General features: G+C 35.9%; 1 protein-coding gene across 2 annotated transcripts; it reads left to right on the plus strand.

Annotated features, from left to right (window-relative positions):
* Positions 1-10,053: 10,053 nt before the first annotated feature.
* Positions 10,054-90,587, plus strand: LOC149555568 (putative L-ascorbate peroxidase 6, chloroplastic/mitochondrial). 2 transcript variants are annotated; one of them, XM_089829686.1, is made up of 12 exons: positions 10,054-10,225; positions 10,902-11,042; positions 37,926-38,046; positions 38,129-38,229; positions 38,361-38,448; positions 54,940-55,007; positions 55,107-55,193; positions 56,087-56,161; positions 56,249-56,326; positions 56,779-56,883; positions 89,702-89,788; positions 89,961-90,587. In XM_089829686.1, the coding sequence occupies exons 1-12, from the start codon at positions 10,115-10,117 to the stop codon at positions 89,964-89,966; spliced, it is 1,068 nt and encodes a 355-aa protein (XP_089685812.1). In that variant the 5' UTR covers positions 10,054-10,114; the 3' UTR covers positions 89,967-90,587. The 2 variants fall into 2 exon arrangements, with proteins under 2 accessions (XP_089685812.1, XP_089685811.1); XM_089829685.1 differs by having other exon boundaries at positions 90,080-90,587.
* Positions 90,588-144,179: the final 53,592 nt, after the last annotated feature.

The raw sequence follows: 144,179 nt of genomic DNA on the forward strand, positions 1-144,179 counted from the left end.
TTCTGCTCAATCACTTCACAAAGCATCATGGCTTGTGATTCTTGTTTCATATTGGGAGTTCTAATCTCTTCTGCTTGAGCTCTATTCTTCTCCATTAGGTCTGTTATTGTTGCATCAAAATCTTTGGAATCTCCATTTGCAAACAATTTTGAGTTGTTAATCTCCTTATATTGTGTATCATTCTCAGCTATGACAATCTCTCTTCTTCCGTTTAGGGATTTTCTTAGTTCTTCCCTAGCTTCTTCCAAAGTATGTAGAGCAAGTTGTATATCAATCACCCGGTTTTCTATGACCTTCCCAAGTTTGTATACTTCCATTTCTAGATCTTCTCTCCAATTTGTAAGGCTCCTCCTCGTGAGAACTTGGATATGATACCAATTGTTGGAATTTGCAAATGGGAAGATTTACTTCTGGGGGGGGGGGGGGCTGAATCAGAAGTAACTAACTTTAACCTTTTAAAACATTTTAGCTAAGATCATTCACATGCCTCTAACATATCTACTTAACATGAAAAATAAAGACATGCATGAAAATAGATAACATAAGATTTTAGTCACCCAAAAACCCTCCAAAATGAGAAGGTAAAACTGGGGTGGGGATGACACCCACAAATTATCACCGTAGTAATATGTAACTGTTTAAGGTTACAAAGTTTGATCACTTCCAATGGTCTGCCCTATGAAAGGCTTTACACTTTGTTAAAAGCGACCTGGTTAAATGATTTACAAACACTCACTTGGAATGTTACGTTGTTAAAGGATTTAGCACCTTGTTGAAAGGCATACAAAATGTTTGTTAGACCAACCTATCATCATAGGATTTTCATTCCTAATACAATGGCTAGAAAGTATTAGATTTTGATGACCTAATGACTTACAATCTTTAATTGTTGATTCTAGATCCTTGTTCTGCTCAATCTGATTTGATCCTTCCTTATCTGATATGTCTCTACTCGAAATGTTGATGCTCTATTCTAACCAACTGAATTCTACAATGTTGCTCTTCCTTCTCTAAGTCTTTACACCCTTATGAACTTTGCTAGTATTCTCCCATACAATGCTCTCACACTTACACAAATTATGGGATATCAACCTCCTTTTAAAGGTTTCAAAGCATTAGGGTTAGGTATGAATCTACAATCAATATTCATCCTTCATTTCCCGCTCAATTCTTTCACTTTTTCTATTAGCTACATGCTTTCTCCATTTTTCTTATTTGCTACATGTTGATTACATAGGGAATGCAAAAGATTTGATCTTATCTTTAAGATCCTTTGAGATTCATCCTGAGTCAACTCAAAAATAGTTTACATTTGAGTTTATGAAGGCACAAACTCATATGTTGATTATGTGTTACTCGGCACTTACTAATTGTTGATGCTCAACACATATTGGAATTTTGTCTCACTCGACATCTATGGCACCTATACTTTGGTCAACACCTATAGTGACTTGGCATCACATATCACTTGGCACTTGATACTTGCTCGACACATGTTGAATTTCTGACTCAGCACAGACTATAGCTTGGCATTTATATTATACTCGACATCATCTTAGAAATTGGTTAAGTGTGTTGACACTCAATTGTCAAAAAAAATCTGAGACCAACAATATTTTGTGTTTAACTTGAACCTTTGGTAGAATTGGTTCAACTTCAAGTTCTTGATTGCTTGCAACCAAATTATTAACAAGATGGTCAATGATAGTAAACATTATTTTCAAATACTTCTTTTTCTTTGACTGCACATGCTGTGTTGATGATTGGATGGTTGTTTTAAGGGATTTTTTTTCAATGATCATTCTTATGTTCTCTTGATCACATCAACAGTTCTAGATTGCAAATCATCCTCTTCTTTTTTACTCCAATCTAGCTCAGGGATTGGGAAACATTCAATATGTTCTAGGTACCAAGGGTCTAACACATCTTCTTTCTCATCATCTTTGACTCCATTTATGTCTAGGCTAATTTTGAAGGGTACAACCTACCTCAAAGTCATCCTAGAACATAACCTTTTTATGACTTTGAATTCATCTGGGCTTTTGACCCAATAATATTCCATTTGTGGAATGTGCATGATTGTGGGTGGGACATCTATATTATCTTTGAAAAACCTTGCATAATCAAAATCTTTCCTTGAGACATTAAGGCTTTAGGTTCAAGTTTTAGAGTTCATCTTCTATTGCCATGACATCTTTGAAACTTTTACATCTGTAATGACCTAGTTGTATAGGGAATAAAACTCATGATGACTTTTTGATGTTTTTCAATTTTTGTTCAACAGTGACCAATTGTATGCATACCTCCAATAGTGTGACATTATCCAGGCAATATTGGGGTAATTTAAGAGGTTCGTCATCAAATGCCCCAACTCTAATGTAGGTAAACTCTAGGAATTGGATAAACTGACAACCATAGGTATCTATCAGTTATATAGCTTCGTTCGAGAGCCTATTATTTTCTCTGTCCTTTAGTTCAAAGACTAATCTCCCAAAAAATACGTCATGGACCCTTTTGTACTCTTGGGAGGGTTTCCTAGCTTGCAAATATTTGTAATACTCATAAATTTTCATGTCTTTAGTCCACGATTTATGGGGAAGCCAACAACTCTCTATGCAATCTTTTGACTATTATCTCTGCCCACTCAATGAATTTTTCACCTCCCACAATTTTATGTATAAAGAAATACATTTAGTCTTCCCAATGAAAAGCAGGTTCATTTCCTTTCACCCTATTTAGGAGGAAAACTACATCTGCAATCTCCTTTATAAAATGCTAAATAGTCAAGGGCTTAGGTAATTGTGAATCTCCTTTCTCTAGTTTCAAAATCCAAATTTGTGCGATGAGGGAATTATAGTCTTTCTTCTTTCCTTCATATATTTGTGTCACTTCCTCAAAGGTCTAGGGCTCATAGGGTTCCTTGTGGGAGAATTTTCAAAGCTACTATAATAGTTACCCTATCAATCCTTGCCAAGATTTCTCTTGAATCTTTTCTAATGCACCTATTTTTGGAGTCATATCTATATGCACATTCTATCACTAATTCAAGTCATGCCAGAGTGGGAGGAAATAGAACGACTTCTAATAATCCACTATTGGTTAGCTTTTCAGAAATCATTCCACTTTGGGCATTTTTGGCTCTCTCTATTAATCTCATTAAGCTCACATTCGCTAGAGATGTATGATAGATTTTGGGGAGAGAAATTAGTAGACATGTCTCTTTTTTCAAGTTTGGAGAGCTTTGGTTGAAAAAGAGACATTTTAACTAAAAATGAAAGTAACCTACAATACATAACAACTCAAGTTTCCTAAAGAGAACCCAAATATGGGAAATCATATAAGCGGTGGTGTGAACTCACCAATTTCCCATGTCAAAACACTCTTGCAATTCCTTACCAAGCTTCGTCATGTCTAATTCTAGAATAGTCGATGAACAAATAATAGTGAAAAGACTGACATTTATGGTGAGAATTTGAGAAAGACCACAAATAGGTTTGGGAGTGTGGAATAATAAATATATTTGTGCAAAAATTTATTTGACAAGACATTTTATGGCCTTTTGATTAACTCATCCTTTCAAATTGGTACACATCTCTGGTTCTCAATGACCTCTTCTTATTACCACACTTTGTCTAATAATGACTCATACTCTACCATGCAATCACCAGTTGTCTTTATCATAATGTCTCACTATCGTGTTGTTCCATCATGTATGCCAATCCAAATTTGGGAAGAACTTCCAGTGATTTCGGGATCAATATCTTATTAGGAAAGAAAAAACCTTAAGATAAAATTCATTCGAATAGTATCATCTAATTAGTAAAATTTGATGTTGAACTTGAACTTGGAACTAGGAGGTTCAACGTCTAGGTTTGGTGGACCATAAAAAGAAAACTAAAGGGATAAGGGTATCACTCTTCTCATGGACAACTTGAACCTGAACTTGAACCTTGGGATAAAATGATGGTTCAAGTTCAACTTTGACTTAGGTATGAGTAAAAGTTTCAAAGGTATACCAAAGGAGCAAGGTAATAATACAAGTGCAACAATCCACATAGGTTCTAAGGTAATTTAAGGCTTACACCCCAAAATCAAAGTACAAAGGTAACGTAAAGCCACACAAAGCATAATGCCCAAAAATGAAATCATAAGGCTAATGGACAACCAAAGGCAAAAGTAGAGTTATGGATTCAATCAAATCTAGGTGAGTTTCATCATATATTCCTCTTATTTGGGATCATTCACACGAGTCAAACACCATTAATCTGCATAGAATGTCTCCTCCTTGAGTACTCCAACATGACATGTATGAACCAATACTATTGGGATCATTCACATGAATTAGAAACTGATGGCCTACACAGGATGTCCTCTCTTCAAGTGCTCCAACACTACATTTTTCATAGTCTTGAATAATGTGAATTCCTAGACCCCCATAACTCATTAATTTTATTAATGTTTCCACTTGGTTTCAAAAAATTACATGTAGAACTAGTCCACACAAGGCCTTGGTCTCTAACACATAGAATGCTCTAGCATCCACTTTCGGGCCCCAATGCCTATGGTGAGCCACTCACCCAGGGCATCTACCCTACTCACAAATCCAAAACCAAAATCAAAGAAGAGTTTAGGGAACAACATTCCTAGGGTCCCATACCCCTATTTTAAACAAGACCCTAACTCATAATATAAGCATCACAATACATAAACACATCATAAGGCATTTAGACTATAAGAACATGTCTTTATAATCATCAATTCTATACATCAAATAAAAACTTGACATGCCTTTGGTGTCTTAAATAATAATTGGGAGCATGAAAATCCAAGCACAAGGTCAACTGTTTCAAAATCCCCTAAGTTAAGCACATATAATTCCAATATTCATAATAAAAACATGTACTATGTAAAGAAAGCATAGATATGAAACAAAAAAAAAATATCATAATACAATATTCCTTTCCTTTAGTTACCAACAACCTTCTGACATGAGGTAATATATCTCCAAAAACTAGTGGCTAAATACAATAGGAAAACACATATCTATTTTCAAAAAGGGAACTCAAACCTTTAAATGACTATACGAGTCAAATATAAAATTTAATACATCATGATAACACATAAATAAACATATTTTTATTAGATAAATAATGCAATCAATAAGTTTAATCCATACCTCAAGTCCTACAAAGATTTAGCAGAAGCGAGAGCAATGAGACAAATAGAGTAAAATAAATCCACTTGAGATGCATCATTCAAACCCACTCCAATTTCACAAACCTCCATGGTTGAATAAGAATAAATTCCACAAAAATAATTCCCTCTCATAACTCTTTAAACTCTCCCATGCAACTCTCTCCAAAAGGAAATAAACTTACAAATTCTTAGAGAATTATACTCATAAACTCTCCCTCACAAATCATTAAATTTTCTCCTTAAAAATATTATAAATCATACAACCAAATTATCTTCTACCTTTTAGCCCTCCCGCCCCTTTACATTTATATTTTACACCACGTATATATATGTTCTTGAATAGCTTTCATACCCCTTTAAAGGAAAAGTCACCACCCTTTTAAATAAAAATAATCCCAAAACACAAAATTGTCTCAGTCAGTGTAATTAACTACCATTTGACAAGTTGTTTAGGCATATTAGGGGTAAATTAAGGCTATTTTAGGGGTATATAATGAATAGATGGTCCAAAAATGATGTAAATACCTTCTTTAGTACTTTGTAACCCTTTTTTTTATGCCTGTCATTATATTTATGTTTTGATTTCATATTCTTCCACATGGGTAACACAAATTACCTTTTTTTTAAATCTTGAATGCATGTTATAAATCCTCTTCTAAATACTTATGCTTTTTATTTGATCTCTTTTAATTTCTTTACTTTTATATTCTAATAAATTTATCTTTATATTGAATTGTATACATAAATTATTCACAAACAATTTATAACATACACATATACTTAAATACATTAACTATGTAACAATGTATACTTATATAAGTATATATGTTTGCACCCATATACGCTTATATAAATATACCAAACAAATATCATAGAAAGTTTATATGAAAATAAAAATATCAAGATCACAAACACATAATTCTAAATAGAATCCACTGATCAAACCATACAAGGAAATGATAAAAATGTAATCCCTGAACTAGGTGACTAACTTCCTATTAGATTTCTAAAGACATAAGGATGCCTACATGGATCATGGTTCCATCTCTTTTTAACAACAACTAGTTTGAGGATTTTGAGGCACGGTCAGACTTGTGTAGCTAGGTGGAGTCGATGCTTGGAACCTGCACACACCTACATCACCAATCAACAAGATACAATACATATGCATATGAACATATAAAAATAATGACAAACAAGGAAGGAGGAGTGCCATATCATGTAGATTTTCCAAACAAGTGAATATGATTGCCTCCCCTCATCCAAAAGACACACCAATAAGAGTAAACACACACACACACACACACACACACACACACACACACACACACACACACACACACACACACACACAAGCCATCACAGGTTAGTTGGGTTATCTTAAGAACAAATAATAATCAAAACATTATAAACAAGGTATTAAAAGCATAAATAATGATTTTATAACAACATATAAAGCATGATATAATTAAACCATATAGCCAATCTCCTAAATACATTATATAGAACATGATCAAGTGTCTAATGCAAAGCAAATTCTAACATCATAAGTAAGAAAGGATGTCTATGATATGTATAAACATATTAAGAACCTAGTTGATTACCAATTTTAGAGTAGATAGGTACCATTCTTTTGTGTTAAGTATGTGAGATGTTATCTTATAGTTTCACCTATGCATGAATTTTCCAAGTTAATAAATCATGGAGTACTAGAAGTAACCTTATCTCTCAACCTAGTCCAAGTGTACTTATACTATCTTCAAAACTCTACTTTAGTATATTAAGTGTCAGGTGCTACTTGCTTGTGCCAATATACATTTGAAATGTGTCCTACTTTACCATAGTAGTAACAATTAGGTATTTTAGGTTTCTTATCTATTGGTGATGTCCTCACATGCTTCGTGAAGTCCAAGTTCTTTATTTCAGAGGACTCACCCTTTCAGTTTTGTTGTAACCTTCATATCCTAGATTGTGCTCTTGGTCTTCTTTTGAGATTTGAGTTTCTCATCTATCTTTCTAGAGCTTTTGTTGAACTTTTCAGTTTCTCATTCTTTCATTTGTGCTCTTTAGTTCTTTAGTTATCTAGTGTTCTTGCTAAACTAGTTTCTTGCATTCTTCAATCATCACTTCAATATGCTCTTTGTTGTTGTGATCACACTCATTTAAGACACCATTCTCTTGTTTGATGTAGTGATGTTCCTCTTCCATCTGAGCCATTTTAGCTTCCTTTGTCCTTACTATTTCTTCAACCATTGATTGCTTGGCTTCAAGGGCCACTTTTAGTACTTAAATAACTTCATCTCTTGCCAAAATGGTGTTACGTACCTTTCTCATCCTGAGCTATACTTATTTTGATCACTATTTCCTCTCGTTCCTTCTTCATCAATGTTATTCTTCTGGTCAGTTTCTCACAATCAATCATGAGGCTAGTTATTTCTTCTTTAGATTCATCTTATCCACTTTTCTCCTCAAGTTATTCAATGAATTCTTGACTCTCACTAATTTTCTTCACTAGTTTCTTTCTCTTGGTCAATAGTGTCAAAAGTTTTGTCAAGTTGTGTTTGTGTCTAGAGGCTTCTATTGATCTTCCCTTAAGTTGTTAAGCTATTCTCTATTAGGGCCATAGCTCTAATACCAATTGCTGTCCCAAACTAGTACTTAAGAGAGTGGGGTTGGATGAATCAATACAAAATTTCCTACCAGTTAGCTGAGTTGCTTTGTTAAATATTCCAACTACTAGTTCCTTAATTAACAAAGTGATGATAAATTAAACACAATGAAACCACATAAATTCACACAAGAGAGAATACATCAATGACACATGAGTATTATACGTAGAAAGCATCGATGCGAGGGTGAAAACCATGGTGGGAGTAATAGACCCACCAACCTTTTCTTGCAACTAAAAGGATGCCTTGTTAAAGGCTACACCAATTCTTTTTGAGAACTCATCCTATTATAAATGCATATAATTTATCAAGATTACAAAAAGCTTATTAAGGATACCTTGTTAGAGGATTTGCAAATCTCTTTCCGAGAGCTTGCTAGAGGATTCACAAAGACTTGCATTCAAGCTTGCCCATTTAAGAGCTCACAATAGTTGCAATGATGAAAAAGCAAACTATAGCGTTGATATGAAAGTGACACACCTTACCTCATAGATCTTCTATGAATTGAATATTTATTGATATTTTATATTTGCATTGGCTTGCCCCACAAACTAATTTGTTTCACCTATTTCTCACTTTGCTTGACAGTCAGTTTGTTGTTCAACTTTGTGGTCTATATTTTTTTATCTTCACTTCTCTGCTCTCCACTTGCAGCAACATCAATAATTCACAATAACATGAAGGAAGTGTGCCAACATCTTTTTACACTTCACAATCCCTAGGGGCCAAAAGTAATGTCAAAATCATGCTCATATATTTAAATTTTAATCGTGTATGTACATGTCATGTAACACCCACGACTACCTATTAATAGGTTCCTAGCTTCATAGGCCTACTTGTCTTCGCATGAGTCTACATTTGGCTTTCATCCTTGCATCCTTTAGTCGCTTCGACTTAGATGCCTATCACATCACTCTTCCTGATTGTTCTTTCATCACGTCATATCATTAGTGATCCTTTATGCTTGATCCTTGACTTATCTGTTTGTTGTGCTTGCTTTACCTGTGATGACTTCGACTAAGTCACTATTCACATCTTGACCAACAATCTTGCCTCTTGAAAAAGTTCATTTAGATTATTCACCTTTAAATTATCTTCTTATTGTACTTGTTTTAGGCAATGCATTGTTGCATTCACTTGTCCACAATTTGAATTAATTTGTACCAATCAATTACAATTATTTTTTCACAACTTAAATATTTTTGAAGTTTTTCTATATATATAATAATGTTTGATAGTTATAGTAGAATTTATATAATAGAAGTTTATGTTTTATTATTACACAATGATTTGAATATTTTATTTCTAAAATTATAACTATTACATATTATAAATATATTTTGAATATTTAAAATTATTAGAATTATTTTTATATATTAAATCAAATATTACTAAAAGTAAAGGCTATTATGTCATTTATTAAATTTTGCTAAATCATTAACAATTAACAAAACATGTTCTTAATATTTCATAATCAATATTTTAATTAATTCTAAAATAACATATTCTATTTAATTTATATTTTACTATTTTAATATATTAAATAATAAAATATAATATGCAAAATTTTATTAATCATTTTAAAACTAAAATTATATTATAATTAATTTTGAAATTATGGCAAGAAGTACATATCTATGTGACACTTATTAATAGTCCATATCTTCATATTCTTCAATTAAATTCATCCCATTTTTACCATCCTTTTATTACAAAAATTATATATTCTTTCTTCCACCTATATGAATGCTAACCATTTCTATATGAACTATAACACAACGCGAATGAAATTTTTTTGATCTCCTAAAATGACATTTCTAAAAGTCTCCTATTTTTGAAAGACAAATTCAAATTTACTTTTATAAATGTACTGAAAAAAATTTGAGGCATGGTGTGAACTCTAGACGAGTGTGAAATGGGATGTAGAAGGAATCTGCGCATATCAGTGGGTTGACCATTACAGTAGAAGTAATTTTAAAAAAATAGTAGTGTTCAATTTTAAAAACATTATTTTGCAGTTCAGACTGACTAAAATGGCCTTTAAAGAGCTAAAGAGTCATATTCAAAATAGAATTCAATGAATTCAAAAGGGCGCGTGTTGCACCAACTAGATTGACTTGAGCAAATGGGCAATAGCCACGTGGCATGAAGATTTGGGATAAAAATCGGACCGACCACTCACTGAAACACAGAAAAGCAGAGCCAAGAAGACATTGCTGCTGCAGCACCAAGACAAGAAAAGAGAAGCGATGGCTTCTGCATTCGCACCACATTCGTTCATTGCTCCTCTCCACTCCAACAAGACTGCCTGTCCAATTCAATCTCTTAAGTTTCCCACCTCCATAAGCTTTCGCAACAAGGTATGTAGTCGCTAACACCAATCTTCAAGAAACAAACCCAACTCTTCTTACTACTTTCTGTTCATTATCTTCTTAAGGTATTGGGTAAGCTTTTATGCCACTTTTCAGGGAAGCTTGGAAGATATTCTTAAGATATGCAAACATAGGCAATGCTTGAATTGGGCCGCTTAAACCTCATTTAAAAATTTTGCGCTACGGATTTTGGTCAAGTCGCAGTAGAGATAGCTCTACTGTTGCCCATGTCTAGAATATTTTTTCATACACGCCCTATGCCACAATTCTGCTTAGTGAGTTCTATTAAGACTGCAGCAAACATGATTGTGCCTGATGCCATTTGCTAAGTTTTCTGGAACATTCCATATTCCAGATAACTGAAATATAAGTTTAAGTGCATGCAGAATATTCCATGAATCCCTATGTGTTTTTTTCTTTTTCAAACACACCACAATCCTTACACCATAACTCTACATTGGAAGTACAAGAGAGAGCATTTTACCAACGCCCATGCTTATTGTTTTTCATAAATCCCCCATTTCAATTGAATCAAACTGCAGTCAATAATTTTTTTCAGTGCGATCGTCTTTGTTTATTCAAGTACCCAATAATACATATACCGCGACTCCATTATTGAATTTTAAATGGAAATTCATTACCAATGTCCATGCTTTTTCTTCAGGTAATTAGAAGCAGGGGCAGGGGCACAAATAGGGCGGGTTCTTTTCTCACTGTTTGTTTGGCATCAGATCCACAACAAGTCAAACAGGCAGGCCAAGACATTAAGGATCTTATTAAAACTACTCGCTGTAATCCAATTCTTGTAAGTATAATCTTATTTCGCTCTTTCTTTATAGTCAATGATCGTGGCAGCTAAACATTAGGACTTGACTGTCTGTTTTCAATTATTTGCATGTTTCTTTAATAAATGTCCTGTTATTTCTTAAACATTAGGGATAAGAACTGCTCAGTTTTGTGGGAAATCAAATTACTCTCTGTTATAAGCATTTTTGACTTTATGCGTGTGTATGCATACACACACACATCAAACTAATTCTCGATTCATTAATATTAAAGAGTAATCAAAACAGTTTATATTATAGTAGCAATTTTCAGATTCAATATCTACTCAGCAAACCAAAGGTTCAAGATTTACTAAGCAAACCAAATGTTTAAATGTGATTCAATTATTCTGAATTTATTTGGAAAAAACTTGGAAGAAATTTTGCTTTCCATCTAATCCAGGCCTAGGTGAAAACAATTTATATTTTAGTTCATCAAAACTAGAGTGGAGTGCAGGGGCAGCAGCTCCAGAGGTTATATAAACCTTTATATTGCATGCCATTTTTTGTAATTAAACAAGCTCCAAATTCTTGTCAAGTGGTTACTTTTTGAAAATTTAATTGTTAGTAAATGCAACTTTTGTTGGAGTTGTGTGGATTCTCTTGAGTTTACCTAGGATGGGGGTGCAACTGGCATTTTACCCTCACACCAAACCCAAACTAAAGCCTTTAAGGCCATAGCAACCTTCATGTTGCATACCACTTTTTGAAGTTTATATTTTGAAACAAGCTCCAAATTATCTAACCTAGAAAGTGTGTGAACTTTGAAAATCAGATGATTATTCCAATATTACCTTCTAGTTTAATCTATATTCAGTAGTGAAACGAGAAGAACCGTTTTGCTACTGCATTGAGAAAATTATTTAACTAGCCTGAGAAAATTATTTAACTAGCCTAGGAAAATGCAGTAAACTACGAAAATAAAATTAACTAGCTAAAGAAAAGAGTTGAAAAGAAGGGTTTACTATTTATTACTAACTGAAGTGAAGCTAGAAAAATTAACGGCAGAAGAGATATCAAAGTATTGTGTGCTCCTATCCTGTATGTGTCTTGAAATTGAAAGACAACATAGCAAGTGCAAGTAGAACGAACTAAAATGAAAAAGAGAGTGCTGCAACAAAGAAATGAGATCCTGGCTAAAGCTAGCTGTAAATTGGATTCTAAATGATAAAATGAAAGATAAACAAGAAGTCAGAGAAAATAATCCTCTTAAGCTTGGTGACACCAATGAAGGCGAGAGTTCTGTTGAAAGATGCTACTAAACTTTCCCTAGGGTGCAACAAAATGCTAGAATTTTCACATACACTTCCCAAATGCCCAAGAATGCATGTATATTGCTCAAAATGTTGGTAAAAGTGGTTAAGAATGCTCATAGAGCATGAATGTTTGCTAGGTTGAGAGATAGATTGAAATTAGGATGAGATGAGGGAGTTGGGTAGCCATTCAGATTGCTCCAAAATGGTTACATGTGATGGGGACACGACCCAAGAACAGAATGGACACAACAGAAAGGGAAAATTATATTAACTGAGAAAATAAGCTAGTACAAACAGTACAGGAAAATAAACTTCAAAACATGCCCTAAGGCTTACAATAGCATAAATTTGGAGATAATTTCTCCTTTCAGTACCTCCTCTCAAACTCCACTCCGAACTGCCTTTTACAATGCCAGAAATCTCCTTAAATAGACCCCGGAGGGTTAAGGACTAGGAGTACATTCTAGAAAGTGCTAGTAGGCATCCACCGACCAAATAGAAGGTTCCAGAAGCTGTGTTAGAAGTCGGTGCATATCTAGAAGATTTCAGAAACGGTAATCGAACTTCCGGGAGGCATAACTTTTGAACCGTAGCTCCGATTGACGAACCGTTTACATTTTCGGAAAGCTCTCGAAGCGCTCTATAGCCCTATGGACCAGCTTCGCTAAACTCCCATTTTTCGGCCCTTTTCGAGGTCATTTAATGCCCCTAACCTGACTTTGAAGCATTCTTAAGAGGTCTCCAAAACTCGAAAAACTGCAATAACTTTCAAACCGTGGGGCCTTTTGACCTGATTCTTTTTCTAGAATGCTCTAAATCACAATTACATTCATCTGGCCAATTCACACCTTCTAGGTCACCAAAATGATGGCCAAATTGCATGCTCCTATTTTTTCAGGATTTTCTAGCACGCTGATAGTTGAACTGTGAGAGTTGGAACCTTTATTTGACCCAAATGGGTATCCAAAAATGAAAAGACATGAAACAAAAACTAAGTCTAAGTACATTTTTTTGGGTGACACAGGATTGCCCTTATACCTCTGGATGCTCTTGCATCAACATGTGACTTGGGTAGGTAGCAAGTGATAATGCTCCAAAATGGCCATTCAATCATGAATTGTTATAGGATGTTAGTGTGTTGCAGTAGTGTTTGGACAATTCCAACTCTGGAAAGGGCTAAACACTACAAGATTATTAGGTAAACAAATTTGTGAAGACAAACGAGTCATCCCAAAAAGCTTTCTGAAACAAGTCATCCCATGATAAAATTAACATATCTTTATAGATCAAGAAGTTTCAGAAGCATGGCCTCATACAGATTCAACATGTTAGAATAATAAACAGAAAGAAAGAGGTAGAAGATAAAACACAGATTTACCTGGGACAAATGCTTTCAGGTGAAAAAACCTCACACTCCAAAACACAGAGCCAATGTATTATTTAGCAACAGTTACACCACATTTTCAGGCTGTAGGCCTTTACATGTAGATTTACACCTAACTCCTGTGTGAATCACTTCCCTTCTTGAAGTTCCTATAGAAAACATTTGTACTTATAGAGCTTCCAATGCACAAAGCAGCAGCTTCCAAACACAATACCCATTCACGCCGAAGCCACATGCAAGGCACCACATGCAATTGATAGGTGCCAACACTAACTGCAGCTCCACAAAGGAATCCACATTCCATGTATACTCAACAAGGAAATAGAAATTGCATCCATGCACAACCCAACTTGCAATAGAAAATTCCAAACTTGACCCTTCTAACTGGGCACCAACTCCGTACAAAATAGGATATTGTCATAGTTTACACACAACTGCTAAGACACATGTCACCAAAGTGTACCTCTGCAAACTTTTGTGAACTCCTCTCTCCAAATGAGTGACTAAGTGACAAGTGGAACTCTAATGTGCTCTTCTCACTATGCATGTAGGAATATCCTCCCATAGGGGTGCCACAAAGTGACATGATAACTATTAAAGTTAGCACTTAGGATATAATTATAATATTTTCATCAAATACAAATTATAATCCAAATATGAAATGCAAGAACTCAATGGTTGAGACACCATAACTCCAATAATTTGTATCATCATTTTTGAGTAGGAGTACCATGGGAGGCAAAGCCTTGGCACCATGGGCAGAAAGAGGCTAAGGCAAGAGCTGAAATGACCTAAAACACACTACGGGAGATGGACACCAAAGTGATTCCAGAATATAATGCAAAATTGCTAGGGCATGCAATTTTTGTCATTACATCTTCAAAAAATTCACTTTTAGGGTTGGCTAGTTTTTAAATTTCTTCTCTTGGATGCTACTTTTTTGATGGAACCTTGTGGATTTTCCTTGACTTTACCTTGGGCGTGGCTTTGGTCCAGCCATTGGTTACATCATAGACATACTTGAGCCATAGGGCTAGACAAGGGACATACCTGGACTGATCCTAATGCAAGCACTCTTCTTAATCTGCTTTGAACCAATGTAGAAGTTCACTTTACTTTGTTCTGCTAGCTCTCTTTAACCGTTCAATAATTCAGTATGGCATTAGAAATGAATATAGTAGACAGGGAAGAAGATATTATCAAGAAAACCTGGAGAATATTTCATAAATCTTAAAGCCAAAAGGAAAATAGAAAAAAATGTTTCATATTAGAAAAGAAATATTAACAGATCACTGACCGACTCCAATCTCACCAACAAGCATCAATATTTACAGCCAAAAGACATCACTAAATAAAACACCTATGTTAACTCTCTAGATGCAATGATAGTTAATTCCCCATATCCCACAGAAACAGAGCAGTTAGGCATAACTGTTTATAAGAAAAAGCAGCTTGCTTCCATTTGTACAACTATACAAACACTGTTTTAAATTCCATAATTAGTGGCTATCATCCATCCTTCATCTGTAACATTTTGGGTGCCGTTGGCTTGCTTCCATTTGTACAACTATACAAACACTGTTTTAAATTCCATAATTAGTGGCTATCATCCATCCTTCATCTGTAACATTTTGGGTGCCATTAAAGTCATATGGTAGTTTTTTTCTGCTGTACCTAAGCAAGTCAACCTCCGTGATCCAACTATTATAGGAATTCCACAGGGTTCCGATTTAACAAAATAATGTGCGTGAGATTTTGTAGCAACAATTTTGGTATTTAAGATTCATTCTTTTTGTTCTTTTTTTCTTTTGCAGGCTCTTGGTCCAATCATTGTCTTTCGACATCATTTGCCCCAATAGAGTGTAAATAAACTTTGGTCACACTGAAAATGGGTTATAGGACTGGTGTTCAACTCCTTAGGAAGGTCAATGACGTAATAATTGTTATTTACCCTCTTCATAGCTCTGCAAGATCCAATCTTCTTGGGCTTAATTTTTTATAGGAACCTTGCGGATACCTCTCTGTGCATGAATGTGCCATGACCATTTGCCCTTCCTCAAATATTTTTTTTCCCTCCTATGCAGATAATATTTTTCTATATATTGTTCATTCATAGTCTGCAATTTGAACCTCACCAATTGATGTGCCTCTCAAATTCTTTCTACAAAATTCTTATCATCTTGGCAGATTTGTGAGTTTGATAGCATATCACTAAATCCACATTCCTCTAGGATTTGTGCCATATGCAATTTGAAATGCTGACTTACCTGTAGTAGACCTGTTTATGTTGGAATTATAGGCAAATTAAGCTTGGAATGTTGATGTTTTGCCCAGAAAATAGTGATAAACATCAATAATAAAATTAGACTAAAGATGCACAAAAGACACAAAAGATTATCTTGGGAAAACCCTTCCATTTGAAGGGAAAAACTCAGCCACAGCAGAAAAATATCTCTTTATTGATAATAAAATGCCCTAGCATAATGCTTTGTATTTTATGTGTTATATATACCACAAAGCAATCACTTGAGGGAATCTTCATAGTACATTTGAAGGTCTCTTTAATTTACAATTACAAGACTCTGTTTCCAAATGCATGACTCTTTGCATGACACATAATATTATCTCAAATATTATCATAAATATATTCTCCTGCTGTAAACACAATACATCACTATTATCTTAATTAAAGTATATAGCAAAATCGGATATAAAGATTTTTTTCACAACTACAATCTTCAACATTCCTTCTTAGCAAGAGAGAGATCTTCTACTTTAATATGGTAGGCACACATAAAAAATGTCAATTATAAATTCTCATCTCAGATACTGATGTTGACCAACATAGATACTCTCATCTAGCATACTGTTCTTTTGTTCAAATTATGAGATCCGACACTAGCACTAGATCTCGCTGTTGGTATGCCCAAGCCACCTCTCTGTTGGGTTCGATCGAGATTGACATTGATAGTCTTCCTCGATACTAGTTCTCGTTGGATGCTCTTACTCACTTCCTCCCCTCACATCAAGAGTTGAACGAGTATGTCAGACAAGATATCTATAGTCAGTATATTAGCACTACTTGGCGTAATCCTCCTCGTGGATTACGTCCTAAGATGGCCTTTTATGTAGAGCATTTTCTTGAGATTCAGAATGGTATTATTGTGCATCCTGCTTATTTTTATCGGTGCTAGTGTCACGCCTTGTGATTCTCTTTGGGCTCCTTCAGAGTTGGCTCTCATCGTCTTTGGGTCCGGAGATCTGTAGACTGTGTACTTTGGTAGAGGTTAAGATCGAGACTCACTTCATATTTCGTTGTCCTATCTACTACGAGATTAGAGGGAGATTTTACTGTTTATTCAGAGATTGTTTCTCTCTTTCAACGTTCTTCAGCTATTTTGACCAGCAATGTCTTTCACTTTATCTTCGAGAGGCCACCCAGCTTCGCGAGCATACCTTGCTGTCAGTCACACCTCAAGGCTATACCTTACACCAGCTCATCATCGCCTTTTTCGCCCCCTTGTCTCCACCACGGGGTGTGAAAAGGCCATCCGACATCACTCCCTTCAAATCGGTCAGACATTGTACCAGTTTTTCCGGGCAACTACACTCCAACAGTTCTCGGCAACGATCTATGATTGAATCATCCATGGTTATATCCTTTTGTGACCGATTTCTTTGTACTAAGGAAGAACCCTTTGTCCTTACCTTGAGTTTCCTGGTCTTGTGTCTTGTTTTTGTTTTTTCTCAGTCACTGTTTGGTGCTCCTGCTTTGGGCCGGATCTTTTGTCTGTATGCTCAGTCCCATAAACCCTTGTGGTTTTTTTGTTGGACATTAATATTATCATCTTATCTTATCTTATCTCATAGATTCTCATTAAAACATGTTATCTCAGCATAGCACAATTCATCATTGTTGCATAAAGTTAAAGTCATGGTGTTGCACTCATGACTTCCACCATACCTACTTGCAAAGGGTGGGATGAGGGCTTTTACCTTAGACTTCTCTTTGAGAAGAATGCATCTTGTCATGCCTCATCGTAGAGGGTCGATCCACCATGCCTACTTGCAAATGTGGAATGAGGGCTTTCACCTCAAATTTCTCCTTGAGAAGAATGCATTTTCGCTATGCTTCATCAAAGATGGTGGATCCAACATGCCTCTTCACAGAGGGAGGGCTTTCACCTCAAATTTCTCCTTGAGAAGAATGCATTTTCGCTATGCTTCATCAAAGATGGTGGATCCACCATGCCTCTTCACAGAGGGTGGAACAAGGGATTTCGCCTCAAACTTCTCTTGCAAAGAAGATCTCATTCACAAGGTATTTCACCTCGAACTTCTCTCGTAGAGAAGAACTCATTAACAAGGGATTTCACCTCGAACTTGTCTCATAGAGAAGAACTAATTAACAAAGGATTTCACCTCGAACTTCTCCTTTACAGAGGAGAACTTAATTACAACATGTATAAGAATGGCTGTGATTCCACAAAGACTCCCTCTTAGTAGGGACAACATTGATCATCGCAATAGGATAGTTGATGTAACCTCCCTTTGAAGCTAAAACATCTCCCTCTGTCACGTATCCTCCCTTTGACGCTGAAAAATATCCCTCTGAATATCATTATATTCCTCATTTAATGAGAATATGTAATATCAACTCAGTCCCATTATTGCAAGTCCCCGTGTTCATTCCTATAGCCAACATATAATCTCTCATCATCTCATTGCTTCTTGTTACATCTTGCAACCAATAGAGACTAATAAAATCAACCTATCATAAAGTGATATATAGAGATCATTACTAGAAAGTAAACACTATTTCTAGTTATATAGTCATATGATACTTATCTCTTTCACATAGACTTTTTGGTGTTGGTGGGAGAAGCCATTCCTCTTTCTCAACTGCTGACCTCACAGAGATCTCAGTGCTCAAGGTTTCTTTTTGCAAACTACCAAGTGCATGCTCCAATAACAAGTTGAGGGACGACTTCCTAATTCCTCTTCTGTAACACATGTATCTAGAACAAGAAACACAGAAGGCATGCTCTTCTCATCGGAAATTGCATACTCGATTGTCGAGTATTGAGGAAACGATTCCGTTGATACGTTACACTAGAAGTATAATGGGCACATCTAGATCTTGGCGGTGAAAAGTTATAATGATACTCATCCATATTGATATCGGTGGACCTCTCAGTATGACTGTCCAATATATGACTTTCCATGAAATTCAAACCCCATGCATTCTGTAAACTATGGCTGCAAAATTTGTACAAAAACAATCTTTGTATTTTTTGTGTTTCCTTTTCTTTGACAGCTAGATATTTCTTCTATTATTCCATACTTCACTACACGATATAAGAGATGGGAAAAAAATAATGAACCGACCAAAAAATAAGATGGAAGCCAAAGTGCCATTATAAGATGATGCCGCATAAGAAGGATTAACTCAGCAGTAACGTCATCTGAGTCTCCACAATTACAGAAAAATATGCAACCCATGACACATGAAAGAAGACTGTCGAAAGGCAAGAATTGACAACAATAATGAAATAGGCCATTCCATCTTCTCATTCCCATGGCACAAGAATGATCTGTTATTGTGGTAAAGAGGCCGATACATAAATACATGAAGAAGTCGATCACCATAGATGATTATAATAGTCACGATGATGCAATTTTACAATTTCAATTTGTTAAGTCTCTTCAATAGACATTAGACAAGAACACACTTGAGCATATGAAAGGATCAACACTATTCTAGATAACAATTTCAAATAGGAACAATTTTTGTAGGTAATAGGAATATCCCTTTGCACATTGTAACAAAATCTTTCCAAGTTCTTCAACATGTTCATATGTAGAGAGAGAAAGACTGGTTCACTTGACCCCCCTGCACCAAAAATGTATGTTGAGTGGCTTCCTTCAACTATAAATGACATCCGATAGAAACTGCTCAAAAGAAAGTAACACAAGACACTGTCGTCTTCAAGAAAATGTGAGAGGACATATGAAGACTTAGGGCTTTGCAATACTGATCATGTCTAGGCAAGAGAAAATCCACACAAAACATATTTATCTAACACCAACACATGGATGATTGTAGACCCAACGTATGGCAAGAACGATTATATTTCTTGTATAGTTTGGAATTGTTGTTTTTGTGTCTTCTATAGTCCATCTTCCACACTACCACAAAAAATATATTTGTTAAATTTTTGTTCCATATCTTCTAGAGACTGTTTTATTTTTGCTCTTCCAAAACCATCTTCTTGGCTATAATTCCTCATTTATTTACCAAAATGGGCTCCACAACTCCAATAAAAATATTATGTTAATTTCTAATCGATGCCACATAGGATGGGAAAATGACCAGGATTCAATTTAGAAGTTCGATGCCAAGAGAAAAGATATGAAAATGTAATTAGGCCAACACTCAATAAAATGAATGTCATAGGAGCAATGATATCATGACAGCCATTTAATGACCATAACACGTGCTGAACCAGTAGAAATAGAAAGAAGCAAAAACACGCGATCGAATTCAAGATTCATATACAAAGGATAAAAGTAGAATGACCAGACCATAATATATGACCATAAACATCAACACTCTACCTTCAAACAATAAAAACATTCCTTAATTGTTGTTATCTAACCTGGCTCTGATTACCATATTAATGTTTTGCCCAAAAAATAGTGATAAACAACAATAAAAAAATTAGATAAAGATGCACAAAAGACACAAGAGATTAATTATCCTGGGAAAACCCTTCCACTTGAAGGGAAAAACCTTGCTACACTAGAAAAATATCCCTTTATCGATAATAAAATGTTCCAGTACAATGCTTTGCATTTTATGTGTTATATATTACACAAAACAATCTCTCTTTCTCTTTCACACACACACACACACATATAGAATGAGAGACTCTTCATATTACACCTGAAGGTCTCTTTAATTTTCAATTACAAGACTTTTCATGTTTCCAAACGCATGACACATAATATTATCTCAAATATTATCATAAATATATTCTCCAGTTGTAAATACAATACATTAGTATTATCTTAATTCAATATACAAAAAGCTCAAATATAAAGATCTCTATCACACCTACAATCTTCAACATTCTTTCTTAGCAAGAGAGAGATCTTTTACTTTAGTATGGTAGGCACACATAGCTGCAACCAAAAAATGTCAATTATAAATTCTCATCACATTGATTCTCATTAAAACATATTATCTCAGCATAACGCAATTATCATAGTTGCATAAAATTAAAGTAATGGTGTTGCACACAAGACTTCAACCATAATTACTTGCAGAGGGTGGAATGAAGGCTTTCACCCCAGACTTCTCCTTGAGAAGAATGAATTTCCATGATGCCTCATCGCAGTGTCTACTTGCAGAGGGTCGAACGAGGGCTTTCACCTCAGACTTCTCCTTGAGAAGAATGCATTTCCATCATGCCTCATCACAGAGGGTGGATCCACCATGCTTCATCATAGAGGGTGGAATAAGGGATTTCACCTCGAATTTCTCTTGCAGAAAAGAACTTATTCACAAGGTATTTCACCGTGAACTTCTCTCATAGAGAACTCACTAAGAAGGGATTTCACCTCGAGCTTCTGTCACAGAGAAGAACTCATTAACAAGGGATTTCACCTCAAACTTCTCCTTCACAAAGAAGAACTCATTTACAGCATGCATAAGAATGGCTGCTTTTCCATAGAGACTCCCTCTCAGAAGGGACAACTGTGATCACCACAATAGAATAGTTAATGTAATCTCCCTTTGAAGCTGAGACATCTCCCTCTAACATGTATCCTCCCTCTAAAGCTGAAAAACCTCCCTTTTAATATCATAATCTTCCTCATTTAATGAAGATATGTAATATCAACTTAGTCTCATGATCATAAGTCCCTATGTTCATTTCTGTATCCATCATATGATCTCTCATCATCTCATTGCTTCTTGTTACATCCTGCAACCAAGAGAGATTAATAAAATCAAATTATCATAAAGAGATATATAGAGATCAATATTACACCTCAAGGTCTCTTTAATTTTCAGTTACGAGACTTTTTATGTTTTCAAATGCACGACTCTTTGCATGACACATAATATTATCTCAAGTGTTATAAAAAATATGTCCTCCAGCTGTAAAACTAAACAGAATACATCAGTATTATCTTAATTTCAATATATAGAAAAATCAGAAATAAAGATCTCTATCACAGCTACAATCTTCAACATGGAATAGTACCAAATCCCATTGTCTAGGATTGTCACCAAACACCTCAGTAGATTGCTTGGGCTCCTATTCACCAACTATGTTTGACCATCAGTTTGGGGGTGGTGCACTGAATTGTATTGCAGCTTGCTGTCCAAATTTCTTCCACAAGGAGTTCCAAAAGCAGCTAAAAAATTCAATGTTTTGTCATTGGTTATGGTTTTAGGAATACCTTACAACCTCACAACTTCCCCAGAGATAAGATAAATTTATTAATGTCCAACAAGAGACCATGAAAGTCTAAGGGACTAAAAAACATACAGAGAGGAATCTGTTGAATTATCAGGATCACTGCAAATGTACTAACATTGCCATTGTTATTGGTGTTATCTCCAAATGCAGATTTGAATCTCATATAAATATGAGAGGAGGAGACATGTCTCATAAAGAGACATGTCTCTATGGTTTAATCATCATTTAAATAAAAATAATAATATATTAACAAAAATAATAATATGTATAACAATACATATACATACATACATACATACATACATACATATATATATTCAATAATATATATTATTTAACATGGATAAGTATATATATGAATTGATGGTTTACCAATAACAATAATGCATCTCCCGACTGAAGCTACAACCTTAACACTCCCTCTTCGCTAGGGAGGATTTGAAGAACACATTATGCTCTTAAGTATATGAAGAGATATCATCTGAGTACGATATTCCCAGAATCACATATTTGAGGATATCAACATAAATTCATCAACTTAGATGTTATCTTTCAATATAATCTGAAGTATGATTCAACAAGAAATATCAATCATATGATATTCATCATACATATATTCTTTTGGTATGTGCACTAGCATCAAATCCTTGATGCCTACCAAAAGAATATTTTATATCCTAGAAGGATATGAGTTATCTGATTTCTGGCACTCTGAGACAACAACTTAACAAGAAATCATAATGTCATGGTCTCTATCATGACAAGTATCATGATCTTTGGCACTCTGGGACAACAACTTAGTGAAGTTTGATCATAATATGTTAATTATCATGAATTCTAGTACTCTGGGACAACAACTTAATGAAGTCTGTCATGATAACAGGTCTACCATTTATAAGATCGTTACCTTACAATGGTTACTTTCTGTTTATATATGCCAATGAAAGATTGTCACCCTTCATTACATATCATATGCAAAATAGTAACCACCATGAACCAAGTTAGAGGGTGTTACAAGGACTTTCACCTCAATTCTCTCTCACAGAGAAGAATACATTACAAGGAATTTCACTTTGAACTTTTCCCTTATAAAGAAGAGATCACACTTCAAATTTCTCCCTCTGAACAACAATCTTGGGAAATCGAGTCCTCTAGTTACTCCCTCAGAGCTCTCTTCGCCTAAGGATGCCTATTGAACTCCCTCTGAATCTAATATTGATCTTCCTGACTTTTTGGTGATAGGCTCATCAAAATCATGTAGTCACACACATGTATCTCTAGACTCCCTCTAAGTATCAATCTTCTAAGATCTTTATCTAGTCTGATCACAAGATGACTAATGAATTCTAGATCATAGCTTCTTTCGAGCTACTGTCATAAGATTGAGCCTGCACAATATTTTGGTAGCATGTGTAAAGTACCAACCTTCTTTTCTTGCAAGAACATCCTCAGACATAAAGGAAAATATCAAAGAAAATAACACTTACAATATGTATAGAATTACAAATAAGAGAGACTTCAATGAGTAGATAAATGTACTCAAGGATAAGAATACTTATTTGCAGGAGAGTTCATAAATTATTTTCTTAGATGATGAGAGAATGGAACATCTCGCTTCTAAAGATGGTTCAAGTGGGAATGGGACATTGACTATTAGTCCCCCCTCAATGTAAAATTCCCACTCGTTCTTATATTGTTGAATTTTTTTTCTAGCAACCTTCATTCGTAATAGATCTTAGAACCTTAGTCTATCTCTTGTAGTCAAAATAAAAAACACCCTCTGGGAAATACTTGAGCCCCTGTTGAGCAAGAGAGATTTGAATTGAAATTGGTCCAGGCATCCTAAAGATTTGAAGGAAGAGAGTCTTCCTTGACAACTTAAGCTTTGACTGAATATCCTTTCCCAATGAGGGTTCCCTCTCTTTTTGAGTTGACTGGATTGTATTGACTGGACTTATTATCAATGCTATGAGCAAGAATTCTCCATCACCTTGATACCAGTGTATCTTACAAGAATTGAAGATGCATCAACTTCTCTAAATAGGTCAAAACATCCTGCCAAATTCTTTCATATCCTTGTGATTGTAATCATATTATGAGACTCTCACAAATAAAGAAGAAGAAGTCACAGTTCGCAGATTTCATGCTAGTTAACTCAACCTTGTGCAAGCCTTTCTTGAAATGCTTAGCCCAAGGAAGTTGAAAGCCCCACGACCAGTAGGATGATCAGACCTTGAAATGAAACTTGGCCTTTTTATTTAGTCTAAACAGCAACGGATAACCTGATGTAAGAATAGTCGTGCCTAATACAAGCAATAGCAAGAGTGTTTGATCTACATTTATGATCCAATAATATTAATTACTACCAAAGGTGCTGCCAACATCTGATACTTGCTCCAAACTGCTATAATCTACAACAACTTATCAAGCCCAATGACCACTGGACAACAAATTATGTTCAGTCCAATAATGTAAGAGTATGCCATCAAATATTCATTTCTTCATGTTGTACCCAGTAATCCAAATATTGAAATATTTAATGTATGGCAAACCTTTCCAGTATATATATTTCATTTTGTATGTTATTCGCTTTTTATTTATTTATTTATTACATTGGCAGGTATAAGTCTTATAATAACCATATAGTCCTCAACCGTAGGCTATTAATCTTCAGACATCTTCAATCATATTATTATTCTGCCAGCAACATAAATTTGACTGTCAAATATTAGTGTAAATAAGGAATGCATATGCCAAAGATACAAATCACTCATATATGTCCAACAATCACTATATAAGCTTCAATATGTTATTCCAATACACCATGCGCTATATACAGTGAATCACAATCTCCAATGACAATTTCTGTCCAAGCACTTGATCAAATACTAATAGGGACTGTGATAACTCCAATCCTCTAGTAACCAAGAATAACCTTAAGTAGGCATCAAACTCTATATTAGTTGATGAAATCGTTGCTTTTATAGTTGATTAAATCATGCTTCAATTCAAGTCATTCCAATCGACAGATAGATAACTGATATTGTTAAATATACCCATTCTTTTCTTGAATTATCCTTCATATTTTGTATGCGATCAACCCTTGTGATTGGATTTCTCTAGTATATCAAACTTGATCCACTATCAATATGTCTTGGAAGAATTACAGGTTATGCGTATTATCCCGTCTTTGGAAACTCTAAAATATTTATTTCGAGTTATCTCTTGTTGTCTACATTGATTGCTCTATGTATGGCTTTGCTTTGAGAAGTTTCTGGCTGGATAAAGTTGTTCGACGATGGTAATAAAAATAAACAATGATCCTGATATCTTTGTCATCCTTTGATGATTGTCGTTTATTTCCGGTTTGTAAGTTATTATCTTTTATCAAGTCTATATCCATATATATCACTTCTTACTCCTTCGCTTAACATAATTTCTCGGGTATAATAGATTGTGGAATGTCCAATGCTTCTTCTTGAGTATATTTCCTCCTAGTCATGCACAATCAGTTTCGATAATTTCTGCTTCTTTATTACTGCATGTATCCTATTGTCACTGGAGATTACTATCGTGACTAATCCTTATCCTCCATTGTTACTCCTTTGTTATGATTACCAATCAAATATTGACTGGTTTTAACCATTATATCTTGTGCAATTAATATCAATTTATAGGTTGTGCTTTCTGTGTGAATCGCTCAATCCTATTGTTGCATCCTTATATCTGTCCTCATTAATTTCTGACTTGGACTCCATATATTATTTTTGTATCGACTATCTTATGCAAAATGCTTATTTAATCTCCCCGTAATAGTTGAGTGTATTCCCTGTCGTGTATTCTATCCTCGATAAAAAAATGATGAATCTTCCTCCATATTCATCTTCTCATTATTATTATTTCTATACTTCCTTGAACAGAGTTACCGACGGTGTAATGTAAAGTTTTATAATCCCCTTCAATCTTTGGTTTGCTATTTTATATATGGAGGTGACTATACTGCTATAGGTATTATTTTCATTCGCATGCACAATACCGATAGTAACAAATCAAGTAGGTCTATGTATTCAATATAAGAACCTCCCAAGTTTAAAATTCTTTGCAATCATTCAACTTTGGCTCTTCATTCATAGATTTTTTTTTCCGTCTCTTATCTTGTGTATGCTCTTTGTTGCTAAACTAGACCAAGGACTCTATATCCTCTTCGCATTCCCTATTCACAATGCCTTACAGAATTCTTTTGAACAATTATCAGGTTGTTGTAACTCTATTGTTTTCTCCTAATATAGTTGCCATGATGTCCACTGTTCTATGATTAGCTTCCCATGATTGGCAATATCTGCTATTTCCATCTCCTCCCTTGATTCTATTTTTACGCTTGCAGTCTAGCTCAGATACCATGTTGAATTATCAGGATCGCTGCAAATGAACTAACATTGCCATTGTTATTGGTGTTATCTCCAAATGCAGATTTGAATCTCATATAAATATGAGAGGAGACATGTCTCTATGGTTTAATCATCATTTAGTTGGTAATAATATATTAACAAAAAAAATAATGTATAACAATATATATATATATATATATATATATATATTATACACAATAATTTATATTATTTAACATGGATAAGTATATATAGGAAATGATGATTTACCAATAACACTAATGTATCTCAAATCGAATTAATCCGATTGAAGTTACAACCTTAATAGAATCTGCCAGCAACAGGGACACCAATAGTGTCCACAAGAAGAACAAGACAAAACAAAAAAGCAAAAGAACAATAACCAAGAGGGTCAAACCACCTAACTACTCATAGACAAGAAGTAGTAAAAAACTGAGGGGTACTGCCCAGGACAAGGGTGGGCCCCAGACCGCCTCGAAGAACTGCTGGGAGTTAGGTGATGTTGTTGTGTATATCCCCTGTGAGGCTTCACAGACTTGGGAGGACAAATGTGCAACTTCACTTGCATTATTTGTCTTCGTAAAGGATGTGAAGTGGGTTATTTTACAAAAACAACCCACTGTTATAGTTACTGAATCCTATTCTCTTTGGGTTTGTTGCCACCTCAAGACAATGTCCGTGGAAAGATTAGTCCATGATTCTTTGGACACAAACAGAGTGGTGTATAGACTTGTATTTTGCTTCCCTCCTTTTACAATTTGGTACACCTGAAAAGAAGCAACAAATCTATTCATATCTCTTTTCCTATTGGGCCAAAAGCATTTTGCGCTCATGAATCCATGGGCTTATCTCGTCCAAAATGTTTATACAGCCTACTTGGTTGCATTTCTTTCACTCTATCTTTTCTCTCCTTGATCAGAGCTGAGATCAAAAGGAAACAAAAGCCATCAACTAATAACCATTCTTCAAATGAAGGCATACACATATGGTCTTGCCTACATGGAACTGCATAATTTTTGCCAAATTATGGTTCATATGCATATTCACTTTTCATTTCTTCAAATTCAACAGACACATTAGTCATTACAGCCAATTAGTTCTATAATGTATCAACCATACATTAGTTGTATGATAGATAGGCTGCACAATAAATGTATATCCCTGCAATAATGAAGCCCATTTCATATGGTTGTAGGAATAGTGTGTAATGGGCACCCCTGAATGTCCCAAAAAACTAAACCAAATTGCTGAAAGGAATTATGTCAAACAGTTTGCATTCAACCTTTTATTTCTCCGTTTAATGTTTTAAACCCTTTATAACTCTGGAAATCAAACGTTTATTTGTTTGTTGTGTTTTGTGCATGGAATTGGTATCATACAACATAAACAAGAAATAAACTACAGTAATATGCAAAGTGGAAATGAACTGCTGCCAATAAAATGTTATTTTCAGAATTCATAAAACCAAATACATGGCAGATTTATCAACTCACTAATTACTTCAGCATTATTGACATAATACTCCAGCCCATGCTTTCGAACTTGCTGCTACAGTGCCACGTGAATAGTGTTGCGTGAATAGTGCCGCATGAACAGTGCTGCTACAGTACTTTGTCCTTCAATCAGTCCACTACCTTCGTAATATCATTTCCTCAAAGCGGCATAAGCGTCGGACAAGTAGTGAAGAAGATATGAGCAAAATACCAAATCTGCTTGTAGCTGGAAATGCAACTAAACTGCTTGATGGTGAAGCCGATAACAAAGAATTCCAAAGACCAAACCCCAAGGGAATGATGTCTAGAATGTTACAAGAGAGGATAAACGTCCTCAAATGCTAAGAACGGAGCTGCAACTCACACACCAATTTCTTCTCATATTCAACCTGTCTAATGAAGCCACAAATGCTTTCTTTTATTCTATTTCCAAGGGTCCGCTCAACTCATATGGGCAATGTGGGATAAAAGATGTGTAATATATAAAACATATATTAAAATACCCCTTATGTGTCCCTTGGGTACACATCCCCATAAAATAAATATTAAAGTAACACTTTAATATTTTACAATTAAATTAGACGTTACTTTAATAAAACTTCAGGCATTAAAATGTATTAGCAATCAGACTCCGAATAATGCAAGTGATAGCTCATCGGAAAGCTCTCACCGAGGAGTATGAAATCCAATCACCAAAATTGACTTGCATTGTGTCCTGCCGACTTACTAAAAATAGTAAGGATGCTTGAAATTGAGTAAATCAACTTCGTTTTGGACCAAATTGGAAATGACTAGGCCAAAACACTCCAGGATTCCATTAAACCCTTCGTTATCCCTCGGGACCATGTAGAACAAGGCTAACGCACACACATCTGGTCAATTGCTAAAATGGGGACATTACAGTCCGCCCCCCTTGAAATTGCTTGTCCTCAAGCAATCTCAGTCCAGCCTGCTGAATAACCTGCTCACTTTCCCATGTAAAATCTTCCTCCGACAGGTCTTTCCATCTGACCAAATACTCCTTCACTATCCTGTTTCTAAGCTTCCTCTCTCTAGTGTCCAGAATAGCCTCGGGTACTAACACAAGCTTCCCCTCCTCATCGAAAGGGGGTAAATCTGCAGAAGGCACTACACTCTGACCAATGGCTTTCTTAAGCCTAGACACATGAAACACATTGTGCACTCGATTGCCCTCTGGAAGCTCAAGTTCATAGGCGACTTTGCCCACTTTGTGAATCACCCTGTAGGGACCATAAAATCTAGGTTTCAGCTTTTCAGCTCCGCTCTTCTTGAGCGATGACTGTCTATATGGTTGTAGCCTCAAGTAAACCATATCCCCTACCTCGAAGCTACGCTCTATTCGGTGCTGATCAGCATACAATTTCTGTTGATTCTGGGCCTGTTGTATATTCTCTTTGAGAACTTTCAGGATGTCCTAACTATCCTGCAATAAGTTTTTGGCTTTGGGCACTCTACTGTCCCCCAGAACTAAATCCATGAAGCTAGGTGCTTCATAACCATAGAGTGCCATGAAAGGAGTCATCTTGATGGACATATGATAAGTGGTGTTATAACAATACTCTCCCAGATGCAACCATCTGATCCAAGCCTTTTGTTGTGCAGTTACATAGTTCCTCAAATATTCTTCCACCCATTTATTCACAATCTCTGTTTGCCCATCTGTTTGCGGATGATAACTAGTGCTAAGTGTAAGATCTGTACCACACAACCTAAACAACTCTTGCCAAAAAACACTCATAAACTTACTATCCTGGTCGCTGACAATGAATCTGGGCAGCCCATGTAACCTGAATATCTCTCTAAAGAAAAGATTTGCCACCTGTGCTGCTGTGTAAGTGGACGGAATAGCAAAGAAGTGAGAAAACTTCGTCAAGCGGTCCACCACCACCTAGATGCAATCCCTTCCCTGCACTCGTGGTAAACCAATGATGAAGTCCTTCGAAATACTTTCCCATTCCTATTAGGAATGGGCAAGGGCTGTAATAAACCTGCAGGAAATGTGTGCTCTCCCTTATTCTGTTGACAAACCACACACTCCTTGACATACCTCTGAACATCATCCTTGAGCCCTTTCCATGAAAACCGCTCTCGGATCTGCCTGTAGGTCTTGAAGACCCCTGGATATCTAGTTGTGGGTGCATCATGAAATGCCTTCAGTATCGCCTCTCTCAAATGTGATGATGGAATCAAATAAACCCTGTCCTGAACTCTGATCAATCCATCTATCACCTCATAGCGATCATCCTGTATGGTACTTGAAATCAATCCAGAAGCCCAAGCATCTCCGACATACTCTGCTATAATCCGATCTCTCCAATCTCCTGAAATCTCTGCGAGAGCAAATAAGTGAGGTCTCTGAGATAAGGCATCAGCCACCACATTTTTCTTACCTTTGACAAACTCTATGTCAAAGTCATAAGCCTGCAATTTAGTCACCCATTTTTGTTGCCGGTCATTACGATCACGCTGGCTCATGAAGTATTTAATACTGTTGTGATCAGTCTTGATCACAAAATGTCCACCTACCAAATATGATCAAAGTTTGGCCAATGCATGCATTATGGCCAACATCTCCCGGTCATAGACAGAATAAATCTTCTCAACTCCCTGGAGCTTCCTACTCTCGAATGCAATGGGATGCTTCTCCTGCATCAATACTGCTCCAATCCCATCACCTGATGCATCACAATGAAGCTCAAAAGGCTTCGTGAAATCCAGTAGAGCTAGAACTGGACATGAAGACATTACTTGCTTGAAATGCTCAAAACACCTCTGTGCTACCCCTGTCCACACGAAGGCTCCTTTCCTGGTAAGATCTGTCAAGGGTGTAGCAATCTGTGAGAATCCCTTAACAAACCTCCTATAAAAACCACATAAATCAAAGAATCCCTTAAGCTGTGTAAGGTTTGTGGGAGTAGGCCACTCTACAATAGCTCTAATTTTTTCGGGATCAACCCGAACGCCATCTGCACTAATGATATGCCCAAGGTAAAGGAGCTCAGTCATGCCAAACTCACATTTAGATTCCTTGGCATACAATGACTCTCTCTCCAAAATAGATAACACCTCCTCCAGATGATGTAAGTGCTCCTCCTAGGTCTTACTGAAGACCAAGATGTCATCAAAGAAGATCAAGACAAATCTCCTTAGCTGCTTCCTGAATACCTGGTTCATACAACTCTGAAATGTAGCGGGTGCATTGGTTAGACCAAATGGCATAACCATGAACTCAAAGTGGCCATAGTGACATCGAAAGGCTGTTTTCTCAATGTCCTTTGCTCTCATCTTGATCTGATGGTATCCGGATCGCAAATCAATTTTGGTGAAGAAGCATGCCCCATGCAACTCATCAATCAGCTCATCAATCCTAGGAATGAGATACCTGTTTTTAATTGTTTTCTTATTTAGTGCCCTGTAATCGATGCACATGCGCATCGTCCCATCCTTCTTCTTTACCAATACTACTGCTGAAGCAAAGGGGCTCTTACTGGGCATGATATGCCCCATCTCCAACAAATCCTTAATCGCCTTCTCTATCTCATCCTTGTGTTTCTTAGGATGACGATAGGGAGTAATCATAACTGGTTTGGCTCCCTCCTCGAGCTCAATAACATGTTCCATCCCTTTGTCAGGAGGAACCCCATGAGGAATATCGCTAAATACTTTAGCGCGTCTATCAAGTATCTTTTGGATATCTGGTGGATGACTCTTTTCTTGTGGCTTTGGTGAAGTTGGCATAATGTAGCACTCGGCCGCCCACTCTATGTCATCATGACGAAAAAGTCTCTGCATTCTCCTCAAGGACACTACTTTGCAACCTCTATCTGAAAGTCCTCTAAGTACCACAATTCTGCCCTCATGCTGGAATCTCATCTCCAATTTCGCTAGGTTGAGTGTGAACTCAACTAGTGAAGCCATCCATGTCATGCCAAGGATGACATCATAATCTCCCATGTCCACAACATAGAACTCATCCTCCAACTTGTAGCCATCTCCAAACTTGATGCGAAGATTAGATATCTTCCGAGTGCATAATAATTTATCACCGTTAGCCACCATGACTCTAAACTCATCATGCTCCTCTGTCTGTAACCCTCTCCTGGCTACCAACTGTGCATCTATGAAGTTATGTGTAGCCCCAGTGTCAATAAGAGATATCACTTTCTGCCCTTGGATAGTACCCCTGACCTTAAATGTGATTGCCTTTTGGGCCCCTGTCAAGCGTGCCAATGATCTATCATCCTTAGGAATGCTGCTCTCCTCTATAGTGTTACCCTAATCTGAATAGGAGTGCTGATCTTCCCCCTCTGACTCTAACTCTTCTGCTGAAAAATACTCCATTTGATTTGCCTTAGCCTTGAGAGAACATTTATGAGATAAATCCCAAGGCTCTCTACAATGGAAGCACAACTTCTTCTTTCGAAGTTCATTCAAGGTTTCATTGTCTAGTCCTTTTGATCCTTCTTTGGGTTTGCTATACTCTTTTTGAAACGGTTTTTTGTCTTTGTCCTTGCGGTAGGAAGAATCTATTGAATGGTTTTTTCCTTTGTATACCGAAGGGGCTAAATCTCGTGCCTTTTTTGTTGCTTCAGCTAAGGTGAGTGGATCATGTCCCTTCACCCAACCTCGTAATGGATCAGCAAGACCATCACAAAATAACACCACCAATCTCCTAGGAGAGATATCAGTAACAAGTACAGACAAGCGCTGAAACTCGGCAATGTAAGCATCCACAAAATCTGATTGTTTTAACTGTGCTAGCTCCTTGAAATGTAACTCGGGATCCCTAGTGTCAAATCTCTCAATCAATGTTTCGGTGAATTCCTCATAGGATGTAATCTGATTATGCGCCAAAGTCACCATGCCATGATGCCACCATTCATGTGCAACGCCATCCAAGTGCATAGCCGCATACTTGATAGCCTCCTCCTCAGGCATAGGATTTAGCTGCAAGTATGTATCTACCTTCTGCACCCAAGCTCGTGCAGTCATCTTCCCTGAAGCATCATAATAAGGTAAAGAAAGTTTTCCAACTTTCTTTCTCAGCTCAAAGTTTTGATTCCTCCCTCCTGCTCTAGGCATGTGTCTCATCCTCAAGTCCATATAATCTCTGAGGGAAATATCTGCATGAAACTCCGGTCCACTAGCCTCCCAGTCCCTCCTGAACTAATCCTATAACTCGGTAATCTGCGGTTCGTTTACTGGTTGAACCGGATCTCTGGGTGGGAAAGTGGGTAGAAGAGGTCTCGAGCTCGCAGTCCGTACTGGGCGTGCCACGTGTCTAAAGTTATCAGCCTCAATTCCCATTGTTATTGTTTCCCTCATTGTTATTGTTTCTGTTGTTGGCATCACCTGGATTAATATTGACACCCATCTGTCTAGCCATGAGCTGCAACATCATGTCCATTTGCCTATTCTGCTCCTGCTGCATATGCTGCCCCTGCTCTAATGTATCCAGTAACTGTCTGAACATTACCTCCCCCTGATCTGGACCGACATTCCCACCTCCGCCTAATCCTGTATTCCTATCATCTCGATCACCCATATTGTTGTCTTGATCAAAGAATATCTCCTCTGTGTCTGTATGGCTGGATTCAATGTCCACCTGCACGGATGTACTAGACTGTTTGCTTTGCAAGTCTGAAATCCTATTTTGTCTTGCTTTGGTATCGCGGAAATTATAAGGCCCTTGTCGCATGCTCAAACATAAATGCTTAGCCTGTGTTTTTTTTTTAAATTTCTGATTTTAGTGTTCTGACATTTCGTCAAACACTTTTCGCTGTATTCGGCTGTTCCAAATTCCCTATAAGACCTCCACAGGATGGCAGGACTTATAGCTCTGATACCACTGTAATGGGCACCCCTGAATGTCCCAAAAAACTAAACCAAATTGCTGAAAGGAATTATGTCAAACAGTTTGCATTCAACCTCTTATTTTTCCGTTTAATGTTTTAAACCCCTCATAACTCCGAAAATCAAATGTTTATTTGTTTGTTGTGTTTTGTGCATGGAATTGGTATCATACAACATAAACAAGAAAGAAACTACAATAATATGCAAAGTGGAAATGAACTGTTGCTAATAAAATGTTATTTTTAGAATTCATAAAACCAAATACATGGCAGATTTATCAACTCACTAATTACTTCAGCATTATTGACATAATACTCCAGCCCATGCTTTCGAACTTGCTGCTACAGTGCCGCGTGAATAGTGCCACGTGAATAGTGTTGCGTGAATAGTGCTGCATGAACAGTGCTGCTACAGTACTTTGTCCTTCAATCAGTTGACTACCTTCGTAATATCATTTCCTCAAAGCGGCATAAGCGTCGGACAAGTAGTGAAGAAGATATGAGCAAAATACCAAATCTGCCTGTAGCTGGAAATGCAACAAAATTGTCTGATAATGAAGCCGATAACAAAGAATTCCAAAGGCCAAACTCCAAGGGAATGACGTCTAGAATGTTACAAGAGAGGATAAACGTCCTCAAATGCCAAAAACGGAGTTGCAACTCACACACCAATTTCTTCTCATATTCAACCTGTCTAATGAAGCCACAAATGCTTCCTTTTATTCTATTTCCAAGGGTCCGCTCAACTCATATGGGCAATGTGGGATAAAAGATGTGTAATATATAAAACATATATTAAAATACCCCTTATGTCTCCCTTGGGTACACATCCCCATAAAATAAATATTAAAATAACACTTTAATATTTTACAATTAAATTAGACGTTACTTTAATAAAACTTCAGGCAATGTATTAGCAATCAGACTCTGAATAATGCGAGCAATAGCTCATCGGAAAGCTCTCATCGAGGAGTATCAAATCCAATCACCAAAATTGACCTGCATTGTGTCTTGCCGACTTACTAAAAATAGTAAGTATGCCTAAAACTGAGTAAATCAACTTCGTTTTGGTCCAAAATGGAAATGACTAGGCCAAAACACTCCAGGATCCCATTAAACCCTTCGTTAGCCCTCGGGACCATGTAGAACAAGGCTAACGCACACACACTTGGTCAACTGCTAAAATGGGGACATTACATAGTGGGACAATCTAGATTGAGAATTTATGCACTTTAAGGCTTGATTGTTAATCATCGAAATGAATTCCCTATGTATGAGATAATGACTCCAATAACTAATGCTTCTACAACAACAGAGAATTCCTTATTGTAAGTGACATTCTTCTTTTGGCATCATTCAATTTGTTATTGAAAAGGGCCATAAGTATAATATCCACTTTTTGGAATAGGATTTATTGATAGGTAAGCGGCATTTTGCACATTAAGTCAAATTGTGATATGCTATCAAGATTCAACTATGTAGTTTTTGAGACAAACTCATTGACCCATGTTTCATGTGTAGGGGTTTATAAGAAACCATCTCGCATGAGAACGAATGGGACACTTAGCACTCATTGCATCTAGATTATGCTTATAGAAGTGAAGCTCCAAGACTTATTGGGAGGTGACCCATTTCAATACTACTCCATAGCAAGCATACTTAACCACAGAGTTTCCTCCAATATTAAGCCCACTTTACTTGCATCCCAATTCGCAAAACCTTCAGAAAATGTTGTGCCTTATGAACCATTCATTATAAAGCCCCTTAAGCTCATCAATTGATAAGCAGGGAATATTTTCCATAAGTCAACTTGTGATATTACTATCAGGACTCAACTATGCAGTTTTTGATTCAAACTCATTGACCCATGTTTCATGAGTAATGATTCAGAAGAACCCATCTCCCATGATAATAAATGGAACACTTAGCTCTCATTGCATCTAGATGATGCTTACAGAGGTGAAGAACCAAGACTTCTCAAGAGGTCGCCCATCCTAGTACTACATCAACTCAAGTGCACTTAATCACAGAGTTTTTTCCAAGGTTAAGTCACTTTGTTTGCAACCTCATTTGCAAAACCTTCAGCAAGTGTTGTGCCTTTGATTCGCTTTGGAAAATATCTCCTACTTACCAATTGATGAGCTTAAGGGGCTCTACAATGAATGGTTCATAAGGCTCAACACTTGTTGAAGGCTTTGCAAATGGGGGTGCAAGCAAAGCGGGCTTAACCTTGGAGGACACTCCGTGGTTAGGTCTCGATGCTTCACCCTTGTGAGCATCACATAAGTGCAATGTGTGCTAAGTGTTCCATTCATTCTCATGAGAGATGGGCTCTTGTGAACCACTACTCATAAAAAATAAGTCAGTGAGTTTGACTCAAAAACTACATAGTTGAATCCTGATAGTAATATCACATTTTGACTCTATCTAGAATATATCTCCTACTTATCAATTTACAAGATTAAGTGTATTTATAATGAATGGTTCATAAAGCACAACACTTAATAAAGGTTTTGCAAATGGAGTGGGCTTAACTTTGGGGAAACTTCATGTGTAAGTGCACTTGAGCTAGAGTAGTACTGGGATAGGTAACCTCTTGGGAAGTCCTAGTGCTTCACCTCTGCAAGCAAGACCTAGATCCAATGGGTGCTAAAATGAGAGATGGCTTCTTGTATACCACTACTCATGAAACATGAATTAATGAGTTTGATTGAAGAACTACATAGGTGAATTCTGATAAGCTATGTACCAGATTTTACTTATCAAGTGACGAGCTTAAGTGGTTTTGTAATGAATGGTTCATAAGGCACAACACTTAATGAAGGTTTTGCAAATGTAGTTGTAAGCAAAGTGGGGTTAACCTTGGAGGAAATTCCATGGTTAAGCATGCTTGAGTTGGAGTAGTACTGCGATGGGTGAGCTCCTAGGAAGTCCTAGTGCTTCACCTATTTGAGCATCACCTAGATGCAATGAGTGCTAAGTGTTTCATTCTTTCTCATGAGAAATGGGTTCTTGTGAACCATTTTTATGAAACATGGGTTATTGAATAAAAAACAACAAAGTTGGGAAGTCCTAGTGCTTCACCTATTTGAGCATCACCTAGATGCAATGAGTGCTAAGTGTTTCATTCTTTCTCATGAGAAATGGGTTCTTGTGAACCATTTTTATGAAACATGGGTCATTGAATAAAAAACTACAAAGTTGAATCTTGATAGTAATATCACAATAGGATTTATTAATGAATAATAATAATAAAATCAAAATATAAAAGAATAAAACTAAAATATAATATAATATAATAAAATTTTAATGAAGTTTAATGAATGACCAAAAGATATGAAATGAAGAGTTGTGACTCCTTCAAACACAAGATATAAAAGTGAGAAGAGTTTGTTTCAAAGGGGATATGAAGGGAGGAAGGAAGAAAGAAAGGAGCATATCAATCAAGAAAGAGTTAATGGAAGAAGAAAGGAATGAGAAAAAAATCAAGAAGTGACTCCTTTAAAAGGCAAAAATGATGAGGGTTGTACTCTTTCACAGTATTGTAATTGTGAAATACTATAACTCTTTCAAAGGGCAGAAATATGAAGGGTTGTACTTAGGGTGGAATTTATGAAAGGGTGTGACTTCTTCCAACTCGAAGTTGTAAGAGGGACAAATCGATTGCACAAAGATTGATGAATTGGAAACGGAGAATAAGCAATCCGAACATCAAGGAATAAATGAATTCAGCACAATGGAATAATCAACTTTGATTTGGGTAAGAAAGTCAGAAATAAACCTGAGGTAGAATTTAAGAACCGCAGTCTATATACTAATGAAAATATGATCAAATTGCCAACCCATCAAGAAATATAGGATACATAATTAATTAACTGATTTAGTAAGTTATTAATTGGGAGTAAAGTTATCCTTTTATTTCAGAGGTGCACTGTACAATGATACTGGGATTCCTTACAGATAAGACTGGGATGGCATGATGCTGGCACATATGACAAGAGCATTCAAGAGTGGCCAAAGTGTGGTGGGGCCAATGGAAGCTTGCGATTTGAGATAGAACTAAACCATAAAGCAAATGCTGGTAAATTCTTACCTATATAATTTCTTTTAAAATTTTAAACTAATTTTTTGAATGACTCTGATACTTTCAAATGTAATTACAGGTCTCATAAATGCGTTAAAGCTCTTGCAGCCCATCAAGGACAAATATACAAATATTACATATGCAGACTTGTTCCAGTTAGCAAGTGCCACAGCCATTGAGGTCTTTCTCTTTCTCAGGCATGCAAATGTGTTTCGATGGCAGTATTTCTGTAAAAATCATGCACTTTTTTGTCAATCAGTTTCTATGCTTTTTATTCCATAACCTTTGACTGAAACATTTGAGAATTTCAGGATGCTGGAGGTCCTAAAATTCCCATGAAATATGGGCGAGTAGATGCACCACAACCTGAAGATTGTCCGCCAGAAGGGAAACTTCCAGGTATGCTATGTTTCAACAATTTTATTATGATGTAGTTTGCAGGTAAACTATATGCAAGATGCAATATACTCCTATTCTACTTTGTAGGTTAATTTCATGACTCATAACCACATTTCTTGTTTCTAGTCAATGCCCTTTTTTTGAACATCTAACTTTGCAAACCTAGAGAGATGTTTCAACCTCTGGACATACTTCTTGAGTTTTGTAAATCTGCTTGGAACCTTTTTGAATTTTTGGAAGTTATTGCCTAAGGGAGGATTGTTGAGGGTTGCCTTTTCTACATGCAGTTTATACCATATCTCTACCAGCTGACCTAAATTTTAATTTTCACTTTCTTTAGTTACTATCTCGGGCCTCTACTATCAACTCAGTAGACTTTTAAAATCTCCAATCTTGAAAATTTTATTACTTTTCAGGAGAACGATTTTGAATATATTTTGAGAATCCATTCTTTCCCATGAGTTTTTCAAAGATCCACCTTCCTTACAAGAAGCTGTAGTAAGGCTCTTTTGCATTCTGAACACATTGTGTTATTACTCATTGTAACCTGAGTTGTAATTACTATGGATAATTCTTTTTTTTTATGATCTTGTGACTTAGGCAAAAATGAGATGGATATGTATAGAGTAGATTACCTGTTATAACTAAATTTCAGTCGGTAAACAATTCAAGTATCTTTGTGTCTGTTTTGTATAAAGCTATTTTAATTACCTTGCTCAAGAAGTTAGGGTAGGTTGTCTTGGGAAAAGGACGGGAAATGGGAAAAGGGGCAGGGAGAGTGGGTTAAACTTACCAAGGGATTGAACTCTCCAAAGTTTGAAAAATGGTTTGAGACGTTGGAACAAAAAAAGATCCACACATGGGCCTTCACAAAGTAGGTCTCATACACCAAATTGATATCTTGGTGTAAAGATGATATAAAAATTACCCTAACCTTTATAATTACATTTTGTTTAGACATCTTGAGTTTTATGCTCAAACAGTAGTTGCTTTGGAGAAGCAGTTGAGATTGTTGCTTAAATAAAGAATGTGTTGACATTTCTACGTATTGAATCAGTAAACAATTTGAGATAGCAATCATCTTTAGTGTACAAGCAAGTTGCAACAAAGGGGTCTAAAAGAATCAATGATGTGGTCACTCCTCTATTCTCTATTCTGCCAGCTATTGACTTGCTATTGATATAGAATCAACATGCTATATAGGAGAAGAATATATCAGTAGAAAATATGACAGACAATATCCCTCAATAAATCAAGTGGAAATCTCAGAGATCTCCTTTTTTATTTTATAAATAAAATTATTAATTACATATGTCTGTTCCCCTCTAATTTAGAAATAAGAATTTATATACAATTTTAATAATTAGGTTTCTAGATACAATCCAGTCCAAGGTGCCAGCATATAATTCCTATTGTAATCCAACTGTCTAAAGCTCCATGCCAGTGAGCATGAATGCCATTTAACATTTTTTATCCCACCAATCTATAGGTCTAACTTAAACAAACCCTCCTAATTTTTAATTAAAAAATTTCAGATCTGTACCATCAAATTGCAGATCGGGCTGCCCAAGCTCGAATTGCAATTTTTATTTTTGCCTCAAATTTGAATTTTGTCAAACATAGGCAAATTTATAGTCAAAATTTATAGAAACAGCCACCTAGATGCAATGGTGAGGTCTGATCTTGTGCAAAATGCTCCCACAAAATGCGATCTTGGATCTGAATCATGGCCCTCCAAAAGATGAAGCGAAACACTCTCCAATGGCTATGCAATGAAATGCTCCTTTGGCTCTGATACCATGCAAAAATTTGCCTAAAGCAAAGAATAGAAATGCCAAGATCTAGTAGCTCAAGAGATAGCACGAGAGACAAAATGATATGATCAAATGATTGATTCAATATTTATCAAATAATAATGGATGTCCAATCAAATATTTAGATACGTACAATGTAGACGTGCCCTAATATATAGGTAATGCATGATAACTAGGAGTGATGTAAATGATAAGCTATCAACTAGACAAGACATGTCAGTAAAGGTGGATCATCCTCCATTGTGTAACAAAGTGTGTGCAGCAAGAGTATCATAATGTGATAAGAACACAAAGGTGGAGCTCACAAACAATGAGGTGTGAGGTGACAACTAAGTTCAAGTGGATTTCGCCTACATCATGTGCTAAAATAAAATGCAAACTCCTATGTGTCTACATGACAATCAATATGTAAAAATGATATCCTAAGTAAACTTAAGTGTAATTAGTAATTTTTAATTACACGAACACCTCCCCTTAAGTGTAACTTAGGGGAATGCACTTATGCTCACAAAAGCTAGATGACATTGCATTATGGGTCCCAACTACTAGGCCATGTTAGGTACCCATGTACTAACTACAAATGCAAAAACAATGCAATTTCTCATAAATTGGGGAGAGGGAAAACCTCACGGGAAAAATCCTCCCCCAAAAAAGAGATAAAAAAGAAAGCAAGATGCATGTATGGATTGAGTAATCAAGACACTCAATTATGATCTACATCATGTATATACAATAAAAAATTCCTCCATAGGAAGAAAAGGAGGAGATATTATATCCCCCCCATAGTGAATAATCTCTTGCAAGTATGGTGAGTGCTTGAAGACAAAAGGTGGTCCAATGCCTACAAAGCACATTTCTCCCCTTAAGAAGAAGATACACCAAGTACAAATGCAAGAATTGTGGATAGGAAGAAGGAAGGGGAATCAAAATGAAGTATGATGTCTTTGAAGTCTAATTATGTGTCACCATGTCCTTGGTTGATGAAGATGCCACAAACCAATCAGGATTAAACCTAATAGAAGAAGGTGACAAACAAGGAACCAATGGTGACCGATCAATTTGAGAATTTGGATCAAACTCCAAAGGAAAAGATGCCTCCTCAATGTGAATAAGGAAGAGAAGCAAAGAAGCCCCCCCTCAAAAGTGAATGTACACCTATTATAGATGCTCTTGGATCAATATAGGAGTTGCACCAAGAAAATTGAATGACGTTCCTCTCGTTAGCAAGAAATGATGCCATAGGTGTATGTCCTGCTCAATCAGTAGGAAGAACCCTCAAAATGTAGGATATCTCAGGAAACTGACTAGGAATCTCCAACACATGAGAATGATCAATTTGTACCTTGCAAATGACATCTCAAGTGAAGTGTGAGACACATGGATGCCAATCTCCAAAGATGTAAAAGATTTCTCTGAAGTGAAAGAGACCTCCTGCAACTGTTGTATCAAAGGATCCACAATCATGTCAAACACAACTGAAGAAGGATCATCCTCAACAAAGAGAAGATGAATGTCATCAATTTAGTCTCCCAAATCCTCAATGTAGGACTCCACAAACAAACCTGTAATGTCTGTCAAGAAGTCATCCAAAGGAACTGTGACTGGGAGACAAGGAATTTCCTGTTGCACTGAATCACAAGGAATATCTTGTTGCATTGAATCACAAGCAACTATCGTTGGAACAATACAAGAAACATGAGGAACAACAATAGGAGAAGTGATCTCAATTGGAGGCTTTGGATCATCAAGATTCTCATCGAATGCAGGTTTTATGATGAACTTTGATGTATCATCATTATGGGGAATAGCATTTGCATCATCAAGTGAAACGAGACAATCTGCAATTGGATCAATTGGTAGTCAAGGAATATGTGGATCACCAAAATGTTCCCAACTAATATTCTGAACTAGACGAGGGGAATAATTATTCCCAATCTTAGAGTAGACTCAGTAATATCTTATAAAAGAGACTCCTAATTACACCTCTAATATGAGCATCCTTAGTCACCCAAACTTGTCTCTTTCAATTTGTTTTTGGCTCAGGGATGAGTCCATAAAGATTAGATAAGATATTAAGCCATCTACAATGTGCGATGACTCCTTTTTCCCATAATGCATAATTATCCCTAGTCAATTATGTGACAACAGGATGTATTGCTACTCCCATGATATACATCTCACATGAAATAAAAGATCAATTTACCCCCAAAAAAGCAATGAATCAAAGACACCCCCCAAAATAATTAAAAAAAAGAAAGAAAAGAATTTGGTACTTTTATGGTGCGATTACAATTGCCACTTATTTAATTTGGCCAAAGTGGACTTTTGATTTTGATTATTACAACAACAAATATGAAGCAATGACACAAGATCACTAAAGGATCCACAAAGTAGTACCCAATAGGCCAAAATAACGAAGTAGTACCCAATAGGCCAAAATAAAGCAAATGTTGAAAGTCAAATTTTCATCCAATGAAGACTATACTATGATAGCAAATCGGGATTGCTCTCTAAAAATGACATACTTTCCAAAACCATGGCAGTTGAAAATGTGTTCGTATGAGCTGAAAGCCTCTGAAGTTGCAAAATCAAGGACTCGACAGGTACAATCACAAAAATATGCACTTTCTCCAAAATACGTCCATAAAATAAAAAACTAGCGGCACCATTGAAAAATTCAAGAATTTTAGGCCAAAATAAAAAAAATGGCATTGAAATTGGAGTCCGTATGACCAAGTTATGGCCTTCTGAAGATGGATTGCCAAATTGAAAATGCAAATGGTTAGGGCTGCTTGATTTCAAAAAATGATGACATCAATGATCATAGGAACCTAAATTTGACGATCAAACAGTCATCACTGCAAAACAAAATTGCCCAATTTTAATAGTCAAATGATTGCTGAATTTCGCATAGCAATTTGATCACGCAAACGAGGGAATAAAATTGACGGTCTCCTGCCCATCAAAACAAAAAGGAAAATCCACCTAATGACAACCAGATGCTTGTCAAATTTAATATTGTGAATTTTTGCTAAAATACTAATTTTTATTCAAATTCATTTAGTAGATTGCTTGTTCACCTTAGAGGGATGACGTGGTAGTTTAAGCTGATGTGGCTGAATTGAGATCTGTATGGATTCTATTGATGTGGTGGACGAGCGCGAAAAAGACTAGTACTTCGTACAATTGTCTTGGGTAGATTTGATCTATGTATTAATGAAGAGTACTCCAATTATAATGCAACACTTGTTGTTGTCAATGAGCTTGGAGGTGTGAGAGAGCATAGATCAGTACAACTTTTGCAACGTTGCTCCAAAGTCAGATCTGATTCAACATGATTAGTGAATGAGGGCTTGGGGTTGGTCTTTGTGCTTGATTGGATGTGCGGACGTTGGATGACCCATGATCTGAGCAACCAACGTGCATGCATTTGGATCAAATGCCGCTCGATGTGGAATTCAAATCGTGCACACAATGTTTGTGTGTTTTGGTCAATCTCTACTTGTTAAATAATGACACTGTCTTAGAATTTGATCAATGCCAGTTAATGGAGAAAAATCTATTTGGATTTGCGGTCGCAATTGCATGAGTCAACTGATTGGATGTGGAGGTTCCAAATGAGACTCGACTGTGATGCACAAGACCAGATTTGTTCTCTATAGTTGCTTCACTACGATGCGAATTCAAAGAAATGCCGATGAGGGCATGTCTCTGTTTGGATCCAGTGATTGTGCACCAATGGCGTGTTGGTTGTGGACTAGAGGATCAACATAGAAAACCGGGTCTCGATGTTAATCAGTTTTCTATGTTGATCAGTGACTCCAAAGTCTATGTGAACTATAGATCGGGTTCAATCACCACGGAATGTGATGAGATTGGCTTGAGACATGGACAATGGACCTTCGTGGTCTTGTGGTACGAAGTCCTCCTTGGATGACTTGAGCTAAGAGTACATGGGAAGCTAAGGTGTATGCTTGACTTGAGTTGCGAGCATGATAGTGAATGCAACTCATCAATGTTTGGATGAATGCTTGTGGAGGGAGCTCTAGTCTAATGTGAATGAGAAGAGCACGAGATGCTTATGTTTGGGAAGGGGAGTGATCAGAGTGTATGTATGACAATTGGTGCTTGATATCAATGGCGTTGAATTGGATTGCTCGATGCTCGTGCTCGGTTCAATGCTAGTTAGGGGCGTATAGAACCGCGTTGTAGAAGATTCCGGATTTGGGATCGTGGTAGGCTTTGCACGGTTAGATTTGGTGTACATATCTTGTCCCAAAACCTCCTCAAATGGCAGATGCTGTTGATAGGAGGAGCACAATGTGGTGAGGGGTGTGGGATTTTTAATCCTGCATGCTCCACGTTATGTTTCAAAATTTCTTTATATAATGTACTCTCCCGCACCTCAACAAAGTGGTATGGGTGACATTATACCAGAGGCTCTTCTTTGGACTTGCGTTGAGGGTTTGCTGGCATGCAGTGTATGGATTAAACAAAGAATATACTTTGTCCTTGCCTCTTTTCAACAACCAAACTCACAAGTAGGGCTAGGCCCCAAATTTTACCAGAAAAATAATAATGATGGTAACAGAATAATTAGAACAAATATTTTTTGAAACGTATTTTAAATTTTTTTTTTTTAGATCTGTACCATCAAATTGCAAATCGGGCTGCCCAAGTTCGATTTGCAAAAAAGTATATTGACTCAAATTTTTGCCAAAGGAAGGCAAATTTCCTAGTAACAATTAATGGAAACAGCCACCCAGATGCAATGGTGAGGTCCGATCTTGCACAAAATGCTTCTACAAAAACGCTGATCCTGGATCTGAATCATGGTCCTCGAAAAGATGAAGCAAAATGCTCTCCAATGGCTATGCAATGATACACTCCTTTGGCTTTGATACCATGTAAGAATTTGCCAAAGGCAAAGAATGAAAATGCCAAGATCTAAAAGCTCAAGAGATAGCACAAGAGAAATTAAAGGTTATGATCAAATGATTGATTCAATATTGATCAAATAATAATGGATGCCCAATCAATATTGAGATATGTACAATGTAGATGTGCTTGAATAAATGGCTAATGCATGATAACTAGGAGTGATGCAAGTGATAAGCTATCAACTAGGCAAGGTGTAATCACATGTGCACTAAACGTGGATCATCCTTCATTGTGTAACGAAGTATTTGCAACAATAAGAGGATGTTAATGTGATAAGAACACAAAGGTGGAGTTCACAAACAACGAGGTGTGAGACAACAACTAAGTGCAAGTGGATTTCTCCTACACCACGTGCTAAAATAAAATGCAAACTCCTATGTGTTTACATGACAACTAATATGTAAATGCATTATCCTTAGTAAAGTTAAGTAAAGTGTAATTAGTAATATTTAATTACATCAACACAACTCCTATATGAAATGAGTGGCCATGGGCCATAATTATAATAAATTTTTATTTAAACTAATAGGTGATGGTACATAAAATGAGCGAAACCAACACACATTAGAAAAGGCAACATAATGTATGATAATGAATAGGAAACACATACCTATGTGAGAAGAAAACTAATCACCCAGAAAGATAATGCTGGTTGGGACTGCAATTGAAGGTGAACATAAGCCCTGATTATTATTTGATTGTAGAGAAGATAAATGATAGACATCCTCATCAACCACCATGAAAGATTGAATGAAAGATCTGATATTACATATAGTAGAATAGTGTGAACTAAGTAGTCCAAGTTGAGAAATAGCACAAATCTTTTGCCCAAGGCTCAAGCAATACTTATCTTCCTTGGAATTCATAGTAGGCAGGGCACTTGAAATAAAGTGATCCTTTTTTTCCACCTCTTGAAGAAGGCAGGGGCGACACATCTTGTCACCTCTAGGAATATGAGTGACGAGTGCATATTTTTTATTGTAGTCATACACATATCTATAGTTTGCATACTCACTAGGTACTCGTAAGGGAAAAAATGGGGTCTAGTTACTCAAATTGTAACTTTGGTGAATTCTTGTGAGTAGAATGATCTGGGAATAGGTTTGTATGCTGAAACACAAGGTTGGATGTTGACATACGAAAAAATCCACCCTTGACTGTGAAGGAAATTGTCAAATGAAAATCTTGTTGCAATTTGCAGTTACCAATTGTTTTTAGGCACCTGATAAAGAAACCAGTCATGTTTTGAGGGCATCAAAAGGACAAGTTTGTAACCAATCAAGTTGCAAACATCCTCAATCTTAGGTTTCATTTCAAATTGCAATTTGCAGCCAATTTTAGGGCTTCTACATTTGCGATTTGCAGTCTTGAGAGTCTTTGTGGCCATGGTGGCTGGGAAATGTTTTTAGGTTGCCAAATTGAACTTGTTTGGTCTGCCAAGTTGTAGGCAAACTTTTACATCCCAATTTTTTGACCTAATTTAAAATGTTCATATAGCCGTTGAGGTTACATGAAGTCAGTTGACAGTTTAATTTGTTATAATCTTGCGAAATGGTAAGATGGTTAGTTGTTATAAGATAACATGCTAAGTAGATTAATTATCACATTGAATAGGTGGTTAGCTGGTATGATTATTTATGATTAATAACTTGTTTTGGTAATATGATTTAACTGCGGAAAATTTCCTCGTAGGACGCACGTTGAAGGGTTGGAAGCATTGTCAGGGAAGAATTAGGCACAGGAGCATCACCATCACTAGGCAAATGGGTATAAATCGTGAAGCACCAAAATCACTGCAGATATCATTAGTAACGATTGCAGTGTTTCTTTCCATGATTTCTTAGTTATATTGATGTTCTGTATTTAAACGTGATCAATCTTTATTCTGGTATTTGCATTCAAGATTTCTCCTGTAAGGAGTGAGGCGGATTGAGTAAGCATCCAATAAGACATCATCTTTTCTCCATATTATATCAAGTTATGTGGTGAACCAAAACCCAAGCATTGTAATATGTTTTCCTTTATCAGTTGTTACTGCATTCTAATTATACAATAGTAAGCTATAGTTTACAACATGATGCAAATCATTTTACTTCACATTGTATGATTGACCTTCTCTAAATTTGAGTTGTTTATGGCAAGTAAAAGCCAAGAAACCATGTTATGAAATCATGATTTATTTATGCCATTGGAGTCAGAATTAAGTGATTTGTTTTGCAAGTCTTTAAGAACACATTCTTCAAATCACAGATTGTGATAAGCTGAACCATATAACATTCATGAATCAGTTGACGATCAACAGACAAAGTCGATTGCTCTGAGATCCAAGCACCTAGGACTTACCCGCCTATACAACCAAGGAAAAGGGCGAAGAGGTGAGAGAAAGGAATCTGCATAACATGAAACAGAATCAGATGTGATATAACAATGTTTGTTTTTTAAAAGGAATCATTTAATAACTCATGCATGATCATGTTTATTGTTTCTCCTGCTATCAAGTTGAGTGGTGTGATTAGATACCAAGACGCTCAGTGGCTGACAAGGTATTCCATGTTCTATTCCGGGTAGGGAAGGCCTTTCTTGTTAGAGATTGTGTGGGGATAAGTTATGGTCTGAGGTTGGGTGGTTAAGCCCCTGACAATGTTTCCCCTCTCCACAAGATGTCGGACATGCATTAGATAAAGATAAACTATGCATTCTAACATTTGTTGGAAATAGGTATTTTTATTTTTATGATGTATATTCAAGTAGAAGGTAAGATTAATTGAGTCGTATCATCGTTACAGTTATTTCTTTAAATGAAAGCAACTTTAATCGTCAATATAGTTGGCAGCTAGTTAGATCGGTTGATCTTCCAACTGAACGTGGAATATATTTATTTGCAAGAAATAGATTTATTTGATGGATTGTTATTTCAGTCTTTCCTTTATTTGAATAATGATTATGAGCATATCTTCTAATCTTATGTTATTGCCATAGTTAGCAATGGGAAGAAAAGAATTGATACAGTGGTATCTGATGCCCTAAATGATCCAATGGTATTTGATGCCCTAATTGATACAGTGGTATCTGATGCCCTAAATGATCCCATGGTAATTGATATAGTGGTATCTGATGCCCTAAACGATCCAATGGTATTTGATGCCCTAATTGATACAGTGGTATCTGATGTCTTAAATGATTCAATGGTAATTGATACCTTAATTGATAGAGTGATATTTGATGCCCTAAATGATCCAATGGTATTCGATGCCCTAATTGATATAGTGGTATGCGATGCCCTAATTGATATAGTGGTATTTAATGGTAATTGTCATTTGATATTGATATAGTGGTATTTGTAGACTAACTTGGGTGTTTGTAGAAGCATCCCTAGATTGATTTCGGTTTCAAATTCCATGGTATATAGATTTTAATTTCCATGGTAAATTCATTGATGGTGTTTTCAATTGTTAGTTATGAAATTTTGTTTAACTGATTTTAACCATTAATCTCATTCATATGAACGTAACTGATTTAACTGTCTTCCTATGAAACTAAAGTAATAACCGTATTTCTTTGATGTGTTGTTAATTAAGACTTGGGAAAAGCGTATGTTACATATGGTATTTCTTTGATATATTAGCTTGTTCCTATATGTAACAACCAGATTTCCCAGGTCTTAATTAACAACTAACATACAGTTATTACTTCAATTTCATTGGAAGATAGTTAAATCAGTTTTATTCACATGAAAGGGATTGACGGTTAAAATTAGTTAAACAAAATTTTCTTAACTAAGAACTTAAAACACCATCAAATGAATTCACTATAGAAATTGAAATCCACATACCATGGAATTTGGATCTGAGAAATTATTGTAAGAATGCTTCTGCAATCACCCAGATTAGTCCACAAATACCACTATAACGACTATCATTGAATACTGCTCTATCAAAATCAAATGACGTTTACTATTAAATACCATTACATAAAATTAGGGCATCACAAACCACTGCATCAATCAGGGCATCAATTAACATTGAATCACTTAGGGCTTCAGATACCACTGTATCACTTAGGGCTTCAATCTCCATTGGATCATTTAGGGCATCATATACCATTGTATCAAATTAGGGCTTCAGATACCATGGAATCAATCTAGGGATGCTTCAGATACCACTGTATCACTTAAGGCTTCAATATCCATTGGATCATTTAGGGCATCAGGTACCATTGTATCAGATTAGGGCTTCAGATACCACGGAATCAATCTAGGGATGCTTCAGATACCATTGTATCATTCCTTTCCTTCCAATTGCTTAACTGTGGCAATAACTCAAGATTAGAAAATATGCTCATATTTATTATTCATGTAAGACGATCCATAAATCTATCTCTCGCATCTAGGTGTAAAATAACTGTAACGATGAAATAACTCAATTAATCTTACCTTCTTGCATATACATCATAAAAGTGATAATACCTGTTTTTGACAACAATTGAATTTATAGTTTATCTTTGTCTATTGTACGTCTGACAACTAGGGGAGAGGTGAAACATTGTCAGGGGTTTAACCACCCAACTTCGGACCATAACATATCCTCACACAATCTCTAACAAGAAAGGCCCTCCCTACCCGGAATTGGACTTCGAACATCTGTCATCTATCGAGCAATCCAGGTATCACACCATTTGTCTTGACAGCAGGAGGTTACAATTAACAGGATCATGCATGAGCTATTAAGTGTTTCATTATTCAAATTTGATTTCATTGTTGATTCTTGCAGGTTAATTCCACCTCTTCACCCTTCCGTGGCTTCTATGCCCAGGTGAATCCTAGGTGTCTGAAAGTTTATGATCACTTTGTTATTATTTACACCTCTTCACCAATTCTATGGCATCTTGCCAGAGAATTCCTCGGTGTCTTTAAGATTATAATCATTCTGTTATTATTTACACCTCTTCACCATTTCATGGTTTCATCCCCTGGTGAACTTAGGTGTTAAAGATTCTAAGAGCATTCTGTTCTTTGTTTCAGGAGTTACAATAGCATGGTTATTGATGATGGTTCATAAAATCATTTAAAACTCCTTCAGCTACCATTCGGTTTCATAAATGATATTTCAATCACAGAGATAAAAACTAAGAAGATCTACAATGGAACTCTATGAATTGCAAGAGATCAACAACAAGGTATTTTGTATTCAAACAATGTATAGTTGGCTGTATTCAAACTTCTAAAAGGAAGGCTTCTGATATACGAATGCATGTATTGTTTTATTCACAGTCTTGGCAATGTGTAGCCAGCTGCAATCAAACTTATACTTCAGAAAAGGAGGAATTACGAATGCATATATTGTACTATTCACAACCCTAGCAATGTATAGCCGATTGCAGTCCGACTTATATTCAAAAAAAGGAAATAAGAAATACGAATGCATATATAATTCATGACCTAGGGTTGTGCTTGAGGTTTGTCTGGATGTGGCTCCTCCCATCCTCAGCCGGAATTCTTGTTGGCTATTTGTTCCGCCTGCTAGTAGAGACTTGATTTCAGATTTCAAACGTTGGAGTAGTAAGGGAGAACAAAGTAATGTTGGCTGTGTAGTTAGAAAGAATGCTTCGACTGGGAATGAATATACTCAACTTGAATTGGGAAACGTAGCAGACAATAAAAAGGAGAGAAGAAATTCGGAAATGTGTAAATGAATGGAATAATAAAAGTCTAGCTCCTCTCACGACTTCCTTAAATGAAGAGCATCATGACTCCTTGGCTCCCATCGGTTACAAAAAGATTATTTGCCCATTCGAATTCCAAGCATTAAATTGATTAGAAAAAGAGAAGGAAAATAAAATAAAAAGGTTGGAAGAGAAGTTGGAAAGATTAAAGTTTGATTATTATCAATTTATCATGCCAAGTGTTTTAATCGGTTAAAAACAAAGAATATTAAAAAAGGAAAGAATAGAGTTGGAAAATTATAATTCGAATATTATTAAAATTCAAACGTTATTATATATTGAATATTATTATTTATATAAGCACATGTAAATATATTGATGAGGTGACAACACCTAATTATAATATAATGGTGCAATTTCATTTTTATATCTATATGCACGTATATAGATATATCTATTATAATAATATGATGAAAGATTATTTAACTTCTTTTGAGGTACGTTTTATAATTCAATTATTTTAATTAAGTTATTAATTTAAATAGCTCATGTGGGTCCCACAGATGTATCCTGTTTTCAAGTTGCTAGGTTCTCAACTTATTTGCCCAGTGATGGTGATGCTCTTGCCTAATTCTTTTCTGACAATGCTTCCACCCTTTCAACATGCTTCCTACAAGGAAATTCTCCACAGTTAAATTATATTATCATAATAAATTATTTAATTATAAATAATCACAACGGTTAACCATCTTCTCAATTCCATGAATTCGTGATTAATGATCAACTAGTATGTTATCTTCACTTGAAATTATAATGACTATCTTACCATTTCACAGGATTACGACCAATTTAACTGTCAACTAACTTCATGTGAACCTCAACGGCTATATTTCAAATTAGGTCAAAAATTGGGATGTAACACTATATGCACATAACAATCCTATAAGGGCTGCAATAGGAGAGTTATGATGTGCAACTGATCAAGGACAATGTTGAGGAGAGCTTCCATTATGTATTATGCCTTTCAATGCTGGAAATGTGTCTCAACGATTGTTTTTGTGTTGTTGATCTATGCCTATTTTGTTATTGAGTGTTTCTTATCTATTGTTTTATTCTTCAACATGTCTTCTAGTGCAATTTGTTTCCTTCCTTTAGTCTTTTGCCAATCTATGGAATGCTTTCCCTAGTTTCTGATTTCATTTGTGCAATTTAGGTTTAATTTCTCATTTCATAATAACTAATTGAGCTACATGTATGCTAATTTTGTACTATAACTTCTTCTTATGGATCAGTAACAAAATTAGTGCTGGTAGGACCTATGATGCTGCATGTTAACGTAAAAAGGCAAGACCAAAAACTGCTCAATAAGATTTTAGTAATCCACATCCATGAAAAAGGTAGATATAAAGAAATCTTGAAAGGTGAAACCCTATAAATACAAAACTAGAAAAAAGTCAATGACTTAGTAAAGACATAATGAAGAAAGAGTTATGGTAGTAAGGAAAATACTAGGTTCAATAGAAAACAATCATAGCTTGCTCGTGACATGAATTGAATTAATATTATTGATGGACATACATTAAACAAGAATCAGATTGATATTTTGACATTTGACAAATATGAACAGAGTTGGACAGAAGAGAATTCTACCATATAATGTTCTAGTAGAAGGTGTAATGTCCCCATTTTCGGCCGGTTTGTGCAGTTGATAGAGTTAGCTCATCATAGCAGCCCTCGTGAGTTGACAGGGTGTTTTGGGGGTCTCAGTTACGGATTTACTATTTTTAGTAGTTTCTATTCTTGACAGTGCAGTGGGTGTCTTGGCAGAGTTGGTTGTCACCTGCGGTTGATTAGGCTAATAATTGCATGAGCTTTTATTTATTTATTGTTCATTGAGTTGCATTATTATAATAATGTTTATATTATTATTTAAAAAGCAAGTTGAAAAGTTTCTAGTGTTGAGTTCTTTTGGGAAACTTCCTCATTTTCTGAAGTGGAGTTTTATGGAAACTTTTGCCAACAAAAGCTTATAAATGAGAGCTCATTTCATTGGGAAAGGCACGCTTGAAAAATATATTTTCTTTTTGTGTCTTTGTGGCATTCTTGATTTATGACCTGTGAGCCCTTGTTGAAGTATAAGGGTCTTGTCTGAGAAGTTCTTGGCAACTTTCCTACTGTATCTTCTGTATCTAGGGAGAAGAATAATCTTGTTGATTATACTGAAATGATTGTGCATTTGGCTGAGGGTTTTAAGAAGTTTCTAGGAATTCTAAGAATTGCATTAGCAAAGTGTGTTGTTATATAGAATTGCATATCTCCTACTGCCCATCCTGTATATTTGGAGATTGGCTTTTCTGAGATGTGACTGATTTGTGAAGGAGTTTGTGAATTTCCAGCATACCTGCAATTCATATGAGGCTCACGTAGGTTTCTTGCAAGCAACCATTCATCATGTGTGCCGCGTTTGGCATTTTCTAGAATTGTCATAGCAATTTCTAAGCTCCATGTGGTAACCAAGAGGCGGTGTGTTCATGCTTAACCACCTGCGATTTGTTACTGGCATTGACGTGAGGATTTGGGAGCTGAATTTGGGTTTAGCGCTGCACTTTGTGGGATTATTACTGCCCAGCTCCACCCAACGTTCAATAATTGAGCTGTCGATCAGTTATCCAGCCCTGCGGTTAGTGGTTTAAGGTTGCAGATGAGGTTTTCGGGGTCATGATTACATGCACATTGCAAGTCATTTCCATCTAGATGCTGCAAATTGATAGAAGGATAAAGCTGACTTCAATCTGGATTGCGATTCCGATATTATGGCCAATCATTGACATTATCAAATCAGGTTCTTCTTATATCTTGCATATGGTTTGCCAATAAGTGTATGCTAGAATTGTATTGCCGCTATTGGGTAGTGTAATTGCAGTTTTCATCATTATCTTTGTTGAGTGTAAGTCTGCAACCCCAGGGTTTTGAATAATAAATTATAAGTTGATATTTATCAAGTTGAATTACAAATATCATTTCAGTATTTGGCTTGACTATGGTGGCATGACAGTTAACATCTAGCTATGTCATTAACAGTGGTTATGAGGCTGCTATACAAGTGTTTGATAGAATGTCTACCCATTAAATATTAAAGAAATTGGTGTTATAAAGTTATAGCCGGCAAAGGGTTTTTATGGTAGGAAATAGAGAAAAGTATAACAAATATTTACTATTGAAGAGATTAAAATATGGCTTGACTCTGTAGAAAAAGAAGAAGAGTAATCCCGTAGGAAGAGAAGCAGACCAGAAAAATAAGACTGCATAAAAGAGTCAATGCAAATATACTAGTCAAGATATTTCCTACAGTACATTGTCTAGAGTATCAACTTGGTCTCTACTGAGCTTTATTGTATGCCAGAGGAAACTTGTGTTTTAATTGTCAGACATTATCAATAAGGGGCTAGACTATTTGTGTGAGAAAATAGGTTACGTGAAACAGTCAGACAAGCTAATTTTCTCTTGGGCCACATAATTCACCATGTATTGAATCTGAATGTCGAATATGTTTTCCATTGTAGATGTCAGATCAGGCAGAGAAAACAATTACCAAAAGTGCATTCAGTCTACAATGGTGGACAGAACAAGTACCAAAAGAACATAATCAAGAACATATTCACAATATTACCATATGTAGGAGAAAATAATTAAGACCAGGAGGTAAATGCCATTTCAATATTCCAGGCGAGGTGTACAAGAAACACATAAACCTCAATAGAAACTCTATCTTTGCGTGGCAAATGGCTTATCAGGACTAGATTATTCTTTGTGGAGTGTTCAGATTTCCCCAGTATGTATCTCTTATTGAAATAATCTTGTGTCATGATGCCTAATATTCATGGGCAGAAAAGACTTGACTGCATTTGGTATGGTTATGGCCAGGATTTTATTGATAGCACTGTGCAGGCCATGAGATGTCCAGTTAGTTCACCGTGATTTCAAAATAGGGTCTACTAGATACAGAAAGAATTCAACTAAAAAGTTGAACTTTTTAATACCAGCAAACTAAAATACTTTTCTTTTGTGATTCTAGATGCTGGTCCTCCTTCGCCTGCAGATCATTTGCGGGAAGTCTTCTACAGAATGGGATTAACAGACAAGGTTGAATACAAAATTATATTCATTTAAATGCATAACAGTGTGAGGTTCGTAAGCTCTCTGTAACAAGTTTATTGAAAATGAGTATTGATTCTTTTGCAGGAAATTGTTGCATTGTCTGGTGCACACACCCTTGGAAGGTCCAGGCCAGAGCGTAGTGGCTGGGGCAAACCTGAAACTAAATACACAGTAAGTGGGTGCAATCAATAATGTAGAATTATTTTCTACTGTAACATTAGACTGAGCTCTTTGAGATTCATATATGTCATTAACAGATTTTGACACAACCACCTACAGTGAGGAAAGAGGAAGCCCAATAAATCTAGAGCATTTTTCTTTCAGCGTCAATCCTGATGTTGGAAATTGATGATGAGGTTCCTTGATAAGTAATACAGTGCAATTATTATACATAGATACCAGTAAACTTGAGTTCTGCCCCTGTACCTCTACCTACAGCTCTAGGGTCTTATATTTAACTGGGATATAACCTGTACTGTTATCTATATATTCCTGCATTCTATTAAAAACTGAAACTCTATACCTATATGCCATATGTCCATATGACTAGCTATAATGTTTGTATAAATAACCAAACTGTCCCGTCGTACTGATAAAAGTAAAACCAGTGATCCAACATAATTTCAAACTCAGACATAGAGAAACGATGCTCACTAATACAGTTTAATTAAAGGATAGAGCTGGTCTTTGGAAACCAAAAATTGTGGCCACATATTATCATCTTCATAGGCAAACACAGGCCAAGGAATTAATAGATGCTCTGATAGACTGATACCACTTGGTATGCTTCTAGGGCATTCTGATATAACCCTTAATAGATAAATATAAACTAATATAGTACTTTGGATGTAGGTTGAGATAGGTAATGTACTTCTGCACTTGTAAAAAATGGTTTACATTTGGGTATAAAATTTAAACATATATGGTGAAAGTAAACACATTGGCACTTGACCATTGATTATATGGTTGCATAAATAAGAAAGTCAAGGACTCTGGGAACTTAATGAAGCACTGTTGTCTAGAATAGAAGAAATTGAATAACCATGTGATTATCTTTGGTGCAGAAAGATGGTCCTGGGGCACCAGGAGGTCAATCATGGACTGTGGAGTGGCTTAAATTTGATAATTCTTATTTCAAGGTACAGAGTCCAGCTGAATTGAACCTCACCTAGATTTTACCTTGATCACGAATGAGCAGAAGTTTCTTTTTTCTTGTTTTTGTGAAGGATATAAAAGAGAGGAGGGACCTCGATCTGCTGGTATTACCGACAGATGCCGTTCTTTTTGAAGATCCTGGTTTCAAGGTGATTGTTTAGCTGGATGTACTTTAAAGTCCCCATGGAATTTGCTCTGGTCATTTGTGACTGTTAAAATGTTATACTTATTTCTTTTTAATTCTTCAATCACAAAAGAGATTTTATTATAACTGTCCTTATTTTTTGCAAACCTGAACATTTAAAATGCATCTTGATACCCAACGAAGCCAATTTCAACTTATTCAAGTTCAAAGAAGCTGAAGATTATTGATGTAATATGTCAATCTTTCCATTCTTATAACATACTAATAACACTAAACAAACATCTTAAGTCTTGTAGGAAATCTTTTTATCATTTCTGACAAATTTGAGAAATACTTTACTTCATAATTCAACTTAGTAAGTATATATGCATCTGAAATAAGATGTTAGAAGGATGCCTATAACTGATTTCCTTCCAATATAAGGAAAGTGCTGATTGGAGTTTTAAATTTTTGCAGGTATACGCTGAGAAATATGCAGTTGATCAGGATGCATTTTTCAAGGACTATGCAGAAGCTCATGCAAAACTTAGTAACCTTGGTGCCAAATTTGATCCTCCTGATGTAAAGTTACTCAACTCCTAAACAATCTCTGCCTGTTATATTCATTTTTCACTTGGTGTTTTTTCATGATGTTAATGTCAACAACTGGATGATAAGCTAATTTTAGTGTGAATATTTCTTGGGGAGATCATAAATGATAAATTCGTATGTTATTGGTATTATTTTAGGTTTAAAATTTTTAATTTGAAACACTTTCTTAAACAATCTGTTATGTCAATGTGTGCCACTGAAAGAAATACAGCTCCTTGAACAATTAGGAAAAAATAGATCTGCTATGGCTTTTTGATATTTAATACATCATGAGTCAATTTAGCTTTATGTGTTTTGATAAAATGCCTGTCTATGGTGATTTCGTTAGTTGACATTTTGAGCATTGCAATTTTGCTTCTAAGTCAACACTCAAGGTGCTTTGGGTGCAGGTGGATTGATAAAGCTGGCTTAACTATCCGTATATTTATGAATTTATGTTTATACATACATAGAGAGGAGAGACTTATCTAAGCTCATTAGGGCTATTATGGATATGTTGCATTTTTTTTTTCTTAATTAACAAGGGTTCACACTTTTGTATTATGTTTACGCAATGTTGTTGTAACAAGCTATTTTCCATACCCAAAATTTAACTATATTATAATCCAATATTCATAATAGAATGACAAATTGGCGGTTATAACAACTAATTCATATGAAAGAGAAAAATTAACTAACTAATTCATTTATTGCATTTCACATTCAAGAGTATAATACCGAACTAAACTTTCTACTTATGAAAATCAGTTACAACTTCCATGTTTAATTCTTCCCATTTCAATTGTAATCTTTACAAAAAACAACATAAGGAAATATCAAAACTAAGTATCATGATCACATAACATAATGCTAAAGATAAAGAGGGTAACAAAATCAAGTACCATACATAATGCAGAAGACGGTCACTGTGTTGAGCAAGCCTCGACATTTTGTGAAGAGGAGAAGCATACATGGGCTTAACCTCCCGACCACGGACCTTAAATTATCCCTACACAATCTCGGTTTGAGAAAGACCCTCCCTACCCCGGGGTTAGGCTTGGGGCACTATGGTCAAACCACCTGAGCATTCTGGTCTTAAGAGTGTCAGCTAAGCAACAGACGAGGTTATGGATATCCTCCATCAACCTCCCCTTTGTCAGCTAGCACTCTGACCTCTAGTGATCATTGTGACAAGTATGCCACTAACCAACCTTGGCCAAGGATTTCAGTGGGCTACTATTGTGCCCGATCACCCACCGCTTGACTTGACAACAAGAAATATAATTTGGACAACCATGAGCTGACTCAATATGTATACAGTTTTTATCATTTAATTACTTTCAATTCTAACATCCATTTTGTACTTGTAGGGATATTTCCCCTCCCACCCATAATTACTTGACCCTTTCGGTCTTGGGTGCATCCTACGAGATCTCAGAAGCATGTACATTTTCAATAACAAATTTAGCAATTCATTATTCTCAACATTCGAGCTGATCTTATCTCAGAGATATATGGTCAATACCTCTGTACAAGTCAGTTCGATCTAACATGCACTACAGTATATTAGTGCTTTCTTAAAAGATATCTCATGCCAAGAGAAGAATATGGTCATAGGAATAGTCACAAATATCTCAATTTATATTATGGCATTTACGGGTCTGTACTACCCACAGCATATTAAAAACATGGGATCCAAATGATATTCGGAAATTGCATATCAGTCCATAGGCAACATTCTATAGCCTTTTTACTACGACCATTGATGCTTCAATCATTATCTATAATGAACAATATCAGTATGACAAACTGAATTCCGCCATTGTTTGAGATAAACAATATAAAAAATGAACAATGCATATATGGCAATTTAACATGACCAATGGTTTCATAACTTGAAGATGATGGATGAATTGCCTAATGCGGCTTGCGAAGCATGTGCTATCACGCAATGTAGTGCTAACTGGAAATTTTTGGCAATAATGTTGAGGAGGTCACCGCCTTTGCCAATCACATTAAGATGCAGGGATTCTCAATAATTTCATTTGCAATTACAACTTGGCTTGAGGCCGTAGGAGGGAGATAATTATTTTGCAGAGCACAAGCTGAGAAACAATCGAGAAAGAAAGAAGTGCTCTCACATTAGCAAGAGAGAAATAAATAAACCATTCGCACGCTTAGTTACAAGGAGTGGCGGTGTGTGGCAAGCCATTAGTCAAGTGTAATTCCACCAAATTAAATTTTTCAAAAAGAAATATAAGCCAATATGAAGGTGGCAATCGCTCAACATTATGGAGCCAAAATTAAAGATATAAGGGTTATCTTTCCTCAGGATTTTTATGTTCTAATATTTTGGCATCATGCTATTTATGTCATCTCAAGTTGTACACACACACATGCGCGTGTGTAAATTGAATCAGATAAGTCCTTGCATCAATATATTGATTTATGCATACGCACACACACATGCACACACACACATGTAGGTGCAAGTACATATGTTAAGATAACATGGTGCCAATATATAGAATTACATTCCAGTGACTACTCAACGGTCTCAAATATAAAAAGGTTACCAATTTATTTAATTTTAAATGTTTAAAGTTTTTCTTGGTTTAAGAACAAACTGGGCGGCTAATAATTGTCCAAGGTATACTCTTGCTTGCCTAGCTGTTAAGTCCTTAACCAAGATGGTTAGAACCCATACCTGATGGCCTGTCGATGGACTTTTGGTGCCCCAATCTTTAAATCCCATTTAGCAATGCTTTTCGCCTGTTCATCTTCTCTTGCATCCAAGAAGTAATATTTACACGATAATTACATATTCCTCAATTTTAAATCAAGATGCTATAATCAACAGTATTTCATAATTATCACAACGGCTAACCACCAATATCATTAACAACTATTTTTTATAACTTCTTGTAAAATAATAACTATCTTTTTCAGTTAAATTGTAACGAACAATTAACAATTCATCTTCACATGAATCAAAATGATCAACCATAATTTCCATTTCACATGATCATGACATTCAGCTATTTTTACTATGTAACTGTCATTCACATGATATATATAACGGCTATATGATTTTTTTAAATGGGCAAAAATTTGGGATGTAACAGTAGTCAATATGTATGAGCAAGTTGGTAAGTACATTGGGATTTAGGTGTCTCTCACCTATAAAAGAATCTAATCAATGAGAGTACAAGAACAGGAACTAGCTACACCTTCTTGTTGATTTGATGGCAATAGATTTTGAAAAAAAATCATTAAATTCCTATAATTATGAACTTAAACACAAGCAGACATTGAGAAGATATAAATTATAATGATAGATGATGCTGGGACTGTTCCATTCCTGATTTGAGGAAAATGATCAGTCAATAGGGACCCAAGAAGCATAAAATGATATGCCATTTTTTAAACAAGGGAGATAGTGTAGGGAAGAAATTAATGAGGGAGATCTAAATGTTGAGCATGGGGTGGAGAAATTAGGCAAGGAGTTCAAGGAGGCACGAGATCAGGAGGGAGATGGGGATGAGATGAATCTAAAAGAGATAGAGTTCACCAATCAGGATGAGGTGGCAAGATGGCGTATTTAGATAGGAGATGATATAAACTATCTAGTCAAAGACATCTTTGATATTTGTAGAGCCTGAAAAGCAGGGCATGAGAAGAGAAGTATTCACTTTGTAAAACATGTCTGTTCATAGGCCTTAAATGTTATTCTTTGTTTTTGGAGTTTACCATCCCCACCTATTCTTCTAACCTCTTTCAAGATAAGGAGGGAGATGGGGATGAGATGAATCTAAACGAGATGGTGTTCACCAATCAAGATGAGGTGGCAAGATGACGTATTTGGATAGGAGATGATATAAACTATCTAGTCAAAGACATCTTTGATGTTTGTAGAGCCTGAAAAGCGGGGCAAGGGAAGAGAAGTAATTCACTTTGTAAAACATGTCTGTTCATAGGCTTTAAATGTTATTCTTTGTTTTTGGAGTTAACCATCCCCACCCACTCTTCTGACTTCTTTCATGTTTATGCCTTCTTTTTCCCTTGAAGTTAGCCAAAATGAACCCTTATTCTTTTGCAACATTATTTGAGTGTATTTCTAATCCTTGACTTGTTTCATCAACTATGAGCTGACTCTAAGGAGGGTAGGATAATACCTAGAGATTATCAACTAAGCAAGCGAATTGTTTCATCTTTAGCATTAAGGAGTAAACCTAGATTCCCATGTTCCAATCAATAATAATAAGATTTCCATGCATTAGTTTCTGAGTACAGAAATGCCCAAGGTAGTATGCGAGCTACAAAGATCATCTATCAAGGCAATACTTTCAGGATTCACTCTAAATCTGCCTGCAGCTTCAAGTTGGCGTACCGAGAACATCTTTAGTCACAAAGATCTAAGTAAGTTGACTAATCCTTATCCATATTTTCACACACTGATCACCTCATCTAGAGTGATGAAATAAAGGAGTGCATGCCATGGACATATTTACACAACTCCTTGATATATAATGCCTCCACACTAATATAGATTAAGTATACAATAGTCAGACTAGGTAGCCAAGTACGTAGGCATATATAGATTTTTTTTTAATGATAGGAAAGTGAGTACCATATCATCTGTGTATGGCATACACACATAAGGAACATAATTTGCATAGTCAACAAACAATCAGAATCATGGCAATTGGCCCCCTGAATATAATACATATAAATATATAAAGATTCTAGCAAGTAAAGGGTCATGAATGTCAGTTGCTGGCATGAATTCTCTGAACTTTTAAATAAGATGACAGTTTTTCCAAATTAATCTTAATGGAGTATGCTAATATGGTCTTGGCTTGATTCCAGTTGATTCAATTTCATAGTACCATTATTTTCCTAGTTTCCGAAGACAACAGTAACCTTAAGGAATTCCATACAGCAGTTGTATTGTGCTTTTTAGGAGAGTGGTGGCCTTGTTTATAAAATGGTTAAGTATGATGGTTATCAAGTACTGAATATGCCTTACACACACCTTATTACTTTGTTTTTCCCTAATTGTAATTACATGTAGAGATTGACTTTCTTTTTGTTTAAGCATATCAAGATCTTTCTCCTGACACAAAGCGTGCATGCTTATGTATGTAATTCTTATTTACTTATGTCATTCTTATTGAGGTATATGCTTGTGTGGGTGTATTCCACTACTGGCAACCAAGGTTATATAGGTTGCTAACTTAATTGTATCAGTTACTATATAACCATGCACATAATTCAAGGCATAAGGCACATGTAAGGAAAAATAGGAACTCAATCAAGAACAATCACAAATAATAAGATATTCATATCAAAGATGAAGAAACAGATAGACCAAAAACATACATCCTTTGAAGTTATTCTTAGATTTCTCACTCTCCAATCCATAATATTGTATAATGGCATTCATTGACCTAAAAATAGGAAAGCATAAATTTTAGTTGGCTAATAAATGTATGAAAATTCAACTCACATAATTGGTAATTCAACCATGAATAGACTTTTTACACAAACCAAAAACTTGTTAAAACTTAAAAACATAGATTCATTTCACAAATATTCACTGACACACACACACACATGCCTACAAAAACACCATGCAGGCTAATTATTTCTTCAAAATCATTCCAAGTGATATTGATACAAACGTATAGGTATTCAAGCATAGATATATATGCATATATAAAAAATAGAAACGTTAATGGAAAAAAATACTTACACAATCTAATCCAGAAACGATTTGTAATTGACTTCATGGATTGTGCAAATTTATTGGCTCGTTTAAAAATAAGTCCTTTTATTTAAGAAAATAAAAAATATTAATGCAAAAAGCAACCCCTGCCCATAATCAGAAATAGAAAAAATTAAGGTTTTTGAGGATAAATGAGCTCAGCATTCTATTGAGAGAAAATACTTAACAATTTAAAGAATTGCATATACCAAGATTAAGCTAATTCAAAAGCATTTACTGAATTTCATCTGTAAACAACTAAAGTAGAGAGCTTAAAAAATAAGGCGAAAGAAATGCTCCTCCAATTCACTAGTATTGTCAAGAGGCATTTTATCCTCATCAAAAACCAAAATTATACTTGTATAATCTAATCTTCTTCTAAATTCAAACATGGTCCTCCCACATGTTTTTTATTATGACTGAGGATTAAGAGACGGTCTGTAGAATGCCTTAGATGTCATCACTTAAATAGAAGCCTTGGCACACAGTGCAAAGGAGTATTAAAACTCAGATCTGAGAGCGGAATAAATAGTGTTGTATGAATATTTTTGACCTCCACAAGGGCTTATATTCCACTATTATCCTCCCAGCCAGCCTACTAGTCTGAGTTACTCACCCACAAAACAGTACTGGATGAAACATACAAATATTTTTTTTCAATTTCATGGAAGTGGAGAATAAATGCAGGCCTTAGTGGAGAAATCTCCCAGAAGCGGTAGATTTTCTGCTATGTTCACAACACTAAGTTTCACTGATTCCAATTAATACCTCCAAGAGTCATAGTTTTACGAAAATTCAAGATGTAAAGGCCACAAGTCTATATTTATTAGAATGTTAATTTTATCTATAATACTAAGGAAAACTACCACTAATTCTGTAATACCACAATAAGCTCAATACAACTCACCACCCAAGGTCATTTTGCAAGTCAAGAATGCAACTGAACACAACTGAAGGCATGTAATATATACTGAAATCACATTGACATGCTGCCTGAAGAATGCTGTTATGGTTTTTGGCTATGCCAAAATCATAATTGTAACATCCGGTTTTCCAGGGTCTAAATTAACATCTAACATACTCAAAGAATATAGTTATTACTTCGTTTCATAGGAAGACAGTTATATCATTCATGTTTATGTGAATAAGATTTACTATTAAAATCAGTTAGACAAAATTTCTTAACTAAAAACTTGAAATACCATCAAATGAAATTACTACAGAAATTGAAAACCACATACCTCGGAAAACTGAGATTGAAATCAAACTAGGGATGCTTTTGCAACCACCCGGATTATTCCACAAATACACTATAACAATTACATATGACGACTATCATCAAAACACCGCTATATCAAAATCAAATGATGATCACAATTAAATACCACTATATTTAAAATTAGGGCATCATATACCACTGTAATAATTAGGGCATTATTACCATCGGTTCATTTAGAGCTTCTGATACCACTGATTCAAATAGGGCTTCCGCTACCATGGATTCAATTAGGGCTTCTAATACCACTGATTCAAAAAGGGCTTCCGCTACCACGGATTCAATTAGGGCTTCTGATACCACTGATTCAAAAAGGGCTTCTGCTATCACGGATTCAATTGGGGCTTCTGATACGGCTTCCGCTACCACGGTTTCATTTAGGGCTTCTGATACCATGGATTCAATTAGGGCTTCTGATACCACTGGATTCAATTAGGGTTTCGGGTACCGCTGTTTCATTTTAGGGTTTCAGCTATCACTCAATCAATTAGGGCTTTAGATTCCTTTCCTTCGGATTACTTAACTGTGACAGTATCTCAAGATTAGAAATATACTTATATTCGTTATTCATATAAATAAAAACAATCCACGAATCTATCTCTTGCATCTAGGTGTAAAATAACGATAACAATGAAATAACTCAATTTAATCTTACCTCCTCATAAATAAAAGTGATAATACCTATTTCTGATAAACAATTGGCTGCATAGCTTATCTTTGTCTAGTGCACGATTGACATCTTGGGGAGAGGTGAAACATTGCTAGGAGCTTAACCACCCAACCTCAGACCAAATCTTATCCACACACGATCTCTAATGAGAAAGGCCTTCCCTACCCGGAATTGACAGGGGTCATCTTGCCATCCACTAGGCTTCTTAGTATTTATCCACACCACAAGACTTGATTGCAGGAGTTACAACAACAGGATAAGTATGAGCTATTAAATATTTATTATTCAAATCTGGTTTCTTGATTTTGTTTACAGATTAAATCTTCACTTCTTCACCATTCATTGGCCTCTCTGATAGGTGAATCCCTTAGTGTTCAGAATCCATGAGTATTCATAAATACATGGTCTTTGATGTTAGTTCATTCATACATTTATATTTTTACAGTTATCATTTGAATTTCCATAATTGATGTTAATCTTAAGGATATTTGATGAAGATCTATAATGAACTCTATATTAAGCTGGAAACCAACAGCAAGGTATTATAAACTAATCTCAACCTAGCAATGTATAACTGGCTATGGTTGAATATTCAGTTCAGGGAAGAAAGAAGTTATGAATATGAAAACGGATTTGCATGATTATCAGCTCTATCAATAGTATTCGACAGCAATCAAGAAGGATGAACTATGAATCATAAATGCATCGGATATGTTACTTATAGTTTCCATCTTCCAAATTCATAACTGAGACAATCTCAGGTTTATTAGTACAGCAGGTGACATGATATCAGAACCCTATGAAGTTCCGACTAAGGAAGCTATGTTTTTAAATAATGCATAATCCATTCAGACCAGTAATTAATTCCAACAGCAATATTATCATTAGTAAGGGAAGATGTACAAAAGAGAGCATAGAATGAACACACCAAATCATGGAAAGGAAAAACTGGTACTGCTTTGACTTAGATCTCCATTGTGGAACCAAATCATTAAATATGATAGCCATCAGAGATAGTATTGAAAATTATTGAACATTAGTATTAGTGCAATATGGAGACCTTTCCTAATCTCCAACTACAAACAATCTAGCATCAAAACTGAATAAATTTGTTAACAGATAAATCCTTGTGGTATGAACGCATAGCACTCACCATACCCGTAGCCTAGTTCACAAAGATGCAGAAAACTCAAGTGAGAACAAACCCGATAGTCATTTCCATTGATATCTAGTAGCAACAATTTGCTTTTGCTTCCTCGACAAATAGAAAGCATGCACGACACCGAAGCCATTAATATGGGATGCTACGCTGACTGAAAATGGTTTCCACACACTATAATTTAGTCTCCCTGTGCTTCCAAATATACTGAGCACGAATTAATGTAAAACCTGATAATTATACCTTTTCTATAGATTTACCATGCACTAGGTACATAGTCTAGCATTCCCTCAGTAGTAGAAACCATGGATGTTATATTGATGAAAGAAAAGCCGAACCATTAGTGAAGGTAATTTTTGTTTTTACCGCTGAAAAGGCTAAACATTTATGTTGACGTTCTATATCCCCTGGCCCTACTCATGGCTTCCAATATAAGGAACTACTCGTGACTTCTTGGCTTCCAAAACATAAAAGATGTAAAACCATTCGAATTCCCAATTAATAAATCGACTATGAAGAGAGAAAAGAATAAAAGCAAATAAGTTGGAAAGAAGAATTGGAAGATTATAATTTGAAAATTATAATAATTCAATTATTATAATTCGAACATTATTATAATGTACAACTAAACATCACTCTATTAAATTATTAAATGATAATGTGCCAAATCACTTTTATATTTAAATGCACGTAATTAAATATTTATTAAAATAATATGATGAAAGATAAATTAAAATCCTTTGAGTTACTTTATATATTTTAACCCAATTATTTTAATTAAATTATTTATTTAAATAACTCATGCGGGTCCCACAAATGTATCCTGTTTCAAGTCGCTAGGTCCTCTACCCATCGACCCAGTGATGGTGATGCTCTTGCCTAATTCTTTTCTGACAATGCTTTCACCCCTTCGACATGTCTCCTGCAAGGAATTTTCCCGTAGTTAATTTATATTATCATAATAAATTATTTAATCATAATTAATCATAATGGTTAACCATCTTCTCAATTCCATGAATTTGTGATTAACGATCAACTAACATGTTATCTTCACTTGAAATCATAACTACTAACTATCTTACCATTTCGCCAGATTATAACAAATTAAACTGCCAACTGACTTCATGTGAATCTCAACGGCTATATTTCAGATTAGGTCAAAAATTGGGATGTAACAATAGTTGTGTTTGCGAAGACAAAACATTAACTGACATCAGCCAGTGTTAACTAACCAAGTCATTAGGTCACTATCCATCAACACAAGCAACAATTAACTGAATCATGTTACTAACAAAAAAACATCAAGGAAAATGGCACACAAGATTACGACACCAACTTTATGCCACAAAATTCATAATGTCAATGCAATATGGAAACCAGACTTTTTCCATTATTTTCTGCATTATCATCTTATCCAGTGTGCTGCAGTCTCTCCCAAGTTCATGATTAGTGCACCTTACAAAAAGCATAATGATAATGAGTGTAACCCATTCTATAGCATGTCTCGCCTCATCCTTGAACATCTGTCTTTTGGGGTATGGTTTCATATCTGAGTTGTAACATCAGGGGACATGACCAAGAGCGGCAATAAGTTTTTCAATGTTACGGAATAGCTCAATGGCTTGGTTCTTACTATGGGGATTCCTAGAATAGATGAGGCATAAACAATATTAAAGACTGTGATAAAGGTGGAAGCGGACGGGGAGGTGGTGGAAAGATGATGCTAGACTCAAGAGGTTCTTGGGAATGACTAACCAGAGCGAGGTGGAGAAGTTTTCATTTTTTGTCTCTGCTATGGTATTGTGACTTCACGATCTTGTAAATTTTGACCTTATCTTCAATAAATTTGACTTTTACGGTCCTCTTGTCATTCAAAATAGTCATCCATTTTGGCATCCGTGCTGGGCATTTTCTGTTCATAGACAAGAGACATTTTATGTTATACATTTTAAATAGATAATTTTTATTTATTTATCACAATTCTTGGAGACTCAAAGAAAGATTTGACTTTCAGTAGCAAGGGTAGTTTCTTGATATTTTGAAAGAAGTTTGACAAGTGCTTGTTTCTTTTGTATTTGATAGTAAAAATAAATTGACTTGTGAATTTAGGACAATGCTTGTCGGATAAAATAATGGGACATATGTAGTGGCTAAAAATGTCAAATACGTAAATGCTCCATCGTGTGTTGGCTTTTAAATTTATTTATATTTTTTAAGAAATATGGAGTCGATTAAGATGCGGTTTTAAGGATTTCCCAGTTTTGATCATTTTGATGTTACATTTCTAAATTCTTTAAGAATTTTGTGCGTATGTTAATTTTTTTAATTTTTATCTTTAACTTCATATATCCATATTGATGGAAAGCATATTTTTGTGTGTATATAGAACATGGTTGGAAGTACTATTTTAGAAGTCATCTTCAACAACTTTCTATGCACAGAGTAACTTGAACCTGTAAAACAATCAGAAAAACATAGTTCTTGAAAGGAAATGAATATAACCATTAGAGAAGTGATGTTCTGATTAGATCAAGCGAGAAAGGGCACTAAACCAACATAGAAAAATAACAACAAGTCTTAAGGGAGAATGATAGGAATTCATGAGAAGTGATTTCAACTAGCAAAACTACAAAACATTGCAACAAAAGAACCAGAAACTAAACAACTAGAGTTTAGAACCAACACAGGAAATTAACAGATGGGAGATTTATCTCCTTCCAATTTTCATTGAGATCCTTGAGAATATCCAGAACGGAGCTCTTTCTTGGAGGATCCATAACTGCATTAGAAGAAGTCCCCTCTTTACCTGGGTAAGAAGCAACCTGCAGACTTTCCTCATGCTTCCTTCATTTAGCTTTATTGAATTCCAATCCGTCCTATAGTGTTGAAGGAATAGATTGTTTTCTCCATCATCTGCTTATTGAAACTTTACACATCTGCCAAATTTTTGTTGACCTGGGTTTGGTTTGCTTTGACATTAGCTAGGGCCCGAAGCATCTCCTGCTTCTCTTCATATGAGGGAATGAGAGTCTTCAACTAACAAACTTGATCTTCCATAATTTCCCAATTATCCAATTTTTGTGCCGGTTCATCAACCACTTCCCAAATGCTGTCATCTGCCTCAGTGTGAGACCAATCCCCCGCATTGGCCTTAGCCCCCACAGTAGCTTCCAGCCTGTTAATCTTTTTCCCAGCAGTGTGAAGTTGCACAATAAGGCACTTGATAATGGCATTCTGGCAATTGTAAAGGATGCATAACGTGTCCACCTTATTCACAATCTGACCATAACTTGACAGTTCATCACCAAGGGTGTGATTATGAGAGTAGGGAGGGTAAACATTTTGAGGGATCTTAGGGTCATCTGAGTACATTTCTGGAATAGAAATAGGGGATGGGGAATTGTGGGCTTGGCTAGGAGGTTTAACAAGGGTATTATCTGGGTCCACTCTAACTCAGTGGAACAGAAGGAAGAAAAATCCTCACAAACAACAATCGTTTTTTCTAATTTTCTATCTATGCTAAAGGCTTTAAGCTTGTCTTTCCTCAAGGGATTAATCCTAGTGGAAAAATTATAATAGACGGGGAAGTCATATTACTATCCACAAGGTTATTTAACTCCACTATCAAACTAGGGTTTTTGGGGTCAACCTCCTTGGTCAAAGCTAGATGAAAATTATATAAGCAGAGGATTAGACCTTGATGAAGAGGAGTCCCCCACCCCCCGCCCCCCTGCCCCATTATTTTAGGATATTATGACAAACTGAGATATGAATGAGAGAATCTAGAAAGATAAATTGAGTTTAATATTATGATGAAAATGATTTAACACAAGGAAAAAGTGAGAGTGGAAGTGTCTGAACCTGCGCTCGAGGGTGATAAACTTGATCAACACGAGAGCCACATCTTTCCATTTGCCACAAAGTTCTTCAGAATTGAAACCATTTCGCAGATGAGAAATATTTTTATCTAGGCCGCGGAACTTCTTGAGGTCGATGATCATTAATTTTTTTGGGAATGGCCTTTCCTTCTACAATCAAGCCAGTAGCAGCTGCAATTGATTCCATCGAGACCACAAAAGAAACTCTTCCAATATTTACCTTCTCTTATTACCAAGACTTGACAAATTTCTTAAAAAGCTCTGACTCAAAACTCATCATAGCCTCAATATGCTCATCCACATGACCTGTCTATAGAATAGGCCAAAGATTTTTTTTTGCTTGTACTCATGACAATTATTTGATTCTGTCTGAATAAGGTCTTGTCCCATGGTTTTGTTGATTTTCTTCACAAAATAGACAATAGTGGTAACGGAACACTTCTAGAGATTATGATGAAACCTAGAAGAATAATCTCAAAAATTCTCATAACCATTTTATAATAATTGCTCTCCATCATAATTAATTCCTTATGGGGAATGTGCATATGTTTCCAAGTGTGGCAATATCTTGCTCAATCTCGTCACATGCTTGCTGATGCATATCTTGGGCAACAAATCATTGCAGTGTTATCAAATCAATGAGATGCATTCTGAACATAGGATATAACTTGGGATTTGTTTTTGGGAAAAACTTATCAGCAAGACAACATCACTTAATATGCTAGAATGATTATAATGTGAATGAATTTCCTTGAGCTGATTTGATGTCTTGTGTCCTCAATCCTATAATCACTCGAACAGCTTGTACCTACTTCAATAACCTGTTGCAAAACCATTTCCTAACACACTACTGAATCACCAAGCACCTGATTATAAGTAAACAGTGAACTAAGAAATATAATTTCTTTTGTAAACTATGGGCTGAAAATCAAGAGCTCAAACCTTGGTTAAAGTCCTCCAATCAAACCGTACACATACTCATCTTGTGATTTGTGATTGAATCCCAATGCTCCATGAGTTTCCTTTGATCCCTACAATTGTGTATTGAGCTTGCTAAATGAAGTTCTCTGTTTGGGCCATTTGATTGCTCTTTAAGGCAACTCATTTTAGCTAGTTATAGCTGCCTTTTATAATGTCATGTCTTTTATTGAGGCCCAAAATCTGAACTGGAGGTGAGTTTGGTGAGCCTGTATGGCTACCTTTGAGTCACTATGAAGCCAGCGGTGTAGAAGTCCTATAGAGGAATGGTGCACAGGACGTACGGTTGCTGGTGGACTACATGTCAGACAACCCTAAGGGAATGGTGACCATACGGTGAGATCAAAGGGCGTAGGGGATAGATAGGTAAGCACATACTGTGCTAATAGGGTGTACGACACATGTATTAGCAGGGGTGTATTGTGATGTAGGATGTTGCCGCAAGGAATGTTTGGAGTAGTGCACACAGAATTATGCCTTTGGACTTCGTTGCTACCAGCTTTTAAGTTTGTATGGGGTAAAGTCAACGGGGAGGCCATGATGGGACTCTAAATTTTGGCAAATTCTAGAGCTCCAAGCATCATCACAAAGGAAAAATCTTTGTGATCTTACCCACTTCCAATATGCTTCAAAACAACTAAAGGTCATGATCAGGAGAATATAGACAGCATCATATTATTCAGGAAAAATGGATAAGTTTCAGCATTTATATATGCAAAAACCATTAGAGAAGTGTATTCAATGTCAGAAGCATGTGGTGATAATTTCAAGCACAGATTCTAATTAATACATGAAAGTGTCCTCTATTTGTTCAGACAGCATGTAGACACCCAGCGACAGTCCATGAAGCACAACACACATACAATATGTTCTACTATTCACACCATGATTACTCTCAGTCAAGCCTTCTGTGTTTCCAGCTTCTTAAAAATGTTAAACTTCTGATTCACTACAGTCAGGAGATTAATTTTTGGAAGAAGCCCACTGGTTGCTATTGAAGATCTTTCATTTTGGAGAAATTGTTTTGTGTTTCTACACTTTGAGGCAGTTGATTCAGCATTCTATGCTTGGATAAAAGGTGTGCTTATGGGGTACAGTCAGGATAGCCGGTTTCCTGCAGAATTTAAGATCACTGGAATTTACTATGATGCCGATTCCTCCAAAGAAGATATATTAGTAGTTCAAGTGATAAGGTGGAGTGCTGAATTTTATTTGGAAAACCAGGATCATTGGTGGTTATTTTGTATTCACCATGATGTTCTCCTCCTGCCGAAGCCACAGTTTTTTATATCAGATTACCATTCTAATACACGTCCTACTTCACAGCCAGTTTGGGCATGTTCGGTGTTGGACCATGTAATAAGCATGATGGAAGGAGATAAAAACCATTCATCCGTTATATCATGGTTACTAGGAAATAAATTGAGATATTGACCAAATCATTCAGCTTAAGCAAGTTGGCTGCGTGAAAGAGACCTCACAACGACATTACATTATGAGCATGGTGGATAATTCATAACATGGATGCTATTCTTGACAATCATCGGGCCATTTGAAAACTTCTGAATCATTCACGGTATAAAATGATGACAGCTGTGAGACTCGAAGTGGGAGAAACATATCCTGTGCAACACAATATTTGTGGAGGGCGAAGGAAAAGGTTTCGCAATAACTAGACACGGTGCTAGGAGGAACGTTGCCAGAATGTTGAGACGTGAATGTTTTAGACGGATAAGGGCATTAGCATGCATTGTAACTACCATGCGCAGGTCCATTCCGGATGAAGAACTGAGGGCCGACATATCAAAGGAGAAATTGCATGCCTCATACAATGGTTTTATTCGCAGCTCTCACCCAACATCCCGCACAAGCAAAAGGACGATGGAAACACAAGGACGCAATGATAGAATGGACAGCTGTGGAAAGTTGTCATATAGTTTCAGGCATCAAACGCTATTGCATTTGAAGACTCCATTCATGCCGTCGAGGGCTTTCATAAATTCATGAAAAGAGAAAATTATAGGTTGATGACAAAAACCTTAGAAAAGAAGTTAAATGAAGTTATTAAGAAAACAATTAATTTGCAATTGAAAGTTATTTACTGAAGGGGTGCGATTAATAAGAAAATGTAATGACTTTCCATTTGAAAAGTCACATCTCTCTTGTATTCAAAATATAAATAAGGGACAAGCTATTTGTAAAAAGAGATATATCCGAACATTTAGACATTCAGTAGAAGAGAAGTATTTTATATTTATTGTATGGAGAGATAAGGGCAATAATATGATTTTATAATAAAATTTCATTATTTTATTATTATAAAATTATTTTATTTTAATAATAAAATAAAAATGTTCTTTGTTTACCTTTAATGGCGTAGAGATTTAAACCACAAGAGAATCATCCTTCATAATTATATTTTAAAATTCTGTATATGATTTTGTTATCAGATAAGTGGACATGGTCAATTAGCATTTTAAATTTGATCATCGCAGGTGTTGTGAAATATTTAATTGTTTCCGCAGCTGTGTCCAGTTTGTCTCAATGGAGTTAAAATTCAATCTGGACTAATTTAAGATTGCATCATAATCGGTCTGTCGCATCTAGATTATCAAAATTATTGGCAGTACAAATGCATTGAACATTATGAAGTTGTATGTAAAAATTCTCTGAAGTTGACTCTATCGCCCGGATAAGCAAAGGCACTGGTCTTTTTATTGAAGTCAGAAAATCTATAATATTCCTCCTCCAAGCATCAAATTCAATATTTACAAAATTTATACAAAACATCCAATCATCAAATATTCAGCATCCAGTTTCAGTTTCATTCGGATCGAGTTCAAGGACCTTGCCAACCGAGGAACTCGCAAAGTTTAAATTCGCTATAGAAAACCCTTGAATTGTGTAGTTAGTGTTCAAGGTGAAGGTTTACCCGCCTGGGTGTAGCGGAGCCCGAAGTGCAAGGGAATCTAAGCGATTTTCGTTCGTTGGCCAGAACTGATTGAGAAGTCCTATCGGAGAAGTGGCAGGCTCTTGGATTTCCGATCTGCGGTTTTGGGAACCAATAGGCCATACGGTCTTTGTGTCTGCCTATGGCTATGAATGGCACTACTCCAACAGAGGATTAGATTCTTGCCGTTTGACCAATTGTAGATAATTAATGTAAGCCAAACAAGTGCATGAAACATAAAGATGTGCAATGAGTGCTAAAATGCAACACCCAACACAAATAATAATCTGAGATCTAATAATAATTCAAGGTTACAAGAATGACTTTGGGGTCCCTCGAGCCACAACTTCTCCTTTGGATGAAGTGTACTTGTAGAAGAACCAATATTTCTAAACATGCCAATTCAAGTATTGCAAGAGATCGATGTCGTCGCTCTGAAAATGCCAAATCTATGATATTGTTTATTCGGAATGCCAAGATTATAACATGAGAAGATGATAGTAATAATATGATGCCAAAGTGGTTAGCGCTAAAAATAGTACACAAATGCTTTAATCTTCAAATAATGAAAGTCCTTTGATTACATATTACATATGCATTTGACAAGATTCGAGTAGATACAAATCTATTGCCAAATGACAAAGATTAGCAGATCTGGTGCCCATAGTGAGATCCAAACGATACTTCCAACGATAGAATAGGGTGGTGTTGAACCACCAAAACTACAAGTAGAATTGGGAGGGTCTTCCACCTTCGAAACTATGCACAACTTCCTCAGCTTTAAACCTCTAGATATACAAAGAAGAGCCAAATCCTATATGTGGTGATTTGCAATGCCCAATCACTTCATACATAGGCAATCAAAAGCCTAGGGGATTACAATAGGTCCCAACCCATATTATTTTATTAATTTGGCCCCATATCTATTAATTAAAATAATTAAAAGGCCCATTTTATTATATAATTTAAATTCTGTGACCAATTAATTAAATAATTAAATAAAATTAAATGATTACATTTAAAAATTAGGACATCACAAATCCTTACTGCCCAAAGGTTGCTTGTCCTTAAGCAATTTGTCATCCTAACAACACTATCAACTCTAGAATCCCAAACCAAGCACATAGGCGAAATGAGTGAATTGGCATCAAACCTCCCTTGAACCACACTGCCGTCAAACTTTTGCTGCGTCACATTGTCGTACTCTTCACCAGAATCCCAACGATGACAATTAATGCAATCCTTCACTCATCATGTTCAAGAATCTCTTCGGGTACAACCACAAACACAAATGCTAATACTGACACAATTTTAGCCATGAACATGATCACAACCACAAACATGACAACTGATAGAGCCTTGACAATAGATAGAGCCTCTGCAGTAGACAACGAACAAACCTTGATTGCAGGTAGAGCCTCGTGTTAAGATATGAAAGCATCGGTCAAAATTCAAGGATATACTAGCATTGCAACTGTATGCACATGTGTATGCATTATGTATACTAGTTCACCATGTGAACTGATATACATGCATACACACACATATGCATAGACATTAAAATTATCTTGCCAAGATCATTCTTGTATTGAACTGATATTATCATTATCAAACTAAGCATAAAAATTTGAGCAATCAGATTACATCTATCTCTTCGATTAAGCAGTAAATCTCTGATCAAGATTGATTGGAGGACAATCATATGGGATTGAGTTATGATCCCCTATATTCAGATCAGAGACTTCAATGTTGAATTTGGCCTAGCAAATAATCATGCTTGATAACCGTAGGGCCTCTTGATAATTTGTTTGGTGACTAATCATACCCGATAACCTTTAGGTTTGTTGGCTAATTAAGTTTATGCCTTTGTGTCTCTTCAAAGTTACATGTAGTTGAACAGTCACAATTGCCCCTTATATGCCTCTTGATTGCAATATATAAGATGACCGATCACCAGCGATAGATCACCAAAATTCATAAATGATTCTATCTCTTCATATTGGGACACCTAATCAATGATCAAATTATTTATTCGGACCAGGGAAACAATTTTTAGTATTGAAGTAATTCATATCCATTCTATATTGATTGTCACCTATAGAGATCCATTACATTTGCAGAGATAATTAACATTATCATGGTATCAAAGCAAGGCTGCAAATGTAAGAGAACAATTACCAAACTCATAAGATATGTCTAGACTATGCAACGTTAGACAATTCAACAATGGTAAAGGAATCGTGAATGAAAGAATGCACCAGTCTATCAAGGAACACAAAATGTGCTACAACACAATGTGGGCTTAGTCAAGGAATTTTGAGGAAGGGAATTTCCATGAAGACCCCCAAAACGTGCTCAAGCGCATATTCGACCAAGTCAAGTAATATTTGGGAAGGAAGAATTTACGAAATATTCAAGGGAGTGTACACGTTCTCGCATTAAACCTTTGTCATGATCAACATTGTGGACCTTGGTTTTGGTTTTCAAGAGATCTCTTAAGATCCGTTTCTACAATCCGTAGAGTCCGTTGATGTGATGGGCATTGGCGTGAACATCAAAAACAAAGAAAAATGCTTCGAACTTCCTAAAAATTTCGTTAGAAACTGCTTTGGCAAGTGTAGTTTTTCTCACAACTTTGATGCCCCAAATCTCAACTGTATTAGATGCTCTTGATGTTGTCTGCATAGACCATCTTGAGTGAGACACGACATTTCGCAAGGCATCTTTCCACTCAATAATTGTCTCTAGTCTATGTATCTTGTTGCGGGAGTGAGTCTCAAACCCATGCTTTACTTGCGTTTGTTTGGATGTCAAACATTTGCTAGCTCAACATCTTAAAACAAGGGGATAATAAATCTCATGGATTTCGACATCTTTGTGACTTCCTTGAGGCACCTTGCAGAAATGGGCAATGTTTTTGCTTAGGGAAAGCCGAAGAATGTTTGATTTCTTCATTTCAATTCACTTTTGTAGGAAAATAAGTTGTCATGCTGGTGGCTTGAAGGAAGGACAATTTAAAAGTAAAAAACAAAGAGATCATTAAATTGATTGTCGAAAATAATATTTATTGGTGAAGTTCAAAATGAAAGCACACTATCATGATATGATTCTACGATGCCACACCAAATGAAATTAATGGGTGTGCATGCAATCGTTCTTGGCAGTGTTCATTTACCTAAAAGATTGTTGTGTTTGAACCGACTTCACATTTTTTTTTTGGTATTGTGGACTTCAAAAAAAGTTTGCCCATGTCATCTTAGAAGCTAGCAATTAGCATAGCCCTTTTAGAACTTAGTGGATGATATTTTGAGCATTCACCAGAACCAAAGTATTTATTCTTGAGATTGGTCTTTACCTTAAAAGGTTGATGGGAGTCTTGAATGAGTAACATTGAAAAACCAGAAGACACATTAAAGACTTGCCTTCGTGGTATTGGTTTAGAAGTAAAACAAGGGTGTTGTGTCTTGAAAAGACAAGTTACTGGTAATTTGACTGAGAACTGGTCTTTCCTAAGTTCAACATGAGCAAAGAATCAAGGTTAAAAGTTCAAACTTTATCATGCAGCAATGACTTGCCGAGTTAATAATTGGAAGGAAGATTTATTTGTGTGTACTATCTTTATCTTGGGTGTTTGTTGAAAAGCAACTGCAATGAAATATTATATTCACAAAATTTGAACCAAGCGTACATTTAATATTGGAAAACATATTCTATTACGGAGTGGTTGAACTCATTTTCGGCTCCAACCTTTGTTATGTTGAATATTATTAGACTAGTTGAATAGTATTGTGCGGAAATACACTGTTGTTCATTGGGCAAGGCACTCTATAAGAAACTTCTAAATATCTCATGGAAACATTACTATTAGGTAAGACTGGACGAGAATAGGTTTAGATTGACCATTCATGCATTCAAAAATTATTCATTTGGCATGATTCCTTTTTGGGTGGAAAGATTTGTGAAAGGGGCCTTGATTGTGGCATAACAAACTTGATGAGAGTTATCACTGTTAACATTTGTCTAAGTCAACTCTTACTCAAAATCATGGATACTACAAGATTGGTGCAAAGGAGTTTTGTGCCGATTGACAAAGGGTCCATGGACTCACACTACGTGTAATTGGCTCCTTGATGGAGATTTGATTGCTTTTGCTTGATCAACGACACCTTGGAAGTAGCAACTTCACCATGTATTATGTACATTCCGTTGGAACTGAGTTGCATATGGTTTTGAACATAAGTACAATTAAGTGGGTAAATCACCCTTGTTCAGCCCGAACTCTAATAGTTTGGTATTTACCTCAGATTATGCAAGTGTGTCTGCTGAGCAAATTTTTGTGCCTTATCAACTCTAGCCTTATAGAGAGAACTTCATGATTTAGATAGATGGTTCTGGGCTTCTGTGCATCGCTTATAATTCTTATGAAGATGGAACTCCTTCATGGGGTAGGGTTATCTTGGATCCTGCCCATTTGATAGGAGATGGTCATTACCTGTTGGTTTAGTAAAATGTTGAAGCAATCAAATGGGAGGATATGTAAGGGGGATGCTATGAGCAGCATCAGATAGAAGAAGAAACATCAAGAGCCGACTGAGTTGAGTCAACCTTCATACCTGTTTGGATAATTTCAATCTAAATTCCAGTATGACCTCTAGCATGGGAGTTGCAAACAAATTCAGCATATTTGGAATTAGTGGGAATTTTGCATTTTGGGGGGAATAATAATCAATGTTTCATTCCCATCTGAACAATCCTTAGAGGGGAGATTTCAGAGAAGGGACACTATCTGAGTTCAAATTTGAACCATCCTTAGAGGGGAGGTCATTCAAAGGAGAGAAGTCTCTCTAATAGGAGGAAGATGTTACATTAGGCATGCTACCAAACATTGTGCAGGGTACAATCTCATGTCATGGATCATGTTAGATAATGTGTCTTTCAAAGAAACATAACTTCTATGATTGGGATCATGCAAGAAGTATCCTTTTTTGATAGATGAAGCATCTAGAGGATTTGAATAAATTGTACATTGAGGATTATATTGGTTTAGAGGGAAGTTTGATAATCTACCAGAGGAAACCTTAGATGAGGAGGTCAGAAGCTTGATGCATGTACTTGGAGCTCCAAATAGAGCCGTACTATCATAAATGTTGGTATCACCAAGCTTGGGGATAAATCCATAGTTTTTTACGTTCACTCATGTTACTATGAAATCAGACAGGTACATTTGTGTACAAGAAATTACTCCTATGAATAATGTTGTGATTAGAACAAAGATTGTTGCTAGATTTGTCAAGTGGATCTTTGATCATAGTGATTTAGAGGGAGTGGACCATGGAGATGGTTTCTAGAAAAGGTACACTATCACTAAAGAATTAATGACTAATGTTATCACTAAGTCTCATACCAAAGTAAAGTTTGTACATTTGGAAGCTAGCTTGGAAGAATGAAGCCCTTTCTAAGAGGGAGTCTTGGCATCAGTGACTTCTTGAAATGTACTTTCTTCTTTGTGAGAGAGAAGCTTAAAGTGGAACCCTTGTTCCACCCTCTGGGAGTAGTTGTGATAGATCCACCCTCTGATATGGTTCATGGTGGATGTCATGTGTGTGATGACATGACAACATGTGAGAGAATTTGTGGTAACTCTATGTAAAATCCTTTATTTTCTTGTGTGTGACTCCATGATTTTATGGGCCCCTTGTGTACATTATTAAAAGGCGACGATCTTTTTGATAATGTACACTTGTATTCAACATTGTAAGGTGATGACTTTACAATGTTCACTATCATGACGGATATCATGCTGCCTTGATATTCATGGAAATATCTAGATAGTTAATATTATCTTGAACTTATCGATAGATATCATGCTGAATTGATATTGGTTATGTATCAATTGCGCTTAATCATGGTGGATATTATGCAACGTAATATCCGTGGACATGCCATGATAGGTCATGGTAGACATAATGTGATGTGATGTCAGTGCACAAATCATTATTAGGATATACAAATGTCATGTGACTTGATGTTCTGTATACTCCTTGATATTACGCGTTAGGTGATTTTAAAACTAATTCATACTTAGTTATCTTCCCTAGCTAAGAGGGAGTGTAAAGATATGATAGTGTTGGTCAGAATTCAAGGCTATACCAGCATGACAACTGTATGCACATGTGTGTGCATGTATGTATACCAGTTCACCATGTGGACTGATATACATGCATACACACACATATGCATAGACATTAAAGTTATCTTGCCGAGATCATCCTTGTATTGAACTGATATTATCATCATCAAACTAAGCATGAAAATCTGACCAATCAGAATATATCTATCTCTTGGATCAAGTAGTAAATCCCCGATCAAGATCGATTGAGTGACAATCATATGGGATCAAGTTGTGGTCCCTTATATTCAGATCAAAGGCTTTCATGTTGAATTTGGGTTAGCAAATAATCATGCCTGATAACCATAGGGTCTCTTGATAATTTGTTTGATGACTAATTATGCCCGATAACCTTTAGGTTTGTTGGCTAATTAAGTTTATGCGTTCACGTCTCTTCGAAGAGACATGTAGTTGAACATTCACAACCGCCCCTTATATGCCTCTTGATTGCAATATATAAGATGACCGACCTCAAGAGATAGATCATCAAAATTCATAAATGGTTCTATCTTTTTCAAATTGGGACTTCTATGAATGATCGTATTATCTATTCAGACCTGGCAAACAGTTTTCAGCATTGAATAATTCATATCCATTCTATATTGAATGTCACCTGTAGAGATCCATTATATTTGTAGAAATCTTCCAACATTATCACTTCGACACCGCAGAGAGCCTTAGCGGTGGACAAAGCAACAACGTGGGCAAAGCCTCGACGACAAAGAAAGCCTTAGTGGCAAACAGAGCCTTGGTGGCAAACAAAGCCTCGATGACAAACACAACTTGCTGCACATAAAGAAGGGCTCCATACTCAATGAAGTTCTAGCTCATGAAACAGAGTAGTGGCTGAGCTTATGTCACCTTGATATAACCATGTTGTCTTGGCAAGATCCATGCGAGCAACCTCTTCATTTTTTAGGCGTTCTCCACATGTAGGTGTAGTAACAAGATTTAATAGATCCTCTTGGAGCAACTCTGTAATCATGCCTTTAACCTCCCTATGTAATGCATCACCCTTGCCACAGTCATCTACTTTCTCCCACTTGTGCAAATGAGGTATTAGTTTTCTCTTCACAATGCTTGAATGCATTATTGACCAATCTACATGCTGCCACAAAAGGGACACATTCTAGATTATGAACAACCCACAACACATATATGATAGGTTAGGATATATCATCCATCTCTTCAATGCATGAAATTATAAGGCTCTTTATAGCAACTAAAACCTCAGTATCATGACACTCCTTGATTGTGACCAAGAAGTAAGGAAACATATCATGGATCAAGTCTTGCAACTCTAGATGTAAGAGGAGGTTACTTACTTTGACATTTGAGCAATTCTCCAATATTATAGATCTCCTGCCAAAAGGATCACCACTGATGTCATCAAGGCTTTGAAAGTTATCAACGATCAAATGCGATATCTCTATCATGGTGTTTTCATCATTTAGTGTTAGGACCTGAGATTCTCAAGATCTCATTAAGACATGTTGTAGCTACCAACTTCATTTCCTTGTTAGAGTGTCGCAACAAAATGGGTTGACTTAGGGCGACCTTGATTGGAGCAAGGATCCTCTTATAAACCTTAAAGGCAATTGGTCCACCTTACACAAACAAACTTCCAATATATCAAGAGGAAGGTCAATACCATTTAAGCTCTTTGCCATCTTTTGTAGCACGTTCAACTACCATTGACAATCGCTATTGGGCGCATTAGTGTTATCCAAATCCCATATTCTCTCTATCATCCCAATAGGTTGGCAAGATCACTAGCTCTAATACCATTGTAATGTCTCATCTTTTAGTAAGGCTTGAAATCTGAACTGGAGGTGAGTTTGTGAGCCCGTATGGGTAACTCTAAGTCACTATCAAGCTGATGGTGTAGAAACCCTATAGAAGAATGGTGCACATGACACATGTTTGCTGGTGGACCACACGACAAACAACCTTGAGGGAATGGCGATCGTATGGTGAGATCAAAGGGCGCACGGGATAGATAGGCAAGCCGATACAATGCTAATGAGGCATACAACACATTTATTAGAAAGGCCATACGATGATGTAGGATCTCGTCATGGGGAACGTTTGGAGCATTGCGCACAAAGTTATGCCATTCGGCTTTGCTTCTACCAGTGTGTACATCTGTATAGGATAAAACCAACAAGAGGAGGCCGTATGGTCATTGTGTCTGCCGGTGGCACTAAGATAAAGTGCCACTCTATTGCATTTTATACCTTTTTGTGTTTTGTTGTACTCACACTACATTATAAAGTTCCTTGGGGGGTTTCATGTTGGCTATATTTGCCATCTTCGTTTGTCAAGTAAGTGTTCCTTCTATGACATTAGCCTCATGATGTGTCGATGACAGGTGCCATTATAGGTGTTTGTACTTCTTTTGCACTCTTGATGTTCCTAGTTCTTCTTTCTGCAGGAGATATTGCATTCAATTTTAGTGTTCATTTCTTACCTCTTAGTATTATAGGGGAGTTATGTTAGTTCTATTGCTTTCTTGGTTTGATGGAGTGAGCTATGTATTCAGTATTTGATCCCACATACTAGGTGATTACAGTGGCTGGATTCCTATGCATTTCGGTTAGATGGATCATTTGCCATATAGACATTCTTTCATTCCTATTTTTGAAGGCCACGGAGATACCTTCCATCTTCGATTGATCAGGTTTTCAGACTTAGTCTTCTCTACTTGGTCATGTTCTATGCAATGGAGGTTCTTTAGATTAGCAGTTTGACAATGTTTGCAGCTTCATGCATCAGAGGTGTTCTTCATGATCATCTTTTGTTCCTATCTTCTGGGTTATTCTCTAGTTTGGAGGCTTCTTTAGTCTTTCAGTAGTTCTTTTCAGCTTTTTTTCCATTTCTTTTTGGAGTAGGGTTTTTCCCATGTGGTTTTTGTTAAGAAAATCAGCAATTATGTATTGAAACACATGCAGTGTTTTCCGCTTTAATATGTTACCGTTATAACTTTAGACATTCGGGTATAATAAACCGAATTTTCTCTGACATATAACATTCGAAATATCTAACATATGTTTCACTGCCGATGAGCATAGTCTTATGATAACTACATGCTCTAATACAAAGCCATTATAACCCTTGTTGATCGCTAATTCACTGACGGTCATAGCGGATGTCATCCCGTAAATTGCATTAAGTTTAATATTGTTATCGGGTCTAACTTATACCCGTAACATTTATCGAAGTTATAATTTGTTTATATTGTGAATCAGTGTATGTAAATATTGAGGCATGACCACGTAGGGTCATGCCCCTACTTGGTTGTGCTTCACTATGTACATATATTTATTCCAATCTATTTTTGCAGATCATATCAATTAAATGGCATAAAGATCTCAAACTAGAATTGGACTCTTCTACAATAAGAACGTATATATATATATATAGGATTTCTAGGATATATTAGAAAGACACCAGTTTGCAATATCATAGAGATAAGACTGAAAATTGATTAATAAGTCTACACCAACTAAAATCTATTAAACTTTACACGGTATCATAGCCTACTTTGTAGAGATATTACTAAATCAAACATGTTAAACACCGTAAGAGTAGAAGACAGACTTGAAGGTGCTGTAAACATTTTTTCATGGAAAATTCAGATTACTACGATTCTTCAAGAACTAGACCTAGAAGCTTTTATTGAATCTGATATTCCAATTCTTGAAGATGAAACATAAAAAGCCACTTGGAAAAGGCGTAACAATAAAGCCAAGAAAATCATAGTAGACTTTGTAAAAGATCACATTCTCCCTTCTATATCAGATCTGAAGAAAGCTTTTGAAGTATTCACCACAATCAAAAATGCATTTGAAATCAACAACTCAAGTAGATTGATTACTCTGAAGAATCAATTGATGGATACTAAAATGAATAAAGGAGAAACAATCTCTTCATATTTTGGAAGGATCTCTGAAATTAAAAATCATTTAAATTCTATTGGGATCAAAGTAGAGGATCAAGAACTCTCTATATTAGCACTGAGGATTGCCATTATCATGGGAAGCATTCATTCAAGTCGTAAGTAGACCCTTAATCCCATCATTTGATCAATTAAAGACTGATTGTACATTAGAAGAATCAAGATTAATTTCTAGAGGTATTATATCAAATCAAGAGGGAGAAAATCAAGCTCTTTTCTCAGCTCCTAATCATCAAGGAAAGAAGAGAAAATTTGAAGGAAAGAAACATGACTATAAGAAAAAGAATAATAAATTTAACAAAACTGATTTCTCCAAAGCTAAATGTTATAAGTGTGAGAAATTCAGACATATCTTCAGTAAATGTCCTCAAAGGGAAAGAATCTTAGCCTCATTTGCCAAAAGAAAGATGAAAATCTATTATTCTACAATGCTTTATCAAGTGAGATAAACTCTAATGAAAGTGTGTGGATTATAGATAGTGGTGCTTCCCGATATATAACTGGATTCAAATAAAAATTTGAAACACTTGAAAATTATAGATCTAAAGGAGTTACTGTTGGAGATAATTCCACTCATCCAGTCAAAGGTATTGGGACTTGTTCTATTAAACTAAGGACTGGAGTTACATTAAAGCTGAAAGATGTGCTATTTGTACCTAGAATAAAAAAGAATCTAATTTCAATCTCCGGATTAACTGATGAAGGATTTCAAGTTACATTCAACGAAGACAAAGTTTTGTATTGGCCTTAAAACTCAAATTTAAAAAATGCTATTACCATAGGAACTAGAGATGGGATCTTATACAAACTATGTAACATTCAAAATCAAGCTCTTAATCATGAAATAACAAATTCAAATGAAATTTGGCATAGTAGGCTTGGAAATATTGGTTTTAGTTCACTACCCAAGATAGAAAAAATCACTTCTCATATACGAAATCTAAACTCTAAACACATAAGTATATGTAAGGGATGTGCTCTAGGAAAGAACATAAAAAAGTCTTTCCCTCCAAGTGACACAAGTCTAAATCAATTCTGGAACTAATTCACTTTGATCTATGTGGGCCCATGCCAACTATTTCTCTAGGAGGTTACTCATATTATATAACATTCATTGATGATTACCCAAGGAAGACTTAGATATATTTTCTAAAAATAAAAGAATCAAATGAAGTGTTATCAAAATTCAAAGAATTGGTAGAAAATCAAGTATCAAGAAAATTAAAACTCTAAAATCTGACAATGGGGGAGAATACACTTTTGAAATTTTCAAAGCTTTTTGTGCATCTGTTGGGATTAAGAGGGAGTATACAATACCTTATAATCTTCAACAGAATGGGGTAGCAGAAAGGAAAATTAGAACTATTGTCGAAGTAGCAAAAGCTATGCTCCATGATCAAAACCTTCATTACTCATTCTGGGCGGAAGCCACAAATACTGCGGTATACATATAAAACAAATGTCCTCATTCCTTTCTAGAAAATACAACACCTGAAGAAGTCTTTACAGGAAATAAACTTGACTTAAGTCATCTCAGGATTTTTGGTTGTCTAGTGTATATACATATACCTAAAGAAAGGAGAACTAAGTTAGAACCATCAGGAATGAAAGGAAAATTTGTTGGGTATAATGAAAACTCAAAAGGATACAGAGTTTATGTTCTTGGACAAAAATTAGTAGAAGTGAGTAGAGATGTCATATTCGATGAGAACACTTCTTTAAAACTATCTACAGGTACATATGATGAGCCCTATGCAGATTTAGATGGAAGTCCTCTATCTGAAATTCAGAGGAAGAGTATATCAGAAGAAACTAGACCAATACAAGATGCAAAAAATAATATCTCTAATGTCAAGAGACCTTTTGTGGGCAAGAAAACTGCTTGAAGAAAATGACATTGAACTAGATGAAATCACTAAGGAAGTCAAGAAAACTAAAAATAAATCATGTTATACTGTACTAGTAATTGAGCTTACTAAATCTGAACCTACATCTACTGAAGAAGCTTTAACTTGTCAAGCATGGAAAGATGGTATAGTTGAAGAATATCAATCAATACTACAAAATGATGTTTGCGACATCATACCTAGACCTAAACTCAAATCTGTTGTCTCTTCGAAGTGGCTCTATAAAATCAAATATGCAGCAGATGGGAGCATTGAGAAACATAAAGCAAGGTTTGTTGCTCGAGGTTTTTCTCAAAAGGCAAGTATTAATTATGAAGAAACTTTTGCTCCGGTTGCTCGTTTCACTTCGGTCAGGGCAATTCTTGCAATTGCAGCAGCAAAAGAATGAAAGGTACATCAAATGGATGTGAAAACTACATTCTTAAATAAGATCATAAGTGTAGAAGTTTTAATGAGATCATAAGTGAAGAAGTTTACATTGAACAGCTTGAAGGTTTTGTGACAAAAAATGAAAACCTATATGTATGCAAACTAAAGAAAGGTTTGTATGGTCTCAAACAAGCACCATGAGCTTGGTTTGAAAAAATTGATAGTTATCTCACCAAATTAAGATACTCTAAAAATGAAGCTAATCCTAACATCTATTTTAAAATTTCTAATGGAGATATGATCATATTGGTTCTTTATGTTGATGACCTCTTGATAACAGGTGAATATCATCTTATTACTAAATGCAAACAAGATCTTGCTGCTGAATTTGACATGAAAGATCTAGGTTTACTACATTATTTCTTGGGTCTAGAAGTACGTCAAAAGGAAGATCACATATTCTTAAATCAAGGAAAATATACTTAGGATATTTTGAATAGATTTGAGATGATGGATGGCAAGCCACTTGCAATTCCAATGGAAACCAATTTACATAAACTGAAAGAGGAAGCAACACATTCAAAATCTATTGTTCCTACCCTTTACAGACAAATCATTGGAGCTCTAATGTTTTTGGTAAACACTAGGCTTGATATCTGCTATTCTACAAATGTACTAAGTCACTTTATGTGTGAACCTAAGAAAATACACCTAATGGCTGCAAAACATGTTTTGAGATATCTATATGGCACTATTGGTTTTGGACTAAAGTACAAAAATGTTGAAATCAAGCTTGAAGGTTATACTGATTTTGATTGGGCCGGTTGTTCCATAAATTGTAAGTGTACCGGCAGATGTTGTTTCAGTCTCGGATCAACAATGATATCATGGTTCAGTAGAAAACAACCTACAGTTGCTTTGAGTTCTATTGAAGCAGAATATATGGAAGCCTCCATGGGAGCATGCGAAACGGTTTGGTTAAGGAAGCTATTATTTGGATTATTTGGAAAGAAGTTAGATTCCACTGTAATCTATTGTGACAATCAGAGCTGCATCAAACTTTTTGCAAATCCAGTATTCCATAATCGGTCAAAGCACATTGAGACTCCTTACCATCATATCAAAGACATGGTTGACAGGGATGTGATCAAGTTGATCTATGTTAACACAAATGATCAAAATGTTGATATTTTCACTAAACCTTTTGCAAGAGTGAAAATAGAGTATTTTATAACTAAACTTGGTATTACAATTTTGTAATTAGATTTTTATAAAATTGTTCATGAATATTATATTAAATTATATGGTTTGCAAACTTGTTAAATGAAAGGTGACGATCTTTCATATATGTTTTAAAGGTATCTATTGTGAGGTGACGATCTTATCAATAGATGACCAACCTAATACCAAAAGTATTGAAGGTTATTGGTGTCATTCTTATTAGGCTGGATTCTACCATACACATTGATATCCATCATGATTACTAAGCCAGATCTTGTTGAACATCATGAAAATTATTGGTGTCATTGTTATTAGGCCGGATTTTGCTAGACACATTGATATCCATCATGATTATTAGGTAGGATCTTGTCGGACATCATGAAAATTATTGTTGTCATTGTTATTAGGTCGGATTTTGCTGGACACATTGATATCCATCATGGTTATTAAGCTGGATCTTGCCAGAGACCATGAAAATGGTTGATGTCATTGTTGTTAGGCCGGATTTTGCCGGACACATTGATATCCATCATGGTTATTAGGCCGGATGTTGCCAGATACCATGAAAATCAATTGTTACATTATTTCAGACTTAAATTCATACTTAAGTTTCAATCCCTCATTGCTAAAGAGGGAGTGTTAAGAAAGTTAGCAATTATGTATTGAAACATATGCAGTGTTTTCCGCTTTAATATGTTACCGTTATAACTTTAGACATTCGGATATGATACATTGGATTTTCTCTAACATATAATATTCGAAATATCTGACATATGCTTCATTGCCGATGAGCATAGTCTTATGGTAATGACTGGCTCTAATTTGAAGGCATTATAATCCTTGTTTCGCTAATTCACCGACGGTCATAGCGGGTGTCATCCTGTAAATTGCATTAAGTTTAATATAATATTGTTATCGGGTCTAACTTATTCCTATAACATTTATTGAAGTTGTTATAATTTGGTTATATTGTGAATCGGTGTATGTAAATATTGAGGAATGACCACGTAGGGTCATGCGCCTACTTGGTTGTGCTTCAATATGTACATATATTAATTCCAATCTATTTTGCAGACCATATCAATTAAATGGCATAAAGATTTCAGACTAGAATTGGACTTTTCTACAATAAGAACATATATTTATATATATACAAAAGGATTTCTAGGATATATCAGAAAGACACCAGTTTGCAATATCATTTAGATAGACTGAAAATTGATTAGTAAGTCTCCACCAACTACGATCTATTAAACTTTACAGTTTTCTCTATTGCTCTACTTTTCAAAGATTTGGTTGTGCTTGGGTACTTCATCAGGCTCGTTGCGAGGACTCAAATTTCCTTTCCGTAGTAGTTTCTAGGTTTTTAGCTACTTCCTGAGTTTATCTTGGGGGGGTGTTAGAGTAATAATTTTTTTTTGTCATTAATTAACTCATTGATTTAATTATTAAGTCACTTATTCCCTCTTGTTTATTTAAGCTAAACTTTAGGCATATAATAATTAAATAATTAATTCTTTTATTAATTATTATCATGCAACTTAGGTTTTCCCTATTAGGGTTTTGATCTCCTTTTATAAGGATTGATATCTTTGTAATTTATTGATTCACTTTTTGATAATAACAATTTCTGTTTTTGCTCATCAAAAATGTCTCATCTGTGGATCTGGGAATTCCAACCTCCATAGCTTTTTCTTCTCTCTTTCTATGACAGGTGTTTGCATGCAGGTGATTCTTGGGAGTTGTGGGGTTGATCTTTCATCAACTTCAACAATTATTTTATTAATTTGACTCCATATTTATTAATTAAAACAATTAATTAAAGACCCTTTTATTATATAATTTAAACCCTCAGACTTATTAATTAATTAATTAAATTAAATTATTACATTTAAAAATTGGGGACATCACACCTTTTCCTAGTGTCTTTATAGCACTCAACATAAGTGCTATTACACTGTAACTTCCATGTCATAGATGCTCTTAACATTGTGACTCCACTATGACATTCCAAGCGGCATGATCAATTTTAGGAGGGGAATCTCAAGGTTCCTATTTAATATGGTGTGCCATTCCATCTAGGTCCAGTGTTTAATAATGACTAAAGTTTATTATGCGAGGTCTCCAACACATCCTTTTAACAGTTCTCAGGTTTCTTGATATTTTAAAGTTCTGTTTTTGGATTAAAAAGTCTCGGGAGTTTTTCAATATAGATATTTTAACATTGTATTTGAATAAAAACTTAAGGTACTAATGAACCGATAGGTTGAGTTAAGTTTAATATGCTTTCCTGTAGGAATCTATATTTATAGATATGTATCTACATGGGTAGCCACAGACACCACTTCTATGTATCCATCTAGTGATGTCCAGAAATTAATATAATCTTAGCAGATTTAAAATTTCTATGTAAAAATTGAACACATAAATATTACTTGCTTTGTATGACAATTAGAAGTTGTGTTGCTGCTAAGAATCATCTAACTTTGTGGGAATGTACAATGCAGGGCTTTTCTTTTGCAGATGGTAGTGAAACTTCAGTTGGGGAAAAGTTTGTAGCTGCCAAATACTCCACTGGGGGAAGTGAAAGCAATGTAAGTACAATTCTTTTACTGCTTGGTTCTATTTTTCCATTGTGATTGCTATCACAAAAGGCAGAGACCAAAGGGAGTGTTCCTTCCTTTCTGGGTATGTAATCTCATATGAGTTCCAATATTCTTTCCTTTGTATACGTGGTCATATATTAAAATGTTTCATGGTATGCAGGCTTAGCTCATCATCCTATCTGAATTTTTTATTGCACAAGATTTCCAAGGAACTAATAATAGGTAAAGCTAATAAGGAGATACAAGTATAGGGGAATAACCCCTCATATTTGAGTGCAGAAGGAGATATCTGATTCGATGAAGGCGAAAATGCGCGCTGAATATCTAGCAGTTGGAGGGAGCCCAGATAAGCCTCTTCAATCTAACTATTTTCTCAATATAATAATTTTCATAGGGGTTCTAGCAGTTTTGTCATACCTGTACGGTAATTGAATGTAGTGTATTTCTCTGAAGTCAAAGTGAGGAAGTGTCTTTTTGGTAGTTGGCAATGTTATGATTACAGGCTAAAGAATAATGTCACAAAGTGCATGTTTCCTGGAACTGATATTTGTGGTATTAGAATGCATTTGCACGTGGAAGAGTCATTTTCTTTGCATCAGGCTTCTAGAAACAATATTGCATGTTTCAGGGAATGAAGCGATGGGTGATTTTATTTTTAATCAATGGAATCTTGATGTATTGACCACCAAATGAATTTGTTAATCCTTTTCCATGAATGTGGAAATATATGAAAGTTACAGCTGTGTAATTAGAATACTTCCATATTGTAAGTCATTTTTTCCTTCAAGCCATTGTCTTGAATGTTTATTGTGCATCAACAAAGGGATCGCTCCCTTAGCTTTTACTTCAAGGACACTGCAAGAAAAAATTCACTAAATGACATCATGGAAAGAGGAGTATTTACAGTAGAAAAATAGTCTTCTGACCTTTTTTCTGTTCACAGTTCACGGAGAAGGGCCAAACAAGATGTGGTTAGCTATGGTAGAATTTGAAAGTCTGTTCACCATGCAATTTTGTTGATGAGACCCACTTTATTTTATTTTATTGGTTTTAATATACATTTTTAACTAAAACGAAATTTATTGAGTATGATAAATATGGCTTCTCATTCATTTCTGGGACACTTCACAAAGAGGGGTTTTAATGACATGAAGTGACCTGATTCTACATGTTTGAAACAACATTGCAATACTTGAGAAATATTTAATAACAAGATTACGAATGGGTTGCTTGATTTTTAACTAAAATTAAATTAAGTGGGTGTAAATGCCACTAGTACAAAGAAGCATAGAACTAAAAATACAGTAAATCAAAACTCCAAAAACTTAAAAAACATTTGCTCATCAATTTTGGTATCCGGTTCTCTAAAAGTTGGATGACAGTCGTTCATAAACATCCAATGGTGGATGCATATTTCCGAGCCTCACAGTACAGTAACGAGAATCAGAATGCTTTTACAAATATTCCCCCTCTCAGTTTATATATGTTTGCCCTATTGATCTTCGAGTAACCTTGTTCAACACTTCCCGTTGAATTTGGAAGAGGTGATTATTATTGGGACGGGCTAATCTAAATTGAATGGTCAAGACAATAGAAGAAACAAAATTACAAATGATTCAATACAATCCGATGGCAAAAATTTAGTATAATAAATCACAATAGCAACATTGGCTTGTGGCCAAAAATGTCTCTATTTGCTATTAAGTGGAAGAGATATGATTCCATACATAATTATGTAGCCATGTTAAGTATTGTACATTTGTATTTTTAATATTTCTTCAATTTTATTAATTTTAAATTTTAAAGTTTTTATTATTATTCGTCAATAATATTTATGTGCACGGTATTGTACACTAGCATTATCAAAGTGTCATATCATTGTACATTAAAAAATATTAAAGTACATTAAAAAATATTAAAGTACATTCATAGATATTGAAAATTAGAAGTGTCATATTATATTTAGTTAACAAAATAAAATAAAATAATATTAATTTGGTTAATAGTATTAATTAAATTAACTAAAGAAAATAAATCTCAAGATAATTAAAATAATTCTTCAAGATCTTCGTTCATGGGAAGTCATGGGTTTTCATGAATGTGAAAGTAAGAAATGAAGTAAGATGGGAGCTACCAAGTATAGGATGGTTCAAATAAAATTTCAATAGGGCGTTTAGAGAAAACATTGTTTTGTTGAGAATAATTTGTGTAATGAGGAATCTTGGTGGCATTGTGACTAATGTTGTAGTGGGGAAAAAAAGCTCTAGGAACAAATAATGAAATTGATTCCAAGTGGTATTCTTAGGTCTTGTCTCAACTTTGCAATAGTAATAAGGTATTGGTCATAAAAGATTACTTTTGACGTGTTAACACATGGGGTTGCAAAGAGAGGTGTGTAACTCCTTTGTGAGCTCCAATCCTCTATCCAACTGTTGTGCACCTTGGCAAGGGTTCTTGGACACCCAAAACAAAATTTCATTAATAATTTGTCATCTTGAGTCCTAATTGCAAACAAAAGTCCATTTATAATTTGCCATCATGAATCTTGAGCAATTATTAGGTTATAGATCTAATGGAGGATATTTTGTGTGCTTTGTTTACCTTAGAAAACAACCTTATATTACGAGGGCATTGTATTTTGACTAAGCATTGCGATGTATTGAGAGTTTGGCAGCTATTGAGTTTCCTCTGGATCTTTGTTGGTGATACTCTAGTGAGAACCTTGCTTTGCAAGTATATTGTAATATGTTATCAATTTTTGAATATTATTGTAGACAATTTTTGAGGGGTGTAGTTTTTCTCCTAATAGTGTTTATCCCTGTAAATCAACTTGGTGTCGTATGCCTCTTATTTATGATTATTTATGTTACGTTTTTGTTGTTTTAAAGATTTAAGAAAGGTTTGCATAACCTTTCCTCAAGGTTAGTATATGAAGTTATCTAGCTACTCTAGCTTCTTTACACAAATAGGAATTAAATTTAGTTTGAATCAATGAATTGTAGAGGGGATTCACTAATAACTAAAAACACCATCATAAATAACATATGCCAAAGTGAGAAATTGAACAACATTCTTGATTGCTATTAAGAGTTGATGAAATCAATTCTATCAAAGGTAATTAAAGAGGTCAATAAATTGGCTAATGTGGTAATCGTCATGGCAAAAAATTCTAGATGGTAGAGAAGTAAATGTATGGAGAAAAGCTTTTGGTGTTTTTCTACCCCTTTGCATAATGAATCGACAAACTGCAACATGAATTGGATGAATTGAGTAGTTTTTTCACCCAAAGGGAAGTTCCTATGGAGATATACAAATGAATTGATGAAAATCAAATGAGTAACCTCCAAAATACAATGAGGTGAGTTCAAAATGAAAATAATGTGATGTGTAGGACATTCAAAAGATGCATAACATTGATTGTCTCACTAGAAAATTGAAACAAATGACCTTTAGAGGAGATATGTCTAAACTATGCTTGAAGGTGTTCAAATCTAATTCTTCTATTGTTCAACATGTAGTGAGAATGGTCTTTTATGACACTTAGTTTTAATGACTCATAGATATGGGGCTAACATGGAGGTAGCCTCTATCTTTGTAGTTTTTATGTTGGATTTAGGTGAAAAAAAATATTGTATTTGAGTAGACATCGAGAAATTGCTAATATCGAGTTGGTTAGAATGATTGAAGAAAATTAGGGATGAAGCAAGGTTGGGTTTGGGGTTTCTCAAGAATACCACTCGGTCCTCATCAATCCATCTTTCTCATGGTAATGAGTGTCACTCATTACCATGAGTACTTGGAGAAGAAGGCGAAGAATGGAGAAAAAGAATAAGCATTGGTTTGGATTTTCTACAAAAATTGTAGGAGTGTAAAATTCCTTTGGTGTGGAAAGTCCTTCATAATTAATGGACAGAGTGTATACTCTTAGGGGATGAAGGCGAGCAAACAAAATTTTTTTTGTGTGATGTTATGCATTTAGCATATAGCAATAGAAATAGAAAATAGTAAAAAATATAGATCAATTGCAATGTAAAGATGGTTTTTTAACCCTCCAATGTAAATAGTTTTTGAACAATGTATATTTGTGCTCATAGTTAATACATTGGGACACTCTGTTATGCCTAATTTATTGATAAAAACCTCCTCTAGATTAAAACAAAGTAGACAATGTAATTGCAATAAAAAAATTGTTAAATAGTTTTAAAGTAAATAAAAATAAGTTTGTGAAAAAAAAAAGCACATATTATAAATAAAATGAAATAGTTATTGGGAGAAAAGATGAAGGCAATACGGGAGGAAAATTTCACAAACTTTGGACTATTGTGGTTGGAAAGTTGTTGTAAAGGTTTCAGTGACCATTGTGATTGTGGCTACCCTATAGTCATTTTCTTTCTTTCTGTTCTTTGGTGTATAAAGTTGTGTCTCTTGGAATTGGGATTTTAATGGAAAATTACCCATTGCTAATCCTTGTAATGTTGTTAGGTCACCTTCCTTGTTCTTTGACATTCATACCTACATTTAAAGGCGACCCATAGGCCCCCTTTTTTCGCTTTCAAAGATACAATTAGGTTAATTAGCCAACAAACTCTGCCTAGGAAAGTGTTTCCACTTGTTGAAGGGCATTAATGATGTTAAAACCAACTAGAGTATTTAATTCCAATCCAATTTATGCTTTCGTTTGTGTTAAAATTGATCTTATTAAGCATTGTCCTAATTCTTTAGATATCAAATTGAGAAACATTTAATTGATTCAACAAATAAATTATGAATCCCTTAAGTTTTGCTATTGAGTTTTTTGTGCTCATGGCCCCTTCTAAAGGATTTGCCCCTAAAGAGTTATAACTCTTGCCCAATAGCTAGTTGACAACTTCGTAGTAAAATGTAAAATGAAAAAGGAAAGTCAGTCCATATTGCTGGACTAGATTCATATGGCTTCACGCTTATGAGAACTTATAGTAGAGGACAATCATAGACTTAACGGAAAAATAAGCTTACTAGTTGTAAAGTTTAATAACAGATTCGAGGTCCTAGAAACATTTGAGAAACAAGGGTCATTAAAGGTTAAGAAACTTCTATTGATCAAGAGTTTGATCTAGGTGATCTAGTTTCAACTTCACACTTAGTGGAGTTTCACAAACATTCTAAATCTCAAGTTCCCTTAAATTGGACTGCCTCATCTCTCACAACCACATTGGAGATCTTGACATACATCATGTAGTTGATAATATGGATACCCATACCCTTTAATTATAAATAATTTCATCAATTTTTTTTTGATATTGGTTAAAAAAATATCTATACCTCATAGATTAAAAGATGGTATTATTAAGAAAGCTTCACTTGTATTATTAGGCTTTATGTAAGTAATTTTGAAAAGAGTAGTTCAAAAAAAAATACCAACATCAAGGAAAATGAGATTACAAAGGTGAAGAGTATCCAAGAGTACCTAGTTGAGTCTAGAGTCATTTAGACATTAGTTTGTCACTTATCTACCTCCTACTTTTATGGAAAGTTAAGGGTTCATAGAACACATTTTATCAAAAAGTTGTTCAAAACATCATTTGTGAGTATAGGCTTGACATTATTTTTCTCTAGGAAACAAAATCTCTTGTGAAGGAGATGTCTTCTCTCTCTTCTATGATTTTGGAAGGCAGTGAATTCCAACTCATTAGTTCTCAAGGAACTTTAGGCATTTTAGCTTGGTTGTGGGATCTTTCTTAATATGATTTTTCCCCTTTAGAAGCTAAAATTCATAATATCTCTTTAGTTAACTCTTGTTTCACCTTAGGTGGATATAATTTTGTTTCCAATATTTATGCTTGTAGGAATTACCAAGGTAAGAACCTCTCATGATCACATATTATATTTTTTTTCCTTGTTCCCCTCATCAAATAATGGTAGGAAATTTAAATGTTTAACTAGTTTAGATCCTTCTTTTCTTTGAGAACATTTGTGTTGTCTTCATCCTTTGAACATTAATACTAGATTTGTTCTTTCTACTAGGAATAATAAAACATGTGGCTTGAATAGAATTTTAGCCTCAAAGTGTTATTTTAATGATTGTATTTCATTAGAAAGGATTAAGTATTTGACTATCAAATTTTATTTCTCCTTATGTTTTTTTTATTAAGGGAAAACAATATTTTAATAGATCTTGAAACACAATTCAAAGAAAACTTTTAAAAAAGGGACTTAAAGCCCATCATCAAAAGAAAGCAATAAGCTCATAAAAAATAAACAAGGCACAAGAAAAACAAGATAAAGCCACGAGAGAGGGAGCCATGTAACACACTTTCTCCCCCAAAATAGAAATGACCGATAAGAAAAGATGTAAAAAATATTCTACAACTTAACTAGCAAAAAGGAACCAATAGAACTTGAGATTTCCCCTTTAATCCCTTGTTATGGGATCCAAGGGTCATGTCAAAAGAAAGAGAGGATTTCTTTGAGTATTTTACTTAAACTACAACCCATCCTTCTTCCACCTTGGTTGCCTTAACTTTCCAAGTACTCAGGTCCATTGAAATAACAAAACCAACCATGACAACAATTGTGGGATCCACAAAGGCAATGACAATAAAACTAATAGAACCAGCCATGCCACGAGTAACAAACACAACAAAGGCAGAGACAAAAGAAGAGTGAGCATTAGAAAAAATAATGCCTCCCCTGCTAGAAGGAATAACAAGCACCTTAGGTACAACAACAACTTGCGAATCATCTCCAACACCAACTCTATCATGAATATCCACCTCATTCAAAGAGGAAGAAATAATCGACACTTTAGGTCCAACAAAAATACAAATAGGGTTGCACATAGCAAGGACAACCATCTCTACTGCAACATCTGTAGAAGTAGAACCATCAATAAACTTCAGAGGAAGAACCCACAATAGGTTTAGGGGGAAACACACCATCCGGGACCAACTTTGACTTGTTGTATTGAACTTGTCCCCTCGAATTAGGAGAGCCCTTATAAATTGTATAATGATGAGTAGAGGTGCCCTTCCACAATGAGGAAGACTTTTTTTGTTTAACTTACTCAACCCTACATTTAGCCGCAACATGCCTTGTCATAAAATATTTCTGCATTTAAAAGGAATTGTTGAAAACAGATTGATACAAGTATGAGAATGTGTTTCAATCATTGTTTTGTCACTGATGTCAAACTTGCTACTTGCTAGTAAGACAATTGTTTAAATGATTTGAGTACTATCATTTATTTTATTGATGAGGAGGTTTTAGTCAAACGAGATAACTATAGCACCTAGAGGAAAGGTTGAGTTATGATATGAAAAAGGAGATCAGTTAAGACAGTGATGTTATAGTGCATTGATTATCTACTTAAGGTTGCAAATGATGGCTACACTGATTAAGTTCAAAAGAACAAGTAAAACAAATCAAGTCTGCTAAGCTTAACAATTTGCATAGTAGGTGCCAAGCAATGTTAGTGCAAGCTGAGCAGTAAATCAATTGGAGCCGAGCAAAGTCAAAATTTAGTATATGTCGAGTGATATAGTGTAAGCCAAGTAAAGTTTAGTTGATGCCAAGCGCCAATAAACTTTAGTTCATGCCGAGTGATTTGATAGTGGATGCTGAGCAACACAGTATGTGCCAAGCATCAGAAGCAAGTTAATGCCAAGTGACAACATTATGAGAAAGATCATGAATTTGATGAATTTGAGCTGACAAGTTTGATTTCTTGGATTGTGTGAATCGTGTGGAAGATAATCTTGATGAGCTGGTGGCATAGAATTTAAGATGAACCATTTTTGAGGCAAATTCAAAGACGATTGAAGGAAAAGTTTCTAGAAGGGAATAAAAGGAAAAGATGGGTAGATTCATTGAATCCTAGCTAATCCTACCTAACTGTAAAATGGACAATAGAGGTTGAACGACAAAAGATCTTAATTTTCTATTTATAGAGATGGCTGGTCATAAGCAAAGGCTGTCATGTGTGAGAACCTAAGGAAGATAAGGAGTCTAGGGTATTGCTTCATTCAGTGACCAAATAGAAGATACTGCTATTGGAAATCAAAGAAAGAAGGCTTAAAGGTATGGATGCTTGAAGGGTGAACAATCTATTGGAGCTGAAGTGTGGGAAAGCCAAGAAGATTAGAGGACTGAAACAAATATATGTAATCAGCAAGGAGAGTTGTAGGTTGTTATCAGATCAAGCCTTATTGTTACTTTCTAATCATTGTACCCGTATAGGGTAAATCCTTTGGATTAAGGTTGACCTAATAGTCATTTGTAAATCCTTTAATCGGGTGACATTCCAAGTGACTGATCTAAAGTCCACCAACAAGGCTCACTTCTAACAGGGTGATTGAAATCCTCTAACCAGGTCACGTTTAACAATGTGCATTGTAACCTTTAACAGGGTTGGCCTTTCATAGTGCATCACTTCAGAAGAGTGAGAATGAGTAGCATGTTACTAGTGGTTTTTCCCAAATTGGGTTTCCATGTAAATTATTGTGTCAAATGTGTTATTGAATCTATTAGGTTTCATTCTTACATTTCTATAAAGTTGATTTGACAGTAACCTACAAGTTTAAGTGATTGTATGATCTAATGGATCCATGCATGATGAATATGTTTTATGGATATGGGTTCACTAAGCTGTGAAAAGTTTTATTTGTACATTTGGACCTTGGATAACTAATACACCCCCCTCTCAGTTATTCTAAAGAATCCCAACAGGAATCCCCTCATATTCCAAAGTTTGGATCCAAGAATCCTTTGAAGAATTGAACATAATTTCTGTTGGAAGCCCCTTAGAAGCATCAATGTCAACTAAAATGTGAGAAAAGGTAGAGTGGACAATAGTAGAGGACTTGTTATCTACCATTAGAAAACCTCCAAGAGTATCACCCACTTCTTCAAGGAGAAAATCTACCCAAAGATGAAGGGGGATGTAGGGAAGCCTAATGCAAATAGGCATCTTGTAGAAGGATTCTACATAGGGGTTAAAATCCTCATGGTAGGGTTTCATCATTAAAGGGAAATGATTTTCTCAAGCAAAAAAATGCTTGCAAAAAACAATTTGTGTATCTAAAGCATCTTGAAACTTGGTGACAAATAAAATCTTAGCTAAAGGAAAAATGTGTACCGTATCTATAATGAGTGGTTCATAATGCTTGGTAGTCCATTGATGAAGACTAGGGAGAGAGAGCCAAAAACCCCTAAATCTGTAATTGATTACCTAAGATGATATGTTCGAGACGACATGATTAATCTCTCCCACAAAAATGTCATTGTTGAAAGATTCCATTTGATTTTTAACTAATATGACTCAAAGATCATTCAATTTATAAACATGGTTGCATGGTGGCTTGAAGGAAAACCCCATTTTAATATCGATACACATTCGTTCAAAAAATTGTAATTTACAAAGTTCAAGCTAAAACATTAGAACAATTTTTTTTTGGAAACATTTTTGAGAAACTAAATTTTTTTAAGAAAAGTTGAATGATGTCACCTTTCAAATCAAGGAGGTTAGTTTAATAATAAATTTCCCTTAGGGCATCCTCTCTTTTCAAAAATCTTGATAAATGACTCTTAGAAGAGATGATATTCTGGCAAAAACTATTGAATATTGATTGGTTGCAATAGGAAGAAGGAATGCCTCCTTTTTCATTGATTATATTAAAGACAAATGAAGTAGGAATATTTAATGTATTATTATCATTGGACAATGTAATATTGACTTTCTTCCTTTCAAGAAATAAGTAGGGGGCTGGACCAACCTTTTTCTTCCCTTTTTAAGAAAAATCTATCCCTAGGCCTCAAAGGAGGATCATATCTAATTATAATACATACTCTATCATGTTTGTATGGATATGAATAACTTTTTCTTGGAACTATCTCACTTGAGAATCTTGAAATGGTTTGTTTGAATGAAAAATTATTAAAATCTTAGCTTGGACAAATTTCTCATCAAAATTTCTGGACATCTCGAAGCTTGGTTTGTTGGAGGTGGTTCAAAATTCTTAGCCAAATAAGAAAATGCTCAAAGAATTTAATACCACAATTTTTCATGGATTCCACTAAAGGAAGGAGCTAACTCTTTTGACTTGTTTTGCTTATTGATTTATACAATGTTACTTATAAGATCATCACTAAACTCACTGTGAAGTTTCTGAAGTGGATTTAGGGCTCTCTTATCTTACCTAAGTAGGGTAGGTTTGTGAGACTTTCCTTGATCCTTGATTGTATAGTTCTAGCCATTGAGTCCACTCAATCTATGTCCCATTCTAGGAACATGACTATGCTTATCAAACTAGACATTTCCAAAAACATAAGAAAAGCTTGTGTCCGTTCTTTTGGAATATTTTTATGACCTTTAAATTTTTATAGTAATGAATGAATGACCATGTCTATAGTTAACCTAATACTCAAATAATTAACTCCCAAAATCATCTTCAAGTTTTTGATGACACACCTTTATTAAGTGCTTGCTAAGACAAAAGAAGTTATTGATCTCAAAACTTCTTGAACACTTATTTGGTTAATGAATAAGTGAGCCAAAGATCAACATATTCTTTAATTCCCTTTGATCATCCAATTAACAATCGCTTATCTCCTAAAGTGGATTATGTTTTATGTTTTATGTTTGTATATTACAGCTAGTGTTTATCTCTTATCTAGGTAGGTCATGTTACATTTGACCTATATATTCAATATTTGTCTTATCTACAAAGATTCTTGTCAAGGGTAATTTATGCTTTGATCTAGATTCTTTTAGCATAGGACCTTATTGTAATTTATTGATTGAGATGGATGACGTGTAACTTAGTTATAACATAATTTTGGCTTTGTCAACCTTTCTAAAAACTCTAATGAACTATCATGTATAAGTACAATGCATGCTTCAACAAAAAGGTGTAAGTGCAAGGTGAAGATCTACAAGTTGAGTTTTGGAAGAGAAAAAGTTTAGTTTAAGAAGAGTGCTATATTATAATTATGGTAGAGAAGAAAATATTGCAAGAGTGCGAGGTTGAAAGTGTTATGCAGATTAGTTGCATTATCAAGAGAATTACTCTTTATCTTTTGTAAAGAGTTGTATGTACCAAGTTATTGGGACAATGGGTCTTGTGTTTACAAGCTATTCACTGTATCTCCCCACTTATTTGGTGTGACATTTTTTGCATTTATAGATAAGTGAGCTTGTATACATATTCATCATTGTATTGGTATATTAGTGTCTTTGATTTCATATATGAAGCAATGAGATGTTTCTATCTTTGTAATCAAATTATTTATCAATGAATTATCTTAATGGGAAAGTGTTCATCGTAGAGAGGGAGACTTCCAACATTAACCACTATAGTTTTCTTGATGTCCATACGTTGTTCCCAAGTTCCCATTTCAGCACAAGTTAGAAGCATGCTAAAAAGGTTGCAAAATGTTTCCTGACATCTACCAATTCCATTTTTTTACAAGTTTGAACAACCTATGTTTAATATATCCATTTACTGCATGTCTCACAATCATGGATTTTCATGAGATGACATCTCTTTAAAGCATTCTATGTAAAAATAATGTGCCTTGTCTATTCTTCTGTATCTTGCATACGTTACCAGTGCATTTCCAACTATAAAAATTATTTGACAACAATAGCCTTTTCAACCAATGCAATTGTTGAATATGCAACTCCCATTTCAACCTACCCAAGGAGGATGCTAACCAAAACGATCTCATGTTTCAAAGAAAACTAAATCAATGATGATCCCTATAGAGAAAACAACTAGCAAGCTAGTGTTGACCATTAATAAAAATAGAGAATACTTCTCTACTAGAGCTTTGTTGTTCTCTAAGATACTTAACAAAGCAACCCAAGATGTGACTAGTCAAGGTTCTTGGCGAAGTGAAACATCTTGGACAATTTTTATGTTTACTAGTGGAGTGAAGCAAAATCTTACTCTAACAATATGTTAAGGTGTGAATTGACTCACAAATTTTGTAGCTTAGATTGTATCCCTTGTTGGTTAGAAACATACTACAATTGGTAATGAGAAGTAGCTACTACAGATACTAATAGGTCCTTGAATCATAGCCATACTTTTCTAAATATATATTCTAGCATCAATGACAAGGCCATTTTTGTAAGAATTAAAGTCATTGGTCAATATATAATGGTCATCCCTTGCAATTTAACTTCTCAATGAAAATTTTGCAAAAAAGAAGAAAATATTAGTGAAGAAACATAGTATATGTTGTATGGGAACATTTGAAGAACATTGGTTCAAGAATACTATTTCCAAAGACTAGAAATTGGTTAGACATATACTTGATAATTTTTCCCTGGCCTCGAGTAGTTCGTTCATTTAGGATATCTACCAATGTATGTTTACTAGCATCTATCTCTACTATTTTGGGGCTATATCCTAGTAGTTGAAGATGATGAGCTTTTGCAGTAATGTACGACAATGAGAATGAGCCAATTGGTTGAGGAACAAACATTACACTTCATCTAAAAATGAAGCTAGTGAATATTTGGAGCAAGACGAATTGAAGGTTTGTTTTTTGTTTGGATTTCAATAGGAATGTAGTAGTAAGTATGGTGCTAATTTCAGAGGTTAATAGCACCAATCTCTTGATTTCAAGCAATGTAGAAGGAGGCTCTAGCTCAATATTAAAGATATATTCTCAAGGCTAAAATATCAAGTGACTCAAAACCTTATTGCCATTGTGTTGAATAAAGTTGTTTTTTTTTCACAATAAGATCAATAATGGTCTTTGTCAGGTTATTTTTCTTCCACTATCACACACATAGAGCTATCATACTTTTGAGTAAGCAAGACCGGCATAATTGAAACCTAAATCCATAAGCATGGTGGAAGATAGGCAGAGCTGAAAAAACATAACTTCCAACACATATTTGAATGCTTGTTAGAGATATCTATAGGGTTTTTAAGTTATAAAATGTGGTGGACATCTAAATTTTGACTCCTATAGTGAGGGTAATGCCCCTAGCAAGCAAGCAAATATAAACAATTGAAAGACCAACAAACTTCTAATAAAAAAACATAAAATCCTTTTTATTCAAAAACCACCAAGAACTTTTGACCACCAATAATTTTTTGAATTATTAAACATATATAGCCTTCACTTGTATATAAGTGTTGATCATAAAATGTATATGCCTAGGTGATTATCACCTAGAATTTTTTGAAGCATTTTTGGGAGATGACCTTGCCAAATATGTACTGGTGATATTGAAATCTTACAAAATCATCACTAGTATATTTGGGGTAGGGTCAAGCTCCCAACAATGCTTCGAAAAATTTGTGTGCTCATCAAGAGTGCATATACCTTCTCTGAGAAACTCTTGCATTCAAAGGTGAAGATTGTATATGTTAAGGATATTCAAAAACTTACTGGTTGTTGGAACTCCTTGGTGCTTTTCTAATGGGGGAGTGCTTAGTTATTTTGATTAATATTCTTCTAGTTGTTTTGTTTTGTTGGATTTCTATGGGAATTTTCTCACCTATAATAGTGAAAATTTGGATGTACATGACAACCTATAACCCAAAAGACCTAAAGACTTCTTACATAAATGTAAGTATGTGTTGGAAATTATGTTGTTTTAGCTCTACTTACTGTCCATGAATATGGATTGAGGTTTTATAGTCCCTAGTTTTCCTCCTCAAAAGTACCATGCCTTTGGTCATAAGAATTAGGATGAAAAATACAACACTTTTCAACAAGGATGTTATACTCGCGATGACATCCTCATCTGCAATGTTGTGATTTGGTTCTCATAATTTTGACAATTGCCAATTGGTTTTGATGTGTTTTATAAAAAAGATGCTATACTCATAATGACATCACTTCCTTGAAATTTGGCATCTAAATATCATAATTTTGATGAATTCCAAATGGTTTTGATGAATGCCTATCAGTCATAATATTTCACCTCTAATAGACATGTTGTTGTTTCACAACACACAACCCATTTTCAACTATAAAAAATGGAGGCCCCCCCATTTTCTTTAAAGTCATGGAAACTTTCTCCTCAAAACATGGTGTCTTTTGAGATGCTTTGGGGAGCTGGAGTACTATGGCCTAGGTGCGGTAGTCAAAAAAAGTGTTGTCATCTAGCTATGGTGGTTGAAAGTGAAAATTTATGCAAACAAAGTAAAAGTGTGCATCTTGTGCACTTGCACACATGCGTACATGCACAAGGTGCAAAACTTCCCAAGATCCCCTTCATTAAGGTAGTGTAGATGTGCACACAACTCCCCACTACATGCCAAATATAGAGTGCTACCTATAAATGCACCCTAGCCCTCTTTCTCCACTCATTATTATTGGCAAGCCCTCCAAGTGTATACCTACACACCTCTGACCCTTTGCAATGTCCGCAACTCTTCCAACAAAAAAACCAAGGTAGATGCATCCTATGCATGTGTACCCTGTACACTTGTGTAGGTTTACAATATCCACTCCCTCTACTAAGCCTTGGTCGCACACAAACCAAATTTGTGCCATCTCCCAGGTGTGCAGTTCTGCACATTGCACACCTACGCATGTGTCCAACTGTACAATCTTCACACATCCCTATTTAGACTTGACACTTGCCCTCACCTGTGAATTTTTCACACCTTGCAAAGGTAGACAATTTGTGTAGATGTGTAGTTTATTATTTTCAAAGTTTTTCTCTAGTCAGTCCTTTTGTTCATCTTATTTTTGAGTCATTAAGTGCTTTTTTACTGTTGAAAATATAAGACGAGTAATTGAGAGGGGAAGGGTGAATTAGTTACCACTATAATAAATCCCATATCCATTAGATGTCAATACATAATATAAACTTCACTAAAATTACTAATGCTCGATTAAGACATAGGCACTCAGTTTACACTAGTAAATGCTGTAACTCAGAAAACACTGAAATAGCAACAGTAACTTGGCAACTGCTTAGCATATAAATCTTAAGATATTATCTATGATTAGCCTTATTTAACTTAGTTGCATAAACATTAAAGAAATAACATGAACACAAGTGACACCAAGATTTAACATGGAAACCCAATTTGGGAAAAACCACCAATTGCAACTAGTTACTGATTTTCACTCTTCTGAAGTAAGCCCTGTTAGGAGCCAAACATGTTAAAAGTTACAAAACACACTGTTAGGTGTGACCTTGTTAGATGATTTAATCACCCTATTAGGAGTGGCCTTGTTAAAGGACTTTAGACACTTCAATCTAGAAATGCCACCTTGTTAGAGGATTTACAAATAGCTGTTAAGCCAACTCTATTAAGAGATTTAGATCACTACTACAATGGTTAGAAAGTAACAATGAGATGACTTGATTTCTGATGCAACTGAATTTTTGATTATAGATCTCAATTCTAGCTTGTATACTTGATCCTTTTTGATCAAATGTATCTTTACAACTCAACGAAGATATTCTACTTATCCTTCTAATTCGCTTCCTCTAAGAATCTTCAAATATTCTATTACTTACACACATTCAATCCTCAACTTGACCTTATATTTATATCTTACACATTGTCAAGTCAACTTGAATACAACTTAGAATACTTAATATTCATCTCCTAAGTCAGCTAGAACCAACAAAAAAATTAGTTGAACTCAATGTGCCAAAACAAGAAAATCCTTTGTTAGCTGACCTTGTTTGGTAGTCACTAACTCAGGAACAATTTTCCTATGTTAACCAAAGCAAAAAAGCTGATTGATGTTTATCATTTTGTGCTGATCACCATGACATCCTCATCATCAAGTGTAGCTAAATGTTTGCCAAAGCCAATGACATTTAATAAATGTTTGCCAAAGCCAATGACATTTTATTGACTTACATTCAGAGGTTAGAGACATAGAGCTAGGTCATATCAACTACAATGAATTTCTAGTCCTTTGCAACAAACTCACGAGAGGTTTGAGATTATCAACTCACTCATACATAGTGGATTTGTAATACTCCTTCACACGCATTCTCCATGCGTTCTTCTAAACTAATCATGACTTTGTCTCAACATTATGTTTAGGATGAGAAGGTCATGAAGAACATCACTGGGGAGATTATATTAGACACTTGAATTGATAATGCAAAGAAAGTATTTAATCTTCCCTTGACTGATCAATACTATGAGATTATATATGAGAGCATAGATAGATGGTACAAGGAGCATCAAGAGGAAGTTAAAACCCTAGTACAAGATACGTACCTAATCACCAGAATCCCACACAATAGACCGAGAAAAGTAGAGATGACTCAGGGATATATAATAGTAGATATTGGCTACTACATAGTTCTTTTGAGAAAAGTGATGGGCCTTCCTACTATAAGACATTTAGAAACGTGGATGGTCCATTTTATAGAGATGATAAAGATAAGGGCAAACAAGATTAATTGGGGTGCTATCATTCGTGACTCCTTGGATGAACAACTGGCTTTGGTTTAGAATGGCCATTGGTTCTACATGACTTCATATGTATTATACCTATTAGTAGCCAAGGCCACATATCTTGGGATTAGAGGAAGAGGGAGTACCAATTATGAAAATGCATGACCACATATTGTGTATCCTCAGTACAAAAGAAGCTTCAAGATGAGAGCCCAGAATACAAAATAGTAAATGATGCCTTCATTTTCACAATAATCTCATTCATTAAAGGGAACTACATGAAAAGGCTATTAGTAAAGGTAGTAAAAAGGTTACATAGGTATGAGGATACGACATCCAATACCTCACTTTCACTTACATCTAGGTGGTTCGCACCTTATTGCACCCAAAAAGGATACCACACTATCCATCAGATAGGGTGGTCCTTCTGGAAATTGCTTGATAGTTAAGTTTGGCATATGATAGGATCTTGGACAAGAATCAGAAGATGTTGACCTAGCCTATTACTATCAAGCCATATGAGGTCAAACAAAAGCAAGAAATTTGCAATTTTGATAGAGAATGAGAGAAGTACCCCATAGAAGAATACTTGATAGATCACCCCTATTTTGATAACATAGGGATGTTCAAGCATGTTGCAGTAAGATATTTTGTTCCTGATTCTACCATAGAAGATCACTAGTTAAACTGTGTGGACAATTATGAAGTTTGGATCAAGGACTATTGCAGAATGGAGCTAGCACTAGCCAAAAATATTCTAAATCTACATATACCTCTCAAGGTGTGGAATAAGGGTACCCCTTACATCCTAGATCCCACCTATATCAAGGATAGAATCTTTGAGTGTCTGATAATGAATTCCAAAGTGAACAAAGAGGAAAATGGTTATATTCAACAACAAGCTTGACATGTCATCAAGATGACTAGATATTGGGTGTTAAGGCCTTCCCCTTGGACCTCTTGCCTAATATAGAAACTTTGAAAGCACTAGCTAGGACAAAGAAAGGTAAATGGGCCAAGTCACTGTTCCCACATATAAGGAGAAGTCTCTAGTGAGGTTTGAAACAATACACATGCATGACAGTGAGGTATTCTATGTCTGTCTAGACGAAACACAAAAGGGTAAGAAGAAGTGAAAATATATGGAAGAAGAAGAACAAGAGGCACAACCTAGGAGCCACTAGCTTCAACAGAGGCCATCCCCTCATTCCATAGAAAGAGTAGAACAAAGATGATGGTTAGTGGAGTAAAGAGGAGGCGATTAAAGAAGAAAAGACCTACCTCACCTTCTATTCTTGAGATTATACTAGAAGGTATTGAGGAAGGAGAAGAGGATCAAATGGAGCACATCCCTCTAAATAGGTGGACATGTTCAATGTAAGAAAATGAGGAGGAAAGAAGGAGAAGTGCAACACAAACACTCCTAGCTACAAAGGACTAGCCTATTCAAATTAAGGATTCCACAAATCAGGAGCATAAAGGATGGAGCAAGTCCATAGTAGGGGATGAATCAAAAGAATTTTATTTCTTTGACTTTGATTTCATGCCTATAGGTACCTTTTTGGAGGAGTGATAGATAAGAGGTACACCCCAGTAAGAGTCATAGGATTATAATTTGGGCACATTCCCTCCATTCCCATATGGCTAAAACATAAGTGCCTCCATCTCTAGAGAGACAAAAAATACCTCCTCCACATCAACCAAAACTAGAGAAAACACCAATACCTCCTCTTATGTTAGATAAACAAAGTCAAGATACCACAAAGGGACATATACATACACCTTAAGTGGAACAAGATCTAGTAGTTGATGAATGTCCCATAGAAGGACAAGTGGCTCCAAGAGAAGAGAAAGTTCCTTTGATGATGCAACAACCTTCCCCTTCTCTAAGAAATTTAATGGCCACACCAGTGGTATAATAGCCAAGGGTGGATAAGAACCTTGAAAGAAGAATAGAGAAAGGAAATGGACTAGCATCAGTAACAACTTTGTCACCTAGTTAGTTTATGTTGCAATTGGGTGCCACTTCAAAATGACTAACTTGGGTAGTAGAGACCCATAAGAGAACTTATGTCATGACTCCAACAAAGGGAAAGGTAGTACTGAGAGATGTAGTACAACCAACTGTGCAAAAATTAGAAGATCCCCAATGCCTCACATTTATAATAAGGAATCGATAGGATAATCTAGTGATACATGTAGCCATTCCTCCGCCTCATGCTAGTCCTTAGACTATAGTGCCCCGGGATTATCAAATGCAAGATATTGTGTTGGGGAAGATCACCAAGGATACGACCAAATTTTTGACAACCTTCAGTCTATGCCAAGTCTTTTATCAATTGGATCAAGGAGAATAAGAGATCTAAGTTTTGAGGAAAAAATGAAATCTTGTGGGAGTTTGTAAGAGAGGTGGTGGGTTCTATTGAGCCTGATCACCTTGAGATTGTATTGAATGTGTTGGTGTAAATAAGTATTTACTTATTACACTTACTTAAGTTTACTTAGGTTAATGCATTAGTTTATTATTTTGCATTATTTTATTATTTTTATTTGTGAGACACTTAGGAGTTTGCGCACCTTTTTGAGTTGTCATGTAGACAACACAGGAGTACGCAACTCTATTTTAGCACATGGTGTCTACAACATTGTTTTGCATGTCACACCCTTGTAGGCTTATCCTCTCATCACTGCACTTACTTCCATGCTTAATGGAGGATAACCCATATCTGGTGGACATGTGCTTGGTTGTATGACACATCATGGTGTTGATTACGAGGCATTCTAGATGCATCTTAGAGGCCTTTATATACAGGCACTCCTAGTGTACTTTTACATTGCATTGCATGAATTATGGCATATTGAATACATTGCCATTTTGATCATACTCTCTCTCTCTCTGGTCTACTGTGTGCTTGTGTTTGAGTTCTTAGTTCCTGGGTGAATTTTTCCCTTAGGCAAATTCTTACATGGTATCAGAGCAACTTGGAGATTTTCTCATCACATAGCCATTTCGAGACCATGCTTGCTTCATCACTTTAGCCCAAATTTGGAGTGTTGCAGAAATTGGGAACATCTAGAGCCAGATTTGACCTCGCCATTGCGTCCGGAACGTTGAACTAGTGAAAATCGACTATAAACATGCCTACCTTGGTCCAAAGTTGATCATGAGGCAATTTTTTTTTGCAAATCAGAATTCGAAGGCCCCGATTTGCAGTATGGGCATGGTCACTTTTTGCAGATTCAATTAATTTAATTTAGATCTGCATTTATTTTCTTTGAATTTTCATCATATTTTTGGGAATTATTTTTCCCCTTTCCGGGACTAGCAGAGAAATTTTCTGTAGCAGACCCGAGCAGTGACACCCCAAATTTGCCATTTGTGGAAATATATTATTTTCACGCAGGAAATATTCTGTTATTTTTGTAGAGTTTGTAGCGTGCACAATACACATTAGGCCCGTACAAAATCTGCGGCTGTACCACAATCGTAGTGAATATACCTTCACCATAGAAGATATTCCAATTAAACCCCCGACGACAACAACCCAACCTCACCCACAGCTTGAGTGCGGGTTCACACTTTTAAACAGTGCATAATGCTGACCCACACTAAATGTGGGATTTTTAATCCACCCTCGGCAGTCATTTTAATATTTTGGGCTCCTGTTCAATTTTTTGACGTCATGTTTTGCATTCAGGCATAGTCTGTAGCGATCTCCGACATTGGATCTAAGGTTTCTGGCAACTGAGATAGAGTCTCCTCTTGCCTGTGCACAATCTTCTTCTGACAGTGATAGGACAATTTGCGCACTGCAAACTCGGCGTTGCAAATTCAAACTTTCCACTCGATTAGCCAGCCTTAAGGATATTCCTACGGCGATAGTAGAAGTTTCCAGCCATGCAGCCATTTTTAATTTGTAGTGACTGTTAGTGGTTCTTCGGCCATGCTGTTTGCACAACCCACAACTCAGCGACACGTGGTCATGTCCAGAGCCTCCACGCGGCATTTCTTCAACACACACACGTAACAATCTGCTTTCACCATGTGTCCAAGTTGACACACATTTTTCCAACTTAGCAGGGATTGCCATGTCACTCGTGGAACTCATTGTCTTTTGCCACATCAGCAGTACAAATTCTTGGCACGTGTACTTTTTTGTACAGTACAAAAATTTGAGTCAGCACCCATGTCATCTACCACGTCAGTCCAGGGTACTCTGTTTTGCTCACATCAGCAGAACATGGTGTTAAAATTGATGGCCATTTGACTATCATTTTCAGACATTTTATAATTGCATTGATGACCATTGGACCATCAAATTTAGACTCCCAATTTTTTCCTAGACCCCTTTCCAGATTGCTTTTCAATTTGGCAGACTGACTTTGCAAGCCCATAACTTAGACACCCAGACTTCGATTTAGGTGAATTTTTTTTTTGAAATTGGGTAAAATTTCTTGAATTTTCTAGTGGTGGTGTTGTTTTCTGGTTTTGGTGCACATGTTTTACAGAAATTGCATTTTTTGGCAACTGTACCTACATAATCCTACATTTTGCAACTTCAGAAGCTCCGTACGGGCACATTTGATCACTTTTTTAGGTTTTATTTTTTTTGAAAGTGCGTATTTTTTGTCTACTTTCCAAATATGAAGTTAGATTCTAGGGTTGTGTGGACCAATTTCTCACTTTTAGAATTAGGCCTTCTTTGGCATTATAAAGCTTTGATTCTTTTTCAGAATTGTTTTAAATCTAAGCTACAGTGCTTAAGTGACAGATTTAAGCCTCATAAGGCAGTTGTAAAAGCAAAATCAGAAAGTCCACTTTGTTCATTTTGACAAGTGGCCCATTGTAAACACACTACTTATAAAGTGCCAAAAGCATCTTTTTTTGGGGGGTCTTTTGCTTGAGTGAAAAGGGGGTTGTGTACTATTTTTTTTGTGTCTCTATTTTTTGCTCTTTCATTTTTGCATTATGGGTTTTAAATGTCCTCCTCTAACTTCACACAACTATTCTACATGGAAAGATATTGCATGGAGTAGATTAATGGAAAAAGGATATAGTCTTTATGTTGATGGTACAATCACCAAACCTACTGATGCTAAAGAACTCATTGATTGGAAAAGGCAAGACCAACAAGCTTTAGGTGTTATCAGGAGTTGTGTACACGGGGATCTTCTCTTCCATATTAAAAATTGTTTAGAATCTAAAGAAGCTTGGGACAAACTTGAACAGTTGTATGGTAAAGTGGATGAAGAAAAGGGATTTCAGATTAAGGATGATCTACTTCTCTTGGATCCTAAGAATTATGACACAATTCAAGATTACATCATCAAAGTCAATGAGTATAGGGAACTTCTTAAAGAATGTGGAAATCCCATGAAGTATGATAGGTTGATTCATCACATCCTAAAGAGGCTACCTTCTAAGTACGCCAACTTTGTTTCGAGTTTTAATACTCACAGGTTGACCATGGAATCTGTTTACCAAAAGCCTTCCTTTGATGGATTTGCTGACATGTTGATTGTTGAAAAATCTCACTTGGTGGATTTTGGACTTCTCAAGTCATCAAAGACCAAAGCCTTGGTGGCTAGTGATGATCCCAAATCAAGTCAAGGGGGGACAAGCAAAAACAAGAAGAAGCAGTGGAAGTAGAAAACACAATCTGAGACACAACAATCCTTCTCTCCACAAGGCGATTCTTTTTCAAACAAGAAGGGAAGTAATGAAAAGAAGGAAAAACTCTTTTGTGCATATCGCAAAAATCCAAATCATGACGAGCATCATTGCAAGAAAAAAATAATCGATGAGTTAGAAAATCTACTCAAGAAGAACAAGATTCAAGTGCTAGGTGTAGAACAAGAATTAGTATGCAAAGAACATTAACAAATAAAGTAAACATTCACAAACCAAAAACTAAATTCACATATATGCTTAGACAAAGGAAGAAAACAAGAAGTGCAAACCTCACAAGAAAAAGCACTCCATGCTTTTTTGATTCTGTAGATGTGTCCTTTTGCTGTGGATGTATGCTCAAGATGCTCAAAAGCTGCTTCAATGGAGATGGGTAATGGCAAATTGGTAGCTTTGTGAGCTCTCAATTTGGCATTATAAGGGTATGGTTGATGGCTTTGGTTCTCAAAATAGCATGGTAACTTTAGCTCAAAGATTGTTGATGAAATGGCTTGGGATTGGATTCAATTTATAGGCTAAGGGGTAGAGGGATGGAGGGCTTAGATGCAAGGATGGATGAAGGCTTAAGGAGGGCTAGGATGCACTCAAAGGAGAGCACATGGATTGTGCTTTTTTAGCACCAATGGGAAGGTGACACTTGTCACAAGGAGGATGAGTGTGAGAGGGTAGGGTAAAGGGTTGGTTAAAGGCATGATGAGTGGGGTTGAGTATGTAAGAGGGATGTAAGAGGAATGAGTGTGGAAGAGGGAAGAGTGTGGAAGATGGGTGTAAGAGTCATGAGTGGGCTTGTAAGAGTCTTTTATGTTTTGTAAGAGCACTCATGACTTAGTGGTTGGGTTTTTTGAGGGGAGACTTTGGTTTGGATTAGGAAAGTCTTAAACTTGTTTAAGGAATGTGACAACATTAGGGGGTGGATTAGGCTTGGGTTTAGGATTAGATTAGGGATGTTAGAGATGTGCAAGTGGATGGAATTAATGAGGGTGGGTGAGTTAGTGGCTAAGCTTGGTTAGTATGGGTGGATGGGGTGGATTAGGCTAAATGGAGGATTAAAGATAGGTTAGGGGTTTTTGAATTTGAGGATTTCATTTATCAAATAGATTTATTTAAGAAATGGGGATTTTTGGAATTAGATAGGAGAAAAAGATTTAATTGATAAATAATAGATTATTTGATTTATCAATTAGGACTATAGATGATTAATTAAATTAATCAACTAGGGATGGCAAAGGATTAATTAAATAAGAATTTAATTAATGATGCCTTTAGAGATGGCTAAATTAGATTACCAAAGCAATGTAATCAAATTTAGGTCTCTACATTTTGCCCCTCTTTGACATAGTGTTGAGACAACACTATTTCAAAGAAGTTCGAATGAAGACGACACGAAGAAGATGTTTTAGCAACAAGGTTGCCCCAGTCTCGGATAAGAAGAGGAGAGACTAGACTTAGATGATGCCCCCTCAAGAAGGCAGCGGGGAGAGAAATGAGGCTCGACGACTTCTTGAAAAGTACAAGAAATTGAGATGAGCTAAGACACAGGTTGGCAAAGAGAAGGGGCTGAATTAGCTCAAACTCTCACTATGGGAGAATGATAAAGGGAAAACAGAGGCACAAAAGTAAAACAAGCTTAAGACTTTTCAGGATTGGGGGGGGAGATGGAGGAGCGGAGCGCTATAAAATGAATCTATGGTAGGGAGATGGATGATAGAATGATAAAGCTGATGCAACAGGGTTTCAAAGAGTTAGATTGGCAGAAGATGGGTTTCAGAGATCCCTAGGACTAGGATTATGGATCTCGAAAGATGAGGTTTGGTGGATTGATTTGATTGGTGGATCCCTAAGACTAGGATTGTGGATCCCTAAAGCTAAGCGTGAGGAGTGATTCAAAGAGATACTGTAGGATATGGATGGGGGATAATGGAGATGAAGGGAATCCATTGAAGCTTTTTGAACGAGGGGATACTTCAAAGAGAAGTACCACCATGTAGTTGAGCACTAGATTTGCTATAGGACTGTTGGTTAATTGCTAGGGTTACCAAGAACATCAAGGCCTTTTTACCAACTGTCCAGAGGACTGACGAACTAACTCAAAACAAACACACAAGGATTGCCCCAGTATCACACATGAATCCCAGAGGAAGCAGCGTGGAAACGACACTAGGTAACCCACAAGCAGAAAAAGAAAACAAGCAAAAGACCTGATCAAGACCTTACGCTCTAATTGTCCCATTCGCAACATACTATGATATGGAAGATCGTGGCAACCTTGAGGAGGGAACAAGGAGATTGCTTGGAAAAGATATTTCAAGACCCAAAAGGGAAGATCCCAAATCAAAAGAAAGTGAAAATCCAAAAGAGAACTGTTTGCCAACGAGATGGGTAGGACGAGGTACTAACGGACCAAGATCAGACATGAGGAAAGCTATATCCTGCAAGAATCTATTAGAGAGCACCTAAGCTGATGGATCTAGATGAGTGATGTGTCTGGCAAGCTGAACTAAGAAGGATAACACTTTGGTGACAGGAGATCTAGCTAAAGGATGCATTGGAATATCTAACCAAGGTGTGCGATGTGTGCAAGATGTTGACCAATGATGAACTAACACAAAATTCGGATAGATACAATGATACTAAGCTAAAGAGGATGTACAAGCTGACAGACCAAGATATGTTACAAATGTACAAGTTTGTTCATGTTTTGGTTTTTTTGTGAGATGGAAATGTTTGTGAAGGATGGGATGTCTATAATAGTTGATAGGTGGATAGGTAGATGGTTTGTGAAAATCTTAAGGAAAATGGGGTTCTGTGTGTGCATGTGATAGGATACAGGCTAGGATACAAGATTATTTACAAGATGGAATATGGTACAAGCTTTGGACAAGATTCGGATATATACAAGGTATGGTACAAGATTTACAAGGTATAATACAAGCTTTGATACAAGATTTACAAGCTGTACAAGAGGTATTGACAAGCTCCATCAGATTTTGGATATTTGATTGGAACACCAAGGGAACAAGCAAGTGTTTTATGGGATGGTGGGTGGATGGATGAGGGATAGGATAGTGATAGATAATGGATTAGTCTTTAGCACACAAGGCGCCTGAATTACCAAGTTTTCACCAAGGTACCTATCCAAGGTGCTTGAATTGCCAAGTTTTCACCATTGGACGCTTATTTCTCTTTACTATTTTTTTTTTTTTTTTTGTATTTTTCAAAAGCTAGGTATACCAAGGATCTTCAAGCATAGAACTTCTTTAGATGAATGATGTTAGTGGGATCATTCAAGAGTTCTCCTTCTGGTGTAGATAATTGATAGGCTCCGGAGCCAAAGGAGGCAGTAACCACATAGGGACCAAGCCATGTAGGTTCAAACTTGCCTTTCTTTTCTCGATCTGCTTGGACTTTCATATTTTCTTTGAGGACCATGTCACTTGGCTGAAAGTGTCGTGGGAGCACCTTCTTGTTGAAATTCCTTTTGAGACGAGTTTGATAGACTGTGAGATGGTCATAGGCTTGTTGTCTCTTCTCGTCTAAGAGATCTAGCTGGGTGAGTCGAGCTACTCTGTATTCTTCATCTGAGATTTGCCCTCGCAAAGATATGCGTAGTGAGGGAAGTTCAACTTCTATAGGTAATACCGCTTCGGCACCATAGACTAGGGAGTATGGAGTTGTGCCTGTGGATGTACGAAAGGAAGTTCGATAGGCCCATAGAGCCAAATTTATTTGAAGGTGCCAATCACGGTCGGAATCATTGACAACTTTCTTTAGGATTTTGAGGAGGGTTTTATTAGTTGCCTCTTCCTGGCCGTTACCTTGTGGGAAATATGGGCTAGAAAAGCGGTGATGGATGCGGAGGGAAGTGCATAATTCTTCCATGTTGAGATTTTCAAAGTTACCTCCGTGGTCAGTGAAGATGGTGGATGGGATGCCGAAGCGGCAAACAATGTGGTACAAGATGAACTTGGAGACTTGAACTCCTGTAGCTGAGACTAGGGGGACTGCTTCCACCCACTTAGTGAAATAGTCTGTAGCTGTTATTATCCATTTATGTCCATCAGATGAGAGAGGGGTGATAGTTCCAACTAGATCAAGGCCCCAACAAGCGAAAGGCCAAGGTGGTGCAATAGGCTGTAGATCTTGTGCTGGAGCGTGCACAAGATTTGCATGCTGTTGACATGGGAGACACTTTCTGACAAAGTCACAAGAGTCTTCTTCAATGGTAGGCCAATAGTAGCCTTCTCTAAGGATTTTTCGTGCTAGGACAATACCACTCGTGTGGGCACCGCAAAGTCCAGAATGTACTTCTTTTAATGCCATCGCGGCCTCATTTTCATCTAAATATCGAGAGAGAGTATTGTGATAACCCCTACGATATAGGGTATTGGCTATGATAACATAGCGGGATGATTTTCGAATGAGGTTCTGGCGTTGGGTACGTGTGAGGTGAGGGGATATGATACCATCGTTAAGGTAAGCGTGAATTTCATGGTACCAAGGGGATTGGGGACCAACCAAGATACAAACACGGTTTGAATCCTCATTCGCATAGGTAGGTGTGAGGAGCTGCTCAACTAAAAACTCATACTGCGTAGCTTCTTGGGGAATTTCCAAGAGCGAGCCGATAGTGGCCATGGCATCTGCTGCCTTGTTCTGCATTCGAGGCACTTGTGTAAACTGAAGCTTTGTAAAATGCTGGGTCAGCTGATCAACTTGCTCTTTGTAGGGTAATAGCTTTTCATCTTTGGTTTGATATTCATTTAAGACTTGTTTGATGATGAGTTGGGAATCACCAAAGACTTGTAACTCAGTGATATTCCATTCTGCAGCTATCTTTAATCCTGCTACAAGAGCTTCATATTCTGCTATATTGTTGGTGCTAGGGAATTGTAGCTTGAAGGCTTTTGGAATGTAATCTCCTTGAGGTGTAACTAATAATATTCCCGCCCCTGATCCATGAGAGGTGTATGAGCCATCAAAATAAAGCTTCCATGGGGGCTGTTCTTCAATTAGGTAGATATGCTCATCTGGAAATTCTGTGAGCAAAGGATATGCATCTACTAGAGGTGCATCAGCTAGGTGATCTGCTATAGCTTGCCCTTTGATTGCCTTTCTGTCCACATACTGGATGTCAAACTCACTTAGTAGCATAACCCATTTGGCCAAACGGCCTGTAAGTGCTGTTCTGGAGAGCATATACTTGAGAGGGTCAATCTTGGAGACTAGTTGGATGGTATGACTTAGCATGTAGTGGCGAAGCTTTTGAGTTGAGAAAACAACTGCCAAACAAGCTTTTTCCATAGGAGTGTAATTGAGTTCATAACCAACTAGGGTTCTACTGATATAGTAGATGGCTCTCTCTCTGCTATAATCATCATGTTGTGCTAGAAGTGCCCCTAGAGCAGTAGGTGTTGCTGATATATACAAGATCAAGGGACAACCAGGAACTGGTGGAACCAAGATAGGGGGATTGGTGAGGTACTGCTTGAGTTGATCGAAGCTGCGCTGACATAAAAGATCCCACTTGAAGTTCTCATTCTTCTTTAGCAAGTGTGAAAATGGTGTACACTTATCTGCAAGTTGGGAGATGAAGCGCCGGACAGATTGAAGTTTTCCCTGAAGAGAGCGAAGCTGTCGCAGTGTCTAGGGAGGAGGCATGTTTAAGATAGCCTTGACCTTTTTGGGGTCGATCTCTATACCTCGTTTAGAAACTATGAAGCCTAGAAGCTTGCCATATGTGTCCCCAAAGACACACTTCTTGGGATTTAGCATGAGATGATATTGGGCCAACCTATCAAAGACTTTCTCTAGGTCGGCAAGATGATCCATGAAGGTGTGAGATTTGACTAGGATATCGTCCACATAATCCTCCAAAATGCTATGGATAAGATCATGGAAAATGGCTGTCATAGCTCTTTGATAGGTAGCCCCAGCATTCTTTAGGCCAAAAGGCATCATGGTGTAGCAAAAGGTTCCCCAAGGGGTAGTGAATGCTGTCTTATGCTAGTCCTCTTCTGCAATCTTGATTTGATTATACCCAGAAAATCCATCCATAAGGGACAGAATTTCATGTCCAACTGTAAGATCTACAATCATATCTATGTTGGGCAAGGGAAAATCATCCTTTGGACAAGCTTTGTTAAGATCTCTAAAATCAGTGCAGATTCTGATGTCACCGGAAGGCTTAGTGACAGGGACCATGTTGGAGATCCATTCTGAGTAGTCGATAGGTCGGATAACCTTAGCAGCTAACATTCTTTCTAGTTCAGCTTTGACTAGTAATGCCACCTTCGGGTGCATTTTTCTAAGCTTTTGTCTGACGGGCTTGATCTTTGGATCGACTGCAAGATGATGAACTACAAGCTTTGGATCAAGTCCTGGCATGTCCTGATATGACCATGCAAATCGGCCAACGTTCTCTCGTAAAACCTCAAAGAGGAGGTCAGCTTGGTCTTGTGATAGGGATGCAGCAATGTGAACAATTCTAGGGATCTCTGAAGAACCAATGTTGACTTCTCTAGTATCCTCTATTAGAATAGAAGACACCTCTGGTCGATTATCTTGAGGAGGCAATACTAAATCCTCATGTTCTGCTTGTGGCTCTGGATTTTCTTGCTGAGGGGTTCTCTTCGCTGCCTTAGCTAGTCCCAGATTTACCTTAGTTTCAGTTTTGGGTGTATCGAAACTAGGTTGGGGATTTTATCCAAAATACCCATTGGGATCTAGCTTGTAGATGTAGGTAGAATCTGGCTTTGTCTTCTTATGAGGAGTTTTGGCTCCCATGAATCTTAGAAGCGCTTCCTCTGATGCGAACTCATCAATATGTATGACACTTGGTTGGCCCCAATCTATGAGTTGTGGATGAGCGAGTGGTAGGTCAATGAGATGGATGGATAGTTCTCGGAGAACAGAGTCTCCTAGGAAGATTTGGTCTGGGATATCGTCGTAGGCTCTCTTTTCAACTTCCTCAGGAATGTCTTTGATTTCGACAAGGTCACGGTGGATGTTCGAAAAAGCGTGATCGTTCTCGTTGGTGCCCCCAGTTGCGGGTATGCCAAAGCCAAGTCCTGACTTCATTTCCCAATTATGTGCTTCAATGGGGCATTGCATGCCCCTTTCTTCTGGTCCTAGTCCACCTCCTTGATAGTTCCATTTTTCAGTGATGAGCTTATGTTGTTGGGGATACTTTTGGCTGAAGTGATCAAGGCGTGCTTGATTTTTTGGAGGTGCATCCTTATGTAACCAATTGTTGATGTCTGGAGTGAGCTCCTCATGAAGAGGCATTTTTGAGGATACAAAGGTGGTTTGGCCAAAACATTTGTATCGAGGAGGTGGAATCTCCTTAGCTTTGTGATATGTTGGCCGTCCATGGGTATGTGGATCAAGTGGGATTGCTCCGACAACAAATGCATTTGATAGACTATATTCTCCACAGCCTTTTTTGTTGATCTTTACAGTAGATAGGGTGGAGGCGAGGATGGTTTCTGCATCATTACAAGTGTGGGATGAGCTGGCGATGGCTGTACCGATGTCTATTCCAGGGCAATGGTTTGTATATGAAGCTTCAACCGCATTGCAGTAAGCAAAGGGTTCTGGATCGGCGTGGATGGTTACCTCAGTGCCCTGATGTGAAAATTTGATGCACTGATGGTAGGTGGATGGAATGGCCTTCATAGCATGAATCCATGGGCGACCGAGGAGGATGTTAAATGGTAGGTTTAGATCAACAACATGGCAAACTGTCTCTTGGATGACCGGCCCAACCTTGATTGGTAGCAAAATAGTCCCTTCTGTGGTCCTTTCCAAGTTGTCATAAGCTTTGATGGTGATAACCTCACTGATCATATCTGCCTCAGTATACCCAGCTTGTTTTATGAATTTTAGGGTGCAAATGTTCAAGGCTGATCCATTATCTATCATTACTCTTTTCACGGTAAAATTGGATACCATGATGGCTATGCGAAGCGGAAGGGTGTGATCTGGCTCAACCGCAGGTATGTCGGTGGGTTTGAAAGATAGGGCACATGAGGATGAAAGGTGTCCAAAAAGATTATGAAAATTAGTAGCATTGATATCAGAAGGGACACGGGATTCTATGAGAGCACTGTCAAGGATGTCTTTGTACACAGGACTAGTGCGGAGAAGGTCTAAAATGGATATTTGGGCTGGCATGTTCCCAAGGTGTTCCAAGATATTGTACCAGCTTTTTGATGGAGCTGATGGTGTTGATGAAACTGGTGGGCCTGCGATGTTAAATTGCGCTCTTCGAGTGGTGACCGCACACTTATTGTCTGGTCCTCGGATATTGATAACATTGACAGAAGGCTCTTTCTCAGATATACAACCTATAAGGCTACCATAGTCTATATAGGATGAAGTGTGGTCATTGTTCTTCCCATGCTGTTGGTTTGGCTGGCGGTTGTTGGTGTTGTTTTGGATAGGTGCTTTTCCAGGATTTTGGTTGTTGTGTGGAGGAAAAGCATTTTGATAAATCTGTAAGCCTGCATTGGGAGAGGTTTGGGCACCAACAGTGATTTCCTTCCGATTAATGAGGTCTTGCACATAGTCTTTCAGTTTCATGCATCTGAGGGTGGTGTGACCATTTACCCTATGGAACTTGCAATACTCATTGTCCTTGTACCATGCAGCTTTGGATTGGCTTGGATCAATTTGCTGGGTAGGAGGAAATTTGATGAGGTTTTCCTTAGCCAATTTCTCAAAAATAACATCCAATGGCTCACCAAGGGGTGTATAGTTTCTAGGTGCAGGTTGGAATCTAGGCTTTTGCCCTGCAGCTACATTGATGGCATTAGCTTGATTGTTAGACCCTTGAAAGTTGGGTCTTGTATTGTGGTTTTGATAGCTTTGGTTATTTCGTTGTTGGTAATTGATAGCTTGTTGGTTGTTTGTTTGATATGGTGGGTTAGACTGGTTTTGAGAAGGACCAACGATATTCACATGTCTGGTGTCAGTAACCCCATCTGTTGCAACATGCTTGTTTTTGTTCCAATACCTAGACTTGTCATTGGAATGTGATTGATTTTGGTTGGCCTCTTTGTAAATCTTTACCACACCATCTTTGATGAGTCCTTGCTCAAGGATCATTCCTTTCTCTTTGATATCCTTATAGGTCTGCAAACAGTTCATGGTCATGTGGTGGGCCAAGGTCGGATGTGCATTATCAATAAACATTTTCACCACATGGTGTTTTGGCAAAGTGCAGGATATGTGGGTGGTAAGGGTTTGCCATATTTGCAGGTATTCGGCAAGGCTTTCTCCACCTTTTTGCTTGGTGTGGACAAGATCAACTATTGATAGCTCTGTTTCAACAAGATGGGCATATTGGGCTACAAATGCCTCAGATAATTCAGCAAAGTTTTTAATTTTTCCATAGGGGATTCTATAAAACCATTCAAGAGCTGGTCCAACCAAGCTTTTGGAAAAAAGGCGCAAGAGGAAGACATCATTGTATGCCACATCCTGGCAATGCATGTAAAATTCTTTGATATGTGTGACAGGGTCTCCTTTTCCTCTGAATTTGTCAAATTTAGGTACCTCAAAGTGTTTGGGAAATGGTGTCGTGGTAATGGCTCTGTCAAATGGGTAAGGACACACATTCTCAAACTTGAATGTCTTTGGATCATTCCCTTCTTGGATGGCTTTCAGAGCTGTCTTCATTTGCTCCCACTCTGAATTGATAGGTGATGGTCGGGGTGCCCCTAATGTAGGAGTGCCTTGAGGTAGGTATGTGCTGGATGGGGCCATTGAATATGGATGGTTATGAGGGATTTGCTGATAGGGATTGTACATTGTTCGGGCAGCTGCATGGTGGATGACGGGTTGTTGAGGGGGACGCATATTGCTGCATGTGCTGCGAGGCTTGCTGTTGATATGGGATTGAGGAACATAAGCTGGCTATGGGATAAATGGATTGCTTTGTGGAGGTAAGGTATAAGATGGTTGTGAGGCTTGGGGAAAGGATCAGGGGGCTTGTGGGGTTTGACCAATATATGTGGGTTGTGCCCCCATTTGGGATGGTGTCTGCAAATAATTGGTGGTTGGCTGGGGTGGTGGATAACCTCGTAGAAGTGGCATTGAAAAGTAGTTGGTAATAGGAGGTAATGGATTAGTTGGTGGTGGAGGTGGTGGGAATTGAAAGCTTGGGAATGGAATTGATGGGGTTTGATAGCTTGGTGGCTGGATTTAGAAGCTTGGTATAGTGGTGGCAGGAGTTGGGGTCACTTGGGAGCTTGGTAGAAGATTGGCAGTAGCTTGTGGGATTTGATAGCTTTGTGGAGTGAAGGTAGTAGCTTGTGGATTTGTGGCTGGTGGTATTGAGCTCCCAAGACCTAATGGAAATGATGGGATTGTGCTTTGGGCTGTGGTGAACAAGCTGGGGGTGATGAAAGGTTGATTACTTGGCCCCATGGGTGGCATCCCTGTTGTATATTGCTGAGGTTGGCCAAAGATGCTAGCACTGATTTGGGAGATGGGTGGATTTGGAAGGCTGGGTTGGGGAGCAACAGCAACAGTGAAGGGGGTGAACGGTGAGATGTTTTGGGTAAAGGGGGTTTGGAGCGGAGAGGTATGAACCAAGGATGGAGTGGTGGTGGCTGGGTTGGCTTGCGGCATGGAGATTTCAACTTGGGTGGATGATGGTATGTTTGGGTCTGTTGGGTCATATGGATTGACTGGAGGCTCTTCTTTTGGAATATATTGAGGATAATTTGGATCATAAGAGCCTATGGGTGGTGGCAGCTGCCTAAACAACGGGTGAGATGGATTTGATAATGGAGGGGGTCTTCCGAAGTCAAAGGTTCCTACATTGTCCCTTTGAAAATTAGCCATGATTATCTCTTTGTTTTTGTCTATAATGGCGTTTACCAATACTGCATTTCCTGGTTGGTTCATGAAAGCTTCAATGTCAGTAGGTGATGGCATAGCTTGCTCTGGGCTGAAGGATGGCTGAGTGCTCAAGGGGGGTGAGGCTGTTCGATCCAAATGATAGGGCTCCATTGTTTCTTTCTTCTTGGCTAAGCGAGTGACGGGTGGCATGAAAAATGCTCCTAGGGATGAGATGCAATAATGCTGATGGATGCAAAAGGGGGAAGGCTTTTCTATGCAAATGATTTCCTAGGTTGAGGTAAAGCTATATGACAAAACCTAAGGAGGATTGGGTTGGGGATTCTAACTTCAAAGATATGTTGTCAAAGCACAAAAGGTCTGCTTTCCTATGTGCAAGCTTGGTGGTGATTGTGTCAACTTAAGGATAGACTGATGATCCTTTAGGAAGAATACGAGATTGACCACTTGCGGATCCCAACCTTTAGCTCAAGGTGATGAGGGATAACAAGTGACAAAGCTAGATTACCCTAGACAAAGCTCTGTCAAAGGGATAACCTTGGTGAGATTGGTGGATTTGGAAGATTTTAGGAATGGCAAACTTTTAGCAAACTGACAACAATTTTGAAAGCTTAGATGTGCAGATTTTGGATTGCTGGCTAGATGGTTTGATTCTAAATGAGATGGATGAGCTAATAATGCTTAAGGGGATAACCTAAGATGGCTGGCTTTTCTACAAAGATGACTCTAAAGTGAAGCTTATCCAAGAAGATGTGGAGAAACAAGGGTGTCTAATCATAGAAATCATGCCTAGTTGGTAAGGCATAAGCAGGATTAACTCCTGGATGTTGGCTAAATTTGATGGTGCACTCTAACCAGGCCTCTTGAAGTGCTTCATCGGTAGCTTTGTCCTCTACTTTGTGGAGTTTGGCAATTCGTGGGCTTGGTGTTATTTTTTTTCTCTTGGCTGAAAGTTCTTGGTATGCTAGAGATGGCTTGAGTTTGACCTTGTGAAACTTCTGTTTGGGTTTGGGTTGTTCCGACATAAATTCCTGAATTTGCTTGGCTTTGGGAGATTTTGGTTGTTTTGCTTCAACTTGTTCAACTTCTAAAATAGGCAGTGACTACGCTAAGTGTGCCCTAAGCTAGGATTGACCAAGTTTGGCAACCATTCATTCAACAAGTAAAATAAAAACAAGCAATCGATAGGAACACCCAGATAGAATTTTGTGGTTCTCAGAATGTGATACCCTCGCCGAGGAGTGTGTATGTTCTACAAATGTTTCAATCAGTCACTCCAAACACATTAACATCCTAGATGGTTTTTTGCAAGGCTGACAGTTGGTTTAGCTAGGGAGTCTTCGATATACGCAAGGTACGTGAGGCCCAAATCTGTAGATGAGACCAAAAAGATGTCACACAGCCGAGAGGAGCGGTATCCCACTTCTCCTCTTTCACTTCTCAAGGGTATAAAGTTCCTTGAGGCTTAGCTTGAATGACAAAATCTTGATCCCAAGAGAGGTGTCTTTCGATTCACCTCTCAATTCTTATACTCCGTCGGAATGCTGGAGTTGAGGTCATCCAAGGGGTGATGAAATCCCCAAGCAGGCCTCCTAAAAAGAAACAAGGTTTTGGATCCTAATCTTATGCACCCAAGATGGCCTCGAAAGATGACAAGGGGAGAGAAGACTTGGATGACCTTGGGCTAAAAAACACGCTTGTTCTTTTACCAACTAACTCTTATGTGTGCTAATCTAGACTTTGCAAGCACTCATGTTTAAGAGACAATGTTCAATTCCAACTTGAAGCGCTAACAAAAATAAATCGATCGAAGAATGCAAACAATAAGAAGAGTTAGGGTCAACAAAAGCAAACTCGCGCGCCCAGAGGCCCTCCACGTCAAGTATCGATTAATTTTCTTTAAGGCATTCAAGATTGAGTGTGAGTTTGTTTTAAGCCCAAAACAAAAGTGTGTGAGATTCGATTTCAAGCGCGCGCCTGGAGGCTGTCCATGTCAGTTGTTGTTCAATTTTAGTGCCCAAACTTGAAGTGTGATCAATTTAATCTAGAGTTTTGACCATTTAAGAATTTTGATAAAGTTAAAACAAACGTTCAAAGACCAAGTGAGTGAGTTAGATTGTGGAACATTTAATACCTTTTTCAAGTAGACCCATCCCCATAAATGGCGCTGAGATTGCAACCAATGGTTAATATTTGATGGGTGATTAGAAAAGAGGTGAGTCCAAGGAACTACTCAAATTGATTTTTGTAAATTTGTATTTTAACTTAACAAAGTTTCTTAAATGTCCAAAAATCAAACTTTACCTAGATTGCATGTGGAAAAGAGATTTGTTTTGATCAATTTTAGAAGCTCCAAATGAAGTGTTTGATATTGCAATGGTTAATTGATCCTTGGCATTCAAGATTGGATTTGTTGTTTTAAGCATGCATTCCAAGGAAAGTTGATTTTAATCCATGGCATTCAAGAGTGTGTTTTGAGCAACATTCATTCAATGGAAAATGTGTTTAACCATTCAAGTTCATTTTTTAGCAACATGCATTCAAAGACAAATGGTTAAACATTCAAGTTCATTTTTTAGCAACATGAAAACCTGCAAGAAACATGGTTAGTGGTTCCATATGTGCTCCAACCTACAATGAGACAAAAAAAAAGCAATTTAGTTAGTTAGCCAAAATCTTCAAAAATGAGAGCTTAACTATGGAAAATTTTTTTAAAACTTTTTTTGTTGTTTTTTCTACGTGTAAAAATGCTTAAAATGGTCTAAATCCTACGAAACCACTAAAAGTTTTTATCTTTTTATTTTTTATTTTTTAAAAGCTACAAAGTGTAGAAATAAAGATACGCTAGTATTCGAAGACGACAGAACAGATTTTGCGGCACAAAAAATAGGTGACAAGCAGAGATGCCGATTTGCACAGATGCGGATTTTCGCAGACGACGATTTTCGCAGACGCAGATTTTCACAGATGTCGATTTGCGTAGACGTGGATTTTCACAGACGTTGATTTTCGCAGACGCAGATTTTCGCAGATGTCGATTTGCGCAGACGCGGATTTTTGTAGATGTCGATTTGCGCAGACGCGGATTTTCGCAGACAGAATAGGTTGCAGATGCCAAAACTGCGCCAAAAAAGCTGAAAAACGTGAATTTTTTTTTATAGATGGTATTTCTTCTTCCTAAGTGCATTCTTTAACCTGCAAAAACAAGCAAAACACCCTCACAACACACTCAAACAACAACAAACATTAGATGGTTAGAAAAATGACATATACATGAAAATAGATGATTAAATGACCCATAGTGGGGTCCCACCGGGCGTGCCAAAATGTAGAACAAGAATTAGTATGCAAAGAACATTAACAAATAAAGTAAACATTCACAAACCAAAAACTAAATTCACATATATGCTTAGACAAAGGAAGAAAACAAGAAGTGCAAACCTCACAAGAAAAAGCACTCCATGCTTTCTTGATTCTGTAGATGTGTCCTTTTGCTGTGGATGTATGCTCAAGATGCTCAAAAGCTACTTCAATGGAGATGGGTAATGGAAAATTGGTAGCTTTGTGAGCTCTCAATTTGGCATTATAAGGGTATGGTTGATGGCTTTGGTTCTCAAAATAGCATGGTAACTTTAGCTCAAAGATTGTTGATGAAATGGCTTGGGATTGGATTCAATTTATAGGCTAAGGGGTAGAGGGATGGAGGGCTTAGATGCAAGGATGGATGAAGGCTTAAGGAGGGCTAGGATGCACTCAAAGGAGAGCACATGGCTTGTGCTTGTTTAGCACCAATGGGAAGGTGACACTTGTCACAAGGAGGATGAGTGTGAGAGGGTAGGGTAAAGGGTTGGTTAAAGGCATGATGAGTGGGGTTGAGTATGTAAGAGGGATGTAAGAGGAATGAGTGTGGAAGAGGGAAGAGTGTGGAAGATGGGTGTAAGAGTCATGAGTGGGCTTGTAAGAGTCTTTTATGTTTTGTAAGAGCACTCATGACTTAGTGGTTGGGTTTTTTGAGGGGAGACTTTGGTTTGGATTAGGAAAGTCTTAAACTTGTTTAAGGAATGTGACAACATTAGGGGGTGGATTAGGCTTGGGTTTAGGATTAGATTAGGGATGTTAGAGATGTGCAAGTGGATGGCATTAATGAGGGTGGGTGAGTTAGTGGCTAAGCTTGGTTAGTATGGGTGGATGGGGTGGATTAGGCTAAATGGAGGATTAGAGATAGGTTAGGAGTTTTTGAATTTGAGGATTTCATTTATCAAATAGATTTATTTAATAAATGGGGATTTTTGGAATTAGATAGGACAAAAAGATTTAATTGATAAATAATAGATTATTTGATTTATCAATTAGGACTATAGATGATTAATTAAATTAATCAACTAGGGATGGCAAAAGATTAATTAAATAAGAATTTAATTAATGATGCCTTTAGAGATGGCTAAATTAGATTACCAAAGCAATGTAATCAAATTTAGGTGTCTACACCAGGTACTTCCAAGGATTCAACTCCAACCTCTTCAAAAGGTAAAGGTCAAGCACTTATGGAAAACACAAGTTCTTCAAAATGGATACTTGACTTAGGTGCCTCTTACCACATGGGTTCTTCAAGGGAAGACTTTTCTTCATTGAAGCAATCAAAGGTGCCACACATCTTCCTGGGAGATGATACTAAAATGGAAGTTGAAGGGAAAGGACATGTGGAAATGGAAGATGGGGAATTCAAAGATGTTCTCTACGCTCCAAATCTAAGCTCAAATCTCCTTTCAGTTTACCAAATCACTCACCTTGGAGATGGTCATCAGGTTGAGTTCCTTCTAGATTTAGTGATGGTGCGAAGTCTCAAAGATGATTCATTGGTAGTAGTGGGGAAAGTCAATGATGACAAGAGGCTTTATTCCTTCTCCCACTTTGTGCCTAAGAGTACTTCTCAAGCCTTATTAACACACTCTACTTCACAAATCAACTTATGGCATGAGCGGTTTGGTCACCTTGACTTTCGCTCTCTTCAGCAACTTTGCTCAAAACACATGGTCAAAGATCTACCTAATATCAACTTTTCTAAGGGATAGTGTTCATCTTGTTTAGTGGATATGAATATCAAGGAGAAGTATGATTAAGTGAAGTCTTCTCATGCTCCAGTTGTTCTTCATCTTGTTCACATGGTAGTAGCAAACCCTTCGCAGTGACTTTAGTCAGCCAAGGCCGCTACGTACTCACATTTGTTGATGACTTTTCAAGATTCACTTGGGTCTTCTTCCTTCATCATAAGAATGAAGTGGTTCATAAGCTTCAAGAATTCAAGGCTCATGTTGAAAACACATCAAGGAAATCCATCAAAGTACTAAGGGTGGACAATGAGAATAGATATGTAGACATAAGACTCAAGAACTTTTGCAAAATTGCGGGGATTGATCTTCAGAATTCACCAGCATTTAGTCTACACAAGATAGATGTTGCAGCTATGAGGATCAGGACTCTCAAGACCATGGCAAGTTGCATGATTAAGGCCAAGTCTCTTGATCCTACACTTGAAGTTGAAGCCATTAACAGTGCTACTCACATACGTAACAGGTCTCCTCATCCAGCCTTAGATGGCAAGACTCCTTTTGAGGCATGGTGCAGTAGAAAACTAGTTGTGAGTCACCTTAGAGTTTTCAGTTGTCTAGCATAGGCAAACCTTTCTTCCAGGAGTTGCAAGGCACCGACACCTAGGCCTTGTACCTTTATTAGCTATGAAGACAATGTGAAGGCTTACAGACTGATGGATCCAGAGACTCATGAGATCTTTGTGGAGAATGATGTTCACTTTGAGGAAAGTTCTCCCAGCTTGTCCTCTACTGCTCTCCGCACATCATACGTAGTGGAAATTGATAGTGACTCTAGCAGTAGTGCTTCAATAGGTTCAGACACGTGGGGTTCTATCGACAGTTGCAGTGAGAGGTCACATTAGTCTAGTCCACATGCTTACATTGCCACAGTGAAAGGTTCAACACATTAGGTACATCTAGTCTTCCACCTACAACTTCAGTTGACTTGGGAGAAAATCTTGAGAACTTACATCTTCTCATTGATGAAGTTTATCCTTTACAATTGTTGCGAGGGCTCACTCTGACCCTCATGTCCATTCTCTACATGATCAATCTTCACAGGTTGGCATGATTGTGGATCCTTATGAACAACAATTAGTGGAGGTCTCTTTGTCAGTTGAGGAGATAGATGGTTTATTGGAATAGGTTCAACAAACATCCTTGCCAGATCTGCATTCATTCTTTTCAACATAGTTGGAAGGAGTGAATTTCAGCATCAGCATAGGGATACTTGAGCAAATTTCAGGGCCACCATACATCTTCAGGAGTGTACCTTTGGCATTGTTTCTTCCTAAGGGGAGGAACGCCATTCTGCATTCATGGACCAGCTTCTTCATTGGAGCAACTTTCACTTGTTGGGGGGGGGGGGGGCGGGGGGAGCCTATTATGTCTCTCTTCCTTCTCTTATTCTCTTATGTATATACTGGATGTATGTCATAATGGGCGGGTCTCTATTACTCCATCCATCAATGCATCCTTACTTATCTCTCTTTTTGGGGGAGGGTTTTTCCCATGAGGTTTTCCCTCTTTCCCCGCTTTATGGGAGATTGCATTTCATTATGTACATGGGTACCTAACATGGCCTAGTAGTCGGGACCCATTCTGCATCTTCATCCTAGTTTCGTAAGCTTAAGGGCATTCCCCTAAGTTGCACTTAAAGGGGGGTGTTGGTGTAAATAAGTATTTACTTATTACACTTACTTAGGTTTACTTAGGTTTATGCATTAGTTTATTATTTTGCATTATTTTATTATTTTTATTTGTGAGCCACTTAGGATTTTGCACACCTTTTTGAGTTTTCATGTAGACAACATAGGAGTACGCAACTCTATTTTAGCACATGGTTTCTACAACACTGTTTTGCGTGTCACACCCTCGTAGGCTTATCCTCTCATCACCGCACTTACTTCTGTGCTTAATGGAGGATAACCCATATCTGGTGGACATGTGCTTGGTTGTATGACACATCATGGTGTTGATTACAAGGCATTCTAGATGCATCTCAGAGGCCTTTATATACAGGCACTCCTAGTGTACTTTTACATTGCATTGCATGAATTATGGCATATTGAATACATTGTAATTTTGATCATACTCTCTCTCTCTCTTTGGTCTATTGTGTGCTTGTGTTTGAGTTCTTAGTTCCTAGGTGAATTTTTCCCTTAGGAAAATTCTTACAGAATGCTTCCCTCAAGAAATGAGCTCCTACCCCTCCACGAAGCAACTCATTTTTTGATGCTTGCAAAAGGTGTCATCCTAGTTTTAAAGTACAAGGAGTAGAAAATATTAAGTTGAATATTCATTTATTGCATGGTATATAGAGTAATGCAGGAAAGCTGGTGACAATAATTAATGAAGATTTTTTGTTGGTAGATGAAGTATCTTCATGGTTCGATGATTTGGTATCCCTACAAAAAATTAAGGAAAAAAAGTAAAGGATGCTTCTTATTGCGTACACTAGGGAAGAGTTAGATAAAATTGATGATTGGATAGATAAATTAAAAGATGGGAATAAGGTTATGATGGTTATGTTTGAGGACATCCAAGAGATACAAGGCAAAGCTCAAGGCAAAATACTAGAGGCTGATAACTACTATAGTGGGACAAGGTTGGAGATTTTTGATGATGACTCCAGAAGACATTTATGTTCAGTAGAAATAGTGGTACAACAATGCCAAGAGTCCTTTGAAGCAATATCCTCTGAGGATGATATTCAAAAAATTTTCAAGGCCAAAGAGATACTTAAAGAGATGGATTTGAAGATGGATAGTTTTGTACAAGCATGAACATAGTTCCATGATTTTCATAAGTGAGGGAAAACTATGGAGCTTTAGACATGCTAGATCCTTTAGAAATTATTGTAATAATGCAAAAGTTCAAGACAACTCATTCATACATCATTTCGGTTGAAGATCAACAAGAGCTAGATTTCTCATGATTTCTCATGATTGCATCGGTGGAGTACATGACACATTGCTTGTAACTTCATTGTTTTCTATTCTTTCAAAAATTTAATTTGCGTACACATTGCTACTGTGACTTATGTCCTTTTAGGAATTTGATTGTTACCAATTTGTTTTAATTCCTTATTACCCTACCTTAGTATTTTTCTTTTCAAATACTTGGTTAGAATAAGAATTCATATTGCTGCATTATTATAAATTTTCATTAATCATGAAATCTGAAAATACAAAAAAAATTGGTTTGTGGTCACATTTTTTCCAATTCTTGCATACTTTACAAAACCAACAAAGACATCTTTGTGAACATAAAAAATTGTCTTCAATTGAGCTATCTAGGAGGTTGAAAAATAGCCTTCCAAAACCTTGGAGTTGGTTGATTTGATAAGCTTTTCAAGAGAGAGATTCACAATAATTTCTACCATTGTCATTGTGCAAAACAACTGCTTAACAAGATACCTCATTTTTAGTGAGGAATGGTTGTTGCACTTCTGATAGCTACCCTTCAATACCTTTGCTAGATAAATCTTGTCTTGATATTTTTTAATTTGATGATTAAGTTTTTTGAAATCATTATAACTTTACAATTTATGATGCTAGCTAATTTGGTCATAATTTTGATAGGAACACTTATTGTTAGAAATTGTGCCCAATGACCACCTTTTTTGGTGGTAAATTATTAGATAACTAAGGTAGGGTGGGGGGAGGGTGAATTATTTATCTCAATTATCGTACAATCCCTTGAAACAATTTTAGTACCGAACAACATTCATAAACATCATAAAAAATCACTTGATATTCTCATTCAACTTCACACTTAACTCTTTTAATCACTTTACTCAAAACTTATATCTCACTATTCTATTTTGACCATATGACAGTAATAAAACTTATTACTGATCATTAAATTACTTGTAACCAAATTGCAATAAAATGAAAATTAACTTGCAACATAACATCATTTACACAATTTGACACGAAGATAATTAATGTGGAAATCTTGTAAAGGGAAAAATCACCTGGATCACCAACCCAAAATTTTTCACTCTTCTTAAGTGAGCTCAACTAAGAGCCAACCTTGTTACAAGTTACATATACATTGTTAATGTGATCTTGTTAGAATATTTCAACCAAATGATCATCTAGTTCTTATCACTCATTTGTCTAAAGAGTGGTTTGCTCTAAAGGAATTACAAAAATTACTAATTGATGTTACCATATAGGATTTTAAATACTTTTTAGGTCCATTCAGTCTACAATATTTTAAACACTACCTTGCTTGTTTAGATCTCCTTTATGCTCTTGTCTTTGTTTGATCTCTCACTGACTGATTTGCTCCTTCAATTCTTCTTTGATCTTTTCTCTTTTCTCTTCCTAGTTTCCTTAGATCTTCAATCTTATTCAAACTCCTTCAATTATTTAGATTCACCACAACCTTATCATTACTCAACCAACTTCCAACAACCAACCTAAAACTATCTTGAACATCTCCCTAAATATTTATCTTTGCACATACAAATTATTTTATTTATTCCCACTTAATTATCATCATTGATCTCAAATACATTAATTTTACCCCATATAAAATAGAAATTTCATAGAAATTTGCTCCTAACTTTATCCTTCTTCAATCTCTACCATTAGATCTTCATCAAATTTTCCTAGTTGTTGATCTGTCAACAAACTTTGACTCATACCTTGACCATCTAGAACTCAGCCAATAGTAGACTTTCTCAGACAATACTAAACTTCCAACTGCTTGGGTAACACTCCAGTCACTCGTTGAATATTGTCTTCTTTCTTTAACCTTGTCACTCACTTTAGGTTGTGTAGCTCAATACTTTACAATATTACATGATTGTAAAACAATCTAGCCAACATTAATTATCACTATCCAACTCATTCAATTGCCCATTGAATACCATACTTGACAATTTTGTCTTCAACATACTTTCTTGAAATCCTCTTCATGAATCTAATGATATGACACTCTACTAAATTAGCATAATGTCTAGCCAAGTAAGACTTGACATCAATGACAACATAACAACTAATATGACTCTTTTACACACATTCATAGCATTACCAATTACATTAATATAATAACTGCATAGCAATTAGAATTAGAATGAACCACCATCAGATATCGACATAAAATGTACTAGTGTCTTTTAAAACCTTAAGAAAGCATTGTGCCTAATGCTCTATTATTTATAGAGCCCTTTTGGTTAATCGATTAATATAAGTAGGAGACATTTTTTGTAGTATGTCAAATTATGATATTGCTATCAAAAGTTTAATTGTGTAGTTTTTGAGTCAAACTCATTGAACATTATTTCATGAGTAGTGGTTCACAAGAAACCATCTCCCATGAGAATGAATGATACACTTACACTCATTTCATCTAGGTGTTTCTCACAAAGATGAAGCACAATCTCTCCCAAGAGGTCATATATCCCAATACTACAACTCAAGGATGCTTAAAAGTGGAGTTTCCCCTAAACTTAAGCCTAGTCAACTTGCTATACCATTTGAAAACCCTTCAACAAGTATGGTGTATGAACCATTTATTATAGTTTAGCTCTTCAATTTATAACTAGGAGATATTTTTCACAATAAGTCAAATTATGATATTGCTATTAAGATTTAACTGTGTATTTTTTCAATGAAACTCAACAACCATATTTTATGAGTAGTGAGTGGTTAAAAAGAATCAATTTCTCATGAGAATTAATGTACACTTAACATTATGTCATTTAGGCTATTCTCACATACATGAAACATTGAACCTTTTTAGGTCCCCTATCCTTGCATTACTCCAAATCAAGCATACTTAATTATAGAGTTTCCTCAATATTCCATGCATTTATCATGCTACTCTATTTCTAAAACCCTAAACACACATTTTATTAGTATGATATATTCATTATAGAGTCCCTTAAGCTCATCAATTGATATGTAGGAGTTTTCTTTAACAAGACAAATATGATATTAGTATCGAGATTCAAGTACTTATTATTTTGCTCAAAGTTATTTACCCATAATTAAAGTGTCTCTTTAATGAATGGTTTATAAGGCACTATAAATTGATGAGCTAAAGTGGTTCTATAATTAATGGTTTATAGGGTAGTACACTTGTTAATGATTTACAAATATTGTGACAAGCTAAGTATTTTAAATATTGAGGACATAAAACACTTGAATTGGAGTTATTGTATTGTCCAATAGGTGACCTTCTAATGAAAGTATGATACTTCAATTGTGTGAACATTTGTTAGAATATTTAGAATAACTAATAGGGGGGGAGTGAATCAATTATCCAAGGTCCAGATGTACCAATTGAACAAACAAACACTTAATTAACTTTCGATCTTATCATTCCATTGCTTGTTCTCTACTGGAAACTTTCAATAACATCAACTACTATTCTATTGTCCTAAAATAACAGACTTATAGAATGTCAAACATTAATTAGTAAAAATACCATAATGACATCCACACAAGTTTAAAACTAGGATTTAATTTGGAAACCCAATTTGGGAAAAACCACCAGCAACATGTCACTAATTTTCACTCTTCTGAAGTGAGCTCTGTTAGGAGCCAACCCTGTTAAAGGTTAGACAACACATTGTTAAATGTGACCTAATTGTCAAAGAATTTAACCACCCTGTTAAGAGTGGCCTTGTCAGAGGAGTTTAGAATACTCCATTAGAATGTCACCTTGTTAAAGGATTTACATTGTTAGAAATGTTTGGAATAACTAGGGGAAGGGGGGGGGGGGTTGAATCAGTTACTCAAGGTCAATATGTACCACTTGAACAATTAAACATTAAACACTTCACTATTATGCTTATCCTACTATTGCTCAGTCTCTACTATAAAATTGTCATAAACATAACTTGCATTTTATAATGAAAACATTATCAAATGTAAACACACATAAAAAAATTATCACATTTTTGACATTGGGATTTTACGTGGAAACCCAATTTGGGAAAAACCACTAGCAACATGTCAGTCTTTTTTAGTCTTTTGAAGTGAGCTCTGTTAGGAGCCAACCTTGTTAAAGGTTACAACATACACTATAAAATGTCACATGGTTAGATGATTTAATCACCCTATTAGGAGTGGAATTGTAAGAGCAATTTGACCATTCCATTAGAATGTCACCTAGTTAAATGATTTAAACATAATGTTAAGTCTTCAAATGACTGTTAGGTCAATCTTTATTTAAAGGATTTCAATACAAACTAACAATGATAAGAAATAAAACATTAGGTTTTGATGTGTGATTACAACTCACTTTTGTAGGTTTAGATCTTTGTCCGGTCCTTATGCTCATTTATTGATCAGCCTTCCATTGACATCTTTGATCTTGATTTGCTTGGTCACCCTTCAAGAAATTAATAAATCAATCCAGTCTTCTCATCAACACTTAAGCCTTCAACTCTGATTCACTTATCAATAACATCATATCTACAAGATTTTTCCTTTAGCTTTTCATTCACTCACCCTCTTGTGTGATTCTGATCCACCTCTATATGTCATTGCCTTGCACTTGCATTTCTTTTATCTATTGATTTCATGATTGATCTCATTGATAATTTGTTCTACTTTGTATCTCTTTAAATAGGCAATTCTTCCTTTACTGTTTTCCATTTCCACTGTAGATCTTTAGGGTTTATGATCAAGTTCAACTTGATTCAATTTATCTGTCCATCTTCTTGATCATCCTCTAGAAACTTCTCTAGAATTTGTATGTTAGGTGTTTACCTAATCTTCTCGTTGAATTTAATGATCCAACTCATCAATTTTATCTTCAACACAATTTACATCTCCCAAGAAATCAATTGAGTCAACTTGATCTTATGATTTCTTTGAATTTATTATCTTACTCTCACTCAGTAATCTCTAAATTCTGACACTCAGTCATCACTAAAATACTTGGTCGCTATAAAGCTTTTTGGATTGGCATTAATTAACTTGCTCGGTCAATGCTAATGCTTGGTCAACACTAGCTTTTCTCGGCACTAATTGTAGCTCAATTGTCACTATCATTACTCAAAACTTCTTAGGATTTTACTCTTCTGGTTGGCTTGGCTTAGCTTTCTTGACAAAAAAAATTACTTTGCTTTATCAAATTCTATCTAATCAAATGTCCATTATAACTCCTTTTTCATAACTTCAACCTTTCCTCTAGGTGCTATAGTTATGATCAACTTCTCAAATCCTCTTCATCAATCAAATAGATATGACATTTAGATTAGGTAGCAATATGTCTTATCAATAGATTTGACATCAATGACAAAACAAAAATTCTTCCAATTGTAAGTTTCCAACATTACATATGATTAGGTCAACCTTGATTAAAGGATTTCAAAAAGTGTTCACAATGGTTAGAAAGTAAAAATAGGGTTTTGATCTATCAAGTATAACTCACTTTGCATGCATAGATCTCTATTTAGTTCTCGTGTACTGATTCACTATTTTTCCTCCATTGTCATCTTTGTCTTTGATTCATTTGGAAACCCTTCAAACAATCACTCTCCTTCTCCACTCTTCTCAGCCTTCTTCTTAGATTTTGCAGTCAACAATAGTATCAACTATTCCAACTCTTTAGAACATCTCCCGCAGAGAAAAAAACACAAACATTATGTAGGTTAGGAATTATACCTCCTTAAATAGGTAATTATGATATTTTGCCACTTAAAAACCACCATAGATCTTAGGGTTTACAATTAGATTTGTCACATACAATGAATCTGATCACCATTTTGTTTGTCTCTTCTTTTCCAAAAAATTCTCTTGGAATCCACCCCTTAGGTTTTTTACCTAATCCTCTCCTAGTATTAAATGATCCAACTCATCAATCCTTATCTTCAACACAATTTCCATATCTCAAGAATTCAACTTAGTGGGATGTAAATTATGATTTCTCATAAACAATTAAAATGTTGTTCCTCGACCAACACTAAGTTTAGACACTCGATCATCATTGGGTTATTCGGTTGCTATTAATTTTCTTTCTTAGCACATACACTGTCACTCGGTTGATGCTAATACTCGATCAACATTGATTTTTCTTGGCACTTACCATGGCTTGGTTGACACTAGAATCACTTGGCATGTACTTCAAAATTCTTTAGTCTTCTACTCTATTGCTTGCTCAAGCCTATGCATTTGATTTGTCTTTATTCACACTTTCAATACTTGAACATTATTGTCTTTTCCATTTGTAACATGATTTAAATAGTTAATTTATTTTGTCAAAGGCCAACTTATCAATTGTCCATTTGTAGTTTCTTCTTCATAACTCAACCTTTCCTCTATATTTTTTTTAAGGAACAACTTCTCAAATCCTCTTCATCAATCAAATAGGTATGACATTAGATTTCCCAATAATGTTCTAACTCCTTCTCCTCTTCATCAACTTATATTAGATAGAAAACTATCTCACCAATAGATTTGACATTAATGACAACATAACAATTATTCCAATTGTAGTTTCCAACAATCTCCTTCTTTGGCATTGATGGGAACACCTCTAGAAACCTCTTAGAATAATTCTAGTTACCATACAATCCAAAAGTTGTACTAAATTGAGAAAAACCCTCAATGTATTAGACCTTCATTCTTCGTTTCATTCTGTAACATTTCAAGTAAGTCTTCTGAACTCCCTCTAAGTAATCTTTGTATCTCTTACTTAGGTGTCTTTACCAACTTCCATTATCTTCCTCTTTCATTATCATCTTCTCCGACTTAATCTTTCTCTTTGCTCAATAACCTCTTTGATAATTTCTCCCTCATGCTAATCACAACATGGGTAACTAAATTTCAGTTTCTCCTTCATGGTGACTAGATAATAGTTCCCTCTTTGATAACAATGCCAAAGATACCTTTAACTCATAGATCTTGATCATGTCAATATCTTTATGTTAGTTCTAAAATCTTCTTCTATCATCTTGCATGAATGATCCATTAGTTTTTCCTTCTTCATTATTACTACCTTAGGAAATTCCTAAAGTAGAACTTTCTATATCAATTCGTAAGATAGTCTGATAAAAAAAGTTGATGAAATGCTTCACTTTAGCTTAAGTATCTTTGTCTAGGGGAATCACCCCCAGTTTACATCTAATATATTCATGAGAATCTTTAGGTAAATCTTTAGTAAATATGTCCAAATTTTTGTCTTTAGTGTTCACATACTCCAATTTCACTTCTTTGTCTTGTACTAGCTCTCTCAAGTAATGATACTTGATAGAAATGTGATTTGTCTTTGTGTGCATTGCAAGATTCTTTAACATGCTAATAGCACTAGTGTTATCACAATAGATAACCACTAGATCAATAATTTCTTCCTGGATATCTTTCAAAAATTGTTTGATCCATATGATATTTGAACAATTCGCTACTACTACTGCATACTCAACTTCAACTATTGATTGGAAAATGCAATTATGTTCTTGCTTGTTTATGAAATAAATCTCCTTCTAGAAAAAATGCACCACCACATGTGCTCTTCCTATTATCAACATTTCTTACCCAATTAGAATTAGTGAATACCTTCAGTTTAGTTTAAATCTATCATTTTTCTTGTAATACAATACATAATCTTCCGTTCCTTTCAAATATCCCCGTATTCTTTTCACTTCCAACTTGTGATTTTCCTTAGGACTTGCTAAAAATATTACAACTATCCCAACTACTAATGCAAAATCAAGTCCGCTATGAACAAGATATTGCAATTTTCCAATTATTGATCTATATTTTGTCAAGTTCACATCAATAGAATCATCATTCTTAGATAATTTATGTCTAGTAACCATAGGTGTACTCACTGGTTTTGAATCTTCCATCCCAAAAGTTTTCAGTATCTCCTTGATATATTTAGACAGGGTAATGAAGATACCTTGCTTCATTTGATATACTTGTAAGCCAACAAAGAATTTGATCTCTCCAAACATTGACATTTCAAATTCCTTCTTCATTTCATCAAAAAAAGATTTTCATAATGCTTCCTTACATCCAAATATGATATCATCAACAAAATTTTTAGATAACAATACCTCATTGTTCTTGCTAGTCTTCTAATACAGATTATTGTTGTCATTTGTTCTTACAAAATCAATACTCACCAAATAGTTACACAATCTTTCATACCATACTCTAGGGGCTTGTTTCAAACCATATAAAGCTTTACGTAACTTACATGCCATATTTTTATTTCTAGGATCCACAAATCCTTTAGGTTGTTTTGTGTATTCTTCTTCTTGTATCTCATTTAGAAATACAGATTTGACATCCATCTGGTATACCTTAAATATTTTATAAGAATAATATCCCAATAGTGTTCTAACTCCTAGTCTTGCTATAGGGGGAAATGTTTCCCCATATTCAACACCTTCTTCTTGTACATATCCTTTGCACACCAATCTAACTATGTTCCTTGTGACCTAATCTTTTTCATTTAGCTTATTCTTGAATACCCACTTTGTTCCAATAATTTTTTTCTTTCTTTAGGTTTGGGTACTAGAATCCATATTTTATTCTTTTGTATTTGTTCAATTTCATCATTCATTGCTACATCCAATCTTAATTCTCTAAAGCATCTTCCATAGATTTGGGCTCAAAATCACAAAGTAAGCATGTATCACTTATGAATCTTTTTCTTGTCATAACACTAGATTCTTTATCTCCAATTATTTTTTCATGTGCATGATGTCTTCTTACATTTTTTTTTGAGTACAAGTTCTTTTCTTCTTTTCTCTTCAACAGGCTCATATTGAAAAATTATTTCAAGCTCATTATCTCTCTCTTGTTCAAAATCTAGTTCATGTTCTACAGGCTTGAAGTTGCTTTCCTAATGTTTGGCTTCCTCTATCTATGAATCACTATCATTTTCTTGTTTCTCGACACCCATAGTTTTCTTCTTGGCTACTACCTATTTTAGATTGACATTTCCAATCTATTGAGGATCTACAACTTTGTTTTCTTGTTTAGGTGGGGTTCTTGGAGCTCTATCATACACATATATGAATGAGCTATAATCTTAAAGTTCTTTCTTGCATTCAACATCATTCTTCTCTGCATATTCATCAACTTTCACATTTGCACTTTCCATAACTTTGCTAATGTTAGAGTTCGAACGCTTATAAGCTTTGCTCTTAGTGGAATATCTTAGGAATATACCTTCATCATTTTTAGCATCAAATTTTCCATTTCTATTATCTTTAAATATGTAGCATTTTCTTCCAAAAACTTTGAAATACTTCATAGTAGGTGCATATCCATAACACAGTTCAAAAGGTGTAGTATTTGTACCTTTCTTAACTTGCACTCTGTTTAGGGTATAACCATGTGTACTTAAAACTTCTCTTTAATATTCTTATAACATATTTTTCTCCATCATCAATGTTCTAGCACAATACATGATTGATCTATTTCTTCTTTCCACTATCCCATTCTATAGAGGGGTCCTAGGTGCTAATATCTTTCTTTTGATTCCTTTGTCATTGTAGAATATGGTAAATTCATTGGAAATGAATTCACCACCTCTTTCAGATCTCAAACACTTTAGATTCTTCCCTGTCGCCTTTTAAACTTTGGCCAAATACTACTTAAATAATTGAAGAGAATCAAAATTTTCTTTAAGAAACATCATAGTCATTAGAGTAATCATTAATAAATAGAATGAAGTATTTGTCTCCACAATAGGTTTGAACACCAATAGGTCCACATAACTCAATATGAACTAATTCCAAACTGTCATTTGATAAATATACTTTTATCTTGAAACTAGACTTTGTCATTTTTACTAATTGACATTGTTTACACATAGCATTATCAGGTTCTTTAGTTTTGACAAACCTCTTAATATTTTCATTTTGCTAATGCTAACCAAATTGTCAAAATTTACATGAGATAACCTTTTGTTCCATAACCAAATATCTTCTTGTTGTGCAAATAAACATATCTCATCAGATAAATCTAGATAGAACAAGCTAACTCTTATTTGATCACCACTTTCAAATAGTTTACCATCAACATCAAATATTTTGGCCTTTTTGTGATGGAATTCAACTCTATAACTTGATTTTTTTAACTATGAAATACTCAGCGGATTATAATTAAGTCCTTCAACTCAATAAACATTGTCACATTTGATCTTGTTAGTCAATTGAATCGATCCTTTACCCTTCACAAGACATGGAACATCATTACTAAATTTAACACAACTATCTTTGTACGGTCCAATGTTTTGAGATTTACTTCTATCACTAGTCATGTGATTAGAGAAACCACTATCAATTATCCATCTATCACTTTTGTTCACATAAGAGATTAGTGTAGTTTTATCTTCATCAAAATCTTCTTTTATAGCAACATAGACTACTTATTCATCATTACTTTTAGATTCAATATCAGTTTCTTCTTCATCAATATAACAAGATTTCTTACATTTGTCTTTGTATTCCTTGTTCCTATTGTTATCTTAGTCATCTCTTCTTCCTTTTTACTTTATTTACTTTCTTTCATCCTTGTTTTCTCTGTCAGGACACGTTGCATCAATGTGAAAAACTTTATTTCATGAAAAATAGATTATGGGAATTTTATCTTTGTATTTTCCTTTGCCTCTTCCAAATCTCTTAACTATCAATGCCTCAAGTTCATCACATTCATCATCAGAAGTATCACTATCACTTTTCACATGTTTTCCTTTTCCTTTCTTTCTAACAACTAGTTGTGATTTAAAAGTAGATTTAATAGTAGCACGAGTATAATTATCAAAATTAGACATCTCAAAAGCAGTAAGCCTACCAATTACACCTTCCTAAGTTAGGTCATTACCTGGTGTACATGTCAATTTTTGTATTGTAAAATCTCTAAATGCATAAATAAGAAGTAGATTTCTCAATACCTTGTTGATTACTATCTTAACCTTAATCTTTCCATTGTCAACTCAAATAGCATTGACAACCTCTTTTATTCTTGCACAATATTAAACTATATTCTCACCTTATGTCATTCTCATTTCATCAAACTTTCTTCTCAAACTTTCTAATTTGGCTCTCAAGACATTATCATCTCCTCCATATATGGTCTTTAGTTTATCCTACATTTTCTTTGCATTCTTGCATTCTTTTATGTCATCAAACTCTGCATAGCTTAGGGCTGAAGCAATCTCTAACATTGGCTGATTGTGTTCTTCTTTTAGTTGTTGAGTAGTCAGAGGGACTGTTGTAATATTCACATATGCATTGTCTAGAAAATACAATGCAACATCACCAATACTAGCTATAAGTAGCCTCATCAAAATTTTCCATGCAAGAAAAATCAAGGTCCAAATGTACCAATTGAACAAATAAACACTTAACCAACTTTAGATCTTATTATTACATTTCTTGGTCTCTACTGTAAATTTTCAGTAACATTAACTAGTAGTCCACTATCCTAAAATAACAAACTTATAGAGTGTAAACATTATTGAGTAAAACTCCATAATAACATCCACACAAGTTTCACACTGGAATTTATCATGGAAACCCAATTTAGAATAAACCACCAGCAACATGTCACTAATTTTCACTCTTATGACGTGAGATCTATTAGGAGAAAAACCTGTTAAAGGTTACAAAACACACTATTAAATGTGTCTTTGCTAAAGGATTTAATCATCCTATTAGGAGTGGCCTTGTTAGAGGAGTTTAGAATATTCCATTAGAATTTCATCCTATTAAAGGATTTACATATGACTGTTAGGTCAACCTTGATTAAAGGATTTCAAATACTGCTCATAATGGTTAGAAAGTAACAATAGGGTTTTGATCTATTAAGTACAACTCACTTTTCATGTATAGATCATTGTTCAGTTCTCATGTACCGATTCACTGTCTGGCCTCCATTGTCATCTTTGTCTCTGATTTTCTTGGTAATCCTTCAAGAAATCCCTCTCCTTCTCCAATCTTCTCATCCTTCTACTTAGATTCACTAGTCAATAACATCAATAACTATTTCAACTCTCTGAAACATCTCCCACATAGGCACACACAATGACACTTTGTAGGTTAGGCTTGTACCTCCTTAAATAGGCATTTCTAATATTTTGCCACTTAAACACCACCATAGATCTTAGGGTTTACAATTAGGTTTGTCACATACAATGAATCTAATCACCATTGTATTTATCTCTTATTTTCTAGAAATTTCTCTTGGAATCCATTCCTTAGGCCATTTACCTAATCCTCTCATGGTGTTAAATGATCCAAATCATCAATCCTTATCTTCAACATACTTTCCATATCCCAAGAAATCAACTTAGTTGGCTAGAAATTATAATTTCTCATAAATTGTTAAAATGTTGTTCCTTGGCCAATGCTAAGTTTTGACACTCAATCATCACTAGGTTACTTGGTTTCTATTAAATTTCTTTCTTGACACATACACTATCACTCAATCGATATTGATGCTCAATCAACATTGATTTTTCTCAATACTTACCGTGGCTCGGTTGACACCAAAATCACTCGGCATGTAAGTGAAAACTCTTAAGTCTTCTTCTCTATTCCTCAGTCAAGCCTATACATTTCATCTATCTTTATTCACACTTTGAAGACTTGAACATTACCATCTTCTCCATTTGTAATATGATTTAATCAATCAATTTATCTTGTCAAAGTCCAACTAATCAAATGTCCATTTGTAGTTTCTTCTTCATAACTCAACCTTTCCTCTAGATGATTTTTCTATGAAAAACTTCTCAAATCCACTTCATCAATTAAATAGATATGACACTAAAATTTGGTAGAAAACTATCTCACCAATAGATTTGATATCAATGACAACATAACAATTGTTTCAATTGTAGTTTCCAACAATTGATCTTCTAATGAAAGTCTGATACTTCAATTGTGTGAACATCACCTAAATATAATGAATGATAAAGTACCATTCATTTTCATTAGATATAAGTTCTTGTAAACCAATAATTATAAAATATCTATCAATATTTCTTACGTCCAGATAACAATAGTTCCTCTATCATAATCTACATACTTGTACATATTGTTTTTGTAACTTAAATAGTGTGAATTATAATGCTTTTCTACTTTTGTAAGCTTATAGTTAAACTTAAACTGAACTCTTAGTGTTGCTTAATAGTTTGGATGAAGACTAACTATTAAATATATTTATATTATAGATTATTAGAATTTTTTTGAATAACTTTGGGGGGGGGGGGGCGGTGAATCAGTTACTCAAGGTCCATAAGTACCATTTGAACAATTAAACATAAAATATTCATTGTTCTTCTTATACTGTTGTTGCTTAGTCTCTACTGTACTAATAAAACTATTGTCCCAAACATAACATAGTTTTCTAAATATAAACTTAATCAAACGTAAA

The sequence above is a fragment of the Cupressus sempervirens genome, chromosome 5 (assembly GCF_028749045.1).
Source record: "Cupressus sempervirens isolate cs-2001-9-10 chromosome 5, ASM2874904v1, whole genome shotgun sequence".
Classification (NCBI taxonomy): domain Eukaryota; kingdom Viridiplantae; phylum Streptophyta; class Pinopsida; order Cupressales; family Cupressaceae; genus Cupressus; species Cupressus sempervirens.

What these genes read in the sequence shown, in the direction of transcription:
- LOC149555568 (XM_089829685.1), top strand. Translation starts at nt 10,115, where the DNA reads ATGGCTTCTGCATTCGCACCACATTCGTTCATTGCTCCTCTCCACTCC. An exon ending in GCCAGAAGGGAAACTTCCAG is followed by an intron (nt 38,449 to 54,939) that starts GTATGCTATGTT and finishes TTGTGATTCTAG; the next exon opens with ATGCTGGTCCTCCTTCGCCT. An exon ending in GAATGGGATTAACAGACAAG is followed by an intron (nt 55,008 to 55,106) that starts GTTGAATACAAA and finishes ATTCTTTTGCAG; the next exon opens with GAAATTGTTGCATTGTCTGG.